The 140,708-nt window shown below is 32.5% G+C and overlaps 2 protein-coding genes and 1 long non-coding RNA gene across 5 annotated transcripts; 1 reads left to right on the forward strand and 2 right to left on the reverse strand.

Moving 5' to 3' along the window:
• Window positions 1-12,378: 12,378 nt before the first annotated feature.
• LOC134683350 (uncharacterized) lies at window positions 12,379-18,192 on the reverse strand. The gene is made up of 3 exons (XR_010101004.1): window positions 17,788-18,192; window positions 15,783-15,870; window positions 12,379-12,763 (listed from the first exon to the last, which is right to left on the reverse strand). It is a non-coding gene; the product is annotated as an uncharacterized LOC134683350 (long non-coding RNA).
• An 8,380-nt stretch (window positions 18,193-26,572) lies between these two features.
• LOC134683351 (eukaryotic translation initiation factor 4 gamma 2-like) lies at window positions 26,573-75,648 on the forward strand. Of its 3 annotated transcripts, none has more exons than XM_063542603.1 (23): window positions 26,573-26,688; window positions 29,281-29,410; window positions 29,909-30,055; window positions 30,446-30,548; window positions 31,683-31,793; window positions 32,448-32,514; window positions 35,019-35,111; window positions 38,872-39,041; window positions 39,681-39,791; window positions 44,900-44,971; window positions 45,309-45,441; window positions 47,490-47,705; window positions 49,705-50,006; window positions 50,633-50,719; window positions 51,333-51,415; window positions 52,432-52,484; window positions 53,004-53,083; window positions 53,839-54,097; window positions 55,613-55,817; window positions 67,499-67,610; window positions 69,401-69,497; window positions 69,724-69,845; window positions 71,608-75,648. In XM_063542603.1, the coding sequence occupies exons 5-23, from the start codon at window positions 31,722-31,724 to the stop codon at window positions 71,668-71,670; spliced, it is 2,397 nt and encodes a 798-aa protein (XP_063398673.1). In that variant the 5' UTR covers window positions 26,573-26,688; window positions 29,281-29,410; window positions 29,909-30,055; window positions 30,446-30,548; window positions 31,683-31,721; the 3' UTR covers window positions 71,671-75,648. The 3 variants fall into 3 exon arrangements, with proteins under 3 accessions (XP_063398673.1, XP_063398674.1, XP_063398675.1); XM_063542604.1 differs by having other exon boundaries at window positions 49,708-50,006; XM_063542605.1 differs by lacking the exons at window positions 26,573-26,688; window positions 29,281-29,410; window positions 29,909-30,055; ... (3 more) ...; window positions 35,019-35,111; window positions 38,872-39,041 and adding an exon at window positions 39,048-39,142.
• A 23,749-nt stretch (window positions 75,649-99,397) lies between these two features.
• LOC134683352 (pyruvate dehydrogenase protein X component-like) lies at window positions 99,398-127,955 on the reverse strand. Its single transcript, XM_063542607.1, has 11 exons — window positions 127,717-127,955; window positions 123,644-123,721; window positions 122,199-122,299; window positions 118,457-118,629; window positions 117,494-117,598; window positions 113,824-114,025; window positions 113,422-113,497; window positions 105,870-105,931; window positions 103,153-103,311; window positions 100,406-100,470; window positions 99,398-99,688 (listed from the first exon to the last, which is right to left on the reverse strand). Exons 1-11 carry the CDS (start codon window positions 127,853-127,855, stop codon window positions 99,409-99,411), a joined length of 1,440 nt encoding a protein of 479 aa, XP_063398677.1. The 5' UTR covers window positions 127,856-127,955; the 3' UTR covers window positions 99,398-99,408.
• Between the last annotated feature and the right edge of the window lie 12,753 nt (window positions 127,956-140,708).

The following is a 140,708-nucleotide window of genomic DNA, read 5'->3' on the forward strand; positions in this document are numbered from 1 at the left end:
AATACATAATGTCAGTTCATATACATAAAAAAATCAACCAAATACTGTTCATTTACAATGAAGACTTCAGATTCAAGTAAATGTTACATAGTTATTCGCCGGTTGTCATGTTCATCGTGAATGATAAAAAAAAGTTAAAAATCATTCAATATATAATTTCAAGACCTTCGAAGGAATACACCACTAAAACAAATGCCGTGCTACACTTTACATGAAGCATGTTTTTCTCCTAGTTTATCCTGAAATTCGTTTGTTCAATCGAGCTGTCATGGTGATTATCTATTATTCGTTGATTCGTGACCTACGACCAAATAAATAATCATCACAAAACTTATAACATCACCTGCTGATATGACCCCTTCATAAAGACACCATGGAAATTGTCTCTAATGATCCTTTCTTTACTTATAACATCATCTGCTGATATGACCCCTTCCTATAGACACCATCTATGGTTATACACCTCTAACAAGGCAAGACCAATGTTATATGAACACTATCTATGGTCATACACCTCTAGCAAGGCAAGACCAATGTTATATGAACACTATCTATGGTTATACACCTCTAACAACGCAAGACCAATGTTATATGAACACTATCTATGGTCATACACCTCTAGCAAGGCAAGACCAATGTTATATGAACACTATCTATGGTTATACACCTCTAACAAGGCAAGACCAATGTTTTATGAACACTATATATGGTTATACACCTCTAGCTAGGGAAGAACAATGTTATATGAACACTATCTATGGTCATACACCTCTAACAAGGCAAGACCAATGTTATATGAACACTATCTATGGTTATACACCTCTAACAACGCAAGACCAATGTTATAAGAACACTATCTAAGGTCATACACCTCTAGCAAGGCAAGACCAATGTTATATGAACATTGTCTTATGGTCATACACCTCTAACAAGGCAAGACCAATGTTATATGAACACTATCTATGGTCATACACCTCTAGCAAGGCAAGACCAATGTTATATGAACACTATCTAAGGTCATACACCTCTAGCAAGGCAAGACCAATGTTATATGAACACTATCTATGGTCATACATCTTTAACAAGGCAAGACCATTGTTATATGAACACTATCTATGGTCATACATCTCTATCAACGCAAGACCAATGTTAAATGAACACTATCTATGGTCATACACCTCTAACAAGGCAAGAACAATGTTAAATGAACATTGTCCAAGGGGTCATACATCTCTAACAACGGAACACCGATGTTATATGAACACTATCTATGGTCATACACCTCTAACAAGACAAGACCAATGTTAAATGAACATTGTCCAAGGGGTCATACACCTCTAACAAGGAAAGACCATTGTTATATGAACATTGTCCAAGGGTCATACACCTCTAACAACGCAAGACCAATGCTATATGAACATTGTTTAAGGGTCATACACCTCTAACAACGCAAGACCGATGTTATATGAACACTATCAATGGTCATACACCTCTACCAACCCAAGACCAATGTTTTATGAACACTATATATGGTTATACACCTCTAGCAAGGCAACACCAATGTTATATGAACACTATCTATGGTCATACACCTCTAACAAGGCAAGACCAATGTTATATGAACACTATCTATGGTTATACACCTCTAACAACGCAAGACCAATGTTATAAGAACACTATCTAAGGTCATACACCTCTAGCAAGGCAAGACCAATGTTATATGAACATTGTCTTATGGTCATACACCTCTAACAAGGCAAGACCAATGTTATATGAACACTATCTATGGTCATACACCTCTAACAAGGCAAGACCATTGTTATATGAACACTATCTATGGTCATACACCTCTAACAACGCAAGACCAATGTTATAAGAACACTATCTAAGGTCATACACCTCTAGCAAGGCAAGACCAATGTTATATGAACACTATCTATGGTCATACATCTCTATCAACGCAAGACCAATGTTAAATGAACACTATCTATGGTCATACACCTCTAACAAGGCAACACCGATGTTATATGAACATTGTCTTATGGTCATACACCTCTAACAAGGAAAGACCAATGTTATATGAACATTGTTTCAGGGTCATACACCTCGAACAACGCAAGACCGATGTTATATGAACACTATCTATGGTCATACACCTCTAACAAGGCAAGACAAATGTTATATGAACACAATCTATGGTCATACATCTCTAACAAGGCAAGACAAATGTTATATGAACACTATCTATGGTCATACACCTCGAACAAGGCAAGACAAATGTTATCTGAACACTATCTATGGTCATACATCTCTAACAAGGCAAGACAAATGTTATATGAACACTATCTATGGTCATACACCTCTAACAAGATAAGACCAATGTTATATGAACACTATCTATGGTCATACACCTCTAACAAGGCAAGACCAATGTTATATGAACACTATCTATGGTCATACATCTCTAACAACGCAAGACCAATGTTATATGAACATTGTCCAAGTTTTATACACCTCTACCAACGCAAGACCAATGTTATATGAACACTATCTATGGTCATACACCTCTAACAAGGCAAGACAAATGTTATATGAACACAATCTATGGTCATACATCTCTAACAAGGCAAGACAAATGTTATATGAACACTATCTATGGTCATACACCTCGAACAAGGCAAGACAAATGTTATCTGAACACTATCTATGGTCATACATCTCTAACAAGGCAAGACAAATGTTATATGAACACTATCTATGGTCATACACCTCTAACAAGATAAGACCAATGTTATATGAACACTATCTATGGTCATACACCTCTAACAAGGCAAGACCAATGTTATATGAACACTATCTATGGTCATACATCTCTAACAACGCAAGACCAATGTTATATGAACATTGTCCAAGTTTTATACACCTCTACCAACGCAAGACCAATGTTATATGAACACTATATATGGTCATACACCTCTAACAAGGCAAGACCAATGTTATATGAACACTATATATGGTCATACATCTCTATCAACGCAAGACCAATGTTATATGAACACTATCTATGGTCATACATCTATAACAAGGCAAGACCAATGTTATATGAACACTATCTATGGTCATACATCTCTAACAAGGCAAGACCAATGTTGTATGAACACTATCTATGGTCATACACCTCTAACAACGCAAGACCAATGTTATATGAACACTATCTAAGGTCATACACCTCTAACAACGCAAGACCAATGTTATATGAACATTGTCCAAGGGTCATACACCTCTAACAACGCAATGCCAATGTTACATGAACATTGTTTAAGGGTCATACACCTCTAACAAGGCAAGACAAATGTTATATGAACACGATCTATGGTCATACACCTCTAACAACGGAAGACCAATGTTATATAAACATTGTCCAAAGGGTCATACATCTCTAACAACGCAAGACCAATGTTATATGAACACTATATATGGTCATACATCTCTAACAACGCAAGACCAATGTTATATAAACATTGTCCAAGGTTTATACACCTCTACCAACGCAAGACCAATGTTATATAAACACGATCTATGGTAATACACCTCTAACAAGGCAAGAAAAATGTTATATGAGCACTATCTATGGTCATACACCTCTAACAAGGCAAGACCAATGTTAAATGAACATTGTCCAAGGGGTCATACATCTCCAACAACGCAAGACCAATGTTATATGAACATTGTCTTTTGGTCATATACCTCTAACAAGGCAAGACCAATGTTATATGAACACTATCAATGGTCATACATCTCTAACAACGCAAGACCAATGTTATATGAGCATTATCTATGGTTATACACCTCTAACAAGACAAGACCAATGTTATATGAACACGATCTATGGTCATACACCTCTAACAACGCAAGACCAATGTTATATAAACATTGTCCAAGGGGTCATACATCTCTAACAACGCAAGACCAATGTTATATGAACATTGTCTTAGGGTCATACACCTCTAACAAGGCAAGACCAATGTTTTATGAACATTGTTTAAGGGTCATACACCTCAAACAACGCAAGACCAATTTTTTTAGGAACACTATCTATGGTCATAAACCTTTTACAAGGCAAGACCAATGTTATATGAACACTATGATCTATGGTCATTCATCTCTTACAACAAAAGACCAATGTTATATGAACATTATCTATGGTCATACACCTCTAACAAGGCAATACCAATGTTATATGAACACTATCTATGGTCATACACCTCTTAAACGCAAGACCAATGTTAAATGAACACTATCTATGGTCATACATCTCTAATAGGGCAAGACAAATGTTATATGAACACGATCTATGGTCATACACCTCTAACAAGGCAAGACCAATGTTAAATGAAAATCCCGGATCCCGCTTACTGTTTTGGCAGATTCCCGTGTATTCCGCTTATTGTTTTGGCAGGTTCCCGTATCCCGCTTATACTATGCAGTTCCTATTTAAATATATATAATTAACAAGGCAAGACCAATGTTATATGAACACTATCTATGGCCATACACCGCTAACAACGCAAGACCAATGTTATATGAACACTATCTATGGTTATACACCTCTAACAAGGCAAGACAAATGTTATATGAACACAATCTATGGTCATACATCTCTAACAAGGCAAGACAAATGTTATATGAACACTATCTATGGTCATACACCTCTAACAAGGCAAGACAAATGTTATATGAACACAATCTATGGTCATACATCTCTAACAAGGCAAGACAAATGTTATATGAACACTATCTATGGTCATACACCTCGAACAAGGCAAGACAAATGTTATCTGAACACTATCTATGGTCATACATCTCTAACAAGGCAAGACAAATGTTATATGAACACTATCTATGGTCATACACCTCTAACAAGATAAGACCAATGTTATATGAACACTATCTATGGTCATACACCTCTAACAAGGCAATACCAATGTTATATGAACACTATCTATGGTCATACATCTCTAACAACGCAAGACCAATGTTATATGAACATTGTCCAAGTTTTATACACCTCTACCAACGCAAGACCAATGTTATATGAACACTATATATGGTCATACACCTCTAACAAGGCAAGACCAATGTTATATGAACACTATATATGGTCATACATCTCTATCAACGCAAGACCAATGTTATATGAACACTATCTATGGTCATACATCTATAACAAGGCAAGACCAATGTTATATGAACACTATCTATGGTCATACATCTCTAACAAGGCAAGACCAATGTTGTATGAACACTATCTATGGTCATACACCTCTAACAACGCAAGACCAATGTTATATGAACACTATCTAAGGTCATACACCTCTAACAACGCAAGACCAATGTTATATGAACATTGTCCAAGGGTCATACACCTCTAACAACGCAATGCCAATGTTACATGAACATTGTTTAAGGGTCATACACCTCTAACAAGGCAAGACAAATGTTATATGAACACGATCTATGGTCATACACCTCTAACAACGGAAGACCAATGTTATATAAACATTGTCCAAAGGGTCATACATCTCTAACAACGCAAGACCAATGTTATATGAACACTATATATGGTCATACATCTCTAACAACGCAAGACCAATGTTATATAAACATTGTCCAAGGTTTATACACCTCTACCAACGCAAGACCAATGTTATATAAACACGATCTATGGTAATACACCTCTAACAAGGCAAGAAAAATGTTATATGAGCACTATCTATGGTCATACACCTCTAACAAGGCAAGACCAATGTTAAATGAACATTGTCCAAGGGGTCATACATCTCCAACAACGCAAGACCAATGTTATATGAACATTGTCTTATGGTCATATACCTCTAACAAGGCAAGACCAATGTTATATGAACACTATCAATGGTCATACATCTCTAACAACGCAAGACCAATGTTATATGAGCATTATCTATGGTTATACACCTCTAACAAGACAAGACCAATGTTATATGAACACGATCTATGGTCATACACCTCTAACAACGCAAGACCAATGTTATATAAACATTGTCCAAGGGGTCATACATCTCTAACAACGCAAGACCAATGTTATATGAACATTGTCTTAGGGTCATACACCTCTAACAAGGCAAGACCAATGTTTTATGAACATTGTTTAAGGGTCATACACCTCAAACAACGCAAGACCAATTTTTTTAGGAACACTATCTATGGTCATAAACCTTTTACAAGGCAAGACCAATGTTATATGAACACTATGATCTATGGTCATTCATCTCTTACAACAAAAGACCAATGTTATATGAACATTATCTATGGTCATACACCTCTAACAAGGCAATACCAATGTTATATGAACACTATCTATGGTCATACACCTCTTAAACGCAAGACCAATGTTAAATGAACACTATCTATGGTCATACATCTCTAACAAGGCAAGACAAATGTTATATGAACACGATCTATGGTCATACACCTCTAACAAGGCAAGACCAATGTTAAATGAAAATCCCGGATCCCGCTTACTGTTTTGGCAGATTCCCGTGTATTCCGCTTATTGTTTTGGCAGGTTCCCGTATCCCGCTTATACTATGCAGTTCCTATTTAAATATATATAATTAACAAGGCAAGACCAATGTTATATGAACACTATCTATGGCCATACACCGCTAACAACGCAAGACCAATGTTATATGAACACTATCTATGGTTATACACCTCTAACAACGCAAGACCAATGTTATATGAACAGTATCTAAGGTCATACACCTCTAACAACGCAAGACCAATGTTATATGAACACTATCTATGGTCATACACCTCTAACAACGCAAAATATTATATCAAAATAACTAATCGAAAGTATGAGATGGCACCAGATTCTTCATAAATTCATCTTATTTCCAACAAAAAATCGGGAAACACTTCCCAATTTTTTTAACAATGAAAGTATAGTTTATTTAAATATACTTGAAATGTCTGAAAATTGGTTTCATTTAAAATGAGGTATATTGTCTCAGGAAACCTTTAACAGGGCCGTAATTACATTTCATGCTTTCCCTCAGATGTACATGTAGCCCTGATTTTTCGGGATCAATGTTTCTTATTTATTTGTCTTTGATCATGAGTTTAGAGAGAAAAAAAACAACAGCCACAGACTTAACTATATGAATTCCATTTTTGCTTTATCATGTACATTGGTCTTTTGATGTTGTCCCTAGAAAATTAAGTCAGCTTTCACTGAATTTATACATTTATATAGAATACCAAAATATTGTCAAAAAATTATTAAAATTGCATTTTCAGATTATGAAAGGGTCTTTTGAACACTAAGAAAGCATGAATTGCATCCTTTGTTCTATAGCTTCTTCGACCTTCAGTGGCTCCAAAACCCTTAAAACAAAGATTCATTTCTGCAGAGGATGATCATTAATTCTAGTTAAATGGTATATAATCACTTGACTATACATGTAACATTTATAATAAACAAATCATTTCAAAATTGTATGTTTTTTCGAATATCATAAATATAGTTGTGAAAATGAATAATCAGTCCCTTGCTTTAATGAAAATGAAAAATCTTGCTTCAATAGTGCAGAAAATGAATAATCTGTCCTCTTTGTTTACAAAAATAAATACCCGATCAAAACCAACTGTATGCCTAAAACTGAAAATGGCACTCAACCCAACATCTGTTTAAAAAACATTTTCTGGTATACTAAATTTCAACTTCAAGCAACTAAAATAACTTAACAAGAGTGCACACACTGAAATGTCCTGCCTTCTTTACTAATCATTGATTTTATTTTGATAGTCCTAAATATAATAAAATTGAGTATGGAAATGGGGAATGTGTCAAAGAGACAACAACCCAACCATAGAAAAAACAACAGCAGAAGGTTACCAATAGGTCTTCAATGTAGCAAGACATTTCTGCACCTGAAGGCGTCTTTTTTACAGCTGGTCCCTGCCTGAACAAAAATATACTAGTTTTAATACAAAGCTTTATTACAACTGTCACATAAAGTCAACAGTAACCAAGAAAACTAAACATTGACCAATGAACCATGAAAATGAGGTCAAGGTCAGATGACACCTGCCATCACAAGAGAACACACTCATCAAAAAAAATTTGGAGTCTCACAACCTGGTCATTCTTGTGTCAATCCGAAATAGACAGGATACACTTAGCTGCTTCTAAAACTGATGAAAAGCTACAACTCTATCTAGTAACTGAGAAGTGCTACAATAGTTATAAATAAGCAGCACATAAACAGTAACAAGAAAGGCTGTTAACCCTGTTAAATTTTAGACGGCAGCAATTTCAATATTTAAACTTATAGAATTGATGAAGAAAATAGAAACTACATGAGACAAAACAGAAAACTGAACTTCCAGACCAGTACATCCTGCCCTTACCATGAAATTCCATTCTCTCACAGATTTCCTCCCTCTCCAAATTCCACTCACAATCATATATCCTCACCCTCTCAATCATTTTATTTTTCTCCCTCCCTTCCTCGCCTTTTCATCTATTCGTAACACCCTTAACCACCTACCACCTATACCCCTCTGTTCTGCTTCGTGTTAAGTCCCTATGAGAAAATTGGGTTAGTAGATGAATACAATATTATATGATGTATCAGATATGGAAGAACTTAAATTTTAGAAATAAGATGGAAACTTAGAACTTGATATCAAACATAAAAATATGATCCTGAGCCACTTTTAGAAATGTAGTCTTATTTTCTACACATAATGGTTATCATAGCATTCGTACAAAAGATTAACAGCCAAAGTTACAGAAAGCCAAATTGTGTAATGTAAATTTTTAAAATAGAATGCTACCTTGATTGATAAACATTATGAATGCCAAAAGTGTATATTTAACTCTCAATTTAAGTGTTTTGGGTGTGTTGAAAAAAAAGTACATGAAAAATGCCAAATGTTATAAAAATCCAAATAGTTCAAAACACAAAGCAAAAAGCCAAATGAAAAATGCCAAAGTTTAAAAATGCCAAATGGTATTAAAAAAACCTGTCTGCTTGTACTAGCCAGCTGGCCTGTGGGTTAGCTGGACTTTAAGGTGCTAGTTCACCAAAACAAATGCCCACAGTTAGGTAACTTATCTTTTCCTTTTGGAGTACCAGTTTTTAAGTCTTTGATTTGACTTGGGGGCTTAACATTTTTACTAAATAAAAAAAAAAAAAAAAAAAAACAAGTCTCTTGTACAAGTAAAATATTCACTTTGTCCCCCATTCCCAAAATGGATTGATAAAATAAAATAAAATACCCTTTTCCCCTTAAAAGCATGTTACAGAGCTTTCACATGCTGAAAACAGTAAAACATCCCCCTATTTAAAAAAAACCATTCCCAATTAGAATTTGATTAATTAAATAAAATACCAAGTCCCTTTTCAAACAATAAGATATTTCCAATTAAAATTTAGATAAAAACAGTAAAATATCTCCAATTTAAATTTGGATAAAAACAGTAAAATGTCCCCAATAAAATTTGATAAAAACAAATAAAATACCCATTTCCCATAAAAGCATGTTACAGAGCTTCACATGCAGACTGAGCCCCCTCACTCTCAGTTTGTACCAGTAACAACAGTAAAATACCCCCAATTAAAAAATTTGGATAAAAACAGTAAAATACCCCCAATTAAAATTTGATAAAAACAAATAAAATACCCTTTTTTCCCATAAAAGCATGTTACAGAGCTTCACATGCAGACTGAGCCCCCTCACTCTCAGTTTGTACATGTAAAAACGGTAAAATACCCCCAATTTATATTTGGATAAAAACAGTAAAATGTCCCCAATAAAATTTGATAAAAACAATTAAAATACCCATTTCCCCTTAAAAGCATGTTACAGAGCTTCACATGCAGACTGAGCCCCCTCACTCTCAGTTTGTTCTAGTAAAAACAGTAAAATACCCCCAATTAAAATTTGATAAAAACAAATAAAATACCCTTTTTTTCCCATAAAAGCATGTTACAGAGCTTCACATGCAGACTGAGCCCCCTCACTCTCAGTTTGTACCAGTAAAAACAGTAAAATACCCCCAATTAAAATTTGGATAAAAACAGTAAAATGTCCCCAATAAAATTTGATAAAAACAATTAAAATACCCATTTCCCCTTAAAAGCATGTTACAGAGCTTCACATGCAGACTGAGCCCCCTCACTCTCAGTTTTTTCTAGTAAAAACAGTAAAATACCCGAATTAAAATTTGATAAAAACAAATAAAATACCCTTTTTTCCAATAAAAGCATGTTACAGAGCTTCACATGCAGACTGAGCCCCCTCACTCTCAGTTTGTACCAGTAAAAACAGTAAAATACCCCCAATTAAAATTTGGATAAAAACAGTAAAATGTCCCCAATAAAATTTGATAAAAAACAATTAAAATACCCATTTCCCCTTCAAAGCATGTTACAGAGCTTCACATGCAGACTGAGCCCCCTCACTCTCAGTTTGTTCTAGTAAAAACAGTAAAATACCCCCAATTAAAATTTGATAAAAACAAATAAAATACCCTTTTTTCCCATAAAAGCATGTTAAGCTTCACATGCAGACTGAGCCCCCTCACTCTCAGTTTGTACCAGTAAAAACAATACCCCCAATTAAAATTTGGATAAAAACAGTAAAATGTCCCCAATAAAATTTGATTAAAACAATTAAAATACCCATTTCCCCTTAAAAGCATGTTACAGAGCTTCACATGCAGACTGAGCCCCCTCACTCTCAGTTTGTACCGTAAAAGCAAAAATGTTTTGACTGAGCCTCCGCACATCAGTCAGACTGAGCCACCGCACATCAGTCGAACTGAGCCTCCTCACTCTCAGTTTGTATCAGTAAGAATGGATACTTGATACGTATGGTAGGGGACGTTACTATACCTAGAGCAGAGGTAAAGTATCTGTGAACCCTAAACACAGATGGCGACTTAACTTCCCATACGTGTACACAAGTATCTAATGCTAACTGATACATAATGTTGTCAAGTTTTTCATTTTCAGTCACTGAAAATAATTTTTAAATGTAACAACTAAAAGAATAACAAAATCCTTGAATCCAAGTTGCCTGTGCTAAGAAGTGAAATAACTTTTCTATACAAGATATCAAGTTTTGATATCCTTGATGGTTTTTGTAAGGATTGAATAAGATGTTGCATTCCAGTAAACACAGTACAGTGTGACAGCAACTCAACTAAAGAGTAAAACCAGAAAGATTTGACTTGGATGGTGAATTGCCTCATTGACACTCATACCTGACATATATTCTTATATCTATTTAACAATGAAGTTTTTTATATGGTAAGCTGTTTTACTATTTATTCGAATTTCAAGATCTCATATAATTAATAAGATATCTTATTTATTATATACGATATTGCATATAACAAATAAGATATCTTATATATTATATACGATATCTCATATAATAAATAAGATATCTCATATAGCAAATATGATATCTTATATAATTTGTTTTTCTAAGATATCTTATATGATATAGAAGATATTAGATATCTTATACAGTTTATTAGATATCCTATATAGTATATAAGATATAGTATGTACTTTATCTCCTAGTTTATTAGATATCTTATAAATAAATTTTATATAAGATATCTTATAAATTAAATATGATATCTCATTATCTATATGAGGTATCTCATAAACTATATATGATATCACATGAACTATATAAGATATCTAATGAATTATGTAAGATATCTAATGAACTATATAAGATATCTTTTTAAGTATTTGAGATAACTTATAACTATATAAAATATCTTATAAAGTTAATGAGATATCTTATGAAGTTAAAGAGATATCTAATAAAGTTAACGAGATATCTATAATATCTCAAATGCTTTTCTTTATAAGATATCAATTGTAGAGGATATCTTTTATAATATAGAAGATATCATAGATATCTTATTAATTGTATAAGATATCTATATATATATATTATAAGATATCTTATGTAATTTATAAGATATCTTATAAAGTATATAAGATATCTTATATAAAATATGTTTATATAGTAATCTCTCTTTTGCTTTGAAGCCATGATACACTACATGTATATATGTATACATTATCTTTGATCATTGGCATTTATTTTAAGGATAGTTGTCTCATTGGCAATTCTACCATATATCATTTTTTTAATATGACTGAGAGATAAATGTAGTTTTCTGTGTGAATAACCAGTGCATTGAGTTGTACGTTCAGACTAAAAATATACTTGTTAATTTCAAGAATTAGTATATAAGAATTTATTTTGTAATAAGTTTAAAGAAAAAATAATTTACAGGTATGTTGTTTTTGTATATTTAAGATGTATAACATTTTCATAATTCATTTAAATGAGCAAAAATTCTTCAATTCATACTCAGAATTTACTGTCTTAAACAAAATCTACTGAAATCTGAAGAAGGCAGTACAAGTTCTTCAAGTCTTTAAACATGTTAAATGCATACACATGTTGCCACAGCCTGCCTTGTAAGTCTTCATATGAAAAATACCACATTTGGGTCATACAAATGTTAGTCCAGATAACATACATGTAGTCTTTGAATTATTCAATAATTGTCTCATTTCTGTTTAGGCTTCACTTCTAATACAACTGACTTTATTCAATGATGACGTGCTGACAACTCCTCTTCAAACATAATAGCTTGTTCTGAACTTCTCTCAACATACTGAAAAGTAAAAATAACATTTATTATTCCTAAAGTATTCTTGACCTATAATGGTTTACATTAATAAATTGTGATTTGGATTGATAGTGATTTCATCTGCAACATTGTGTCAATAAAAATTTTATGCAGTGAGAGTCAACAAAGCACAATTTGACCCAACATTATTTGGATGGTTTAATCAGCCATTCATATGACAAATTTAGTTTGATTAATTTTGAATTGTTAAATTTTTATAAAAAGATGTGGTTATGATTGCCAATGAGAAAACAATAGACCAACTGACCAGAAATTTTAACAACTGTAGTATAAGTCACAGTATGGCCTTCAACAATAAGCAAAGCTCATACCACATGGTCAGCTATAAAAAGCTCCAAAATGTCCATTGTAAAATAATTCAAACAAGAAAACTAATGCCCTAATAAAAGTACAAAATAAGGAACATAAACTGTTATCACAGAGATATGTCTCGCCTTTTGTAATTTTGATAATGCAAATGTTGAAATTAAAATAGCAATACTTAAACATGTAAGTTATGCAAATATTGAAAGTCGATAAACAATGACTGAAGGTACATGGCTAAACAATCTCAATGGAAAGAGATGTGCCACTGCTAATACAACTGCATACCAATTACCATTGTCTCTGACATTATAAGTCGTTCCCTTTAAACAAACCTAAACACAAACATTAACTTGTAAACTATGTAAAAGTTTCACAAGAGTGCACATGCTGAAATGTCTCGCCTTCTTTATTTATCATTGATATTATGTTGAAAGTACACCTTTCAATCATTCCATACAACAAACATAGTAGATCTATTGCATAAAGTATGAGAAAAACAGACCAAAACACAAAAACTTAACTATAACCACTGAACCATGAAAATGAGGTCAAGGTCAGATGACACCTGCCAGTTTGACATGTACACCTTACAGTCCTCCCATACACGGAATATACTAGCCCTGTTGCTTATAGTATCTAAGGTATGGACTTGACCACCAAAATTTAACCTTGTTCACTGATCCATGAAATGAGGTCGAGGTCAAGTGAAAACTGTCTGACTAACATGCATGAGGACCTTGCAAGGTACGCACATACCAAATATAATTATCCTAATACTTATAAGAGAGAATTCAACATTACAAAAAATCTTAACTTTTTTTTCAAGTGGTCACTGGACCATGAAAATGAGGTCAAGGACATTGGACATGTGACTGACGGAAACTCCGTAACATGAGGCATCTATATACATGTACAAAGTATGAAACATCCAGGACCCCACCTTCTAAACTATAAAGCTTTAAAAAAAAAGTTAGCTAATGCCGCCACCACCAGATCACTATCCCTATGTCGAGCTTTCTGCAAATAAGGTTCCAGGCTCAACAAAAACTAAGTCCATTTATAAATAATGTTTGGAAAAACAAAAAAATTTCCTTCTAGATACTAGTATTTGATTACTAGTATAAACAAGCTTCTGTCCAAGTTTGGTAGACATCCAGGATATTTTAAGAAAGTTATTTAAATTTAAAAAACTTTAACCACAGAGTTATTAATGTCTATAATGTTAACTGGCAGAAAAGTTATAAGTAAATTACTGTTAAAAGGATTTTTTTTTACATTTAAGTTGTCAAAATTTCATTAGCTTTGACCACAGAGTGAATATTTGTGGACAAGGCTGATGACACAACGTAGGAACACTTTGTCTACCTTTTGCGTAAAAAGTCACAGGCCTGGACAAAAGTTTATTACATTGCAATCAGAATAGTAGGTATGTGATGTGCCAGATAAGGGTATGTCATGTAGTCATATTTTTTTCGCATTGCTCAGCATTTTTCATAACATACATTGTACATCGAATTAAAACGAAAGTGAATGTCCGGTTAAAATATTGAATAGAAGCATGTTTTCGGCTTATTTTGGAAAACTGAGGGAAAGTTATAATGATTACAAGACTCAGCCAGTGTCTTTAGGAAGCGTAAATCGAACGCACGGGCGTGTGTGCGTACCATAAAGAAAACATTGTTAATAAACACGGGGTTTCATCAAAAACGAATTCAGTTGGAAAAAGTGAAAGGCCCAATGAATTATGAAATGATAAAGCATCAGAAATCAAAAGTTCTAATAAAAGACAACTAATTCCAGATTTATGTAAATTGAATAAAAGAAAATCATTCAAGTATAATTCGAGTTTATATACTATTTTTTATTCATTTAACGGTTAATTAATGAATACACACACCATGCACACAGCCACTGATCAGGCACTGGTCTCAGCATTTATTATATAAAGGTATAAGACGAGTGCCTGTGAATACACATATCCTTTTTTGTGAGAAAATACAAAACTGGCAAAAGGTTTGAAACGGGACACAAATTAAACCTACAATTGCTCCTCAGTGAATAAACCAAATAAAACAGCTAGCAAATAACCCTAACCATAATCCTAAACTAAATAAAAGAGCTAAAGAAAGACAGAAACATATTAATTTAAGATGGGAAAAAATTGGGGTTGATATTGCCTAAATATTCAATATTGTGTCGAAGAAAAAACCCAATACATTAAGGAGCTTGGTGGTGAAAAACCCAATTTGATATTAACCTGAGGGGTGAATTGGAATTGATAATGCAATTAAAAAACTTTATCACCCAATTATATAAGAAAATGGTGGGTAAAAACCCCAATTTATGAATTCTTATCTGGAGCTCTGTGAAGACAGGTTAAATCCCTGTCCTGTGCATTGGAAGACATTTTCATATCGTTCAATTTTTAAGATATCCTATCAATTCAAAATATATGTTGTATATTAATGCGATATCTTATTTAATTTTGAAAATCCCCGTGTTGTGGGAAATATCTAGTTGATTATATAGGTAACCACTGAAGCATTGTAGTTGTTATGTGTGGCGTCATAACATTTTCATATTGACCATCAATATATGAATTAAAAGAAACATAGCGTCAGTACTATTGATTTATATAATTTTTAAGTCGAGACAATAAACAGAATGCAAAACCTACCTTGTATGAGGTACAAATGTCCTGTATAAACAAAACTCTGGAACCCTTGTGGTACTACATCATGAACAATCTTAGTCTGGTTCAATATCTGCAATAAAAACATAATAACTGTTGCTGCTAAAAGTTAAATTTGTTTATTCACTTAACTGAGATAAATTATGTAATTTGTCTAACAGAATGATTGTTTTTATTGTGCTAATAATTTTTACTGATTATGATATATACAGTTTTATTCCCCCCCCCCCCCCCCCAAAAAAAAAAAAAGAAAAGAAATGTTGAACAAAACCAAGGCGAATGGACTCTATGGGCAAACGAACTCAGGGTGAATGGACCTCAGGATACCAGAAATATTGGAACATACCTTCACACATTTCTCAACAATCGATGTAATTGATTCACAAAACTTGGCATATTGATTGTTATTCCTGACATGTTGAACCTTAATAAAATATCTAGAATCTTTCATTTTGACCATTTATGCAATAAAATCATATCAGTTATATGTTGAAATAAGAGATATTACAAATGTTTAACATGTTATAGAAAACTTACTTTTTTTTTTATAAAATCAAAGATGTCCATTAAATATGAGTACAAACTATATCAGCACCCCTCAGTTCAAGATATAAGCAAATTATAACCAAGACAATAGAATTTCCCTCCAAAAAAAACCATGTGACTTAATGAACCAATCATTATAAAGAAGAGAGTTAACTTGTAAAACCTAAACGGTTACAACATTAACCTAACTCATTGGTCCATGAAGATAATCACTAGTGCATGACTTGAAACTACTCACTAAGCAACTTAGAATTAAAAATATTAACTCATCAGATATACTATTTTAATAGAATATTGTTATTAAAAGAATTAATAATCGTTTAACTCAGCTAGTCTGCCTATAAGTTTATTCACTGGAAGTTTTGCAAGTTTCATGTAATATGGGGCAATCTGATTCTAAAAAAAATCTATCTGTATCTGCAGAAATATTGCATACAAGTGTTATGTAATACCAAAAGATTACATCCCAGCTCCTTTGTTCTAACAGGGGTGATCTGAGCCGGATCACCCCAGTTTGAATTTCTTTATTATGCATGCTTTCCTTTGTTCTGTAACAATTTGGCGGGAATGTCAAATCCACTATCAAACTTAATTTTATAATTATACAGACATGACAGAGACCGTCTATCAAAATTGACGTAGAAAAAATCCAGTGTATTATGGACTATATGCTGGGATTCCAGCTCATGTAAGACCTTTGGCATATCAAGCCACGACACATACCACTACATGGTACCAGGACGACTGGATATGAACTAACAGTTATTTAACATACTTTAAAGGAAGCAATATTTTTTTTAGTAAAGTGGGTCGAGTCGGCAGACCTTTATTAGTAGGGGTTTAAAACTTTTTTCATTAAGAAGTGAGTTGTCAGACTGATTTGATTTGATTTCAATTTGATTTTACACTTTTTCAAAAGTGAGGCGAGTCAGTAAACAATAATGGGGCGATTTTTTTTTTGTAAAGTGGCAATATAGTATGAGCTGATGGGCAAGTGGGTCAAGTTGACATTGTTTGATATTGCTACTCATCTTGTTCAGGGGTTATAAAGGGTATACATCATATAGTAATATATAAAGTATATTTTAATGGTTGTGTGCCGTTCTAAACAAGATTTTATGAATTGTAAATGTTTTTTTCGTCTTATCTGAATGAGCTGGCATGTAAAATAGTTATCCCATTCGGAATTGGTGTGTCAATGTTAGGTCACCCTCTGGCAAGGGGTGATCTTACACTGACACACCACATCCTTGTGGGATAACTATTAATTATGGTTATTATGATAGTTTTAAGAATAGGTTTTTAGTACATATATCTTAAAAACACTGCAGCTGCTTATATTAAAACAATTTAACTTGGCAAGTTATACTAATTGAGCTCACTCAGAAATTGTGTTTCTATTCATTTTGTGTTCTTTTATAGCACTAAGTAGTATTAAACATACGTCAACTGCAAATACTAAAATCAGCCAGTACTAGCAAGCTCTCTCTGTATAAATTTCTTTTCGTGCCTTGTTTATCCAAAGTTCTGTTGGTGTTGTGTCGGCTCTGTTTTTGTCTGCCATATATCCAAAGTGCCATTTGATGAACTAATGGGAGATAACTCTATGTGAGTAGCACTTCCAGAGTGGAGTGGGGGTCAGTATGGGGTACGGCATCATGCACTTTTTATAAGTTTGAACAGTGGCGGATTCAGATGGGCGTAAAGGGCGTACGCCTCCCCCTTTTTGCTCGGATTTTTTTGTTTGTAAAATGATTAAGCAGACTAGACTTCGTGAACTTTGTCATTTCCCGTGCACTCTTTACTTTATGCCGTTTAGGCACTGGCTACGGTTACATGGAAATGTAACAATAATAAAAATATTATAACTGCACACCTACTCTTATTACTGTCATTATACTTTGAACCAAGGATGTGTATAGTCTAACTATACAAATCCTTGTTTGAACAAAGGATTAAGAGATTCCTATTATCAATTTTATCTAGGGTGAACAATTTAAAACTTGGGATGCGTTTTAAACGAAACTGAAACAATATCAAGACGCATTTTTCATAAATGCAGCTATACAAACGCACGGAGATAAAAAAAAAAATGATACATCTAAACTAAAGTAAAGTTTGCTTACTGTAACTCAAATACTTGGAACTTCTGTATTAACATATATCCATGGAGGATGTAATTTCGTTCATCAAAAAAGTGTTTCACTTAAACATGCTTTAAAAACCACTTGCTGGATTTGTAGAAACTGTCAGTGTAAAATTAATAAAAATAAAAAAAAAAAATGTATGTAATAAAGGTATGTATTGTTAATATAAAATAAATGTCTTCAACTTTTAATGCGTGAACCCCTGAGGGTTTTGTATTAAACAACGAAAATCAGACATGATAATAAGCAAAAAAAAAAAAACAGGTTCCTGATTTAGGACAGGTTTATTAACTATACATGTATAAGCAGCAAATTGAATGTATTAGTTGGATCCAAACCCATTTATAATGTGGAACAGGGTTTTACGGCATGCACAAAACAAATGATTAGCAAGTAGCTATTTTTTTGTCTTATTGGTAGGACTGAATAAACATTCCACATTCTATGAAACACAATAATCGTATACAGACTATTAGTTTATACTCTCATGACAAAATGTACCGCATTAATATTAAACACCTACGAAAACATGTTTAACTTTTATTTTTGTCCATCTGATGAGTTAAGCCTTTTTCAACTGATTTTTATAGTCCGGCGTTCTTATGTTGTACTGTTATACCACTGTCCCAGGTTAGGGGAGGGTTGCAAACCCGCTAACATGTTTAGCCCAGTGGCGGATCCAGAGGGGGTTTCCGGGGGTTGGAACAATGCATTTGAGTAGGGACATATAGTTGGAAACCCCCCCCCCCCTTTATCCTGGGTTGGGAACCCCCTTTTTTAAAATGACTTGATCCGCCCCTGTTAACCCCGCCACATTATTCATGTATGTGCCTGTCCCAAGTCATGAGCCTGTAATTCAGTGGTTGCGGCGTTTGTTTATTTGTTACATATTTGTTTTTTCGTTCATTTTTTTACATAAATAAGGCCGTTAGTTTTCTCGTTTGAATTGTTTTACATTGTCTTATCGGGGTCTTTTACAGCTGATTATGCGGTATGGCTTTGCTCATTGTTGAAGGCCGTACGGTGACCTATATATAGTTGTTAATGTCTTTGTCATTTTGTCTTTTGTGGATAGTTGTCTCATTTCCAGGTGTCATTTGCGCTCCCTTGGGCGGTGTTGGGTGGGAATTGTTCTGGTGGTGGGATAATATTGTGAAGGAAACATTACCAGTAATCCTTAGGGAGTGTACATGGAATCGCTGTACCCTTGCAGTCAATCAAGGTGTGCGTCTAAATTGGCGGAATCTCGAGTACATACATACATTATAAAAAAAGAAGATGCGGTATGATTGCCAATGAGACAACTATCCACAAAAGACCAAACTGAAATGACACAAACATTAACAACTATAGGTAACCGTACGGTCTTCAACAATGAGCAAAGCCCATACCGCGTAGTCAGATATAAAAGGCCCCGATAAGAAATGTAAAACAAATTCAAAAATCATACCCTTGACATCTTTTTTTTTATATTAACTCCAAACGCCCCAGCCTCAGGGGGTTCATGCAAAAATACAGATAAAAATACAGATACAAATGTTGTTGTTTTTTATGAGGAGAGTCCAGTTGCCTACATTGTATATATGGAACGAAGGATAACTCTTAATAACCAGAAAAGAACAATTCAAGTATAATGTGACAATGAACTGGTGAAGACTATTAATAAGTTATATAAGTTTCAGTTAAGCAAATATTTAGTTTCTCAATCTGTAAAATGAGGATAGCAATTCACATCCAGAAAGGTTTTTCTTTCCTTATTAAAAAGGGTATATTTAAATAAAAAATGTTCTTCGTCTTCAACCGAGTTCATTGAACATCTCTGATCTTAACAGTGTAATATTTTTTCCATGTTCATCAATTTTTCGTTCGTAACGGCCTCTCTCGATGCGGAGACAATGATTGCTAATCCTAAATCTGGTTAGTATAACTCTCTTATCTCTGTTCTTGATATTGAAGTAATCTTCAAAAGTGAAATTATGTTTAAATTTAAAGTAGTACGTTGCTCAATTAACTGTGATCATATTTTTTTATTAAGTCTGTTTGGTGACTCCAATATGTTAAAAAATCAGTTTGAATTTATTTTTACTGAGTTTTTTACAAAGTGTTAAATTTAAACCAAGTTTTTCACTAAAAAAAACGTGCCCATGTATCCGCGGACACAAAATGCATTCTAACTATATTTTGCACCGAAAATAGTACATATCTAGTATGTATGTAACTATATAAACAGCTGGACACAGTGCTATTCCTATATAAATTTTCTTAAAATGCGGGGCTACAGGCGGACACAAGTGGACACAACGTTATTTCTATATAAAACTTATAAAATCTGCTGGCTACAGCTGGACACAGTGCTATTCCTATATAAATTTTCTATATATGCGGGGCTACAGGCGGACACAAGTGGACACAACGTTATTTCTATATAAAACTTATAAAATCTGCTGGATACAGGTTGACACAGCTGGACACAGTGCTATTCCCGGTATATAAAACTTCGTGATATGGGGGCTACAGGCGGACACAAGTGGACACAACGCAATTTCTATATAAAACTTATAAAATCTGCTAGCTACAGCTGGACACAGTACTATTTCAATATAAAACTTCTAGAAATGAGGGGACACAGGCGGACACAACGCAATTTCTATATAAAACTTTATGAAATAAGGGGATACAAGCGGACACAGCTGGACACAGTACTATTCCTTTATAAAACTTTTTGTAATGGGGGCTAGTACGGCTTTGAAACATGTTGAGAGCCAGTAGGCATTCGCGCTGGCTTTCTGCTGGGAACAGTATGTCAATATATATGTTCTTGCTTTCTGTAACTGCTAGCAAGTTAGGAAACTGACTTTTCATTGGTTGTCTAATGTGATACCTTCACGTATTTTGTTATTTTTATAGCTTTGAGTATATATAGTATAAGGCATATAATTAAAACATTATTATGATGAAATAATATTGAACAGCAACTATTTTTAATGATTTTTTCTTGTTCAAATTGTAAAAACCTCGATAGCTTCAGGGGGGGCTGCGCCCCCGACCCCTGCCTCGCGGTATAAACAGAAGGCAAGCTACGCCACTGAATCTGATTGCATGGCTCGTGACAGTGTTTTGTCTATCAGCTCATATAAATTATATCAACGTGTTTTTCTTGATTTATTCCTGCTTAAAATAGAATAAAGAATTAAATTATAAGAAATGAGTGTTATATTTTTTTCTGTCTATTCGAAATACATAATAAATGTGGTACACACTTTGAAATGACCCGCTACAGAAAAAATATTACAGTCATTATATACATATGTAGGACTCTAAAGTGCGATGGGGACGCTAAAGTGCGATGGTCACGCTAAAGTGCGATGGTCTGCACTAAAGTGCGATGCCTACACACGCTAAAGTGCGATTGTCCGCGAAAGTATAGACGTAATAAACGTACAATGAATTATGACGTGAACAGTCGTTTATACAAACGAAAAATGAACAAGCCGAAAGATAAAAGTTAAAAATACAAAAAAATGTATTTGATTTTAAATAACTTTAAACGAAATGTCCATGACTTTCTTAAGTTAAACCTAACCGTGCTTTGTTGGCTGAAGTATCGACCATTTTCCTTCGTTATTTAGTCGATTCATGCGTAAATCATAAATTGTCCGCTAAAACATTATTTTGTACAGTGTAGATAGATATAACATGTAGTGATGCCTTTGTGTTGAAGGTCGTATCTTGACTTATAATCGTTTACTTTTATAAATTATTAATGCAGTTGGATGAAAAGTTGTCTCATTGGCACTCATAAAACATCTACCTATATCTAGTTGTACTCATTACGAAGAAGAAAACTATGCGAATATTGCATATATGCAAGCAAGCTAACTAAAGTCTTACTCTACAAGCATTAGGAAATTAGCTCTAATCCCTCGAACCTTACTACATTGGTTCATTGCACTTAAGCGTGATATACAATCGTACGTTCGTAAACAAAACAACCATCGCACTTTAGCGTCGAGTCGTGATACACCATCGTACTTCAGCGTAGACCCTCGTATACTTTAGCGTGACCATCGCACTTTAGAGTACCATCGCACTTTAGAGTCCTACATATATGTCTATGAGCTGATAGACAAAACACAGAAGAGGCATTATACATCAAAAATTAAATTATTAAACTATACACAGTGTTCACTGGGAAAAGTTAAATGTACAAAAAAAGTCGGCATGCGATGTCAACCAAAAGTCATGTTTGAAAATGAAATATGTTAATACATGTATATTTTCATATAGAAAGCATGGATTTTATATGTCAAATTGTTCTGAGTGTTTGAAGAAATAAAACAAAAGATCTGTTTTTCGACTTTTAAGGATGTGAATTTTAGCATGGATGCAAAATTGGCCCTTCTCATTACAGAATCATAGTTCGGAAATCTGTTTAACCTAATTTTTCCTTGATTCAGCAAGGATTTGTATAGTGACACTATAAAAATCATTTGATTCAGTTTGGATTCAAAATCAATTTGGTGGAACCATATAGTAAATAATGATACATCGACAAATTAAACACAGACTTTTGTCTAGATCATAAAGAAACCGTTATATGTGAAAAAAACACTTCAAAATAGGTGCAATTTGAGATCTCTTACGTTCCTTATATATTTTGACTTTTCATTATGTTTGTATTATCCGTATATATAACATTGTTAGTAAAATGAATATTTTATGTAAGTATTTTTGTGCTTCTTCGTTACATTTGTTGTTTTTATAGTGATTAAGATGATTACACAATGTTGACTGCTGTACCCCTATTTTTGACATTTTTACCTATTGTGTCTGTTTGTTTTGTTCACGCATCGGTGACAATACAATGGAATTTGATGCGACTATCATACAAGTGAAAGGTTTAGCTAGCTATAAAACCAGGTTCAATCCACCATTTTCTACATAAGAAAATGCCTGTACCAAGTCAGGAATATGACAGTTGTTATCCATTCGTTTGATGTGTTTAAACTTTTGATTTTGCAATTTGATTTTTGAATTTTCCTTGGAGTTCAGTATTTTTGTGATTTTACTTTTTATATAACAATTCCATGGTATATACTAAGTCAACAAAAGAAACGATGCAAGGCAATAATCGGATTTAAAAAAAAAATCTATATATCATGCAATTGGTACCAAGTTAAATAATTGCCCATTGGTCGACGAAAGATTGGTCTAATGTTTAAAGAGTGTTATTTTCTTATCAAAACTGTTTATACAAGGACGTTACGCACGTTATTGCGTCAATACCATGTAATCAACCAGTCCACACTAATAAACAGCTTTTTTTTATAAAATCATATCAGTTAAGTTATATAAAACTTATATCCATAGACTAGACAGGTAAGTACTATTCCGAAAAAAGTACAAATTATTTTATCACATTTCACTATAGTCTTAAATAAGGACAACATATTGACAAAACGTTAAAAAGATGCGCGTCAGACGTAACGGACTATACGCATAATCACTTTAGCAGGGGTGTTTGTGTTCTTCAAAATAGTGTTATATCCTCGAAAATTCGAATGAAGGATATGCTTTATATATAAAGTATGACAATATTCCTGAATATGCGTTCCTGTAACGCCCAACGCTACTTTTTGGCAAAAAACAAATTGTGTTCATTATGGTCAGATTTAGGAAAATGTTAAGTTATCAAAATTTCTAGGTTTTAAAATATAAGATTATATGATATTTCGTTTGTGTAAATTATGCTCACAAAAGAACATACATACACCATATCAAAATCGAATTTTTGAAGCACTCACACTACATAAAAAAATGCAACGGCTTCTGGCAAATGTTTTGCAAGATGTCCAATGTTGGATTTCGACGTTTTTTTACAAATAAATTGTTATTTGCGACGTTATTTATTGAAAATTTAGATTAATTGCATGTTAAATAGTGCTTATCCGTAATTGTACTTTAACTTTACAAAACAGCTACATACTTTTTGATAATTTGCGTAGTCAAAAGGACTTCGTTTGCGAAATGAAATGTCTTGCAAGTTTGTTACACTGGACGATTTTCCTACGTTTTCAACGTTTTCGATTCGGGGTACGCTATTTATGGTGGATCATCTGTATATATTTCCTCAGATAGAATTTTCTTGATAGTCAGACACTTTCAACAAGACCACAAAGTATTAAAAAAAATCCGATGACTGGGGTTGTTCGTTTGGATAAGGTTCTTAAGTTGTGAAGATTTTGGTATCACAAGAGGATGAAACAATCATCTTTATCAAATTTTCAAATTTGGGAAGCGTTAAACTGCGATTTTCTTTATTTCTCTGCAATAAGATTCATATGTATAGAACTTGAAAGTGAAATTAAATTGGGCCTAAAGCGTGACTATATACCTCTTCACATCATACAAAGCTTGTAAACATATGAGATGAATGATAAGTTTTCTCTGCTTTCAAAATCTTTCTGTTTGAAACTGTCGACCTGGAACTTATCAATCATTGGTAATATTAATGTAGTACTTTTTTAATCAACAGCATTGTCCTATATAAGTTATATCTTTGATTCGCTGTAACGTGTTTTACGTCATGCCCGCTATTATTTTATTGTGCCTTATTTTAAGTCCAGATTTTTAGTATTCGTATTGTCATTTTAGAAAGTCTTACTGATTAAAATACTACAATAGAGAACAATTTGACTTTAGTAGTGTCAACCCTGTGATTATGACCCGTGTATATATAGCAAAATCCGAAATACACCGTTTGGTCAAGTGGTGCGCAGGGATGGATCCAGCCATTTTAAAAGGGGGGTCCCAACCCAGGACAAAGGGGGGTTCCAACTATATGTCCCTATTCAATTGCATTGATCGAGCAAAAAAAGGGGCTTCCAACCCCCCGGACACCCCCCCCCCCTTTTTGGATCCGCCTATGGTACGCCTGTCAGATGCGGAACGTAGAGATAAGATAATAGGTAAAAGGTGAATATACTATTGGTATCGGTATCGGATTCGACCCGAAACTTGTTAATTATTGGCAATATCAATTTAATATAAATTCAAATATTTATTGCCATATAAACTTTAAACATTAAGTTTGTGACATATAAAATAATAAACAATATAACTATATTTCACATATATATATACACAATCATCCATTTACAGCAACTATTCCAGTGTCCCCTGTCCTCAGTTCTAATGACCTTTTGATGTAGGACCCCAATTTATTTACTTGTGATGGTGTTGATGGATTGAGTATAGAAATCAATTTTTCTTCATCAGATAAATCTTTTAACAGAAAAATTAAAATCCAAGTTGTTAAAAAAGTTATTTCTTAGTTCCATATTTAATTTGCAATCTAATATAAAATGTTTTTCGTTTTCTAATGTTTTACATTTAAGGCATAATCTCTGCTCTCTAGGAATATTTGTATGTCTGCCTTTTTCTATATTTAAATTATGGTCACTTATTCTTAGTTTTGTTATTAATTTTCTATAAGTAAAGTTTGATGTTCTTAAATAGTCTTCAAAACATAAATTTTGTTTAAGATTCTTATATAAATAAAGTTTACTTTTTTCATCTATGTATTTTATCATGTATCAAATTTTCAAAGAAGTTTTTAGAGCTTGTTTTTATATAAACTTTAAATGAATTATTTATTTAATATAATATGTGGAAGACAAAAGGGTCTGGTGTGTTGTAATTTTTATCAACACCATTGTCCTTTATTGGCTATTATAAAATTGAATTCTTTGATTTGTCTTTTTTACCCCATAACGGCGGACAAATTGGACCTCGTTATTTTAGTATACTAGATATGTGGATAATGTGCATGCATTTGAATGTTTTTCTTTAGATAATTTAACCAGATTTAACATTGTTTCCTAATTATTAGACTATATGTTGTGATAAATTGGTGTTCAAACTTGTGTATTGTTACTTTTGTTGACTATTATATTATTTTTGTATTTAATCCTGAATTAATTCCGATCATATCAATTATAATAACATTATAATTGATATGATCATTTTTACATTTACGGTAAATAAAAATACATTTGATGATGACTTATTACTCGGGCATTTCCGTGACTCAACGGAGTTCTCCGGTGTTACTAATTCATTACCCATAATCCACTTTGGCTTTCTTTACCAAGAGGGTTTGGTTTTTGCATAACAAACGAAAATTATTTTGAATTTCAGTAAGTATTTAGCGTAAAAATTAAACAGAATGTATTTCAGAATGAATTGTAAGATAATATATTTGAGGAGTGTACATATTTTAATACACGACTCTTACGAAAATAGAAACTACGAAGCAGATTGGACACTTCAAAGTCTTCATTTTTTGTTACGACTCGAAAATGAAAAAAAAACCACATTCAGCATCATGATCCTTTATATAGATCTACAATTCGGTGTGATGCCTTATTGTCAATGATGAAGATGTGTATATTGGAAAACACAATTATAAATCTGTGAAGGAGAATATATATACAAAATAATATTGGATTCATACCGAACTCGTGCATCTGACAACTATTTTCTTTGTTTTAAAAAAATAATTTAAAAATGAATCTGATGGTAGAAACTAATGAATCAGATTGGACACTTCTTTGTGCATCATGTTCCTTTATTCAACATGTTCAATACTTCTAGAAACTCATGTTGGTTTTCAGTTTGATTCTGAAATGTCAATAAAATAGATACAAATAATCATGCTAATTGAAAAAAAGCATTTAGGAAGAAGAATATAAGGTGATGATACCAAAATTCATACCTGTCAGCTGGCCTTCATTTTGCTGCTGTGAATAAATAAAACTTATCTGAGATTTGTTAATGACCCATATGGTAAACATTGATTTAGAATTAGGGAATCCGGGTCCGTTCGCGCCCATTCACGTTCGCACCCACTCATGTTCGCCCCCTTTCATTTTCGCACCCCACATGTTCGCACCCCAAGTCCGTTCGCATCCTACATGTTCGCGCCCAATTTTAATTGGTTTTGTGTTTAATAACTTAGTAATCAAGTTTTGGCAAGTAGTATTCTTAAAAGTATAATTGTTTTCATTGTCTCAAAACAAATCGAGACAGCATTTTTTATGTGTTGAATAAATCTTAATCATGTTTTTGAGAGTGTATTGTTAAAGAAAATAAATTATTCCTTTCTAATTAAAGTGGGATTCTGTCAACGTTTTATTTTGTGTTGAATAACACTTAATTATGTTTTGTTTAGTGTATTACCTATAAATTTGTTTCAAAATGAAGTGAGATTCTGACTACGTTTTTTTGTGTGCGTTGAATGAATTTTATCATGTTTTGGTTTATATTATAGTGTATTGCCAGACATGTGTATATATGATATGTGTATATATGTCTCTGGTATTGCTATATTTTATTATTTAATTGTTTCAGATCAAAGGGACCAAGCTGTTAAAAACAATTATCTTTTGTGTTTTTCATTTAAAATATTTAATATTTTACTCATACCAAGCTATAAATATATTCAGTATTTACATCAAAGCAATTAAAACAAAAATCATGATTTTTCAATTATTCAACTGGAATTTGAATTAAAATTGGGCGCGAACGTGTAGAGTGCGAACGGACCTTGGGTGCGAATGTGTAGGGTGCGAAAGTATATTGGGCGCGAACGGACCTGATACCAGAATTAGGCCGCTTTTCACCCAAATTAAAATAACATGACTTTTAAAAGTTCTTTTTTGAAAGGTTTTCATCCGAAATTACATGCACATTTAATATGATGTGAATAATTTATCTTTATTTACTGTATCCCAAAAATCCTTTTCCATTGTCATTACTGTAGCGTATTGCCATAAACCTTCTAGAGCTATAAAGAGTCAACTGTAATGTATAATTTGTAATAATGCTTGATTTAATTTTTCTAAACCATTGCCAATATCTGGGTCATTGTCAGTTGTTATATCCCTACATGAGCAGCAGTCCTTTTGTGCCAATTACTGTTTTTTAGGGGTGTCATTTGCGCCAAATTTTGTTTTCCAAATGTACATGTATCAATTGCGCCAATATTCGGAACTCATTTGCATCAATTTACCTGTACAAATATCTATCATAAATATTAATGATTAATATTTATTCCTATTTTTGGCTTAAAAATTATATTATGTTCGGAGATATTTCACCATCTGACAAGATGAGCATCTGGAGAGAAATGGCTTGAAATGCATTAGACAGTCTTTGTACAGAGAGAGAAGAAAACTTATTGCCACATATGTTGATGACACAGTGCTTTGTTCCCACCATCCGTATGGGCTGAAACGCTATCTACCACAAGACGTACCAATATGGAACAGAATCATTCCACAGGAATTATTACGAACTGTTTTATGCATTTCATCCCTCATGTTTGTCTTTTTGGCAATAACGTGAAGTTACAAGCTACTACATACATTAAATTGGGAAAAACCCATGCAACAGCAGTAAGAAGAAAGAATGTTTCAGAAAAGGAAATATTTGCCGTTTAAACTGCTGGTTCTAAGTCCGAATAATGGAAGAGGGAAGTCATTTTTCTTCTAATTGGCACAATCGTATGTTTTATTTTTGGCGCAAATGATACAATGTAATTTAAAACAGGTGGAGAAAACGTAGCATTGGGGAAAAAAGGACGCATTTTCAGCGCAAACGGATCTCTCCCCCTACATGTACAATATTTGTATTTTATCAAAATATTGAACAGTATTGTTTAAAATTGTTTAATCATTGTATAATTTGAACAAGCTCGTTATACATTTTTCTTTTATTGTTATTTTCAGAGACGAAAGCAGTTTTTTTATTTTATTTATTTTTTTGTTGTTTGCTGAAGTGTGATCTGTTAATAGAAACCAGCAACATTCTGGACGGACAGCAAGGACAGGGTGGTGCTTCTCCACAAGTAGGAGGAAGGTAATTTCTTTTAATAGTAATAATGAAAATAATATTTCATTATCAGTGATCTCCCCAGGTCCAGGATTTTTCACAGTGCTGTGGTAAATTTTTAATATCTAAGAAGGTGCTATTCGGCCCAGATTTTTAGGGCACTTTTTTTTAAGTGAAATTAATATATCCTTATAAAATATGAACCTATAAAGTTGTGCAATATTAAGCTATTTTGACAAGTTTTATTATTGGGCTGTTACCACATCTCCTAAAAATAAAATTCCACATATCTATTATAAATTTGGGGACATAATTTACATATTACATTAAGATGAGATGTTGCTTATAATTTTCTCTTTGGATTTATATGTCTACAGATTGCTTTTTGCCACTTCTGCTCAAAAAGGGTATATTGCGGTGAGATCTAATTCAAATATAATTGAACTTTACATTGCATGTAACATTATTGACCAATTTACAATGAAACTGGTTGTCTAAGATCTAGTAAACTGCTTTTTTTTACAGGGACGAGAGACCACCCCACTTAACTGGATCGGATGCTGCAGCATCCAAACTGCCTGCTAACAGCAGATGGATTCCTCCAAGTAGTTTGAAAAGAGATGTTCCAATTCTTGATGATAAAAATGATGCTACATTTCGTAAAGTTAGAGGGTTTGTAAAATATTTGCATTTTCAAGGTTAAATCATTTCAGAAAGCAAGAGCTGATGAGCTGAATATTTCCTATCTTGTGTCCATTACCTTTGACCACAATTTCAGGGTTCAGAAACTGTAATATAGGTAATCTTTTTGTGATCTATTCATTGGATTTTATTTGTATATTTTAGAAAACTCAATAAACTTACACCTGAGAAGTTTGATAAGCTATTTGTATATTTTAGAATACTCAATAAACTTACACCTGAGAAGTTTGATAAGCTATTTGTATATTTTAGAATACTCAATAAACTTACACCTGAGAAGTTTGATAAGCTATTTGTATATTTTAGAATACTCAATAAACTTACACCTGAGAAGTTTGATAAGCTATTTGTATATTTTAGAATACTCAATAAACTTACACCTGAGAAGTTTGATAAGCTAAGTTTGGAACTACTCAATGTAGGTATAGAAACCAATACCATTCTCCATGGAATTATTTTATTGGTAAGTTACAAAGGCCAGGTAATCTGTCTCAATATTTCCACTTAGTATTTAGACTTTCGACAGCATTCAGAATTATATTTAAACATTGGACAGCATTTAAAATTATATGCATATTATCAAACCATAGGAGATGTGTAAATTTACAAGTGGTATTAAACACCATTTTAATCATGTACCATTTTTTTTTTTTATTAATTTGGCCTCAAAGAATGAAGTGGAAAAGATTGATTCAGTTTTATTTAATTGGCTTGTATATACCAGTAGTTCATATTTAGATGAGAATTTATGAAATATTACTCTTCATTAATTTAAGAAAGAAGGTAAGTTATCTTTGTAAACAGTTGGAAATAAACGGTGGCATTTATTTTATTAATATCTTGTGCTTGTGGATGAATTGAATCAATTTCTATACACTGAGGCTGTGTATTTATTTCAACAAAAAACTTGCCATTATGAAGGAAGCATCAAAATTTACCCTTGTTCGTCTGTCTGTATGTCCATTTGCTAACTTGTTTTCCTCCACCAAATGTTATAAAACTTATACATAACGATGTATTACCAGAAAACACAGATCAAGATTGAATTCTGGTGGCATCAATTTTACCGTTCTAGAGTTTCGAGTTATGAATTTCGAGTTTCTGTTCTCTTACTCTAGTTTGCCTCAAACAAATCTTATGAAACTTATGCATAATGCTCTTTACCACAAAACACCTAGATCAAGATTGAATTTGGTGGCATCACTTTTACCGTTCTAGAGTTATACCACTTAACTAATGGAAAAATTGCAATTTTTTTCTTTTCCGTTCTCTAACTTAAGTTTGTCTGAACTAAATGTTATGAATCATATACACAATGCTAATACCACAAAACTCAGATCAAGTACAAATGTGGGTAGCATCACTTTTCCTGTTCTTAAGTTATGTTCCTTGAATGTTATATTCAAGAGGGGGGGCATCATATGTGTCCCAAGGACACATTCCTTATTTATATTCACTTATGCTACTAATATTGCTCATGGTTCATCTTAATGAAAAGTCCTGCTTAAAGTGTTTTCCATTTAATACTGAAATGAATGATTTTACAGTTTTACAATGTGAATTAACTTTAATATATTGATTGTTCATAAAATTTCAGATATTTGAAAAAGCTCTTGATGAACCCAAGTATAGTTCTATGTATGCACAGTTATGTCATCAATTATGTGAAGATGCACCAAACTTTGATCCCTCATCCTCTAGTGTAACTGTAAGTACTGGCAGATCATTGTAAAGAAGTTATTATAGGAGTATGAAGGAATAGCATAGCAACTCTTTAAAATAATATTGTTCATAAGCAGCTTATCCTAAGCTGAAGCTGTATTGTAATTGTAAGAAAGTAGTAGCTATGTCAATGATTATACCCATGCTGGTGGACACTGTTTTATCCCTGTATATTATCAGTCAATCACATTTGAGTACTACAAGATTTTACTCAAATAAGGTTTCATGTGAATGTGATGTAAATTTTGTACTGTAGATTTATTTATTTTGGTGGGTACCGTTTTTATTGGATCAAGAGAAAATTGCATGTTCTTGGATATTTAGTTCTATGTTTTTGCATAAGTCTGCACCCAAGTCTTTGGCAATTTCGTTAATAGTTGTACATTTAATTTCTTGCTTTACCTGTACCCACCAAATCCACGATGATTAATATCCAACAAATAATAAGGAATACACAGTAATGCATTTTCAGATATTTTTCTGTTTAACTTCCTGATTATGAATACTAAAAGCAAGGGTATCATAAGGAACAATAGATCACAATTTTACTTGTTGCAAATATTTACTTAAATTCATCTAATTCTAAATGTTAACCATTTTGTCATCTGATCATACTTTTAAGCATTTTTATTGGTTTCAGACATTTCGTCGCCTCCTTTTAAACAAGTGTCAAGATGAATTTGAAAACAGATCACGAGCTACAGAAGGTAAAGTATATCTTTGATGGCCTAGAAATGTTGTAATGATGAAACTAAGTTTTTACTGAAACCTAAGAAAAGTTATCCTAGAGTTATTTGGCAGATACGTCAACATTTAGGTTCAATCTGTGATTAAATTTTTTTTCCCCGCCCTAGGGGCATTTGGTTTTACCTGTACGTCCCTCTGTAGGTCCCAAAATGCACACTGCTTATTAGCACAAAACACAGATCAAGTGTGAATTTTGTTGGGGTCATATAAACTGTTCTAGAGTTATGCCCCTCAACAAATGGAAAAAATTGCATAATTTTTCATTCCAGTTCTTTCACTTTAGTAAGCCTCAACTGAATGTTATGAAACTTATACACTATGCTTGTTACCACAAAACACAAATCAAGTAAGGGTTGGCAAAGTATTCACCGCCTGAGAAAAACCAGGCGGGATTTCCTGGGTTTTCTCAGGCTGGGCAATACTCACAGAAATGGGTAATACTGGGCAATATGATTTTTTAAGCTTATTTCAACACAAAAGAGCAAAGACTTGTTGTAGTTTCATATTATAGCTAAATATATACATTTTATACAGATAACCATCGAGAGTCATTTCTAGATGATTGAAAATACAATTTATTCTTTTCTCCACTACTTCTATGTAGGCAGAATACAAAATCTGAACATCTGAGGATACCTTTTAAATTTCCATTTATTGTTTCAATAATCCAAACTTTAAACAAAATGCATTTTTTAGCAGTGTTTATGTAAATAATAAATTAAAATTTCTATACAATCATTTGCTAAATAAACACCCTACAGGGTGAAATCATTATAACTTATAGAAATAAAAAGGCTGATATTGTTATATAAACATATCTATGTCCAAATCTGAATAATTACTTATTAATTAGTGATGTACATATAAATTATGCAAAAGTAATTTTTCTTACATTTTCTTGTTGATTTTTCATGTAAGTTATATACATTTAAAAACTGATAACTGATTTCTTTGAATATTGTTAACAGTTTGACCAATCTAGACAGGAGGGTGATTTAATAGACTTTTATGAGAATTATTGAGAAAGGCCTTTTCCATTAATATTTGTCTAGTATGAGTCTACATGTTTACTTGTCTCATAGTTGCTAGAATAGTACTTCTTCAAATGAACAATGTATACACTTGTATTATTAGATTCTCAAACAAGTTATTTATAAATCAAAATGTGTTTATAAATATCATAAATGTATTGCATTTGAGTTTGATCACTGAATCCTCTTTAAATTCAGTTCAGTATTTCATATTACCCAGTAATGCCCATTATAATCCAGTAAAGCCCCGGTTTTCCCAGTGTTTCCCACTGGGCTGGGCAATACTTATAAAACCCGGGTTTTTGCCAACCCTGGATCAAGTACAAATTTTGGTAGAGCTACTTTAATTGTTTCTTCAGTTATGTCGCTTTATAGCTTTATATAATAAGCAAGAAGAGGCATCATCTTTGTCCCATGGACACATTCCCCATTTATTAACATGATATGAAAGAAATTGAAGCCAAGAATTTGATACATTTTGGGCTGTCCACTGGCATCAATGGGATTATATATAACAGCTTTAAAGTAACGTTTGATCACTCTCATGTTTAAATGCTTTAGTGACTTTGGTTAAGTTTTACATTCAAATTCCAGTGCTAAGAAATGTAATTTTCTATAGCTTTGTTGTCTGGTTGGACTGATTTTTCACAGAATTACACAGGTTGGAATAGAAGATATTTTTTTGGTCTAGACACTTCATGTCTATATTTTTTTTTTTAAATATGAATAAGAATGTACTTTTTTTAAGGCTCTATTAATGTGTATTGTGTAAGATACAAAGCATGCAACTTATTAATTCCCTCTCACTAATATGGAACCAGCTAAATATGGTTCTGAGTAAGGAAATAACTGATACTCATTAATATAAAACTTGTGGATATTTTTTATTATTGAAAAAGTTGCTCCAGGATAGCTTTCACAAAAATGAAATCTAGAGAACATTATTATTATGCAGCATTTCCTGCAATAACTGAGCTCACACTTTTGTCCATCACTGGTCATAATGAATACTTACCAAACTGCAATAACAGAGCTCACACTTTTGTCCATCACTGGTCATAATGAATACTTACCAAACTGCAATAACAGAGCTCACACTTTTGTCCATCACTGGTTATAATGAATACTTACCAAACTGCAATAACAGAGCTCACACTTTTGTCCATCACTGGTTATAATAAATACTTACCAAACTGCAATAACTGAGCTCACACTTTTGTCCATCACTGGTCATAATGAATACTTACCAAACTGCAATAACAGAGCTCACACTTTTGTCCATCACTGGTTATAATAAATACTTACCAAACTTTTTGAATTTGCTGTATTTGTTATAGTAAAGTAAGGCAAAGTACTAGCATTCTAGTAAACAAAACAAAGATTTCTTGTAAGTTGAAGGTTTAAGTAATTAGTATGTTGATATATTTTTTCAGCTTTTGATCGTAAAGATGGACCCCTCACACCTGAAGAAACTGAACAATATCACCTGGCCAAGAGGAAAATGCTGGGAAATATCAAGTTCATTGGTCAGTGCATCATATATTTTATGACACCTTGTTCAGAAACTTCAGATATTTTCCTACTCTCTCACATACATTTTTAATGGAATGACTTCATATTTGGTATTGGCTTAAGTTTTCAGACATAAACTGTAAGCTTAAATTTTGAATATATTGATTGGAAATTTTCCATCCCTAATTTTTCAATAATTCTGAACACAATGACTTTATTTGGTCAGCAATTCAACAAAGGAAATTTAAAAGTAAAAATATCTTTCCAGTATCAAAATCAATTTTCCTGATGTGGTCTGCAAAGAGTGCTGAATATGATATAGATGTTTTTTTTTACCTGGTGAATTTTTGACATTTTATAATGTGTACAAAATGTACTTAGGTCAACGGTTTTACACCCCAATGAAGTTACAAAAAGAAGCATTCAATTCTTAAATTAATTCATTATTTTTTTAAGCTGCAGCTTGCTGTATAACTTGTTAATTATATTTGAGTGTAATCTCAGTGTATGACCATGCACATGAATTGTTCCTGCAGTTATGAGCCATTTCTTTGTTTATCTTAGAGGCTCACATTCACAGTGTTGGACCTTCAAATTTAATCAACTTCAAAGATTTTAGTGTTTCTTGCTTAAAGGGAAAATTCACGATTTTTTACTTATGGTTTAAATATGTTCATTATGACATAATATATATATTCACAAAGTTTTATCGCTATATGTGCAGTAATAAAGGAGAAATTCAATATTTAATGAAAAAATATTAACTACTTCCTGTAGGTCGTGACGTTTTCTCCTGGTTTTTGCATGCCGGGATTTAAAATACAATCATTAAAAGTCTTGGTTTTTAATCATATTTTAACGTTATCGTAAGCGCGCCGATGACTTATGCTTTATCTAAATAACCATCCGATAATAAGAAGATAAAACGCACAGGCGTTCAATTGTACATATTCATGAGATAAATTTTCTATGTTAAACGTATATATTCGAATTATTTTTGTAGACAACACAAAAAGTTATAAATTTATTTTTAATTAATATATTTTCGGACTGATAAGGTGAACAAAGTAAAGTACAATAATCTGTAAAGACAATATTTTTGTGTACTCTTATTGACCTTTTACTATCTCTGCTATGACTTGGTTGATACGATGTGTGTATTCACGGTTCTGTGGCAATACTCGTAGATGGCTTGTTGAAAGGTAAATTGTTATTTGCACTTCGGTATTTAACCATGCCTCTCGGGCACACCTTGCCAGGTGTGACTGTCTATTCGGATCAGTGAATTATAAGACAAGAGAGCATTCAATACACATATTTAAAATATATATTCAAGTTGGTGACAAATAAAAATTGATCACCGTGGAATTATTTAATTATGTTTGGTGCTATTATTTATTTGAATTCAAATAAGTTAATTTACTAAGAAATACACAATTTTCGGTTAAAGACGGGAAACTTAAATCATATGTCCGATTGAAATGATTTACACCTTTTGACCTTGATTGATGTCTAATAAAAAGGAGAACTTAGAAATTATTAATAGCTTTACCAAAGTATTTGTATTTGTCTTTATTAGGCAAATAAATGAATGAGAAGGTCACTTAGATTTAGACTTTTAAAAGCCACGTATAAATTAATAACTGGAACTCATTGAAGATAACTCTACCGAAGCTGAATATAATATGAACGAATAAAGAAAAAATATTTTTCTACTTGAGAAGTTTTAAAAAATTGACAGCAAATTTAAGGTCTTCTTGGAATGGAATCGAAAAATTACGAATAGATATTCTTTATCAAGTGTGAAAAATGTCAACCAAATTTAATCATAATCGGGGACGTCCTTATTAAAATAGTCTTCGTCTCACAACGTATAATACTTAATAACTATTTGACCAAAGATGTTTAAAAACAAAAGACAACGAATTTAATGTCATCTTTCCCTATTTTTGAATGTAACTATAAGTCTGTTCAACTGGCAAGAATACCCCTAAAGCGGACAAATATCTGACAAGCAGTTTATTCTTTAAATTTGCTGTCATTGAATATCAAGAAAGAAAATAAATCCCGAAAATGATTTGAAACTTTAATACTCAATAGCTGTCCTATAAAATATTCACATCCCTCGGGGGTTATTAGTGTACGTCCAGTTGCATATGTCGGAACAATTGTGGTGATGACGAATTTCTTTCTTTATTCGAGAACAATCTAATTGATATATAAATCTGTGATTTTACTATGTTCATAACTTCGATGAACCAAAGCAAGTTATAGATAGACCTGTATTTTAATCAAATTGGTCCTCTTCTTCTTCTTCTTTTGGTATACAATAGTCTATCGAATTGGATGATTACATACTGTTGGTATACGTGGACTAGTCTATTTACAAAACTTTTACCCCAATTTGCACAAAATGTATGTTTCTTTCTTATGTTCAATGTATACATGTATATATTTTAAATTGCGCTGTAGTTCCGTAACTTTCTATCCGGGCGTATAAACGAATCGTCGACAAGTGCGCACATTTTTTTAATCAACATTTCTGGAATGATCCAACTATGTCCTTTACTATTGACAACGAGTAAATATTACATTTTCCCAGAGACATATAATACAATTATATGTTTCTGATTTTCCCAAATTAACCCTTGGAAAAATACGTATATTTGTATATCTTCAATTTTTTTTTTTTTAATTTTTTTTTGTATAATTTTTTTTTTTATATAAATAATATTCTTTACACCAGAAATTTTATTTATAAACAAGCGTATCAGTTAAGTTATGACTAGTATATTATATCACTTTCGGACACGCAAGACAGAGATGTATATTATACATGCACCTGATAGTTCAAAATGGAAAGTTATAAGTTATCGGCCGTGTACACTGATCAATACCTACAGAAGTGAAACGATGCATGAACCTGCAAGCCCGACAGGAAATCGCTTGAATACCTGGACGTGTCACCTTACACCCCTCACAATACCTTTGGGAGTAATGCCTTAAGCCATGCGGGTGATCAGTGGAGCGAAGATCCTAATTTATTTGAATAAAGTATATTACTTTAAAGAATTATGAACGAATTAGATTTTCGAAAACAATTTTCACGGAACACTTATTTATGATTTGAACTTTGACTTTTCAACTAATTCTAATATTAACAGTTTAAAAACAACAGACTATATGGTTATTTAAAAAAATAAGAACATTTTCCATATCAAGTTAGTTAGTCAGATAAAACAACCGTACGATTGACAAGATATCGACACGTAATTAAGACTACATCGGTTACTGTAGTTTTGTTTCTTTGAGGTTTATAGACATACCGTGATTTTTATTTGGACAAAATAACAAAATGGCGGAAGGCAGAGAACTGATACTCAAAATTTAAAATCGATGGTGATCTCTTATCTAGCGGAATAAAACTTTAATATTTATAAATTTGAGCATTTTTATACAGAATGGACATAATATCAATTTTTGATTTTTTTGCGAAGTTTCCCTTTAAAGCTATGTCTTAGAACATGTAGAATGTTTGTTTTGAAAACATTTATTTGGCTTAAACTCCTTTAATGTACCTTCATTTTGATTTGAATTTTATTTTTAGTTATAACTTTATATACTTCTTTTCATAATTATATAAATTACCTTTGCTATCTAAATGCCTAATTTTTATTGATATATGGATGAATCTACAAATTAACTATAAAAATATAAAATTATTATAATATATTAACATGTTTTAAACATTCATGCATACATATTTTTGAACAGGTGAACTTGGTAAACTTGAAATGTTACATGAAGGAATTCTACACAAATGCATTAAACAGCTTTTGGAGAAGAAGAAAAGTGTTCCGATCAGAGATATGGCAGAAGACTTTGAATGCCTCTGTCAGATAATGAGAACCATTGGCCGTCGTCTTGATACATCTAAGGCAAAGGTAAGAAGAGTGTTTAGATCTGAGATATGGCAGAAGACTTTGAATGCCTCTGTCAGATAATGAGAACAATTGGCCGTCGTCTTGATAGATCTAAGGCAAAGGTACATTTCTTATCACATTACATTGTCAGATAATGAGAACAATTGGCAGTCGTCTTGATACATGTAAGGCAAAGGTACATTTTTTTTCACATAACATTGAAACTATTGTTGGAATTTATTTTCAACCTACACAAAAAAAGTGTATCAACATAATTGAATTAAAATTTAGAATTTTACACCTCCTTTCTCTTAAATGGGCTTGTACTGGGGAAAATCTTAAAAAGAGTAATGAACTTTTATTCTTAAAGAAGTTAAAATGGCAAAGCAACAAGTTACCCAAGACCAGAATTTTTACATCACCTGGGACGAAAGTCAGTTACACAAGACTGCAAAGAGGATGTTTGCTTGATAGCAGTAAAGCATGAAACAGAGATTTTGTAAAACTGTGTGTCTATTTTTGTTAGTATTTGTCATGTTCCATTTTTAGATAAAAATTAAAAGAATTTATTTAAATTAAAAAAATAGTTTGACAGGGAAATTCTGAATTAGTAAAAATCAGTAAGGACATGCTAGGATGATAATTTATTTTTTGTTTCAGTCATGGATGGACCAATACTTTGAAAGGATTAGAAGTTTTTCAATGCATGATGAATTACCTTCAAGGATTAGATTTATGCTTCAAGATATAGGAGAATTGAGAAATAATAAAGTAAGTCTCATTTCAAGATATAGGAGTCAGGAGAATTGAGAAATAATAAAGTAAGTCTCATTTCAAGATATAGGAGAATTGAGAAATAATAAAGTAAGTCTCATTTCAAGTACAAAAATGAAAATAAACAAACAATTATAGTTGACTACCAGTGTAGTGGTGTTAAAACACCAATAATCAATGAATCAATCTTTTATTTTTTGTCTTGTGTTAAACACCAACAATTAATGAATCAATCTTTTATTTTTATACGACCGCAAATTTTGAAAAAATTTTCGTCGTATATTGCTATCACGTTGGCGTCGTCGTCGTCGTCGTCGTCGTCGTCGTCCGAATACTTTTAGTTTTCGCACTCTAACTTTAGTAAAAGTGAATAGAAATCTATGAAATTTTAACACAAGGTTTATGACCATAAAAGGAAGGCTGGTATTGATTTTGGGAGTTTTGGTCCCAACATTTTAGGAATTAGGGGCCAAAAAGGGCCCAAATAATCATTTCTTGGTTTTCGCACTATAACTTTAGTTAAAGTTAATAGAAATCTATGAAATTTTGACACAAGGTTTATAACCACAAAATAAAGGTTGGGATTGATTTTTGGAGTTTTATTTTCAACAGTTTAGGAATTAGGGGCCAAAAAAGGGCCCAAATAAGCATTATTCTTGGTTTTCGCACAATAACTTTAGTTAAAGTAAATAGAAATCAATGAAATTTAAACACAATGTTTATGACCACAAAAGGAAGGTTGGTATTGATTTTGGGAGTTTCGGTCCCAACAGTTTAGGAATTAGGGGCCAAAAAGGGACCCAAATAAGCATTTTTCTTGGTTTTCGCACCATAGCGTTAGTATAAGTAAATAGAAATCTATGAAATTTAAACACAAGGTTTATGACTATAAAAGGAAGGTTGGTATTGATTTTGGAAGTTTTGGTCCCAACAGTTAAGAAAAAAGGGGCCCAAAGGGTCCAAAATTAAACTTTGTTTGATTTCATCAAAATTGAATAATTGGGGTTCTTTAATATGCCGAATCTAACTGTGTATGTAGATTCTTAATTTTTGGTCCCGTTTTCAAATTGGTCTACATTAAGGTCCAAAGGGTCAAAAATTAAACTTAGTTTGATTTTAACAAAAATTGAAACCTTGGGGTTCTTTGATATGCTGAATCTAAAAATGTACTTAGATTTTTGATTATTGGCCCAGTTTTCAAGTTGGCCCAAATCGGGGTCCAAAATTAAACATTGTTTGATTTCATCAAAAATTGAATAATTGGGGTTCTTTGATATGCCAAATCTAACTGTGTATGTAGATTCTTAATTTTTGGTCCAGTTTTAAAATTGGTCTAAATTAAAGTGCAAAGGGTCCAAAATTAAACTAAGTTTGATTTTAACAAAAATTAAATTCTTGGGCCTCTTTGATATGCTGAATCTAAACATGTACTTAGATTTTTGATTATGGGCCCAGTTTTCAAGTTGGTCCAAATCAGGATCTAAAATTATTATATTAAGTATTGTGCAATAGCAAGTCTTTTCAATTGCACAGTATTGTGCAATGGCAAGAAATATCTAATTTCACAATATTGTGAAATAGCAAATTTTTTTTTAATTAAGAATTATCTTTCTTTGTCCAGTATAGTAAGCAAGAAATATCTGCAAGAATTTTTTTTAATTGGAGTTATCTTTCTTTGTCCAGAATCAACTTAAATCTTTGTTATATACAATATACAATGTATATTCACTTTTTACTACCAACTGATAAATTTGAATAATCTTTACCATTCAGTGATAACAAGCAGTTTTTTTACATCTTAATATTTTATGATGTATTTAAATGAGTAGTAATTGTTGCAAACTCCATTAGAATATTTTAATTGAAATTAGTTTTGGAATAAGGGGAAAGGGGGATGTGATTAAAAAATTGGGTTCAATTTTTCTCATTTGAAATTTCATAAATAAAAAGAAAATTTCTTTAAACATTTTTTTGAGAGGATTAATATTCAACAGCATAGTGAATTGCTCTAAGAGAAAACAAAAATTTTAAGTTCATTTGAATACATTCATTCTGTGTCAGAAACCTATGCTGTGTCAACTATTTAATCACAATCCAAATTTAGAGCGGAATCCAGCTTGAATGTTGTGTCCATACTTGCCCCAACCGTTCAGGGTTCAACCTCTGCGGTCGTATAAAGCTACGCCCTGCGGAGCATCTGGTTACATCATGTTTTTAAATGAGTAGTAATTGTTGCAAACTCCATTAGAATATTTTAATTGAAATTAGTTTTGGAATAAGGGAAAGGGGGATGTGAATAAAAAATTGGGTTAAATTTTTCTCATTTGAAATTTCATAAATAAAAAGAAAATTTCTTCAAACATTTTTTTGAGAGGATTAATATTCAACAGCATAGTGAATTGCTCTAAGAGAAAACAAAAATTTTAAGTTCATTTGAATACATTCATTCTGTGTCAGAAACCTATGCTGTGTCAACTATTTAATCACAATCCAAATTTAGAGCGGAATCCAGCTTGAATGTTGTGTCCATACTTGCCCCAACCGTTCAGGGTTCAACCTCTGCGGTCGTATAAAGCTACGCCCTGCGGAGCATCTGGTTTGTCTTGTGTTAAACACCAATAATCAATGAATCAATCTTTATACGACCGCAAATTTTGAAAAAATTTTCGTCGTATATTGCTATCACGTTGGCGTCGTCGTCGTCATCGTCGTCGTCGTCGTCGTCGTCGTCGTCGTCGTCGTCCGAATACTTTTAGTTTTCGCACTCTAACTTTAGTAAAAGTGAATAGAAATCTATGAAATTTTAACACAAGCTTTATGACCATAAAAGGAAGGCTGTTATTGATTTTGGGAGTTTTGGTCCCAACATTTTAGGAATTAGGGGCCAAAAAGGGCCCAAATAAGCATTTTCTTGGTTTTCGCACTATAACTTTAGTTTAAGTTAATAGAAATCTATGAAATTTTGACACAAGGTTTATGACCACAAAAGAAAGGTTGGGATTGATTTTGGGAGTTTTGGTTTCAACAGTTTAGGAATTAGGGGCCAAAAAAGGGCCCAAATAAGCATTATTCTTGGTTTTCGCACAATAACTTTAGTTAAAGTAAATAGAAATCAATGAAATTTAAACACAATGTTTATGACCACAAAAGGAAGGTTGGTATTGATTTTGGGAGTTTCGGTCCCAACAGTTTAGGAATAAGGGGCCAAAAAGGGACCCAAATAAGCATTTTTCTTGGTTTTCGCACCATAGCGTTAGTATAAGTAAATAGAAATCTATGAAATTTAAACACAAGGTTTATGACTATAAAAGGAAGGTTGGTATTGATTTTGGGAGTTTTGGTCCCAACAGTTAAGGAAAAAGGGGCCTAAAGGGTCCAAAATTAAACTTTGTTTGATTTCATCAAAATTGAATAATTGGGGTTCTTTAATATGCCGAATCTAACTGTGTATGTAGATTCTTAATTTTTGGTCCCGTTTTCAAATTGGTCTACATTAAGGTCCAAAGGGTCCAAAATTAAACTTAGTTTGATTTTAACAAAAATTGAAACCTTGGGGTTCTTTGATATGCTGAATCTAAACATGTACTTAGATTTTTGATTATGGGCCCAGTTTTCAAGTTGGTCCAAATCAGGATCTAAAATTATTATATTAAGTATTGTGCAATAGCAAGTCTTTTCAATTGCACAGTATTGTGCAATGGCAAGAAATATCTAATTTCACAATATTGTGAAATAGCAAAATTTTTTTTAATTAAGAGTTATCTTTCTTTGTCCAGTATAGTAAGCAAGAAATATCTGCAAGATTTTTTTTTAATTGGAGTTATCTTTCTTTGTCCAGAATCAACTTAAATCTTTGTTATATACAATATACAATGTATATTCACTTTTTACTACCAACTGATAAATTTAAATAATCTTTACCATTCAGTGATAACAAGCAGTTTTTTTACATCTTAATATTTTATGATGTATTTAAATGAGTAGTAATTGTTGCAAACTCCATTAGAATATTTTAATTGAAATTAGTTTTGGAATAAGGGGAAAGGGGGATGTGATTAAAAAATTGGGTTCAATTTTTCTCATTTGAAATTTCATAAATAAAAAGAAAATTTCTTTAAACATTTTTTTGAGAGGATTAATATTCAACAGCATAGTGAATTGCTCTAAGAGAAAACAAAAATTTTAAGTTCATTTGAATACATTCATTCTGTGTCAGAAACCTATGCTGTGTCAACTATTTAATCACAATCCAAATTTAGAGCGGAATCCAGCTTGAATGTTGTGTCCATACTTGCCCCAACCGTTCAGGGTTCAACCTCTGCGGTCGTATAAAGCTACGCCCTGCGGAGCATCTGGTTACATCATGTTTTTAAATGAGTAGTAATTGTTGCAAACTCCATTAGAATATTTTAATTGAAATTAGTTTTGGAATAAGGGAAAGGGGGATGTGAATAAAAAATTGGGTTAAATTTTTCTCATTTGAAATTTCATAAATAAAAAGAAAATTTCTTCAAACATTTTTTTGAGAGGATTAATATTCAACAGCATAGTGAATTGCTCTAAGAGAAAACAAAAATTTTAAGTTCATTTGAATACATTCATTCTGTGTCAGAAACCTATGCTGTGTCAACTATTTAATCACAATCCAAATTTAGAGCGGAATCCAGCTTGAATGTTGTGTCCATACTTGCCCCAACCGTTCAGGGTTCAACCTCTGCGGTCGTATAAAGCTACGCCCTGCGGAGCATCTGGTTTGTCTTGTGTTAAACACCAATAATCAATGAATCAATCTTTTATTCTTTGTCTTGTGTTAAACACCAACAATCAATGAATTAATCTTTTATTCTTTGTCTTGTGTTAAACACCAACAATCAATGAATCAATCTTTGATTCTTTGTCTTGTGTTAAACACCAACAATCAATGAATCAATCTTTTATTCTTTGTCTTGTGTTAAACACCAACAATCAATGAATCAATCTTTTATTCTTTGTCTTGTGTTAAACACCAACAATCAATGAATCAATCTTCTATTCTTTGTCTTATGGGAATTTTATTTTTTATTATGTCATTATATTTTTTAAATGAACTGTTATTTATATTCCAGTGGGTTCCAAGACATGTTTCTAAGGATAATGGACCGAGAACGATAACTGAGATACGTCTTGAAGCATCTGATGTAAGAATCACAACTTTCATTTGTATAACTTCTGAATATAACATACACTTATAAGTTTGGATGATAAAGGAAGTAAATATTTCAGTGTTTACAGTGATCTGATTTTGTATCATAATAATTTTGTAAATTTGTATCACTAAACATTCATATTAAAATCACTTCTGTTGAGTAAAATGAAAAACATCATATCCCAAAACCTGACATTATCTTTTGTTTGTATGTGAGTAATTTTCAGAAATAGAACTAGGAGTAAATTTTTTAAATCTTTTTTTTTATCTTACAAACTGATCATAATTGACCAATGCACTATAACCATTGATAACTTGGCTATTTTCAGGAATTTGGTGAGTACATTCCAACCAAACAAGGAAGATTTACAGGACATGGACATATGAATGGTGGACTGCCACCACAATGGGGGAGTAACCTGACAGATCTGTTTGGAATGTCAGGACCAGGAATGGTTATGGGTAAGTTGTACATATGAATGGTGGACTGCCACCACAATGGGGGAGTAACCTGACAGATCTGTTTGGAATGTCAGGACCAAGAATGGTTATGGGTAAGTTGTACATATGAATGGTGGACTGCCACCACAATGGGGGAGTAACCTGACAGATCTGTTTGGAATGTCAGGACCAGGAATGGTTATGGGTAAGTTGTACATATGAATGGTGGACTGCCACCACAATGGGGGAGTAACCTGACAGATCTGTTTGGAATGTCAGGACCAGGAATGGTTATGGGTAAGTTGTACATATGAATGGTGGACTGCCACAACAATGGGGGAGTAACCTGACAGATCTGTTTGGAATGTCGGGACCAGGAATGGTTATGGGTAAGTTGTACATATGAATGGTGGACTGCCACCACAATGGGGGAGTAACCTGACAGATCTGTTTGGAATGTCAGGACCAGGAATGGTTATGGGTAAGTTGTACATATGAATGGTGGACTGCCACCACAATGGGGGAGTAACCTGACAGATCTGTTTGGAATGTCAGGACCAGGAATGGTTATGGGTAAGATGTACATATGAATGGTGGACTGCCACCACAATGAAGGAGTAACCTGACAGATCTGTTTGGAATGTCAGGACCAGGAATGGTTATGGGTAAGTTGTACATATGAATGATGGGCTGCCACCACAGTGGGGCAGTAACTTGACAGATCTGTTTGGAATGTCAGGACCAGGAATGGTTATGGGTAAGTTGTACATATGAATGGTGGACTGCCACCACAATGGGGGAGTAACCTGACAGATCTGTTTGGAATGTCAGGACCAGGAATGGTTATGGGTAAGTTGTACATATGAATGGTGGACTGCCACCACAATGGGGGAGTAACCTGACAGATCTGTTTGGAATGTCAGGACCAGGAATGGTTATGGGTAAGTTGTACATATGAATGGTGGACTGCCACCACAATGGGGGAGTAACCTGACAGATCTGTTTGGAATGTCAGGACCAGGAATGGTTATGGGTAAGATGTACATATGAATGGTGGACTGCCACCACAATGAAGGAGTAACCTGACAGATCTGTTTGGAATGTCAGGACCAGGAATGGTTATGGGTAAGTTGTACATATGAATGGTGGACTGCCACCACAATGGGGGAGTAACCTGACAGATCTGTTTGGAATGTCAGGACCAGGAATGGTTATGGGTAAGTTGTACATATGAATGGTGGACTGCCACCACAATGGGGGAGTAACCTGACAGATCTGTTTGGAATGTCAGGACCAGGAATGGTTATGGGTAAGTTGTACATATGAATGGTGGACTGCCACCACAATGAAGGAGTAACCTGACAGATCTGTTTGGAATGTCAGGACCAGGAATGGTTATGGGTAAGTTGTACATATGAATGATGGGCTGCCACCACAGTGGGGCAGTAACTTGACAGATCTGTTTGGAATGTCAGGACCAGGAATGGTTATGGGTAAGTTATACATATGAATGGTGGACTGCCACCACAGTGGGGCAGTAACCTGACAGATCTGTTTGGAATGTCAGGATCAGGAATGGTTATGGGTAAATTATACCTATGAATGATGGACTGCCACCACAGTGAGTCTGACAGATCTGTTTGTAATGTCAGGATCAAGCATGGTTATGGGTAAGATGTACATTATTCTGAGAGATCACACAGGAACCAATAATTGTTAGAAACAAGTCATCGGATATTCTCATTACTAGCTTTCAGTAAAATGTTTAGTACAATCCAGTATCAAGGGCCGTGAGGATATCAATTAAGAAATTTATGAATAATTTTAAATGTTGACAGCACAATTGAATTTTGACAACTCATACCTTTTATCTATTAAACTTATATTCTAATTTATACATTTTATTTATTGAAAAACATTAAAAGCAAATTTGTGAAACTTAGTTATAGCAATTAGTAAGCTAAGAATACATATAGATTGTTAAAAGAACATAAGAATTTAAAAATGCACATTTAGCTTAAAATTGTGTTTGCAGGTCAAAATGTTAATTTTTAATTTGTACATTTCAGGGACAATAGGCACAGGGACTGGACCGGGGGTTATAAATGATTCACCAGGATACATGCCCAAACAAAAACAGGGATATGTCAACTACAACAAACAAAATCAGAACATGATGGGAAGGACAGGGAACCAGAGACAGAATGGTACGACAGGTAACCAGTCAGGGAGACTGTCACCACAAGCTCAACCTACACAACAGCAACAACAACAAAGAAAACAAGGTATAAATACCACCACTAAGCGAATCTTAACATTTCTAAATTTTCTGAAACAAGGACTTTGATTGTATCAATTATATAGTCCATAGAATCATTTGGCACTTAAATTTGCTGCATAATCTTCCTGGGCAAATATCTATTAGGTTTCAACTTCTAAGACCACTCAGGCACAGAAGCCCTTCTCTAACATCTAAATGGCTTATTGGTTAAGTTTGAGTTGTTATGTTGGGTCTGTTTCACAGAAACTATAAGCAATAGATCATTGATAATACTGATTCTATGTTATATTTGTATTATAAGTTTTAACTTTGAGACTTCCAACTATTTTGCCTGCTTTACTGATCATGATCATTAAAGTAGGTAACATATATCATTGTGTGCACTCCTGTTTCCATAAGAAAACCCTACATATGGGTTAATTTGCACATACTTTTATTCTTATATGAAATTTAAAAAGAAAAATCCTCTCAGTTTACATTTAAATTGATGCTACCCTTTTTTGTTTAAGATCATTTTTATGCCCCACCTAAAATAGTAGAGGGGCATTATGTTTTCTGGTCTGTGGCTCCGTTCGTCCATCTGTTCGTTCGTCCGTCGGTGCGTCCGTTCGTCCTGCTTCAGGTTAAAGTTTTTAGTCAAGGTAGTTTTTGATGAAGCTGAAGTTCAATCAACTTGAAACTTAGTACACTTGTTGCTTATGATATGATCTTTCTAATTTTAAAACAAAATTAGACTTTTGACCCCAATTTCACGGTCAACTAAACATAGAAAATGAAAGTGGGAGTTACAGGTTAAAGTTTTTGGTCAAGGCAGTTTTTGATGAAACTGAAGTCCAATCAACTTAAAACTTAGTACATATGTTCCCTATAGTATAATCTTTCTAATTTTAATGCCAAATTAGATTTTTATCAAATTTTACCTTCCATGGAACATGTAAAATGATAGTGCGAGTGGGGCATCCGTGTACTTTGGACACATTCTTGTTTAAGAATGCATTTTAGTAAAAGGACATCCCTGGTGGTTGTTTAAACTACAAATAAGTGTTGGAAATCTGTCTGAAATTTAAACTTAAGGATTACACAGGGGTTCTTATTTTCACAATTGCATTGAAATAGCATTTGTCCTGTATGTCAGCATCAATTTGTTTTTGGTGATGACAACGAATCCAACATTTGCTTTTCATCACCACTGTACACCACATATACTTATATGCTTATGGCTCTGGTCTGGCTGTAATTTAACATCCTAGAATTTAGATTATTATATTCATGTAGATTCTGCCACTGTATCGAGTGTGATACGATATTTATCCACTCAAGACAGTTAAATTTTCAAAATTAAAACTCCAGGCTTGCAGAGCTTTTTAAGTATTTAAACTTTTAACTGTCGCAAGTGAATAAATATTGTATTGCACAAGATTTGGTGGTGGAATCTGTTTGTCTAACAATTTTTAAAAGAAATGCAGACAAATCCAATCCTTCTACAAAAAGAGGTGCTCTTTTCATCCATCTGACATCATCAGGTATGGTCACCTCTTTCATGATGTCACAATAGGAAATTCAGAGAAAAGAGGGAAAATTTGATGTCATAATTGATGATAATTGACTTTTGACCAACGAAGAAATGAGTTCAAACAAACCACAGGTTGATTAAATGAAAATAATCAATGGGTCAGAAAAAGGATAAATCATGGAAGAATTGGAAAAATATTTATATATATGATTATCAAAATTATTGTGTCAATTATAAGAATTATTGTAACATATTACTTTGCTCTTCATGTTCCCTTTATTGGAATAAAATCTATTTTATTGTACACATATAATTGGCATCAGCTGACATCAATAAAATTTATCTAAAATCTTTATCTAAAATGACAGTGACTTGAATTTATAGGAGATAGTCATTTGAAAAATTTTAAACTCTTTTGGGAGATTGGAATTATATTCAGCTCAATGTTAAAATTTGTATTTGTTTTTAATTTTTATTTCTGTATTTAAAGCAGGTCAACAGAGTAGGGATTTGCCACCAAGGTTTGCTGCAAAACTGACACAACCCTCAACTCAGATAACAGCGCCATCTACCAACAATCAAGTGCCACCTATGGCCATGATGAATGGTGTTGGTGGATCCTATCCACAAAAAGAGGAGATCAGTTTAAGGCCTGCCAAAAACTTCAATGTGTTCAAACCAACATCTCCCAGCAATTTGCCACGATCTGCACAGGGGATGCCACCTTCAAGTCAGATGAGTAAAATGGTAGTCACACCACCAGAGCCACCAAAGCCACTGCTTAATAAACAGGTAAAAGATGTCTTCTAGATAGCATGTTTGACAATAGAAAATTCTAACATAGCTTTTCTCATTACAGTTAAAAGATTGTCATTGTAAAATAATATATGGTGTAGTTCTTGAAGTTAAAAAAGGTAAATATCTTGCTATAGGTTTACTCTATTTTATAATAATTAGGAAGATACCATAAATCATAAATTTTATAAGGAATAAAAGACAAAAGGAAGAATATTAATCCATAGACCACAATAATGACTACTGTAGATTAAGCAAAAAAGAAGCAAAAAAAAAACTGATGATAAACATCGGAGCTCTAGAATCATAAACTGTTTCTGCTCTACTAGTTTTAACAACTCTTGGTTCAGTAGTTTTCCAATAAGCCTCTAGCAAGGATATTCTCTTAAGGTATGAAACCTCTGGTATATCTTATGAACTGGTAGACATGTACTCTGTATTATTATTTGCTATAATTATAAAGGGAAAGAACTGAGAAGACTAATTTGATTTTCTCCCTTTGTATCCTTTATTTGATCTTTGCAATAATGAATTGAATATAAATAAGCTGAATTAATTATAATAAAACATATTAATTTTGTATCTTTATTGTCCAGGTAACATTTACATTTTGTATATTTTAGCAACCAATTACTATCAAGCAGGAAAAGGAGAAACCTAAGCCTGTTAAAAAGATTGTACCTAATAAAGAAGAGGTGGACAAGGCTACAGTAAGTGACACATCATTTTACATTCTGATCTATTTAATGTAGGAAAACTTAATTACAACCCCTGTAAATGTACTGTTGAATGGATTTTTACTGCCAACTTGAAGGAATATTGGGAATAAGCTGACTTTTAATTGTACTTGAAGAAATATTAGGAATAAGCTGACTTTAAATGCCACATAGTAAAATGGAAGAAGCTGATTTTTTAATGCCACCTGGGAGAAATACTAGGAAATAACCAAACTTTTAAAGCCATCTGTGAGAAATATGGAATGTTATGTTGATATACTAGAAAATATCTGACTTGATTTCAATTCATGAAGCAATTTTTTAATTTCTTGAGAATTTTTTGGGTGAAATTTGCAAGCACATTATGGCATTGAGTTGATACAAATTGTCTTCTTGTTCTATGTTTTGTCAAGATGAAGAAATGAATATGAATATATTCTTTTTTCACTTTTCTATGCAAACGTGACAAGCAACAACAACTTTATATGTTATTAGTTTTATTTTTCAATGTATCAAGATTTAGTAACTATTTTACACTTTTGTTGTTTGAAATATTACTAAGAGTGTTGTTAGATGTAAAATGTATGATAATGTTGTTGTTTTTCAGACTAATATTCTGACAGAATATCTGGAGGCTGGTGGATGTAATGATGCTCTCAATACATTTAAAGATCTTAATTGTCCAAAGAAGTGAGTGCACTTTTCTTTTGACAATTAAATGCAATTCCATATGATTTATTTTCCAGTAGTAATTCTTATTATAAGTATTTCAGTTCAGAAATAAAAAAAGGACCATTCTGATAAAGTTAAGTTATAGATAATGCATATTTTAAGGTTTTTCTTGTCGTAGAACACACCCCAAGTGTTTATTTTTTTAACAATTTTAATTGAATCAAATGAAAAATTCAGAAAGATTATCTTTTGAATAGCAATACATTTTATTAACAAATAATCAGGATATAATTATATACCCTCCGCACCCGACCCTTTTGTGAGTTACGTTAATGTTATTCAGTAGAATATAAGATCATCTTATTAGTTGATCATTTGATAGAGTAAAAGGTATACATAAATTAAAAAAAGTTAAGAACTGACGTGCAGAAGAATATAAATACATGTAGGTCACAGTATGATTTCCTATTCAGTGTGTATGGTCCTGAACATGCATGAAGTATTTGCCACTGGACGTTAAGCAAGCAACTAAAAATCAATCAATCTATTCAGTGTGACTCAATAAGATTTTCAAAATCTTACTCAAGAATATGTTAAATCTGACTTTATTTTATGAAAGTCTACATTATAATCATCTCACATATATGATCAAAACTTCATGTTATTTGTTTCTAAAATTAAAATGCGGGCAATGACGGTTTCTTTTACACCTATCATCGATTGAACTTTAAAAAATTTTGAGTAAATTATAGAATGCATTTTTATCAAGGAAAATAATGACCTCACACAGGTCATATATAATAAAATAATAAAAACAGTTTCATTAGTTCTTTGTATTAAATTCTTTGTGAAAAAGTGCTAGAGTATTTATTACCTGGTAACGTAATACATACTTCGGACAACATACTAATGTTAAATTGACTTTGCTGAGAATGAATACCAAATTGTTGTTAGAAGATGCAGTACTTTTTACTTTTTATCTCAAAACTGAAACTTGAATGGAAGAGTTATAGATGATATGTTTTGTATTATAGATTTATGGGTGAAGTTTTGATGAAGATGATGAAAGCTTCTGTGGATAAATCTGGTATGTTTTAGCTTATTGTATAACAGTAAATGATTGTGGTATGTTTTAGCTTATTGTATAACAGTAAATGATTGTGGTATGTTTTAGCTTATTGTATAACAGTTAATGATTGTGGTATGTTTTAGCTTATTGTATAACAGTAAATGATTGTGGTATGTTTTAGCTTATCGTATAACAGTAAATGATTGTGGTATGTTTTAGCTTATTGTATAACAGTAAATGATTGTGGTATGTTTTAGCTTATTGTATAACAGTAAATGATTGTGGTATGTTTTAGCTTATTGTATAACAGTAAATGATTGTGGTATGTTTTAGCTTATTGTATAACAGTAAATGATTGTGGTATGTTGTAATTTCATTGATTGATTACCTTTATTATAAAATCAATTGTATTACCTTCCTCAATGACAGATACTATACATCATCAGGAAGATCTTTTACCATGAAAATGCTGTTTTATTCTATATGAACAGTTGAACTTGATAACATGTAGCTGACATTTATTTTCTTCAATTTTAGATACAGAAAGAGAAAATGTTATGATACTGATAACTGCCATGAAATCTGAGAATCTTATATTTTCTGATCAGTTCATGGAGGTGAGTTTTAATGTAACTTAGAGCCTTCATTTAATCCACAGTGTATTTATATCTAGACAGTTGATATGTAATCACTCTATCTCTCTAATGTAAGAACCAACAGGAGGGAGTAGATTAAGCACTTTTATTTGATCATTTTATCTCTTTAAGGGACTTTATGTGGCACAGTTTGAAGTAAATATCCTGGAAAACAGAAATTATGTAACTTATAGCAATTTTCCAGAACATCTAAAGAATAAAGATGATCTAAACCTTTTTCTGGATTTTTTTTCTTTCTTAGGTAATGCCCAATAATTTGGGTTTTTAGTTTGATGGCAAAATCTTTCTGGATTTTACATGTATCACATGTCTTTTTAAGTACACCATGTGACTGCAGACATAACAAGGCTTTTAATTTGTATGGATTTTTAAACATTATCAAAAATATTATTGGAAGCTGACTTTGAATTAGAAGTTGAATCAGCTCATATTTTCAAACAGATAAATATACTGTTAATTCAGAAACTATTCAAGGTTTATATTATTGCGCAAAATGTGACAGACTTATAAAAGCAATATTAAATTTAAACTAAATTCACATTTTGAAATATTTTATATAAATGAAACAGGATTTTTCTCAAAATCATAATTAAAATCGCATTTAAGTCTTAAATGACAAAATCACAATAATAAATGTAGCAATAATTTGTGAATTTCCAGTAGTGTATACATTGTGATATAAGATATACATATGTTCCAATGTCTAATTATTGCAGGGATTCCAGATGTTACTGGATCAAATGTCGGCTATGGAGGCTGAAACTCCCTTAATTAAAACTTACCTGGCTAAGTTTGCTGCTATGGGAGTGACAGAAGGGGTAATTACTCTGGCAGAATTGGCTGACCCAATGGAGAATGGTGCTTATTACCCCTTGTTTCTCCTCTGTCTTCAACAGATACATAAAATAAAGGACAAGAATTGGCTGGTGGCATCATTTAACAACAGTAAAATTAATCTGCAGAAAATGTTGCCAGGTAAGAAGGAAATCTGATTTACATGTGGTAATTTCTTAGTTAAGTTCTTCATCTAAACTCCCTTAAACTCTGTATAGGTACAAAATGTTCACCTCTGGACATAAAGCGACTAATATTCAATCAAACTAATACACAAATCTTGTAGAATGGTAAAGACCATTGATTACTATAATTCTCTTGTCTAGTCTCCTGCACCTTGCACAAGACAATTCTTTCACACTATACACACATAATGATGTTATTACGCTTCATGATTGACATGTTATGATGTTGTTACACCTTGAACACATTAAATGAGGCTACATTTGTATTATACACCTTGATATATATGTCATGATGCTGTTACACCTTGAACACATCAAATGAGGCTACATTTGTATTATACACCTTGATATATATGTCATGATGCTGTTACACCTTGAACACATCAAATGAGGCTACATTTGTATTATACACAGGTCTTGATATACATGTCATGATGCTGTTACACCTTGAACACATTAAATGAGGCTACATTTGTATTATACACAGGTCTTGATATACATGTCATGATGCTGTTACACCCTGAACACATTAAATGAGGCTACATTTGTATTATACACAGGTCTTGATATACATGTCATGATGCTGTTACACCTTGAACACATCAAATGAGGCTACATTTGTATTATACACAGGTCTTGATATACATGTCATGATGCTGTTACACCTTGAACACATTAAATGAGGCTACATTTGTATTATACACCTTGATATATATGTCATGATGCTGTTACACCTTGAACACATCAAATGAGGCTACATTTGTATTATACACAGGTCTTGATATACATGTCATGATGCTGTTACACCTTGAACACATTAAATGAGGCTACATTTGTATTATACACAGGTCTTGATATACATGTCATGATGCTGTTACACCTTGAACACATTAAATGAGGCTACATTTGTATTATACACCTTGATATACATGTCATGATGCTGTTACACCTTGAACATATCAAATGAGGCTACATTTGTATTATACACCTTGATATACATGTCATGATGCTGTTACACCTTGAACACATTAAATGAGGCTACATTTGTATTATACACCTTGATATACATGTCATGATGCTGTTACACCTTGAACACATTAGATGAGGCTACATTTGTTTCACACACCTTGATATACATTTAGTGACTTTATAACACACCTTGGTATACCTGTAATGATATTAGTACACACACCTTAATATACATAGAATAGAATAATTATAAATTGTGGATACACCTACATATTGTGTTGGCACCTATTGTCCTGGGTTAGTTGATTTCGTGGTTTTGCGGTAGGCTGCATACAAACCTACAGAGAATTCCTATCTTCATTGAAAAATGAAATATGTGGTTCATTGTTAATCATAAAATCTTGAAAATTGATATCAAGAAATAATAATGAATGCACAGTAATATACATAAAAAAACTGGTATTACACACCTTGATATACATATGATGACTTTTCCCTGCAGAAATCGATCAGAATAAGGAGAGAATGATGGAGATATTAGAGGACCGTGGACTGAGTTTTATGTTCCCGTTATTACGTGTGCAATCTGAGTTGTGGCGACAGATTCAGGCAGAACCAAATGCCACTGCTCTGTACAAGTGGATAAAGGATAGTGTTGATACAAACCTCCAATATACCACAGGATTTATTAATGTTTTAACTGCATGGTAAGTTATAGATACACACCTCCAATATACCACAGGATTTATTATTGTTTTAACTGCATGGTAAGTTATAGATACACACCTCCAATATACCACAGGATTTATTATTGTTTTAACTGCATGGTAAGTTATAGATATAAACCTCCAATATACCACAGGATTTATTATTGTTTTAACTGCATGGTAAGTTATAGATATAAACCTCCAATATACCACAGGATTTATTAATGTTTTAACTGCATGGTAAGTTATAGATACACACCTCCAATATACCACAGGATTTATTAATGTTTTAACTGCATGGTAAGTTATAGATACAAACCTCCAATATACCACAGGATTTATTAATGTTTTAACTGCATGGTAAGTTATAGATACAACCCTCTAATATACCACAGGATTTATTAATGTTTTAACTGCATGGTAAGTTATAGATACAAACCTCCAATATACCACAGGATTTATTAATGTTTTAACTGCATGGTAAGTTATAGATACAAACCTCCAATATACCACAGGATTTATTAATGTTTTAACTGCATGGTAAGTTATAGATACACACCTCCAATATACCACAGGATTTATTAATGTTTTAACTGCATGGTAAGTTATAGATACAAACCTCCAATATACCACAGGATTTATTAATGTTTTAACTGCATGGTAAGTTATAGATACAAACCTCCAATATACCACAGGATTTATTAATGTTTTAACTGCATGGTAAGTTATAGATATAAACCTCCAATATACCACAGGATTTATTAATGTTTTAACTGCATGGTAAGTTATAGATACAAACCTCCAATATACCACAGGATTTATTAATGTTTTAACTGCATGGTAAGTTATAGATACAAACCTCCAATATACCACAGGATTTATTAATGTTTTAACTGCATGGTAAGTTATAGATACAAACCTCCAATATACCACAGGATTTATTAATGTTTTAACTGCATGGTAAGTTATAGATACAAACCTCCAATATACCACAGGATTTATTAATGTTTTAAAATTGAGAATGGAAATGGGGAATGTGTCAAAGAGACAACAACCCGACCAAAATAAAAAAACACAACAGCAGAAGGTCACCAACAGGTCTTCAATGTAGCGAGAAATTCCCGCACCCGGAGGCGTCCTTCAGCTTGCCCCTAAACAAATATATACTAGTTCAGTGATAATGAACGCCATACTAATTTCCAAATTGTACACAAGAAACTAAAATTTAAATAATACAAGACTAACAAAGGCCAGAGGCTCCTGACTTGGGACAGGCGCAAAAATGCGGCGGGGTTAAACATGTTTGTGAGATCTCAACCCTCCCCCTATACCTCTAACCAGTGTAGAAAAGTAAAAGCATAACAATACGCACATTAAAATTCAGTTCAAGAGAAGTCCGAGTCTGATGTCAGAAGATGTAACCAAAGAAAATAAACAAAATGACAATAATACATAAATAACAACAGACTACTAGCAGTTAACTGACATGCCAGCTCCAGACTTCAATTAAACTGACTGAAAGATTATGATTCATCATATGAACATCAGGCACAATCCTTCCCGTAAGGGGTTTAGTATCATACCATCATAACATATATGAGAAGAACATAACCCGTGTCATGCCAACAACTGTTTTTAGAATAAATGTGTTTAGTTCCGACGCAAAGACCTTATCAGTGACTCAATATTAACGCCAAAATATGCAATCTTTAATGACTTGACAACAGTATCGTAATTATATCCCTTCTTAATAAGTCTATTCAAAGGTTTTGTAAGTTTATGAGGTGAATACTGACACCTTTGTGCTTTATAAAGAATATTTCCATAAAAAATTGGATGTGAAATACCTGAACGTATAAAAAGTCTGCATGTTGAGCTATATTTACGAATGATGTCTTTATACCGATGATAAAATTTAGTAAATGTTTTGACTAGTTTGTGATATCGAAAACCCTGGTGTAATAATTTTTCAGTAATACATAAATTTCTCTCGTTAAAATCTAAAACATTGTTACATACACGAGCGAATCGTACAAGTTGAGATATATAAACACCGTAAGATGGTGACAAGGGAACGTCACCATCTAAAAACGGATAATTAACGATAGGAAATGAAAAATCATCCCTTTTATCATAAATTTTAGTATTCAGCTTTCCGTTAGTGATATAGATATCAAGATCGAGGAAAGGGCAGTGGTCATTGTTAGTATTGGCTTTATTTAAAGTAAGTTCACCAGGATAAATTTCATTAATATACATACTGAAGTCGTCATTATTGAGAGCCAAAATATCATCCAAATATCTAAAAGTATTATTAAATTTGTTTATCAGATGTTGTTTTGATGGGTCTTTGCTTATTTTTGTCATAAATTGTAACTCGTAACAATACAAAAAGAGGTCCGCAATAAGTGGTGCACAGTTAGTCCCCATTGGAATTCCGATAATCTGACGATATACGGAATCCCCAAAGCGAACAAAAATGTTATCTAGTAAAAATTCCAGGGCATATATAGTATCAAAGCATGTCCAATTAACATAGTTTTTTTGTTTATTGCTACTAAAAAATGACCTAAAAGAGTTTGAACATATATATTCACATTCTGATTTTTTGAATGCCCATTTAATTAGGTGTGTGAATTTTTTCTTAATGAGAATGTGAGGCAATGTGGTATACAGGGTAGAAAAATCAAAACTTTGAACAGATTCAAAATCACCAATATATGCATGCAATTTATCAAGTACTTCCAACGAGTTCTTGACACTCCAAAAGTAATTTATTCCACTATTTTCGAAGGCCTTATTTGAACAATTTATTATAAGGTTTTTAATTGTACCAAGTGTGCTGGTAAGAATAATAGACAATTTAGTAGTTGAACAATGGCTTGAAGACGAAATAAATCTATATTTGTAAGGGGTTTTGTGTAGCTTCGGAAGCCAATACATAGTTGGGACTTTCATTGTATTTGGCTCTGCTTGTAAAGCGGTGGCTAAAAGTTTATGTTTGTTACAGATTTCGTTTTCTGAAAATGGAGTCAGTTGGAATGTTGGTGAATTGGTGATTTCCTTTTTCAGAACCTCAATGTAAAATTTACGTCAAACAATAATAATATTATTAGCAGCTTTATCGGCCGGGACAAAAACAAATTCCTTGGTTAGTTCTTTTAGTTTATGTTTGATACGAGAAATAGGTTTATTGTGGTTATTGTTAATAGTAAAATGTTCTTTAAAATGTTGAATACGTATATCAACTATCTTCATTACTGAATTAAAAAAAGAGTCCAAAGATTTTTTGTCAGCTTTTTCCCGTTTTATCCATTTCATACAGTAAGTATGGAGTGAGTCGTGGATGATATTACGACACTCATTCCAATTAATAATTGACGGGGGACGATATTTAGGTCCTTTACTGAGAAATGATTTTAACTCTCGGTCTTGAACGATGTTAAGATCTCCTGTTATAACATGGGAAATGGGTCCATAAATATATTCGGAATTACTGCAATTACATGAAGTAGGTGTATTTTCACTGATATTAACATCTTTACACAATTGACTATAATTAAACACAAATTTCCGGGTAGATTTCTTGTAAATATAACAAATAAGAGGTAGTTCAGTATTGTCAAAATATCCAGGAATTTGTTCTTTAACAGAATGGTCGTTAAATATACCGGCAATATTTACAAAATCAAAGCCTTTATTGACATACTTAATTTTAATAAAATGTTTTTTATGATCTTCAGGGCGATCAATTTTGGGAAATAATTTAGAATAACAATATGCCATAATAATTTGAACAATTTCATACTTAGGACTGCTATATGAAATTGTGTTGCAATCCTCCAAAATTTTATTTAACTTATTAACCGGTAACGAACAGAGTTTTGTTAACAGATAATGTCTGCCGTTGTTTTTTGAAATAGAAATTAGGTCCGAAATATTGGTATGATTGGCCCGAAATTTTCTTTGATTGCGATTTGTTCTACAACCGTGAGAACGGTTTTTACGAACAGTTTTAGAAACAATATCCAAAATGTTAACGGAATTGGTTCTAGATATATTACCAATTCCCATGATATTATCATTTAGACCGAGAGGGTAAACTGTCTGTAATTTTTTAATCCAATTTAATTCAATTATTTTCCGTGATCGTACAAACTTTGAATGCGATTCACCAGGCTGCTTATTTACTACTTCTAAAGGTTGAACTGCTAAATATTTAAAAGGATGGTTGTGCTTCTTAAGGTGTTGGTAAATGATACTTTTGAATTTATTAGGTCTTTTAAAACGATACAGATGTTCTTGAGTGCGTTTTGATAAATATCTTCCAGTTTCTCCTACGTACTGAATACCACATCCCGGTTTGTTTCATGTGAGTAAATAAATAATACTGTTTGTTTTTCAAGTAATATCAGTTTCAAAATTTAAAGAAAATGTGCGACCATTAAACGTGGACCTTACCGTATTGTTGGTGGAAAGACGGGGACATGTAAGTCATTTTTTGGCATGACACTTATCGATAGAAGGGTAACCACGATTTTTATTGTTAAAAATGTTAGCGATGGTAGTATTTTTAGATAACCGATTTTGAAGATTGAGACGTGTAGATATCCTTTGAACAAGTTTAGTATTAAGTATTTTTCCGTTTCGTAGCTTCATAATTGTTTTGTTAGTGAATTACATAATAAAGGAGCAAAGATTGGCGTCCAGAATATGAACCAGTATACAATAATTAAGTTAAGTAAAAGTGATAAATTTGTTCGGCTGAAAATGTCAAACGCTATCAGTATTAATTACCCGAAAAAGATAGTGTATATCAGGGTAGGACTGATGGCTGACCAATTAGTAGAATGGGGCTGAATATTGAAATACTACTTTTTGATAAACATTCCTAAAGTAATGAACTAGAGCAGTTCTCGCTCGGACACACACTCCATAATCTAGTATATTATAAGAGCATAAACCTGAAGCACGGGGAGGCACTCTACTGCCTCCACACGGCACTAAAGACAAACTCTGTAAAAAATAAAATTGAGAATGGAAATGGGGAATGTGTCAAAGAGACAACAACCCGACCAAAATAAAAAAACACAACAGCAGAAGGTCACCAACAGGTCTTCAATGTAGCGAGAAATTCCCGCACCCGGAGGCGTCCTTCAGCTTGCCCCTAAACAAATATATACTAGTTCAGTGATAATGAACGCCATACTAATTTCCAAATTGTACACAAGAAACTAAAATTTAAATAATACAAGACTAACAAAGGCCAGAGGCTCCTGACTTGGGACAGGCGCAAAAATGCGGCGGGGTTAAACATGTTTGTGAGATCTCAACCCTCCCCCTATACCTCTAACCAGTGTAGAAAAGTAAAAGCATAACAATACGCACATTAAAATTCAGTTCAAGAGAAGTCCGAGTCTGATGTCAGAAGATGTAACCAAAGAAAATAAACAAAATGACAATAATACATAAATAACAACAGACTACTAGCAGTTAACTGACATGCCAGCTCCAGACTTCAATTAAACTGACTGAAAGATTATGATTCATCATATGAACATCAGGCACAATCCTTCCCGTAAGGGGTTTAGTATCATACCATCATAACATATATGAGAAGAACATAACCCGTGTCATGCCAACAACTGTTTTTAGAATAAATGTGTTTAGTTCCGACGCAAAGACCTTATCAGTGACTCAATATTAACGCCAAAATATGCAATCTTTAATGACTTGACAACAGTATCGTAATTATATCCCTTCTTAATAAGTCTATTCAAAGGTTTTGTAAGTTTATGAGGTGAATACTGACACCTTTGTGCTTTATAAAGAATATTTCCATAAAAAATTGGATGTGAAATACCTGAACGTATAAAAAGTCTGCATGTTGAGCTATATTTACGAATGATGTCTTTATACCGATGATAAAATTTAGTAAATGTTTTGACTAGTTTGTGATATCGAAAACCCTGGTGTAATAATTTTTCAGTAATACATAAATTTCTCTCGTTAAAATCTAAAACATTGTTACATACACGAGCGAATCGTACAAGTTGAGATATATAAACACCGTAAGATGGTGACAAGGGAACGTCACCATCTAAAAACGGATAATTAACGATAGGAAATGAAAAATCATCCCTTTTATCATAAATTTTAGTATTCAGCTTTCCGTTAGTGATATAGATATCAAGATCGAGGAAAGGGCAGTGGTCATTGTTAGTATTGGCTTTATTTAAAGTAAGTTCACCAGGATAAATTTCATTAATATACATACTGAAGTCGTCATTATTGAGAGCCAAAATATCATCCAAATATCTAAAAGTATTATTAAATTTGTTTATCAGATGTTGTTTTGATGGGTCTTTGCTTATTTTTGTCATAAATTGTAACTCGTAACAATACAAAAAGAGGTCCGCAATAAGTGGTGCACAGTTAGTCCCCATTGGAATTCCGATAATCTGACGATATACGGAATCCCCAAAGCGAACAAAAATGTTATCTAGTAAAAATTCCAGGGCATATATAGTATCAAAGCATGTCCAATTAACATAGTTTTTTTGTTTATTGCTACTAAAAAATGACCTAAAAGAGTTTGAACATATATATTCACATTCTGATTTTTTGAATGCCCATTTAATTAGGTGTGTGAATTTTTTCTTAATGAGAATGTGAGGCAATGTGGTATACAGGGTAGAAAAATCAAAACTTTGAACAGATTCAAAATCACCAATATATGCATGCAATTTATCAAGTACTTCCAACGAGTTCTTGACACTCCAAAAGTAATTTATTCCACTATTTTCGAAGGCCTTATTTGAACAATTTATTATAAGGTTTTTAATTGTACCAAGTGTGCTGGTAAGAATAATAGACAATTTAGTAGTTGAACAATGGCTTGAAGACGAAATAAATCTATATTTGTAAGGGGTTTTGTGTAGCTTCGGAAGCCAATACATAGTTGGGACTTTCATTGTATTTGGCTCTGCTTGTAAAGCGGTGGCTAAAAGTTTATGTTTGTTACAGATTTCGTTTTCTGAAAATGGAGTCAGTTGGAATGTTGGTGAATTGGTGATTTCCTTTTTCAGAACCTCAATGTAAAATTTACGTCAAACAATAATAATATTATTAGCAGCTTTATCGGCCGGGACAAAAACAAATTCCTTGGTTAGTTCTTTTAGTTTATGTTTGATACGAGAAATAGGTTTATTGTGGTTATTGTTAATAGTAAAATGTTCTTTAAAATGTTGAATACGTATATCAACTATCTTCATTACTGAATTAAAAAAAGAGTCCAAAGATTTTTTGTCAGCTTTTTCCCGTTTTATCCATTTCATACAGTAAGTATGGAGTGAGTCGTGGATGATATTACGACACTCATTCCAATTAATAATTGACGGGGGACGATATTTAGGTCCTTTACTGAGAAATGATTTTAACTCTCGGTCTTGAACGATGTTAAGATCTCCTGTTATAACATGGGAAATGGGTCCATAAATATATTCGGAATTACTGCAATTACATGAAGTAGGTGTATTTTCACTGATATTAACATCTTTACACAATTGACTATAATTAAACACAAATTTCCGGGTAGATTTCTTGTAAATATAACAAATAAGAGGTAGTTCAGTATTGTCAAAATATCCAGGAATTTGTTCTTTAACAGAATGGTCGTTAAATATACCGGCAATATTTACAAAATCAAAGCCTTTATTGACATACTTAATTTTAATAAAATGTTTTTTATGATCTTCAGGGCGATCAATTTTGGGAAATAATTTAGAATAACAATATGCCATAATAATTTGAACAATTTCATACTTAGGACTGCTATATGAAATTGTGTTGCAATCCTCCAAAATTTTATTTAACTTATTAACCGGTAACGAACAGAGTTTTGTTAACAGATAATGTCTGCCGTTGTTTTTTGAAATAGAAATTAGGTCCGAAATATTGGTATGATTGGCCCGAAATTTTCTTTGATTGCGATTTGTTCTACAACCGTGAGAACGGTTTTTACGAACAGTTTTAGAAACAATATCCAAAATGTTAACGGAATTGGTTCTAGATATATTACCAATTCCCATGATATTATCATTTAGACCGAGAGGGTAAACTGTCTGTAATTTTTTAATCCAATTTAATTCAATTATTTTCCGTGATCGTACAAACTTTGAATGCGATTCACCAGGCTGCTTATTTACTACTTCTAAAGGTTGAACTGCTAAATATTTAAAAGGATGGTTGTGCTTCTTAAGGTGTTGGTAAATGATACTTTTGAATTTATTAGGTCTTTTAAAACGATACAGATGTTCTTGAGTGCGTTTTGATAAATATCTTCCAGTTTCTCCTACGTACTGAATACCACATCCCGGTTTGTTTCATGTGAGTAAATAAATAATACTGTTTGTTTTTCAAGTAATATCAGTTTCAAAATTTAAAGAAAATGTGCGACCATTAAACGTGGACCTTACCGTATTGTTGGTGGAAAGACGGGGACATGTAAGTCATTTTTTGGCATGACACTTATCGATAGAAGGGTAACCACGATTTTTATTGTTAAAAATGTTAGCGATGGTAGTATTTTTAGATAACCGATTTTGAAGATTGAGACGTGTAGATACCCTTTGAACAAGTTTAGTATTAAGTATTTTTCCGTTTCGTAGCTTCATAATTGTTTTGTTAGTGAATTACATAATAAAGGAGCAAAGATTGGCGTCCAGAATATGAACCAGTATACAATAATTAAGTTAAGTAAAAGTGATAAATTTGTTCGGCTGAAAATGTCAAACGCTATCAGTATTAATTACCCGAAAAAGATAGTGTATATCAGGGTAGGACTGATGGCTGACCAATTAGTAGAATGGGGCTGAATATTGAAATACTACTTTTTGATAAACATTCCTAAAGTAATGAACTAGAGCAGTTCTCGCTCGGACACACACTCCATAATCTAGTATATTATAAGAGCATAAACCTGAAGCACGGGGAGGCACTCTACTGCCTCCACACGGCACTAAAGACAAACTCTGTAAAAAATAAAATTGAGAATGGAAATGGGGAATGTGTCAAAGAGACAACAACCCGACCAAAATAAAAAAACACAACAGCAGAAGGTCACCAACAGGTCTTCAATGTAGCGAGAAATTCCCGCACCCGGAGGCGTCCTTCAGCTTGCCCCTAAACAAATATATACTAGTTCAGTGATAATGAACGCCATACTAATTTAACTGCATGGTAAGTTATAGATACAACCCTCTAATATACCACAGGATTTATTAATGTTTTAACTGCATGGTAAGTTATAGATACAAACCTCCAATATACCACAGGATTTATTAATGTTTTAACTGCATGGTAAGTTATAGATACAAACCTCCAATATACCACAGGATTTATTAATGTTTTAACTGCATGGTAAGTTATAGATACAAACCTCCAATATACCACAGGATTTATTAATGTTTTAACTGCATGGTAAGTTATAGATACAACCCTCTAATATACCACAGGATTTATTAATGTTTTAACTGCATGGTAAGTTATAGATACAAACCTCCAATATACCACAGGATTTATTAATGTTTTAACTGCATGGTAAGTTATAGATACAAACCTCCAATATACCACAGGATTTATTAATGTTTTAACTGCATGGTAAGTTATAGATACAACCCTCTAATATACCACAGGATTTATTAATGTTTTAACTGCATGGTAAGTTATAGATACAAACCTCCAATATACCACAGGATTTATTAATGTTTTAACTGCATGGTAAGTTATAGATACAAACCTCCAATATACCACAGGATTTATTAATGTTTTAACTGCATGGTAAGTTATAGATACAACCCTCTAATATACCACAGGATTTATTAATGTTTTAACTGCATGGTAAGTTATAGATACAAACCTCCAATATACCACAGGATTTATTAATGTTTTAACTGCATGGTAAGTTATAGATACAACCCTCTAATATACCACAGGATTTATTAATGTTTTAACTGCATGGTAAGTTATAGATACAAACCTCCAATATACCACAGGATTTATTAATGTTTTAACTGCATGGTAAGTTATAGATACAAACCTCCAATATACCACAGGATTTATTAATGTTTTAACTGCATGGTAAGTTATAGATACAAACCTCCAATATACCACAGGATTTATTAATGTTTTAACTGCATGGTAAGTTATAGATACAAACCTCCAATATACCACAGGATTTATTAATGTTTTAACTGCATGGTAAGTTATAGATACAAACCTCCAATATACCACAGGATTTATTAATGTTTTAACTGCATGGTAAGTTATAGATACAAACCTCCAATATACCACAGGATTCATTATTGTTTTAACTGCATGGTAAGTTATAGATACAAACCTCCAATATACCACAGGATTCATTATTGTTTTAACTGCATGGTAAGTTATAGATACAAACCTCCAATATACCACAGGATTTATTATTGTTTTAACTGCATGGTAAGTTATAGATACAAACCTCCAATATACCACAGGATTTATTATTGTTTTAACTGCATGGTAAGTTATAGATACAAACTTCCAATATACCACAGGATTTATTATTGTTTTAACTGCATGGTAAGTTATAGATACAAACCTCCAATATACCACAGGATTTATTAATGTTTTAACTGCATGGTAAGTTATAGATACAAACCTCCAATTTACCACAGGATTCATTATTGTTTTAACTGCATGGTAAGTTATAGATACAAACTTCCAATATACCACAGGATTTATTATTGTTTTAACTGCATGGTAAGTTATAGATACAAACTTCCAATATACCACAGGATTTATTATTGTTTTAACTGCATGGTAAGTTATAGATACAAACCTCCAATATACCACAGGATTTATTAATGTTTTAACTGCATGGTAAGTTATAGATACAAACCTCCAATATACCACAGGATTTATTAATGTTTTAACTGCATGGTAAGTTATAGATACAAACCTCCAATATACCACAGGATTTATTAATGTTTTAACTGCATGGTAAGTTATAGATACAAACCTCCAATATACCACAGGATTTATTAATGTTTTAACTGCATGGTAAGTTATAGATACAAACCTCCAATATACCACAGGATTTATTAATGTTTTAACTGCATGGTAAGTTATAGATACAAACCTCCAATTTACCACAGGATTTATCAATGTTTTAACTGCATGGTAAGTTATAGATACAAACCTCCAATATACCACAGGATTTATTATTGTTTTAACTGCATGGTAAGTTATAGATACAAACCTCCAATATACCACAGGATTTATTATTGTTTTAACTGCATGGTAAGTTATAGATTCAAACCTCCAATATACCACAGGATTTATTATTGTTTTAACTGCATGGTAAGTTATAGATACAAACATCTTAACATGCTTAGGTACATATTAAAGTATAATGTAGGTAAATGCCAAACATAACATTATGGAAAATGAATAAAGCTTCTCATGTTAAGCCTTATGACCAGTTTTTCTTGGTAAACTTTTGTGGAGTTGGTGACTAATAAATTGGCAATAATTAATGTATTAAGTTTCAAAGTATGTGAAACATTTTTGTATCAAAATACATTGGCCAAGACTACAGTTCATGTTCCTATGGTCTTGTAATGTTTATGTTTATTTTTTAGTGTGTTAAGATATGTGACCCAGGACTGTACTTTGGGGAAAGATATAGATACATCTGCTACTCCAGACAAGACAGGAATTGAAAAAGAAAAACAGAACCTCGATAAAATGAAGGTAAATATTATATTCACCTGAGAAAGAACTTTCCACTTAACTTGTTAAATAAAGTAGATAGTATTCAGTACTGTATTAATCTCATATCACTGACTACCCTAGTTTACTGAAAGAGAAGAAACAAAACATAAAATAAGACCGATTTCATAAAATCTACATTATATTATTTTTGGTGGGTGGGATGATGTCCAAAACTTATAGTATGGTAACGTCAGATAGGCAAGGAAAACTTGATAAAATTGAGAATGGAAATGGGGAATGTGGATACTTCATTTGTGTAATCAACTACTGTGAATTCATTTTTATTCGTGGTATACCAATTTTCGTGGGTCACAGCGAACTACGAATTAAAAAATTCAACGTAGAATAATCCCGATAAATGTGTATGAAGTCGGATGTTTATTTCCGGTTATGGTATGCAGTTTTAGTATAGTGTTGACTAGCGATAAACACTGTAACATAAAACTTGTTTTTTTATTAAAAGAAGATACAAGTGTTTTAATTAAATCAATAATAAATATATCGAATATCAGTGATAATTTACTTTTTAAAATTGATTAAAACTGTTCATGGAAAATAACTGCAAGTTGTTAATTACCTTGTCATAGTTTGGTTTACTAGTGATTAAAAATCAATAGGATTAAGTACGGGGAGATTGCCTGTAGGTAATATTGTTTATGACAGGAACATTTATTTTCACACCTTTTACTTATATGACTGTTTATTATATCGTGATTACGGAAATGAGCTTTCAATCATAAAGTTTTGATTGCCTCATAAAATCCCGACAAGCATTTATAAATTGTAAAACAAACAAATAATTAGTTGTCTTTGTCCATTATTGTAATAGAAGTTTTCAATGAACACTTTAACCTAAAATGCGAGGTTTTTGACAATTCAAAACTTTTTCAATGAATTCCTTCTTTTTTGTTTGTTTTATTATTGATCAAACCAAGGAGGTTATATGATCTCCTAAATCAAAAGATATCCACGAATTACGCATCTGGTTTTTTTTCTTTTGTAATCAGCGATCCACAAATTTACGTATACCACGAAACATCTTGTTTTCTCTTTCCACGAAAATTGATACCCACGAAAATAAATGAATCCACAGTACTATAGGTTTCAACCCAGATCCCCTTAACTTCACCAGATGATTGCACATATGTTTAAGTTGTGTGCCTGATATCATGGAGTGTTTGAGAATTTTGTTTTCAGTTTTCCAAAATTTGGAACTTAGCTATATTTTAGTAAAATTGAGTCACATATATTACAACACGGCCATTTGAGACTTAAACACAAAATTGTGTTTTGGGGTATTCATTTCAAATTTACAGGCTTGACCTTATTTGATGTGGAATTTGTTTAGTGTAAAATATTTTCCATCTGAATTGATAAGACATACATGAATATCTGCTCTTACATTTTATGCGATTATTATGTCTTTGTTCATCCATCTGTCCCACTTTATGGTCAAGGTAGTGTTTGATAAAGTTAAAGTCTAATGAACTGGAAACTTAGTACACATGTTCCTCATGATCTTTTTAATTTAAATGCCAAATTAAGAGTTTTAACCTCAATTTTACAGTCCACTGAACATAGAAAATGATAGTTCGAATGGGGCATCTTTGTACTATGGACATATTCTTGTTTTAGACTGTTTTTTTTTCTGTTAGTAGTGACGACCAGTATTTTTGCATTTTGTTGTTTACAAGTGATATATACATTAAGTTAGATTATTATAAATGATGTTAACATATTGTTGAAATGTTTGCTTTTACTATTTGTAGGGAGTATTACAGATGTTCTTACATGATCATTCAGATCTCCAAATGGTCACATTGTATGCTACACAAGTGTTCTGCCACTCACAACAATTCCCCAAAGGTAGGCAATGTTATATTTGTAATTATTATACTATAATCTGTTGTGAATATACTGTATAAACATATAAACATGCCACACAAATATTTGTTTTCCAATTGTTTGTATCTGACAAATGTGCATTTATTCTGTAATTATTTTTTTTTAAACCAATCTTTTTTTCTGTTCATCATACCGTCGAAATGTTGTAAATAATGAGAATGTTGAATGATATTGTTGATTGTTGTAGGGATGTTACTAAGGTTGTTTATGAACTACTATGATTTAGAGATAGCTGATGAAGAGGTGTTCCTAAAATGGAAGGAGGAAGTAAATGATGAATATCCTGGTAAAGGAAAAGCTCTGTTTCAGGTAACAATGCTTAATCATTTGTTCTTATTGGCTTATGAATAAAAGTCCATCATGAATCGATACTCACTTCTAATGATACCTCAACCCAAGTATTCAATGTCATACCTCAACCCAAGTATTCAATGTCATACTACATTCCAGTGTTACAAGCTACTCACTTCTAATGATACCTCAACCCAAGTATTCAATGTCATACTACATTCCAGGGTTACAAGCTACTCATTTCTAATGATACCTCAACCCAAGTATTCAATGTCATACTACATTCCAGTGTTACAAGCTACTCACTTCTAATGATACCTCAACCCAAGTATTCAATGTCATACTTCATTCCAGTGTTACAAGCTACTCACTTCTAATGATACCTCAACCCAAGTATTCAATGTCATACTACATTCCAGTGTTACAAGCTACTCACTTCTAATGATACCTCAACCCAAGTATTCAATGTCATACTACATTCCAGTGTTACAAGCTACTCACTTCTAATGATACCTCAACCCAAGTATTCAATGTCATACTACATTCCAGTGTTACAAGCTACTCACTTCTAATGATACCTCAACCCAAGTATTCAATGTCATACTACATTCCAGTGTTACAAGCTACTCACTTCTAATGATACCTCAACCCAAGTATTCAATGTCATACTACATTCCAGTGTTACAAGCTACTCACTTCTAATGATACCTCAACCCAAGTATTCAATGTCATACTACATTCCAGTGTTACAAGCTACTCACTTCTAATGATACCTCAACCCAAGTATTCAATGTCATACTACATTCCAGTGTTACAAGCTATCAGCTGCTGTAAGGGGCACTAGCTATGTATAAAAAAAAAATATGATTTTTTTTTGGTTCAATCATTAATGAAAGAGAAATAATAATTCGCTCTAAGCAGCCAGTATCGTTAAATTTTGTTAAAATAAGGTAAGAAACACTGATGATGAATTATTCACTTGCAAGTGAATTATTTTGACCTCATGTGACCTTCAATTTAACTCGCAGTTAGAGATGGATTATGGATAAATTATGCATGTTCAGTAATTAAAAAGAAAAATGTCAACACCATAAATGAAAGAAAGATAAATCATTTGATTGACTGATGCAATCCTAACAACAACAAAAAAACGATAACATACATTTTTAATCTTTAATTTGAAATTAATGATCTAGAAAAATCCAATTGAACACCTTCCCTATCTATTTAATTAATGCCCCTTCTAAAGATGGTTTGGGTTCCTTTGGACCTGACAACAAACTTCAGGTTATGATGTTGGGTTTTCCACCTAGGAGAGATGGGGTATACATCAATGAAATATGGGGTATGCATTATTTAGACAGCAACCAACACACTTAACCCTTTCCTTCATGAATTTTTTTTTCTAGCATACTTGATTTGCATAGGATTTTTTCAATAATTTTTTTTTATCAGGTTTAAAGTTATAATGCATTGTGAAAAACGAATATTTCATCAATCAAATTCAATTCAGATATTCTCATGAATATCCTTTTCATATTGGATACAAACTTTTTTTAGTCTGATGCAGACATTTTGTAGTCAAAGTGTTTCAACTGAGGTACTAACGACTGTTTATATGTACAAAAAATGAAGGAGAAACAAAAATAAACGACAACCACTGAATTACAGGCTCCTGACCGGCACATACATACATAATGTGACAGGGTAGTCTTATCATGTTTCATTTCTCCATAATCAACATGTCACATGTATTTATACTTTATTTTGATTTATTTAGGTTAATACTTGGCTAACCTGGTTAGAACAGGCAGAAGAAGAATCTGATGAAGAGGAAGACTAAATGTCACTTCTTACAAAAGAAATCATTAAAGGGAGATAATTAATTTACAGGATAACAAAATAAAACAGAGTGAAAAGGGAGACAATTCACAAATTGGATTATATATTTACTGTTATACAGGAAAGTTCAACCAGCTGGCTATTTATATCAAACTTGAAAATACTGTGAAAAACAATTCTTTTGTTATAACTTTTTGACATTTTATATATTTATACATAACTCAAGCTGACTTGGCAACTTTCCTGGAGATTACTGCTTTGTGAATGGCTCAGTTATTAGTAGTTCAAGAAAACAGACAAAAGTTTGTAGCTAGGAGAAAGACATTTGATCATAAATTAAAAACTTGAAATTTCATATTTCTTGCTTGAACAGTATATATTGCAGTTTGGGTCAAACTGTTGATTGTAAGCCTGGATTAAGTGATTGCGTGTGATAACAAGTGCACATATGGATGGCTTTATTTGACCCATGACGCAAAATGTTCTGCAAGTGAATTAAATCATGAAATTATCAATACTAACAGAAATCAGATTTTATACTAATATAGCTTTATATTATGATTTATTATTTTTTGGAATATAAGGATCTCAAAAAGCATTTATATGTATGTTTTTGTAAAGCATTTGATTGCTGGATTATAGATATCTGTCAGAGAAATTTAAATGAAACATTAGTTAGAATTTTTAAGTATGAAAGAGTTATTAACAATTGTGAAAGGCTATAAATAGAAATTTATTTGTACACTGCTTATCTGCATATTTTTACACTGCCTTGAAAGAATTATTGTTCATCATTATATTTATACATGTTTATGTTACTCTCATCTGTGCAAAAAAAAATGTCTAAAAAATGTAGAAAAGCATGTTCCATTTCATTCAGTTTTATGTATGAAAAAATATGTAAAAAAATATCCTCATTGCTGCTTAACTTGCTTCATAATTTCCCATAGTTCTCCTGATATTTTCAGTTTACATCAAGAGGTTTGTCTTAGTATTATAGTTAACATGTTTGGTTCTCATTTCTGAAGCAAAACTTGTAAATTATCTTCATCAGATTACAGTACAGTTAAGATCCAATGTTAATTTAAGGTTAAGTTTTTACACAGAATATTTTGTACTTTTCACAATACTTTAGTTTCAATTCAAGGTTTACGAGAAAAATAAGATAACATTTGTAACAAAAATTAAGTGACAAAGTTTCTTCCATATTCTTAATTTCCTTTGACATTAAATTTTGATTTCAATTTAAGCTAGGGTTTTTCTGACCTGCCAAAGAATGAAGGTCCATATTTGCTTGTTATTTAAGGACAAAATCATTTTCTAAATGGAATCTATGGGGTTACTTTATCATCATTCAAACATAATAAAATTTCAAACTTTATTACACCCTTGCAAAATTTTTGAATGTCTTGACATATACATACATTGTAGGGGCTAATAAAAGTCCTTCTTCACCAGTGTGATTAGCAGGGCTGTGAATGCCTAAGTTGTGTATTTGCTTCTTAGATTCAATTATCTCTAACATATGAAATGTCATTATCATCAATGAAAAATATTATTCATTTATCATAAAAAAAAATAATTCTCAAGTGACATATAAGATATAAGATTTTATCATAATATTTTGTTCACTGATCCAACTAGCCTGAATCATCATTAAGAGGCTCTATTTCTAGAGTATATCTAGATTCAACTGTTTCCACTTTGTTGTTATGAAACTTGTTGACCATCAAAATTTATCTGCATTTTTTGTATTAGCCCTTTTTATCGCTATTTTGTGCAGTTTTCCATTGATCTTATAATAGAGTTTATAAAAGGATCATGTAATCAAATTTATTTTGAATTCCTAAATGCCAGTAAATGAAAGTAAAAAAATAAGTATATTTATCAATTATGATTAAATCTGTTAGAATTTATAAACTGATACAGTATGAGTGGTGATCTTGTAGTTATTAACAAATTCCTGCTTGTCCATTGATTAAATCACTTTGTGAGAAATAATATTATAATTTCAGTAGAAGTAGATCAAATGATTGAGTGATTACCATCAAATTTATCTGCATTTTTTGTATTAGCCCTTTTTTATTGCTATTTTGTGCAGTTTTCCATTGATCTTATTTTGTGATAATTTTTCATATCATGCTATTGGCTTGAGATGGTAAATTATCGCTAGAAAATAAGCAGGCACGTGGCATTGCTAACGAAATTGGTATGAAATTGACAACGTCGTCATAGGTAAAATAGCGATAAACAGATTATCATTGGTCATCTCAACTCGATTGCCTTTCTCGCATTTGCTGACCCGGCTCAAGCGAGAAAATCAATCTCATTGAGATGATCAACAATAATCTATAATTCTCATCAATATTAATGGTTGAAATGTATAGACAACCATAAACAACAACAAATGAGTAAGATAAAGTTAACATCCGATTTCTTTTTTTCATTATAAGTATCTCAATGTGTCTTGATTAATATAAATCAAATAGATAATAGAGTTTATAAAAGGATCATATAATCAAATTTATTTTGAATTTTCAAATGCCAGTAAATGAAAGTAAAAAAATAGTATATTTATCAATTATGATTAAATCTGTTAGAATTTATAAACTGATACAGTATGAGTGTTGATATTGTAGTTATTAACAAATTCCTGCTTGTCCATTGATTAAATCACTTCGTGAGAAATAATATTATAATTTCAGTAGAAGTAGATCAAATGATTGAGTGATTACTTAGTTATAGATGATAACTTACAGGAACATGACTGTTCATATTGTATACCACTGTAGTCTTCTTAGGTTTGAATTAAATTGGAAAGGTTTCTAAAAAGAGAGAAGTGTTGAACAATGGGAGACAATCAGTTTAGGTTCATATTATAAGATCCTGAAAGAGAGTTTTGTTACAAGGTCTGTAAAGTTTATCTCACTGTCTTCTTTTGCAAGTACATTTAGGGATGACTTCGTACATTTACAGAAGCTGCAACTTACTTACAACTTTTTTTAGTGAAGACAATTCTACCATAAGATACATGTATGCTTCATTAATAGATATTTAAAAGTTACATGACAAAGCGTCTTTAATACATGTTATTGCTTGCTCACTCTTACTTATTTTTTGTTTAACTTGGTGGTATATTACCTGTTGTGATTTTGAAACAGTCTTACTTTTATTTGAAACAGTCTTACTTCTATTTGAAACAGTCTTACTTTTATTTGAAACAGTCTTACTTTTATTTGAAACAGTCTTCTATTTGAAACAGTCTTACTTTTATTTGAAACAGTCTTACTTTTATTTGAAACAGTCTTACTTCTATTTGAAACAGTCTTACTTCTATTTGAAACAGTCTTACTTTTATTTGAAACAGTCTTACTTCTATTTGAAAGATTTTTTTTATCAAAGGCATTTGTAAATACTGCCTATCAGCATTGAGCTCCTAGATTTGTTTGATAAACTGTGTATATATAACTTCAGGTGCAAGTTGGTGAAGAAAGTATAACCAATGTAAATGCCCACTATCAACAGCTTTAGCACATATTCACTTGATTTGCATAATAAATAGAGGAATGATTCAATGATCTGAAAGGGCAATTTATAAGCTCAATGTAGATGGTTAGTACTGGTCAAAATTCAGGAAATTATCATGTTTTTTTTAAATTTCATACTAAATAAGATGACAAAATTTCTAAATTCCTTGAAGATGTTTATTCTTTTACTGAAATCTGTGAATAATTTGAAGATCATGACAATTTCTATTCTTGTACATTGATTATTTATGATTAATTTGGATACAGATTACTTGTTTCCAAAATGATTTTGAAAGAGTTAAAAGAAGTGTTTTGTTGGGAATTTCCTGAAATAATTGTAAACATTTTCTTTGAATTTGTCAAATTATGCATTGATAAGATTTCAGTGTACTGTTTTTGTAACTTTCTATTGTCTTGTAGAAAATTTATGTCAATAAAAAAGATTTATGTTACCTTTGTTTTTATCTGACCTTGGTCGTATATTGGTATCACGTTGGCGTCGTCGTCCGTCGTCCAAAGACTTTTGGTTTTTGCACTATAACTTTAGTATAAGTATATAAAAATCTATGAAATTTAAACACAAGGTTTATGACCACAAAAGGAAGGTTGGGATTGATTTTGGAAGTTTTGGTCCCAACAATATAGGAATTAAGGGCCAAAAAGGGCCCAAATAAGCATTATCTTGGTTTTCCCACTATAACTTTAGTTAAAGTAAATAGAAATCTATGAAATTTTGACACAAGGTTAATGACCACAAAAGGAAGGTTGGGATTGATTTTTGGAGTTATGGTCCCAACAGTTTAGGAATAAGGGGCCAAAAAAGGCCCAAATAAGCATTTTTCTTGGTTTTCGCACCATAACTTTAGTATATGTAAATAGACATCTATGAAATTCAAACACAAGGTTTTTGACCATAAAAGGAAGGTTGGGATTGATTTTGGGAGTTTTGGTCCCAACAGTTTAGGAATAAGGGGCCCAAAGGGTTCAAAATTAAACTTTGTTTAATTTCATAAAAAATTGAATAATTGGGGTTTTTTGATATGCAGAATCTATCTGTGTATGTAGATTATCAATTTTTGGTTCCGTTTTCAAATTGGTCTACATTAAGGTCCAAAGGGTCCAAAATTAAACTAAGTTTGATTTTAACAAAAATTGAATTCTTGGGGTTCTTTGATATGCTGAATCTAAACAGGTTCTTAGATTTTTGATTTTTGGTCCAGTTTTCAAGTTGGTCCAAATTGGGGTCCAAAATTAAACTTTGTTTAATTTCAACAAAAATTGAATTCTTGGGGGTTTTTTTATATGCTTAATCTAAACATGTACTAAGATTTTTATACGACCGCAAATTTTGAAAAAATTTTCGTCGTATATTGCTATCACGTTGGCGTCGTCGTCTGCTTCGTCGTTGTCGTCGTTGTCGTCGTCCGAATACTTTTAGTTTTCGCACTCTAACTTAAGTAAAAGTGAATAGAAATCTATGAAATTTTAACACAAGGTTTATGACCACAAAAGGAAGGTTGGTATTGATTTTGGGAGTTTTGGTCCCAACATTTTAGGAATTAGGGGCCAAAAAGGGCCCAAATAAGCATTTTCTTGGTTTTCGCGCTATAACTTTAGTTTAAGTTAATGGAAATCTATGAAATTTTGACACAAGGTTTATGACCACAAAAGAAAGGTTGGTATTGATTTTGGGAGTTTTGGTTTCAACAGTTTAGGAATTAGGGGCCAAAAAAGGGCCCAAATAAGCATTATTCTTGGTTTTCGCACAATAACTTTAGTTTAAGTTAATAGAAATCAATGAAATTTATACACAATGTGTATGACCACAAAAGGAAGGTTGGTGTTGATTTTGGGAGTTTTGGTCCCAACAGTTTAGGAATTAGGGGCCAAAAAGGGACCCAAATAAGCATTTTTCTTGGTTTTCGCACCATAACTTTAGTATAAGTAAATAGAAATCTATGAAATTTAAACACAAGGTTTATGACCATAAAAGGAAGGTTGGTATTGATTTTGGGAGTTTTGGTCCTAACAGTTTAGGAAAAAGGGGCCCAAAGGGTCCAAAATTAAACTTTGTTTGATTTCATCAAGAATTGAATAATTGGGGTTCTTTGATATGCGGAATTTAACTGTGTATGTAGATTCTTAATTTTTGGTCCCATTTTCAAATTGGTCTACATTAAGGTCCAAAGGGTCCAAAATTAAACTTAGTTTCATTTTGACAAAAAATTAATCGGTTGGGTTCTTTGATATGCTGAATCTAAAAATGTATTTAGATTCTTGATTATTGGCCCAGTTTTCAAGTTGGTCCAAATCGGGGTCCAAAATTAAACATTGTTTGATTTCATTAAAAATTGAATAAATGGGGTTCTTTGATATGCCAAATCTAACTGTGTATGTAGATTCTTCATTTTTGGTCCTGTTTTCAAATTGGTCTACATTAAAGTCCAAAGGGTCCAAAATTAAACTTAGTTTGATTTTAACAAAAATTGAAATCTTGGGGTTCTTTGATATGCTGAATCCAAACATGTACTTAGATTTTTGATTATGGGCCCAGTTTTCAAGTTGGTCCAAATCAGGATCTAAAATATTATATAAAGTATTGTGCAATAGCAAGTCTTTTCAATTGCACAGTATTGCACAATGGCAAGAAATATCTAATTGCACAATATTGTGAAATAGCAATTTTTTTTTTTAATTAGAGTTATCTTTCTTTGTCCAGAATAAATAGTAAGCAAGAAATATCTAATTGCACAATATTGTGAAATAGCAATTTTTTTTTTTAATTGGAGTTATCTTTCTTTGTCCAGAATCAACTCAAATCTTTGTTATATACAATGTATATTCACTTTTTACTTCCAACTGATAAATTAAAATAATCTTTACCATTCAGTGATAACAAGCAGTTTTTTTACATCTTAATATTTTATGATGTATTTAAATGAGTAGTTATTGTTGCAAACTCCATTAGAAATTTAATTGAGATTAATTTGGAATAAGGGAAAGGGGGATGTGATTAAATAAATTGGGTTCAATTTTCTCATTTGAAATGAAATTTCATAAATAAAATGAAAATTTCTTCAAACATTTTTTTGAGAGGATTAATATTCAACAGCATAGTGAATTGCTCTAAGAGAAAACAAAAATTTTAAGTTCATTAGAACACATTCATTCTGTGTCAGAAACCTATGCTGTGTCAACTATTTAATCACAATCCAAATTTAGAGCTGAATCAAGCTTGAAAGTTGTGTCCATACTTGCCCCAACCGTTCAGGGTTCAACCTCTGCGGTCGTATAAAGCTACGCCCTGCGGAGCATCTGGTTTTACATCTTAATATTTTATGATGTATTTAAATGAGTAGTTATTGTTGCAAACTCCATTAGAATATTTTAATTGAGATTAGTTTTGGAATAAGGGAAAGGGGGATGTGATTAAAAAATTGAGTTCAATTTTTCTCATATGAAATTTCATAAATAAAAAGAAAATTTCTTCATGTGCTGTGCTGTGTCAACTATTTAATCACAATCCAAATTTAGAGCTGAATCCAGCTTGAATGTTGTGTCCATACTTGCCCCAACAGTTCAGGGAGCGGAGCATCTGGTTTATTATGGGCCCAGTTTTCAAGTTGGTTCATATCGTGGTCCAAAATTAAACATTGTTTGATTTCAACAAAAATTGAATACTTGGGGTTCTTTGATATGCTGAATCTAAAAATGTATTTAGATTTTTTTATTAAAGGCCCTGTTTTCAAGTTGGTCCAAATTGGGGTCCATAATTAAACTTTGTTTGATTTCAACAAAAATTGTATATATGGGGTTCTTTGATATATGCTTAATCTAACCATGTATTTAGATTTTTTATGTTTGGGCCCGGTTATCAGATTGGTCCATATTGAGGTCTAAAGGGTCAAAAATTTAACTTTATTTGATTTCATCAAAAATTGAATTCTTCAGTTTCCTGGATATGCTGAATCTAACCATGTATTTTGATTTTGGATATTGGACCATAATAGGTAATGTCCAATTTAAAATTAAAAGTTTTTAAGTTTAAGTTCTTAAACCATATTCATTATGTGTCAGAAACCTGTGTTGTGTCAACTATTTAATCACAATCCAAATTCAGAGCTGTATCAAGCTTGAATGTTGTGTCCATACTGGTCCCAATGTTCAGGTTTCGAACTCTGTGGTTGTATAAAGCTGCGCCCTGCAGAGCATCTGGTTTCTATCTCCAACATTGAGAAAATATCTCAAATGTACACAATAACTGACCATGACTTATTTAATATGACAGCTAAATACTGCTACTGTTTCATGGTATGATGATGTCGTTGTTTGAAGACATTTCGTTTCCAGATAATGAATTGAGTATAAGTGTAGATATCTATGAAATAGTACTCATAAATACAGAGATTAATTTCCAAATATACCTCCATAAAGCTGGCAAATAGTCTGGAATAGATAAATAGATACTTTATTCTCTAAAAAATAGATACAAGTTTACAGAGAAACATACAATATAAATACAGACACAATAGTTAAGGTAATGAAATAGCACACATTTTCTATTCTTTTTTGTATAGAAAAAACATACTGAGGTATAATAATTACCTTTGTTACCGCTCTCCATGATGGTGCTACAAAATATGGAGGTCAATATAGTTTTCTGAACAATCTGTGACGAGAGTTTGTGATAATGATATCAGAGTAACCAATAAATCACAAAGCCACATTTAATTGATTATTTTGTGCTCATCAACAATGAACATACAATAACTAGCTGTCGTCCTTGCTTTGTATTGTCTGAGTATATTCTTGTAAATGTTAGTTTCCCTCATCAGATTTGTAACAAAGTTTAAACAATGATTGGTTTTATTCACAGTTTCCTTATGATTTTGATGGTTTGTCGTTCTGGAGGTGTTTAACTTAAAATCTCCAAGATACGTGTTAGGAGATAGAAATAAGACGATTTTGTATGAGTGCAAATGAGGAAACTTTCCATCCAAGTCACAATGACTTAAAAGTAAACAGTTATAGGTCAAATTGTTATCAAAGGTACCAGGATTATAACTTAATACGCCATACATATATATATTTTTAGAAAGAAATTTCTTATACATTTTTACTTGAAGATTTTACTATCTTATTATTATGTTTTTAAACCCCATCTCACGGATATAGTTTTTTCTTTAATGTCTGGAATATGACCGTTATTATCTAATCGTTCGTTTCTATGTATGTTGCCTTGTTGTTTGTTTTTTTATTGCACTTCAGTGTTCTGTTGTTTTGTTTTTTTCCTCATAGAATCATTTTCATAACAGCGTGGACAACTGCAATAGTACTTATGTTGGTAATAAACCTTTTCAATATCTCTCGACACCGACTAATGACACCTACAGTTTACAGGTAAAATTGATGGGTAGTCTCAAAGACAAAAAACATCACGATTCTCATTGCGTTACATATTGGATTGGCGGTTATATACTGAGTTAACTATATAGCTTCTGAATATATATTAACCAAATAAATAAATAAATATATATCTCTATCATACAATCTTCTTATTTTGTATGTATTTAGAAATAATTTCATGTTAAATTGATAAAAAAATTTATACTGCAATCATTATGCATCTCTTCAATTTAATGATTATGTGATTTTTCACCAAATATTTGCCGCATTCTAGTAACGATCAATTTGTTGGTGTAATAGGTTTTATGAAATATTTCAAAATTTGTAAAACAAATTACTTTCAAGACTGTCCGTCCGTCCGTCCGTATCACACTTGTGAACACGACCAACTTGGTGTTTTTTTCACCGATCTTTACCTTAGTTGATGTACATATTCAATTTCTGGAGCGAAAATCACATAATGATTGTTAAAGTGGAAGGAAAATGTCACATCTATTTTTCATCGATGGACTTCTCCGCTTCAAGATATCATAGAGTTGATGTTTTTCCTTGATGAATTTAAAAAAAAAATATGACTTTTCGTTTCAAGGTTACAACATATAAGAAGTGCATTTTTTGGGGTAAATAGTTGCGTATGGAATTAAATTTATATTTTAAGTTGTTGGTTTAAACTAAATAGTTTGTTTAAAACATTTCAAACTCTTTTTGGACAAGGAAACAACATACCTTGTCCCTTCGTCGTAGTGTCCTTCCCCCGTTCCTGAAAATGACCTTTTGGTTCTTACAAGCAGTTGATAAAATTGTGTTGATTTTTTTTAATACACTGCCATTGCTATATTTTGTTTTGTTTTCATCGGGTCAATATATTTTTCTCTATGTTAAATTCCGGTATAAAGTTTCGGTTATAGAATAAAAAAGAAAAATGTGCCAAAGAGACAACAACCCGACCATAGAGCAGACAACAGCAAAAGGTCAACGACTGGTCTTAAATTCAGCGAGAAATTCCCGCACCCGGGGGTGTCCTTCAGCTAGCTCCTAAACAAATATATATACTAGTTCAGTGATAATGAACGACATACTTAACTCCAATTTGTACACAAGAAACTAAAAATAAAAATCACACAAGACCAGAAGCTCCTGACTTTATTTCTGATTAAATATTCACTAAAATAAAACATGCTATGTTCTTTTCTTTTTTCCAAATTCTAACAGGACAGCTAGAAGCTCAACGTCTTTTAAAAAATATGAAATTTGACTTAGATAAATTAAAAAATCCATGTCATTTGGACTCTGTAGGAAAGTTGTATCATTGTCAATGAAAGCAATAAAAACAATAATGATCTCCCTTTTTGAGACGACCCCTCACATTTTACCTGTCGTAGTCGTTCTCAACTGTAGGTATCGAGAGATATTGAAAAGGTCTAATACTAAATGATTTACCTTTAACTTGTGTGTCATTGGCTATAGATAACAGTGATTTTATGCTCACCTAGTCTTTCATAGACATTCTAATGGGGATTTAAATATTATAAAAGAATAAAGAACATGCAGGTGCATTAGAAGAAGAAAAGAAAGTTTACATATTCAAGATTTAAATCAACACACAAGGTTTAGTCCTCTGCTAGTTATTCGTGTTTAGGCGTTTAGAACCCTTGACGACCCAGCAGTTTAAATTTCTAAAACACCTATGATATCAGAAGTGGGCGTTACAAAAGAACGTTCACCTTATCTGACCCAGTCAATTGATTACCTGAGCACACTAAGAAATGGTCTTGTCCACGCTGTTGTGAAAATGATTCATTGAACGAAAGATTTTGGACACTTTTTAAACACTTAAGTGTCTATTTAAATTGATTCAATTAATTCATGTAAAAGATTTTAACTGATTAAGACATTAAAAACGCTCCGATTCAAGCTTAAATATGAAAAATCTATCAAATATGCCAAAAAAAGTCACTTTTCAGATGGTTTTGTCAAAAATGAAAGTGGCCGCATCCGTGTTCATCCTCAACCTTTATATATGATATGTATTATCATTAATTACAACTTACATTTCAATATTATGAATGAACACGAATGTGGCCACTTTCATTTTAGACGGAAACTGACTAAAATTAAACTAAAATGCTCAAATTGTGCAGATTTCAGTTATTTAGCATGACTTAATGATGCTAGTACCCGATATATGTGCATTGTATTGTCAAAAACAGCCCATATTTATTTAGCAGAAGCATTCTACTTTCCAGTAAATAGTTAAAAAATATTACATTTTCATACTTTTGTAAAACTGCTGTATTTTGGGGCCAAAAAGGGGTCTTACTGAACCTACTCCTTTTTATTTTGCCATTATTTTTTTTTGCATGCCGATTTGATGTGCACGCAACTGCTTGTTGGCGTATAGGGAGTTACACGCCTGGCAGATCCAGGTGAGGTGTGTTGCTGGGATTGAACCCCCTTTTAGTTTGACGACCAATGCATTTTAAAGGGGACATGAAGTTTGACCCCCCTTTTTAAATAAATTGCTGGATCTGCCCCTGAAAAAGAATAGATATGGTTACTTGATTAAAATCATGTGGAATTTCATGTACATGTACACAAATAAATGTAAAATTCAGTAAAAGTCAGTAAAAGGAGGATGTGGCCAGTATGGTTGACAATGAGACAACTCTCCACAATAGACCAAAATGAGACTTAAGGTCATGTACGGCCTTCGACAATAAGCAAAGCCCCTAAGGCCCCGAAATGATAATGTAAAACAATTCAAACGAGAAAACTAACGGCCTTATTTATATATATAAAAAAAATATGTAACACACAAACAAACAACAACCACTGAATTACAGGCTACTGACTTGGGACATGCACACAATACATAATGTGGCGGGGTTTAACATGTTAGTGGGATCCCAACGCTCCCCTAACCTGGGAAAGTGGTATAATAGTATAGCCCATCCCTCCTATGAATAAAGAGTCTGCTAAAGTACATGTTCTAGTAACACACTCGGAATGCAGTATATTTTCAAATTCCATGCAGGTCTAAATGTCTGTTATTAAAGATTTTCTTGTAATTTGATGACAAGTAAACACAAAAACAATCAAAATGATTTATATAATTTAGAGTATCATCGTGTAATGTGTAATGTGTTAACTGTTGATATTTATAGCCTTTTTTCTTCTTTGCTGTGAATACTACTGTCACTCTAATATAATTGTAATCAATATAACTATTGTAAGTTTATTGTCTTAATTTTGTATGCCATAACCATTTAATGTAAATGTGTTTGTGCGAATAAAATATTGTCTATTGTCTATTGTGTTTTCGTACTATAATATAACAGTTTTCACTGCTTACGGTTTTCACTGTTGAGTTTTTATTCAGGTGATTACTCAAATTTAAAAAGCATGTCCTGTAGATTGATTTTAGGTATCTAGTTTTTTTGTCAAGGCTTACTACGATTTTTGACTGTTTCCGATAACTTTGCGATTTTTGTATGTAAAAAAAACAGCGTCATATTATCAGTCAGGATCCTTATCGTCAGAATTATCTCCCCATTACGCCAGTTCATTTTCACAATCGTAGAGTAGAAATTGAAGCCATTGTAGGGATGACGCGCTACCAATTTTGCTCATTGGAAACCGACTTTATCCACATTGCACCATTACTATCCTTATATGTCAGTTGTATTTTAATAGACAAATGTATCAACTAGCTAATGAGCATCAGTTAATGATCTTGTCTGCATTGATTCAACTTAAAACTATTGTCTATAATCGGTTGTGAGGTGGTATTTTCGAAAATTCATAAACATTCAAAAAAAATTCTAATTAAAAATTTCTTGGAAGGGCAGACTAGATTTTTTTACTGTATAAAGACTATAAACCCTAGTTTTCACACACAAACAAATACAAATTTTCAAAGATATGCAACTTGAAAGACGGTCGTCAAGTACTTTCAGCTATTCGAACACACCTACTGTTTTTGTGACTCATAAGATCGAGGTATTTCACTTGACCCATACATTTCACCTTTTAGTACTGTTATTTTTTTGTGTGTTATAAAGCCAATCTGTAGCTTTGATATATAAAAATGAATGAATCTGAAGCGAGACGATGTATGAAATATTCTTACTTTGTACGATATCAAGACAAAATATTCAACTCAAACACGCCCTAACATTAACAGGTGCACTCGATTTTCTCTATTCGATACACTTGTTACCCATTTTTTGGAATTTTTTCTTGAGTCACATAATGGGAGGGCAGACACGAAAATTTTTGAACTAATAGATTGATGTTTTCCGTCCGTGGTATTTTTTTTTTTAAATCGGAGGTTATGCATTTTCTTCATCCAACTTGAAAGATACCCATGTTGTCGACTTGAAATCTAATTGTTCTGCTTAACTATGTACTAGATAAATTGAAAACTTATGCAAATGGTGTTTTTAAAATAAACATCTCGTAATTGAGAAGAAAATTGTAATTTTCTTTGTTTGACGTCGAATACCTAACGGACACACAACGGACATTGAACGTACGTGAAACGGATACGTACCGGACAGAACGGACGCCGAACGTACATCCAACGGACGAGTTACGGATAAAACGGACACATAACGGAAGCGTAACGGATAAAACGGATGAACAAAATATTCTGAAAATTAAAGGCAATAAACCATCTAAAAATTAAAGGCAATACACCATGAGAAATTTCAATTGGCATTTGTCCGTTTTACATCCGGTAGGCATCCGTTTTATCCGTTATCCTTCCGTTAATGTCCGTTTCACATCCGTTTTATCCGTTAGGCGTCCGTTAGGCGTTCGGTAGACGTCCGTTGGTGAATTGGTCTACCAGATCTCCAACGGATGCGGACACGTAACGGATACAAAACGGACGAGTACCGTACAAAACGGACGCCTAACGGACGTTCAACGAACATTTTATCCGTTGGACGTCCGTTCAAAGTTTTGAACATGCTCAAAATTTTCCACCGGATAGAACGGACGTCAACAGATAAAACGGACGCTTAACGGACGTCTAACGGATATGGACGGACGCCTAACGGATAAGAACGGACGTCTAACGGACATGAACGGATTGAAAAAAAGTTATCCGTTAGGCGTCCCTTCGAGCTATCCGGTAAGGTGTGACCGAGGCTTTAGCAAATACATATAAAAAAGATTGGTATGATTTCCAATGAGACAATTCTCCACAAGAGACTAAATCGACACAGAAATTAACAACTAAAGGTCAATGTACGGCCATAAACAATGAGCAAAGCCAATACCGCATAATCGGATATAAAAGGCCCCAAAATGACAATATACAACAATTCAAACGAGAAAACTAATGACCTTATTTCTGTTAAACAAAATAAACAAAAAAATAATATGTAACACATAAATAAACGACAACCACTGAGTTACAGGCTCCTCATATAATGTTCTCAAATCTAGATATCATCTCCCATTTAGAAAAAAAACACGTGAAAAAATGAACCTATTATGTGTTGCTCTCCTAGCTACAAAATGTATCCAAATTCAAAGATGTAGAACATATTCTATCGTAATCATTTGGTAACTAATGTTATTACTGTCTCCTCCTTGCCCGTCTCGCACATAAAACAAAATTTAAATAAATAACACTCCTAATGTTCAGATCGGTTGGCACCGTGCAACACAGTTAATAACACCATATAGGAAAAATATAGAACTCCTTTTGTCATAAGACACTGTAAAACATCCAAACATACTATCCACACTTGTTAACTATAAAAAAAACCTCCTTGTGATCTTAAGAAAGAGCACTAGTGATACATTGTTTAGACATGTTCAAGCCTTCCTCGACAACTGTGAGCAAAGAACCTCGATTAGATCTTGAAGCACGTACTTAAGAAGAGATATTGATAAGACATTGGGGGTGAGATTCCACACAAAAGGTCAGTCATGGATCATTTAGATGGTTCATAATGTCTATAACATGTTCTTCGTCTCTTTTCATTGCTGTTTGCTTTGTTTCTTCTTGTGAATTTGCACAATTTGCAGCAATTCCATCCGTTTTCAGCATTACACGACTAATGGATTCGATGAAATGTCTAGTAAGGGTCCATCTAACAAGCGCAGACTTTTGATTTGTTATGCCTACAGTGCCACCTAATCCTCTTGAGGCTTTTATAACGGCCTTTTCTGTTGCCATGTCATAGTACTGTTAAAATGTCCAGGAATCTGTCTAAAAAGCAAAGTAGCCATCTATAAAAGGTGATTGAATGTTCTCAGAAAATTGAAGCATATCGAGTATGTAAACTGACATCCATCTTCGTGCAGTACGGTTGGTTACAAAAATATGATGTTACATTTGAGATGACAATCTATAGGAAGAGACCAATTTCCCTCTCGTTCGGCTCTAACATTTGACAGCTAAATATCTACTGCTTCAAGGAACATATCCCAGTATGTAAATGTAAGTTATATATCACATCCCAATTGCGTATATGTATCTATAAGAGGTTGTATATGAGCTTCGAATAGCTCCGTCATATGAGCGGTATGAATTTTGTCTGGCTTGAATTGCTGAAATAGTGCTTCTGAGACAAATGAATATGCTATTATTGATTAATAAAAAAAATATGAAATTAAATTGGAACGTGCTCTATTAAATGCAAAGTATTCGTAGTGTTAAACTTTTACAAAAACTCTTTAATAACGAATTAATTTTGCTATACTTTGTTTGAAATTGTTAAAATAACATGAATAAGGTGTAACAACAATTTATTAACATACTATATAGTAAAATATCATTTCTGTAGATCACCGAAAGGGGAAGTGGTCTAGAACACAGTATTATTTTATTTAGGGGGTTCACTATACACGTTATTAGTCTTCACTTCAAGGTTAATCGAGCAAATTTTATTAAAAAAGGCTTTTTACATTTTTTTTAATTTACTACGGGCTCATAAGGATCTTAAATCAGATTTTATTGCTGTGTCCACAATAGACACAGCAATATTATTCTACGTATTTCACCTGTATCGGTTTGGACAATTCCATGGACTATTCCAATACACACACCATTATGCTTAAGGGGTTTTCATATGTCATGTCAAGATGATATAGGCTATTTACCGTTGTTTGCCACAAAAAAAATCTGGTAAAGTCATTTTTCTGATAAACCAATATAAATATAGTTAACATATTTATATATTTAATCTAACTGTGTTCATTGACCCGAATGTTTTAATGACAACACACACCTAAAATTCGTTTTGGTCTATCCCATGACATTTGCGCGGGAAATATTCATCAGAGACTTAATTTTAATGGACGTTCATTTGGAAAATTTTACTATCTATTTTATGTGAACAGTTGTCATATGTGTTTGTGTTTCGTAAATTTAAAGGATCAACGTTATTTAAATTCCGTATATCTTTATTTGACATCAGGTTTGTACGCATGTAGTCTCTTCTCTAGTCTATAATCTAAACTGAAGGTCGCGAAGGGACACATGTCATGATGACACGTGCTGCACAATCCCACACATTTCAACGAACAAAAAAGTTACTATTGAATAGACTTTATCAGCTGTTTATAGACATCTATATGCATTTCATCCCCTAATGTCAGTCATGATAACACTGGCATTAACAGCGGAAACCGTGTATTCGCGAATTCTGTCTTTCGCCTGCTATGAACGATTCCATACAACATTGTAAATTAGGGGTTTACATTATGGACGATTCCAAATAACATTGTAGTTCAGGGGTTGTTTACATGTTTAGTCGTATCTGGTATCTTAATGAAAACGATGTACATTATTTCTACATATTTGTATATGTTGAAGGAAACAGCTCAATTTCATGATAATTTGGTATACAGAACATGACATAAGTTGTTTGTACAATTTTGGTGTGTATAAATGACCTACATTACAGCCCTGAAATTCTTGGTGCATTTAATGAGGGGGATAGGAGGGTTTTACTCTTTAACGGATTTACTGTGCGCATGTAAATACTGGTGGAGGATATTCAGTGTATTTTTATACACCGTACTCAGCTGGGTAACTAATTGCCTTAGTCCAAATAATTATGACGTCTTGAAAGGCTATTATAATTTTTTTACATCATCGATGTAAGGCGTCAAAGGCTAGCTATTATAATTTTTTTTTACATCGTCGATGTAAGGCGTCAAAGAAAAAAATTATAATAGCCTTCCAAGACGTCATAATTATTTGGACTAGGTTTGCCTTGACTGGAAGAATATATTTACAGATAGCTATAGTATAGATGAAGCAGCTGTATTTAGACATGGCATTTACCTGGGAATTCCCAAAATACAATGCTGACATGGAATTTACCATCAATTTGGAATAAGCATGATAGTCATACTGTCATACACATCAATATTTCTTTTTTTAAACCAATATTTATTTATATTAAATGCATAGAGTATGAAATGTATATAGTTTAGCAATGATTGTGTATATATATCCCTCCTGTAAATGTGCTTTAAATTTTGGTGTATCTATTTGGTATTATTCATTTATTTAAAAACATGATTTTATCATATTTTACAGAAACGTATCCTACAATTGTCATTTTTTTTGTTTATCTGTCTGTTTTGGTGTGATAAAATGGCAGCTCATAAATTGCCATGTTCAGTCATGCAGGGGACTTACTGAAATAAGTGATTTTTAAATCACTTTTTTAGTAGAAAATTCAATTTGCAAGGTTTAGTCACAAATTGGGATTTTGTAGTTTTTCAAAACTTAAAACAAATAGATTTAAATGATATCTTTTATTGAGTACATGTACATTTAAAAAAAAAAAAAAAAAACTTTTTGCTACTATTAAGAAGCAAGGTGTATGCCTTTGATGCTATCATTTAGCTGCATGAAAATTCTATTTTAGTTGAAAAAATGCTATAATAATGGCTTTACATATTGAACTGATACTTTTTTAAATGATTTTTCCCAGCAATGGGAGTATTTTTCCTGTGAAGTTCAAGGTTTCATCTTTCAGATTATGTAATAAAATTCTACTGTTTGCGATAAAAATATTCACTGTTTAGGGGTGTTGAAATTAGGTCTTACATAGTTGATGCGTATCCGATCCGTGATTTGTATATATTTCAATGGTGCTCTCGGTAAGGCCAAAAAAATATATGTTTGTTTACGGGTACCTGACCGATCCTATTTTGAGCACCCACCCTAAGCCATTTTATTGCCGTTGTAAGAAATAATCCAATCATTATGAATAGGGGAACTCTCGCCCCATGGACAACTCGGACCATGCAAGACGGACCACACAATTCAAAATCATGGCGCAAAAAATAAAATGGACAAAATAATAAAAAGAATATACGACCCTACATATTTTGATGATGTAACCTTAAAAAGACATGTTAGTTTTCTCGTTTGAATTGTTTTACATTGTCTTATCAGGGCCTTTTATAGCTGACTGCCGTATGGGCTTTGCTCATTGTAACATGTACAACAATCAAACATCAACCCACACTAAACTGAATGTAAATGAAAGACATCTAAAGGTTGATATCAGAGGTTGATTTAGAGGGGGGGGGCCTGCTTTTTGAGAAAAAATTTGGTTGATTATATAGGGAATCACTGAATCGTGACTGGAGCGAGCCCCCTCTTAGGTCAGTCAGTGGGCCCCCACTTTAGAAAATTTCTGGATCCGCCACTGGATATACAGTATCGAACAGAAGATAAAAAAGGGAACAATATGGTGAATTTTAGAGATTAATATTTTATTTTATGTACATGTACATGCATTTGAAATATTTAAGATATATTGTTTCGATTTTTTTAGTTCTAGGTTCCACGGTGACCTAGCTTCCATTTTCGAAAACTGTGATTTAAAGGCTTGTCTATTAGAGGGATATTTCCTTTTCATTGGTTGTAGATATGGAATCTTATTTTACCATGAAGTCAGATTTGAAAATGACTTTGGGAATGAAGATATCATAAAGACTGAATGTCAGTTTTAGTCTTATATATGTACTTTATAATTTTAGTCTTGCATGTACATATATCACTGATTCAGTGGCAATGGTAAATAGACACTGACAAGTCTTAGATAATATTTTATAGTTTTGAATGTTTTGTCCGTTGACTAAAATTAGGTGGAGGTTTGTGTGTTCTTATTTCCAACAGAGGTAAACTCAACACATATCAATATGTGCATGAAGCAAATTGATACATGCTACATGTAGATAGGGAATGATTGTACCACAAGAAAGTTTTAACCTGTGTATATACTTAAAATATGATAAAAAAAATCATGTCTTTTTCAGGAGGTCTGAATCCAACCATGTAGTATGGAATGTTTTTGAGATGTGGTTTTGGTCGATGGATGTTAATGAAGGACCTGTAGTACAAAGTATATCACTGAATTTAGCTCTTTGTCTAAGTGTATTATTGAATACTTTGCTTTGAGCTCAGTTCATTGTTATGCAAATCATTCTTTGTGAAATAAAGATTTGACAGAAAACTCTCATGTACAAGGATTTGTCAAAGTAGTATCACCTCTATTTACATACAACGTAAGTATTAGGGAGATAAAAGCATTCTATTTTGATTTGAACCAAACATATTATAAAAAAAAAGAACAAATTTACCCGAAAATGCTACTACCACTACTAGCAATATGATGCTAGGTTGTTTTAATACATCTCTACTAGCTGCCTACTGTTGACTCGGTTCTGAGTGTAAATTAAATGGTCCTTCAACTATGCAGGGGAAAATTATAAGGCATATCTAGGCTTATCAATTTCTAAAACAATATTTCATTGTACATGTTTGAAATTTTTAAACAACCACAGAAATTTTTGCAGTTTAAATACATGTACATGTAGGTATCCTGTCGTCGTCTTCCCAAGAAGGATGGTTTCAGATAATAAATTCAGTATAAGTAAAAAGGAAGCCTTAAATTATAACATACTGTGGATTCATTTATTTTCGTGGGTACCAATTTTCGTGGATTAAGGAAAATTTGCATTTTCGTGGATATTTAATTTCGTGGTTTTGCCGAAGTCTGCATACAAGCCGGTATAGAAAATTTGTTAAACGTTGAACATTTTATTTCTTGGATAGACTCTACCCACGAAAGCCTCGAAAATTGGTATCCAAAGAATAATAATGAATCCACAGTAATATTTATAATCATAAAAGGAAGCTTGGGATTGTTTGGGGGAGGGGGTATATATATAGTCTCTAAGGTTTAGGAATAAGGGTTCCAAAGGTGACCAAAACAAGCATTAATCTAGTGTCCATTCAAAAAGTTGTGTATAAGTATTTCAATTGTTCTGAAATTGTACCATAATATTGAATACCATAAGTTGAAAGTTGAGGTCTATTTCGTGGGTTATGGGGCAAACAGTCTAGGAATTAAGGGCCAAAAACAAACATTTTTGTAGATTCCAGACAATAAATTGGAGTTATTTCTTTGTCCAGAATGGTTGCTGAATTACCTAAAACCAATGCTTTATGAAATCTTCTTTAAAAATTGGAGTTTAGATTTCTCTGTCCAGAATAGTAGTTGAATCAACTTAAAATAATGCTATACATGTATATACAATATACAATGCAAAATTCACTTTACTACCAACTGATAAATTTAAGCAGTCTTTAATAGCCATTCAGTGATTACAAGCACTTTGATTATCATTCTAGGGTTATGCCCTTTCACAAATGGAAAAATTTCTCAAGTTTGTCTCAACTAAATTTAGTGAAATGTGTATATAATGCTTATTACCTCTTAACTCAGTTTAAGTTCAATTTTTGGCAGCTTCACTTTATGTACCTTTTTAACGTTATATGTTAGCGGGGGGCATCATCACCATGACTATGACATTTATATTTTAATACTTTATGTTTTATTAAAATGAGTAGTTGAATAATTATTGTTGCAAACTCCATTAGAAATTTGATTTGAGATCATTTTTATACGACCGAAAAAATGGAAAACTTTTTGGTTGCACATTGGTATCACGTTGGCGTCATCGTCTTCATCCAAAGACATTTGGTTTTCACACTCTAACTTAAGTAAAAGTCAATAGAAATATATGAAATTTAGACACAAGGTTTATGACCATGAAAGGAAGGCTGGGATTGATTGTGGGTATTTTGGTCTACAGTTTAGGAAAAAGGGCCCAAATTAGCATTGTTCTTGGTTTTTGCTCTATAACTCAAGTATTAGTAAACAGAAATCTATGATATTTTAACATAAGGTCTATTATGGCCACACAAGGAGGGTTGGAATAGATTTTGGTAGTTTTAGTCCCAACAGTGTAGGATTTAGGAACAAAAAACAGGTCCCAAATAAGCATTTTTCTTGGTTTTTTTAACAATACCTTTAGCATAAGTTAATAGAAATCTATTAAGGTTTATGACCACAAAAGGAAGGTTTGGATTATTTTTGGGAGTTTTGGTCCCAAGGAATAAGGGACCAAAATTAAACTTTGTTTGCTTTCATTAAAAAAATGAATTATTGTGCTTCTTTGATATGCCAAATCTAACCATGTTAAGATTCTTAATTTTTGGTCCTGTTTTTAAATTGATCTACATTAAGGTCCAAAGGGTCCAAAATTAAAATTAGCTTGATTTTAACAAAAAATGAATTTTTGAGGTTCTTTGATATGGTGAGTCTTAACATGTACTTAGATTTTTGATTATGGGCCCAGTTTTCAAGTTGGTCCCAATGGGGGTCAAAAATTATTTTACTAATAGTAAGTATTGTGCAATAGCAAGAAATTTTCAATTGCACAGTATTCTGCAATAGCAAGAAATTTTCAATTGCACAGTATTCTGCAATAGCAAGAAATCTTTTATTGCACAGTATTGTTCAATAGCAAGAAATGCTCAATTGCACAGTATTGCACAATAGCATGAAATCTCCAATTGCACAGTATTGTGCAATAGCAAGAAATTTGTAATTGCACTGAATTGCACAATAGTAAGAAATATCTAATAGTAAGTATTGCGCAATAGCAAGAAATTTTCAATTGCACAGTATTGCCAATAGCCAGGAATATTCAATTGCACTGTATTGTCCTGTTTTCAAATTGGTCTACATTAAGATCCAAAGGGTCAAAAATTGAACTTTGTTTCTTTTCAACAAACATTGAATATATGGGGTTCTTCAATATGCCGAATCTAACCGTGTATTTAGATTTTTAATGTTTGGGCCCGGTTATTAAATTGGTCCACATGGAGGTCTAAAGGGTCTAAAATTAAACATTATTTGATTTCATTAAAAATTGAATTCTTCAGGTTCTATGATATTCTGAATTTAACCATGTATTTAGATTTTGGATATTGGACCAAAATAGGTAAATGTCCAATTTAAATTTTTTAAGTTGAAGTTCTAATAGACCACGTTCAATCTGTGTCAGAAACCTATGTTGTGTCAACTATTTAACCACAATCCAAATTCAGAGCTGTATCAGCCCCAACTGTTCAGGTTTCCACCTCTGCAGTTGTATAAAGCAGCACCCTGCGGAGTATCTGTTCCATTCATTTGTTATTTCTTAATTTGTGTGAATTAACATTGTTACAGTAAATGTTAATTACTACACTTGCATACCACAACAAATACTGTATTGGTACATGTATCACTTATATTTGTATCCATATAACAAAACAAAAAATGAAAAGGAATAATTTTGCAATACCTTTTGAGTACTAAATAGCTTTTTAGGTATTTGGACATATTAAGACTTATTAAGTAGATGTTGATGATATCTGCTTGACAATTTGACATGTTTAAAATTCGATCGGATTACTTTTGGAGCAGTTATGAGTCTTTGAAGCATGCTCACAAAGGTTCTTTTGGTGAAATCATTTTTATATTGGTCAAAACTTGTCTTTGCTTCGACCAGCTTTGGAGGAGATATAAAGAATTGAAATAAATCAGCACAGAGGTTTACTTCCTATCTCATTTAGCCCCAATAATCATGTCAGACATAAGCCATTGTCATTACTTAAAACCAATAAATGTATTCTAATCTGAGGAAGAAATTCGACATTTTAACAAAATAATTTACTAATGATACTGACGATCCACCACAAAGTAATGTAAATAGAACCATACCAATAGTAAGCAAATACATATAAAAAAGATGAGGTATGATTGCCAATGAGACAATTCTCCACAAGAGACCAAATCGACACAGAAATTAACAATTGCTCTCCCAGCTACAAAATGTATCCAAAACCAAAGATGTAGAACATGTTCTATCATAATCATTTGGTAACTAATGTAATTACTGTCTCCCCATGTCTGTATTGAACAAATTTCAAATAAATAACACTTCTAATGCTCAGATCGGTTGTCACCGTGCAACACAGTTATTAACACCATATAGGAAAAACATAGAACTTTATTGTCATAAGACACTGTCAAACATCCAAACATACTATCCACACTCATCTGTGTCCACACTTGTATAATAACAAAAAACATATCACGGATGTTATTTTACAATGTTGACCTCAAAACAATTTTAGTCGATTTTTCGTTCAAGTAAACTAACGTACTTCAAAGCCCATTTTATGAAAATTGCACCGTACGATTTTTTGACGACAAGTCAGAATGTTAAGTTTAACCTCTGAACTTCCAAAACTGTGATTAATAGCCGTATAGTCCGAATGACAATTAAACTCCTAAAATAGGCGACTTTTCCTTACTCGGTCACCGTACTATTAAGGGGCAGGTATAAATCAATTTTCTTTTTTTAATATAAGATTTCGCTATATTTTTCTATAAATGAACTTTATCATATACTAAATAGAAAAATGAAGTAAAAAAATGGGGTCACAGTTCATTTAAGCTCACAATCTGCCTTCGAAAGAAGCATACAAATTTGTTAATGTCCTTTTTTCTGTTGAACTAATAGGAGAAACAGTGGTAATATCGAAATAAAAAAAGAACTAAAGTACAGAAATCACTTAAATTTTACAATTATTTAGTTAATGTACAGCTTATTTGAAAACAATAATAAAATATATGGGTCACTGATGAGTTTAAAAAGATATTTCATTTTTAATGCAAAATAAATTTGCATTTTTGCACCAAAGGGAGATAATTTGGAGCTTTTTTAATGACAACATTTTAAAAGTCATCTGGGACCAAAGCGAATCGATTTTTAGGGATTTTTTTTTAACCATATAACAAATTAATAACTAATAGTGTAATAAATAAAATTTGTAATGAAAAAAACGAATTTTTATTTTTTTTGCTGAATATTTTTTTACCCGTTAGCCTCCTTAAGTTTGAACATCGGATGATCACACGTTCTTGTGGATGGTCACAAGCACTTTTCTCAGAATAAAAAATGACATCTCTATACCCGAAAGTGAGGTTAAGGTACATCGATAAACAAAAATCTGAGACATTAGTTCGCGCGTGTATGATTAATATTTTGCAGGGAATTCAACCTCACCATATAACTATAAAATTGTACTTTGTTTTGTTTGTAATTTGTTTTTCTATATTATATAAGTATTTGTATATAACAGTTACATGTATTTATAATTTTCATCACTCTATTATTCTAATAGTTGCAAGTGCATGGTGGACACTCTCCTGTAATAATTCGGTTTTCTGATAGATTGGGTTTGAGTAGGCAATTCTTCTTTTCCTGTAAAACTATATTTGTCATGTTTATGTGTTGCATATTTGTTTTTCGTTCATTTTTTTTATATAAATAAGGTCTTCAGTTTTCTCGTTGAATTGTTTTACATCGTCTTATCGGAGCCTTTTATAGGCTATGCAGTATGGGCATTGCCAGAAATGAAACTCAGTTTGGTGAAAGAGAAATATATTAATATAAAAAAGAAGATGTGGTATGATTGCCAATGAGACAACTGTCCACAAGAGAACAAAATGACACAGACATTAACAACTATAGGTAACTGTACGGCCTTCAACAATGAGCAATGCCCATACTGCATAGTCAGCTATAAAAGGCCCCGATAAGACGATGTAAAACAATTCAAACGAGAAAACTAAAGGCCTTATTTATAACTGTTACAGCATTTACAGTCTTTCTGCATCATGTTTTTAAAACTTTTGTCTTTAGATTTGTTTTTCTGCCGTAGGTTCTGTAGCATTTCAGTATAGGGTAGATCTCAGGGTAAACATTATGGTGTGAATTCTGCCAATAGCATCTGACCACTGATAAAATCAAGTACTTTAGGGGCAGGTATAAATCAATTTTCTTTTTATGCCCCACCTACGATAGTATAGGGGCATTATGTTTTCTGGTCTGTGGCTCCGTTCGTTCGTCCGTCCTTCTGTCCCGCTTCAGGTTAAAGTTTTTGGTCAAGGTAGTTTTTGATGAAGTTGAAGTCCAATCAACTTCAAACTTAGTACACATGTCCCCTATGATATGATCTTTCTAATTTTAATGCCAAATTAGAGATTTTACCCCAATTTCACGGTCCACTGAACATAGATAATGATAGTGCGAGTGTGGCATTCGTGTACTGAGGACACATTCTTGTTTTTAAATATTTCAACTTAAGGTGGGATTATTTCTTAAATGAGCATTGATTTTGCAGCTTCAATGTCTTTGTAATATTTTTTATCCTTTCAATTAACCATCTTTGTGCTTAGAGGTAGGTTGCATCTGTTTTGAATATTCAGGAAGTTGACAGTTGACCTTTGAGCATAATCATCTTTTTCATCGGTTAATAATCTTTCATAAAATAAGTATTTATTACTTTTTATCATACCTTGTGTTTTTACCTCATGTGAAAAGGATTGGCCTACTAATTTATATATATAATTACAGTGTATTATGTGTTTCGTGGTGTTTTAATTTTAAATTGTATGATTTTTGATGTTCTCATGCTCTTGTTTATTGGTTTTGTTGAGTGGTCACTGCTTGGAAATACCAAGATCTTTTAATTGACTGTTGATGTTTATTTTTTAAATACACCTTAACATACAGACTATTTGGTATGGGCTTTACTCATTGTTGAAGGCCTTACAGTGACTTACAGTTGCTTTGTACATCGTTGACCACTGAAATTCAGAAAAATTGTTATCCCATGAATAACAATGAATTTGTTAAGCCTCAAACATCTAAATTCAAAGCTAATGAAGGAGCCAGTGACACAAAATGTATTTTTCTCAGAACACCAGTAAATCCCAGGTTCTCCAATTTGAAAAACCCGGATTTGCAATTAACACAATAAAATTGAGAATGGAAATGGGGAATGTGTCAAAGAGACAACAACCCCACCATAAAACAGACAACAGCTGAAGGCCATCAATTGGTCTGTAATGCAGCAATAAACTCCCACATCTAGAGGAGTCATTCAGCTGGCCCATAAACAAATATGTATACTAGTTCAGTGATAACGAATGTCATCCTAAACTCCAAATTATACACAGGAAACTAAAATATTAAAAATCATTCAAGACTTACAAAGGCCAGAGGCTCCTGACTTGGGACAGTCGCAAAATGTGGCGGGGTTAAACATATTTTTTGAGATCTCAAAACTCCCCCTATAATATAACATGATATCAATCACCAAATTATGGTCTACATGTTTCACTTTCTGTTGCACACAAGATTAAATCTGTTTTATATCAGTAGACCTGTTAGTGTAATCCAAAATTTAATATGTCATGAAATTTTAGGGGTTCAGCTTATATTTTGTCAAAGGGTTTCTGTTTAAATATGAATGACACAAGTTACTTATTAAACCTTTTACAAATAATTCATTATAAGTGCTTTACAGCATTGTATGGTCTGTGCTGTTTTCTCCCAAAAATAATATGATATGAATATATTTGAGGTTCATAATGTTCAGGAAATACTGGATTCATTCTTTCACTGCTATGGTTTGCAGACTTCTTTTCTTCTTTCTTTTGGCCTAAGAGACCTAGATGTTTTGTTTTAAAATTATAATGTATCTGCATTTTAATCTGTTTTATACTAATTTTAACATTTATTCTATTGGAACTTTTTCTCAATCATCTAAAGGATAATCACTAATGTTCATGATGTATTATAATTTATTGGTTATCAATAAAACAATTGTTCATGATGTATTATAATTTATTGGTTAACAATAAAACAATTCATTAGTTACAATTTTAAAATTTGATAACTTTGTTACAATATGCAACTAATTTTGAATTCAATCTAAGAAAACAAGCATATCTAATGCATTGTCATTGCAGAATTTCATAAAACTTGCAGCCAAACAAGGGACATTACTACAATGTTAAAACAAACTGTTTATCAGAAAAACTTTATCCAAGACATTTTGTCAAGTATCTTCCGTACAAGCACTATTTTTGGAACCACTGAAAATATGTTTATCACAAACACTTTATGACAGATAAATGAAAACCATGATCTTTTTGTGAGCTAAAATATTGAGGTGGCTACTATCTTTTGTATAGTGTATCAGGGCTATTCCATTAAAACCTGTGTGAGAGGGTAGGAAGGGATGTTTTTAAAAATATCCCTATAACCAAGATCCATTTTTTTAGATAATTTTCCATATTGGTAATAGACGCATACTGAAAAAAGACCCTGGACTCACATTGAATAATTAATCTTCCCTTCCTACCCTACCACATACATTTAAATGGAATAGTCCTCAGTACTGAAAAATCATATAATTATTATCTCAGCAAATTAACAATAGCTTTTCTGTCAGCATTCTAATTTCACATAAAAAAACACAATTCAAGGACATGATAACCTATTGAAGACTGTCAGTATATAGTTGTATCCTGTCTAATTATTTCTTCCATTTCCTTCAAATATTTTCAGATCTAGTATGAACCAGCTACTTTAAGTGTTGATGACAATGAACTTCCAACAATCATTAAACTAGGACTCTCCATTACTTCTTTAAAAACTTCTAAGAATTGTGAAGCGTTTGTTTCATCAATAGCACGACTATCATAAGACACAGTCACTGTCATATTAGTCTGAGGTTGACCATCTTGACCAGCTACAAGACGTGATGACCCAATGGCCATTATAGCAGTCTGTGGGGGATTAATAACTGCAGTAAATTCACTAATTCCAAACATTCCTAAATTTGATATTCTGAAAAAAAGAAAGAAAAAAAGATATCATAAATTTCATTGCAAAAATTTGTAATCTAAATATAGAAAAACTTTGCTAGATTCAGATATTATTGCAATGTTTTATAAGTGCAAAAAATGAGACAGGTTCAAAATCGCAATAATATAAAATTAAATTTAGATTTTTTTTTATATGATATAAATAGTATTTAAGTCTAAATGACAAAATCACAATAATAAATACACGCAAATAGGAATTTAAAGTAACTAATGCATACTTGTTATTGTCATTATAACAACACCTTGCAATGTAACTATATAAAAAACATTATAACAACACCTTGCCATGTAACTATATAAAAACATAACACCTTGCAATGTAAATATATAAAAAAACATTATAACAACACCTTGCAATGTAAATATATAAAAAAAACATTATAACAACACCTTGCAATGTAAATATTTAAAAAAACATTATAACAACACCTTGCAATGTAAATATATAAAAAAATATCTGTTTTTGCCATGATGTTGTCAGTTTGCCATCAACTTATGAATTTTGATATCCTTTTGATATCTTCTGCCGCTCTTTTGTATAGTGATGCAATTGTGATATAAATATAGCACATTTGTATAGCATGTATTTAAACTGACTGTCCAACAGTTTATTTTCTAAATGACAAAATAAAAGATTGTCTCTTGAAATCCTAAAATCTTTACTTAATTTCAAACTTACGTAAAAGTTCCACCTTGAAACTCCTGCAGCTGTAGTTTTCCTTCTCTTGCTCTGACTGCTAAATCCTACAATAACAATGATTGGTCAATTATTGAAGATAATAACCTCAATTTAAAGTTCAACTTTCTACACAGAAAACATAATGCCCTCTTCTATAAATGTAGGTAGAATCTATGTTTTCTTGCAGGGTATTTAAGTTGTATAAAGTACTACATTTCTTCTTGATGTGTTCATAGTCAAACACTATGAGTGCTTGGATTTCATTGATAGTGTTGAAACCTCTTTTATCTCCTCAAATTTCAATAAACTTGTGGAAATCCTAATCCTTTTAAAATTGGCATAGTTTTCAAAGATTAATAAACACCAGAGCAAGTGTATGCATTCTTAAGAGGACTGGTGTTTATGCATAGTAAGTTATCAAAATAATAGTTATGAATGAACAATTATCTTAATTTATTGATCCTGAAACCGGTATTTGATATACCATCCAGTATTTCAGTTACACTAGTAGTGTAACACTACTTGAACAATTTTTTCCTAATTCTATTAACTTTTTGGAATATTTTCTTCCATTTTTCACTGATCACTAGGTATTTACTATATCCACAGTATTCTGTTTACTTTCCCATGATATATCTCCCAATTAAACAGGTGCAGAGTCTTTATATAAGATCCAGAATTCTGTATTTTTAATTATTTCTAAAATCATTCAAAACAATAATTCTCTGAATCGAATCTTTACAATTTTTTAGGACAGTTTTATTTATATATTGATTCACTGTTACACTTGATTTCACTTTTTTCACAGTATTCAGTTTTGATTTCATTTCCAATATATATATGTCCAAATTGAACAATATTAGATCCAGACCAAAACTAGTTTGACCATGCAATTGTCCCTAGTTAAGAATTTGTCAAGGGTGACTGTAGGTGTCACACCACTAATTACTCCCTCAAATTTAGAACATATGTGAAAGTCGGCCTACCCGGACAAAAAATAGTGCATTTGGTGTCATTGTTTACTTAAACTAACTAACAAATTGGCAGAAATGAAACTTTTGGTAAAAGAGAAATATATTAAGACCATTTTGAGCTTAAATTTACTTGTTTATGAGTTTGCATTCAAAATTGAGGATTAATGCACTCCATAGTATACTAATTCAAGATTTCCAGAAAACCAGGGGTTATTTTTAGTGGTACCTCTATTCGGAAGACCTTTTCTTTTTTATATGATTTTATACATCTATTGAAAATTGGCATGTAGAAAGTTGATACATGTACGATTCAGGATATACCTGGTTTCTATAAAGTTAAACTTAAGGTAAAATATGTAGAAAGCTGTAAAAATTGTAAAAATTTGGTTGAACAGATAGGGACTTTTAATTGTGACACCTGTAGTCACTTCTTATTCTTCAAAGAAAACGTGATAAAGGCAGAACTTTGGTACTTTTGGATAATAGGTTAGACTGTAGCAATTTAGTTAAGAGTATATAGTACAACAAATTTCTATCATTGGGGTTACATCTTAGACATCCTCCTAGATGTGTTGTTAAAAAGAAGATCAAAAGAATAGACCACTTCGAGTTCATCCGTCACCGGAAAAAACTCGTCAATTATACGCGCCTTAATCATCGTCATTTGTGCGTTTAGGGGCGTCGTCACTTCCTTCCAATGTTGAGCGAATGGTTGGAAAACTATAATTCTATATTGTACGAATTATTCGGCAAATTGAATTCTCAAAATTGACAATCAACACTGCTGTCATTAGGGAATTGTCAGTAAGTACCTAACGTAAGGGTACCAAAATTGCACCGAGTACCCAAATTGCACCTATTTAGAAAAAATAGCAACGGAAATCTTACAAGATTTCCTAGACTTAATAATTTGTATTTTTATGATTTGATACTATGCACGTCTTTTAACATAGGTAAACATATTTAGATATACACAAAATGTTCACAGTATTTATCAACAGATGACTGTTTACTGAAAAAAACAAAATGTACGAAAACGTCATCATGCGATGTCATCAAAAGGTCATCTTTAAAAATTAGCAAATACAATATATTATAAGTATCCATTTCATAAAATATGAAGAGTAAGCATGGACCAATATCCAATTGTTCAAAATATTTGAAGAAATTAAACAGAAGCTCGGTTATTAGACTTTTGACGGTGTGAATTTAAGCATGGATGCAATTTGGGTACTCCTCATCACAGAAACATAGACAGTTTGGAGGTTGATTCAAACCCATTTTTTTATGACTCAAATTTGGATTAAAAATCAAATAGGTGTACCTATACAATAAAGAAGGATAGGGCTACAAAATAGACACATTAATAAAATTTATTTCTTGATCATAAAAAAACGTAGGTGAAAAAACTGTCAAAATAGGTGCTATTTGGGTACCGTCACGTTACAGAGCAACCATTATTTCTAGTTTATCCTGCACAAAGACGATCACTAAGACGCTTGATGAACGTAAATAGTGCAGGGATACAGGCAAGCCCCTCTATCTGGTAAATGACGTCACAAAGGCGTGCATAATTGACGAGTTTTTGCCGGTGACGGACGAACTCGAAAGTGGTCTATTAGAATTTTTTTTTTAAATATCTTGCATTGCACAAAAACAATGAGCAAAATTTTAAATTAAAATGAAATCTAAAATGTGAGAATTCTATTGTTTTTCTGGGAGTCAAATAGTGTCTTCTTTCTGCTTAGTTTTAAGTCTTGTTACTCTTGTTACCTTTATAGAACTAGATATTTCATCCACTGCTAGATATGCTGCATTCTTTATAATTGGAGTGATGAGGCCCTGGTCGGTTGCCACAGCAACACTTATATCAACATTACTAGACATTTTCACTTCCTCTCCGTGCCAAACAGCATTCAGTGCTGGAACTCTCTGTAATTATAAGTTTAAAATGTTATTATTTATAAAAGGTTTGTAAGTACATGGCCATAAAATCAAAGAGGTGCATGCATTGTCCCCTAATGGTTAAAAATTAGATATACTGGAACAAAATGCTAACTAATCTATAACTTGTCATGGAGAAAACTATATAACAAATATCAAGTCAATATCTACATGGCCATAAAATCAAAGAGGTGCATGCATTGTCCCCTAATGGTTAAACATTAGATATACTGGAACAAAATGCTAACTAATCTATAACTTGTCATGGAGAAAACTATATAACAAATATCAAGTCAATATCTTCAAACATTACGAAAACAAGAATGTGTCCAAAGAACATGGATGCCCCTCTCGCACTATCATTTTCTATGTTCTATGGACCGTGAAATTGGCATTAAAATTAGAAATATCATATCTCAGGGAACATGTGTACTAAGTTTCAAGTTGATTGGACTTCAACTTCATCAAAAAACTACTTTGACCAAAAGCTTTAAACCGAAACTTGCATGATAATTTTCTATGTTCAGTGGACTGTATAATTGGAATCCAAAGTCTAACTTGGCTGTGAAATTAGAAAGATCATATCATAAGGAACATGTGTACTAAGTTTCAACTTCATCAAAAACTACCTTGACCAAAAACTTAAACCTGAAGCGGGACAGACAGGCGAATGGAAGGACAAACAGACAGGCTAATGGATGGACCCACAGACCAGAAAACAATGCCCCTTTACTATTGTAGGTGGGACAAAAAAAGTGTGGAAAACTATTTCTAAATCTAATTTGTTCTCAGCAAATGATTGGTCGAAATTTTATTGTGACGTTAAATTTTCTTTGTTTCTTGAACTTTCTTCTGGATTTTCCTATTCTGACGTCATGAAAACGGCAACCATGCCTGATGACGTCACATATAAAGTATACAACTTTCTTCAAATCTTTGAAAAAGAAGGTTAAAAATCATTAGAGAAACAGATTCCACCACTAAAACTCGTGTATTATGATATTTCTCCACTCTTGACAGTTCAATTTTAACTATTCAAAAAGCTCCGCAAAGCCTCACGCTTTAAGTATTGAAATTTAACTGTCTCAAGTGGAGAAATATCGTAACACACTTGTTGCAGTTGTAGAATCTATATTTCTAAGTTCAAGAACCATAACTCTGCACAAAATCATCATACAGGAACCAAATTTGAACTTGATCTGTAACTTGTCCCAATAAAACAATGTTCCAATTATCTTCAAGCAAGGACCAAAACTCTACACAAAATTATCAGACTGGAACAACATTTACACAATTAAACAAGTGTGGAAAATGGATCAGCCAAACTGACAAATTGATAGAAAGACAGAAGGACAGAGTGAAAACCTTAAGTTCCCTTTGACTTTATCAGTAGGGAACTAATAATTGAATCCACTGAAAATCAGAAAATTTACAGAACGGTCACAGTGCAAAATTCTATGAGTACCCTTTTTTGATAAGGACAAGGATAATATTGCTTTATACAATACTCAGATAGTTTTCTATAAGTGTGAACAATTTTATCAACATCTATTGAACTGTTTAGGAGGAGTTGTATTTAAAAGAATATTAACTCATATTGCAATATTGAGGTAAGTAAATCAATTATCTCCCCTGTAACAAGTTCAACAATATTTGTAATCCTTTTTGCATAATGATATACCTGAATAGTGTTCTAAATATGTGTAATGTTTCAGTGGTATCAGTTGAGCAATTGCAGAGAGCCAGCATTTTGATGGACTGATTGATAGACAACTGCTGACAAAATGTCTAGTTATTCTCTTCTGACCATAGTACTGGAGAAAAATGGGATGAAAATGTTCATTTAACACACATTAAAAAATTAAAGTATCACTGAGGGCTTTTCCAGAATTAATTGTATAGGGTGGGGGTGGAAGGAAGGCACTTTTATTAAAATTTAATGGGTGGTGGTCAATTAAGAAAGATTGTTTGACATTTAAATGAAATATCCAATTTAAAATGTATGCATGGTGGGGTAAAATAAGAAGTGTTTTCCTCCCCCCCCCCTAATTCATTTATTTTTGGAACAGCCCTGAACATGAAGTGGTGTCTGACAGATCTGAAAATTGTTATTTATATAACAACTGTTCAAGCTGTCTAGCTGCTGACCAAATCTACAGTTCAACAGTACCTGAGAAAATTGTGTTGACAAAAGGCTAACATTTAAGCAATACACAGTGTCTTACCTGTAAAGCTATAGCTGATGCCTTTATTACACAGTGTCTTACCTGTAAAGCTATAGCTGATGCCTTTATTACACAGTGTCTTACCTGTAAAGCTATAGCTGATGCCTTTATTACACAGTGTCTTACCTGTAAAGCTATAGCTGATGCCTTTACACAGTGTCTTACCTGTAAAGCTATAGCTGATGCCTTTACACAGTGTCTTACCTGTAAAGCTATAGCTGATGCCTTTACACAGTGTCTTACCTGTAAAGCTATAGCTGATGCCTTTACACAGTGTCTTACCTGTAAAGCTATAGCTGATGCCTTTACACAGTGTCTTACCTGTAAAGCTATAGCTGATGCCTTTATTATAAAATCATTCATTGATACTTTGATGCCTTCACCTATAAATAATCAATTTTGTAAGTTTATACAGTAGAATCAATTTTGTAAGTTTATACAGTAGAATCAATGAAGTGGTTTGTGAAAGAATTTGATCTATCATTTTATAACAAACTTATAATTAGGTCTTTCCACATTTCCACAATTTTGCTTACAGTGCTTTGTGCTTTTATAACAAAATTATTTCACCAATTTGCTAGTTATATCCTCAGGATCTTAAAAATAATTTTGACCAAAGCAGTCCAGAGAGTTATTTCCCCTTTTGTATTTTAAATAAGAAAAATGCAAATGTAACTGGCTTACCAGAAGGGATAGAGACCTAGTGTCTGTTGAACTTTGCAGTAGATTAATATTTATAGGACATAAAGCTGTAGGAACTTTTGCATTTGATTAGTAGATATATAGGAAAATGTCAACCAGAAGTTACCTTTTTAAAACTGTAAGTAGAAATTTATCTTCCTTTCCTTAGGCAAAATTATATGAAACTATATATTTTTAGAATCAGAGTAAAGTAAGATATAATTTGACAAGATAACTTTGATTTAACCAGAAGTGGCTAATTATATCCCTTAATTGATAAAAAAAAAAGTGCCTAAAACATTGTATTTTCAAAATCAGTGTGTGATAAGCTATCATTTAATAGACATAGGAAGATGTGGTGTGATTGCCAATGAGACAACTCTCCATCCAAATGACAATTTACAAAAGTAAACCATTATAGGTCAATGTACGGTCTTCAACACGGAGCCTTGGCTCACATGGAACAACCAGCTATAAAGGGCCTGAAAATTACTAGTGTAAAACCATTTAAACAGGAAAACCAACGGTCTAATCTATATTAAAAAAAAATGAGAAACGAGAAACATGTATAAATTACATAAACAAACGACAACTACTGTACATCAGATTCCTGACTAAGGACAGGTGCAAACATTTGCAGCAGAATTAAACGTTTTAATGGATCCAAACCTTCTCCCTTTTTCTGAAACAATAGCATAACATCACACCATAGATAAACATACGATAAAATATCAATTGGCAGGCTTAACTCAATCAAAAAACATAAATTAATAGCCTGTACATATTGTTATCAAATTTTCATACCTTTAGTGAATTTGAGTGGAAAGACCATCAGTTGTTTATAATCTATGAATGTTATTATGTTTTGGAACTGTTCATATTTTTTCTTACTTTTACGAGTAACAAGTTGAAAACAGTAGTTTCTTTTGAATAACATAAACAGGGTCTGTTCTGTGGGTCAAAAATGATTTATCTTAATTAAAATTGAGAATGGAAATGGGGAATGTGTCATAGAGACAACAACCCGACCAAATAAAAAACAACAGCAGAAGGTCACCAACAGGTCTTCAATGTAGCGAGAAATTCCCGCACCCGGAGGCGTCCTTCAGCTGGCCCCTAAACAAATATATACTAGTCTAGTGATAATGAACGCCATACTAATTTCCAAATTGTACACAAGAAACTAAAATTAAAATAATACAAGACTAACAAAGGCCAGAGGCTCCTGACTTGGGACAGGCGCAAAAATGCGGCGGGGTTAAACATGTTTGTGAGATCTCAACCCTTCCCCTATACCTCTAACCAATGTAGAAAAGTAAACGCATAACAATACGCACATTAAAATTCAATTCAAGAGAAGTCCGAGTCTGATGTCAGAAGATGTAACCAAAGAAAATAATCAAAATAACAATAATACATAAATAACAACAGACTACTAGCAGTTAACTGACATGCCAGCTCCAGACTTCAATTAAACTGACTGAAAGATTATGATTTCATCATATGAACATCAGGCACAATCCTTCCCGTTAGGGGTTTAGTATCATACTATCATAACATATATGAGAAGAACATAACCCGTGTCATGCCAACAACTGTTTTTAGAATAAATGTGTTTAGTTCCGATGCAAAGACCTTATCAGTGACTCAATATTAACGCCAAAATATGCAATCTTTAATGACTTGACAACAGTATCGTAATTATATCCCTTCTTAATAAGTCTATTCAAAGGTTTTGTAAGTTTCTGAGGTGAATACTGACACCTTTGTGCTTTATAAAGAATATTTCCATAAAAAATTGGATGTGACGTATTAGAAGTCTGCATGTTGAGCTATATTTACGAATGATGTCTTTATACCGATGATAAAATTTTGTAAATGTTTTGACTAGTTTGTGATATCGAAAACCCTGGTGTAATAATTTTTCAGTAATACATAAATTTCTCTCGTTAAAATCTAAAACATTGTTACATACACGAGCGAATCGTACAAGTTGAGATATATAAACACCGTAAGATGGTGACAAGGGAACGTCACCATCTAAAAACGGATAATTAACGATAGGAAATGAAAAATCATCCCTTTTATCAAGATATCAAGATCGAGAAAAGGGCAGTGGTCATTGTTAGTATTAGCTTTATTTAAAGTAAGTTCAACAGAAATCTACATTAATACTTTTTTCAATTAGGGCTCTACATTAAGGATGTGGAAGCTTTATATTAATAAAGTTTTTACTTTTTCTGTCAGATTGTCCGTCAATAAATTTTGTATACCTGAAAATGCAAAAAGGATTGGTAGAAAAAACATATAATTTTGGCTTGTTGTTTTTCATAAGAAGCTTAACTTTTATTGAGAATATTGGCAAATCAATTCTGGATTATTTTTTTTTAGTGTTTGTTAGGAAATCAAATTTTTTTTTTTTTTTACATAAAGCAAAATACACGAAAAGTATGGGCTTAGGAAGTTGATGGAATAATTAATACTAGGAAGATATGTTTTTTTGTTTTAGGATTTAAATGAAAATTTAACAAAATTTACAATGTATGGTTTTAACGTACACACAATACAAGTATTAAAAAGAATCTGGTTAATTTCTTTGATCTGGAATAAATATTTCACTTTTATGTGCTTCAACGAATAGATGAAAATATTTTCTTTACATCCACTGACATCAACGAATAATTTATTATCATTTCGGTAAGAATTGTGCTCAAACTATTCCAGTGACTGTCTTGAATTTGCAGTGATGTGTAAACTTTTGTTTTTGTTGATGAGATCAGTTTATGAGATGAAGTTTGCAGTGATGTGTAAACTGTTGTTTTTGTTGATGAGATCAGCCTATGAGATGAAGTTTGCAGTGATGTGTAAACTGTTGTTTTTGTTGATGAGATCAGTCTATGAGATGAAGTTTGCAGTGATGTGTAAACTGTTGTTTGTGTTGATGGGATCAGTCTATGAGATGAAGTTTGCAGTGATGTGTAAACTGTTGTTTTTGTTGATGAGATCAGCCAATGAGATGAAGTTTGCAGTGATGTGTAAACTGTTGTTTCTGTTGATGAGATCAGTCTATGAGATGAAATTTGCAGTGATGTGTAAACTGTTGTTTTTGTTGATGGGATCAGTCTATGAGACGAAGTTTGCAGTGATGTGTAAACTGTTGTTTGTGTTGATGAGATCAGTCTATGAGATGAAGTTTGCAGTGATGTGTAAACTGTTGTTTTTGTTGATGAGATCAGTCTATGAGATGAAATTTGCAGTGATGTGTAAACTGTTGTTTTTGTTGATGAGATCAGCCTATGAGATGAAGTTTGCAGTGATGTGTAAACTGTTGTTTGTGTTGATGAGATCAGCCTATGAGATGAAGTTTGCAGTGATGTGTAAACTGTTGTTTCTGTTGATGAGATCAGTCTATGAGATGAAGTTTGCAGTGATGTGTAAACTGTTGTTTCTGTTGATGAGATCAGCCTATGAGATGAAGTTTGCAGTGATGTGTAAACTGTTGTTTTTGTTGATGGGATCAGTCTATGAGATGAAGTTTGCAGTGATGTGTAAACTGTTGTTTTTGTTGATGAGATCAGCCTATGAAATGAAGTTTGCAGTGATGTGTAAACTGTTGTTTGTGTTGATGAGATCAGCCTATGAGATGAAGTTTGCAGTGATGTGTAAACTGTTGTTTTTGTTGGAGATCAGCCTATGAGATGAAGTTTGCAGTGATGTGTAAACTGTTGTTTTTGTTGATGGGATCAGTCTATGAGATGAAGTTTGCAGTGATTTGTAAACTGTTGTTTTTGTTGATGAGATCAGCCTATGAGATGAAGTTTGCAGTGATGTGTAAACTGTTGTTTTTGTTGATGAGATCAGCCTATGAGATGAAATTTGCAGTGATGTGTAAACTGTTGTTTTTGTTGATGAGATCAGTCTATGAGATGAAGTTTGCAGTGATGTGTAAACTGTTGTTTTTGTTGATATGAGATGAAATTTGCAGTGATGTGTAAACTGTTGTTTTTGTTGATATGAGATGAAATTTGCAGTGATGTGTAAACTGTTGTTTTTGTTGATGAGATCAGCCTATGAGATGAAGTTTGCAGTGATGTGTAAACTGTTGTTTCTGTTGATGAGATCAGTCTATGAGATGAAATTTGCAGTGATGTGTAAACTGTTGTTTTTGTTGATGAGATCAGCCTATGAGATGAAGTTTGCAGTGATGTGTAAACTGTTGTTTTTGTTGATGAGATCAGTCTATGAGATGAAGTTTGCAGTGATGTGTAAACTGTTGTTTTTGTTGATGGGATCAGTCTATGAGATGAAGTTTGCAGTGATGTGTAAACTGTTGTTTTTGTTGATGGGATCAGTCTATGAGATGAAGTTTGCAGTGATGTGTAAACTGTTGTTTTTGTTGATGAGATCAGCCTATGAGATGAAATTTGCAGTGATGTGTAAACTGTTGTTTGTGTTGATGAGATTAGTCTATGAGATGAAATTTGCAGTGATGTGTAAACTGTTGTTTTTGTTGATGAGATCAGCCTATGAGATGAAGTTTGCAGTGATGTGTAAACTGTTGTTTTTGTTGATGAGATCAGTCTATGAGATGACGTTTGCAGTGATGTGTAAACTGTTGTTTGTGTTGATGAGATCAGTCTATGAGATGAAATTTGCAGTGATGTGTAAACTGTTGTTTCTGTTGATGAGATCAGTCTATGAGATGAAATTTGCAGTGATGTGTAAACTGTTGTTTTTGTTGATGGGATCAGTCTATGAGACGAAGTTTGCAGTGATGTGTAAACTGTTGTTTGTGTTGATGAGATCAGTCTATGAGATGAAGTTTGCAGTGATGTGTAAACTGTTGTTTTTGTTGATGAGATCAGTCTATGAGATGAAATTTGCAGTGATGTGTAAACTGTTGTTTTTGTTGATGAGATCAGCCTATGAGATGAAGTTTGCAGTGATGTGTAAACTGTTGTTTTTGTTGATGAGATCAGCCTATGAGATGACGTTTGCAGTGATGTGTAAACTGTTGTTTGTGTTGATGAGATCAGCCTATGAGATGAAGTTTGCAGTGATGTGTAAACTGTTGTTTTTGTTGATGAGATCAGTCTATGAGATGAAGTTTGCAGTGATGTATAAACTGTTGTTTTTGTTGATGAGATCAGCCTATGAGATGAAGTTTGCAGTGATGTGTAAACAGCAGTGTAGGACAGTCGGGCCAGCCAAAGGCTGGCCCGAAATTTTTTTTTTGGGCCAGTAAAAAAATTACTTCACAGGCCCAAACTGCAAATTGGTAGCCCAATTATTTTACTCAAATTTTTTTCCGTGTTGAGCCATAAAAAATGAAAAAAAAACAATATAAATTGATGTTCTTAATTCTACATCAAACCTTGCTGACACATAACCCTAAACAACACATTCCCAGTCTTCATTGTCACTGAGTTAATGAAACCTCATTGTCCAGTGCCTATATAATATAGATCAATATAGGGTTTTGAAGTGGAAAAAGTGACCTCTCATTCCATGAGAGTAGCGAGAAGTGAAGTTCCATTCGATTGCATGGGGATTTCGTGCCCATCACTAAAGATTTTGTTCTTGATTAAAATTAAACAGTTTTCTGCGAATTGATCTATTAAAATTAGAACTGGGAATTTCCGCGATAGTCTATTCGGTCAGTCATTTCAAAAGTTTGTATTTCAGTCCAAAATGTCAGTGCAAAACAAAATCAAATGACCTTTTATAAACGTAATATTTTCTTATCACTTGTTTCTGTCTTTGGTGGTGTACCATCCACAATCGTATGAAAAATATTCCACGGCCCCAACTTGTCTGGCAAAACAGCCGTTGGACGTCAGAGTAATCTCGGACTACGTACGGATAGAAACACTGATTGAGTGCCTGTGGTTGTATCCGTGTTTGGAGTTCCCTTGTCCTTGTTTGGTTTAGTGGGTCAGACGAGCTTTTACTGTAAATGGCTGTCGTTATCTTTTATAAAACACAATTTGTTTAGCGATTGCCAGTTAAGCGTTATTTGACCCACTTAACAAGCAATATCACGCACATGTTTGTCAACGCCATGTTAACTGGTTAATATTCTAATCAATGCACTTATTTTTCTTCTACATGTGTATCCTTCCAATTATGGAACACCTCCTCAACTTGTACGTTTTAAAGATGTAACCAGAGGATTTCCGAAAATGATTGTTCCGAAGTTGGGATGTGTTATTTATAGGAGTAATTACGATTTTGAGAATAATAATGCACTCGCCCAATGATTTATTTTTGGGTCAGTAACTATCTATCTTTTTACACTTTCTAATCGCCCAATCAAGGTTTTGGTCGCATTTGGCGACCAGGCGACCGGCTGTGTCCTACACTGAAACAGTGTTTTTGTTGATGAGATCAGTCTATGAGATGAAGTTTGCAGTGATGTGTAAACTGTTGTTTTTGTTGATGAGATCAGCCTATGAGATGAAGTTTGCAGTGATGTGTAAACTGTTGTTTTGGTTGATGAGATCAGTCTATGAGATGAAGTTTGCAGTGATGTGTAAACTGCTGTTTTTGTTGATGAGATCAGCCAATGAGATGAAGTTTGCAGTGATGTGTAAACTGTTGTTTTTGTTGATGAGATCAGCCTATGAGATGAAGTTTGCAGTGATGTGTAAACTGTTGTTTTTGTTGATGAGATCAGTCTATGAGATGAAGTTTGCAGTGATGTGTAAACTTTTGTTTTTGTTGATGAGATCAGTCTATGAGATGACGTTTGCAGTGATGTGTAAACTTTTGTTTTTGTTGATGAGATCAGCCTATGAGATGAAGTTTGCAGTGATGTGTAAACTGTTGTTTCTGTTGATGAGATCAGCCTATGAGATGAAGTTTGCAGTGATGTGTAAACTGTTGTTTTTGTTGATGAGATCAGCCTATGAGATGAAGTTTGCAGTGATGTGTAAACTGTTGTTTTTGTTGATGGGATCAGTTTATGAGATGAAGTTTGCAGTGATGTGTAAACTGTTGTTTTTGTTGATGAGATCAGCCTATGAGATGAAGTTTGCAGTGATGTGTAAACTGTTGTTTTTGTTGATGAGATCAGTCTATGAGATGAAGAACATCAATTAAAGCCCTATTCCTTTATTTTGGGTCATGTTAATGTGCTGTATAAATAAACTTTCTTTTCTTTTCCCTAATACTAATTCACTCATAGACTTACCTAATAACTGTTTCCTTAGATCAGAAACTGCTTTTATATTGCTCTCTATTGAAATATATGAATGTGGAATTGTCATCTGAAATATACAACTGTCAATTTAAATAATGTTTAACAGGAATATATGTCCATTTTCATAACTTAAATGAATTCTCACAGGCATACTGAAGCTAAGATATATGTGGGGAAAAGTTCCATGTTCAGTAGGTATCATTATTAAAATTAAAATTATTGTCAAACAGAAAGGGAATGACGGAAAAAATTGAAAACTGCTTACGGGTACATAGTACAATTAGTTATAATAAATGTACAGATCAAATTAGATACTTGGTTATATGTGACAAAAGTTTGTGAAAACTTAATATATGAAACCCATTACTTTTCTTAATTTATATAGCCCATTACTTTAGATTCAGTGAGTCGCCTGGCTATTGTTCTTCTCATGTTAGTTAACGGAATATCTATAAACTCCTCTTCTTCTCCAGGAACAAACACAGTGGTAGGGGGTTGGCTCGGTTGGACAACTCCCTCCTTCGTAGGTGTATTTGAGACGGCCCTAAGATCTTGCCTGGACAAACTTTTAGATTTAACATATTTCAGTATGTCCCTAAAATTAAGATATAGATATTTGGAAAAACTTTATTTAAATTGTTAAATCTTAATGATAAAAAAATGTCCCCCCCCTATTTAAAAATCTTATTTGAGATAAAAGAAAAGCAAAGACCAATTAAATTACAAATAAACTGCTTCATGAGCACAGCTGGATACGACAAAGTCCAATCATGAACAGTTGGGGCAAAAATGGACACAGTATTCAAGCTTGATACAGATCTGAATGTGGATTAATTGTAGTTTTAAAATAATTTTTACACATATTAGGTTTTTGACACATATTAGGTTTTTGACACATATTAGGTTTCTGACACAGAATAAATGTAGAAGAACATATAATTGGTTAAATGGTTTGAATTTATAATTTATTTGGTTTTTGTGCAATACACTGTGCACTAGTATTATGCTGTTGAGCATTACTTAGTAAATATGTTTTCACACTATGTACAAAGAATAAGAAATGCAACCCTCCATTTTTCTTTGGAAAATTAACTATTTCTTAAATCTTGCAGAAATAAAAATTTGGAAAAACTTTCTTTTAAATTGTTAGATCTTAATGATAAAAAAATCCCCCCCCCCCAAAAAAAAATAATAATAATAAATAAATGTTATATATTAGTGTGTATGGTCAGAGAATGTTTCTTTGTGTAAGACAGAGTTGTTCCCCTTTTGTCAGTTTCTTGTATTTTTGTTTGTGACATCATCTTTGACTGATGTAGAAAATGGAAGCAGATGTGTTTTCATCTGTCCATATATAATAGCCTCTATCCTTGCTACCCGAGTTATTCCCCAAGTCTGTAACAAAACTAGAGGCTCTCAAGAGCCTGTGTCGCTCACCTGTAAATGTGTTTACTGATGTCGGCCATCGTCGTTGGTAGGCGTGGTCATTAGACACTCTTTTTTAAATTAGATACCCTAGTATTATGATTGTGGCCAAGTTTGGTTAAATTTGGCCAAGTAGTTTTAGAAAAGATTTTTATACAAGTTACAAAAATGACGAAAAGTTGTTCAATATTGACTATAAAGGGCAATAACTCCTTAAGGGGTCCTCTAAAAATTTTGATCATGCTGACTTATTTGTAGATCTTACTTTGCTAACCATTATTGCTGTTTACAGTTTATCTCTATCTATAACAGTATTCAAGATAATAACCAAAAACTGCAAAATTTTCTTAAAATCACAAATTTTAGGGCAGCAACCCAACAACAGATTGTCTGATTCAAATGAAAATTTGTGAGGGGATATATCTTATTCTGATGGACATTTAAATATTGAAAGATTTGCCCTAAATGTCTTAGTTTCAAAGATATAAAGCAAAAACTGCATTTTACCACTATGTTCTAATTTTAGCCATGTCAGCCATTTTGTTTGGAAGGCGGGGTCATCGGACACATTTTTTTAAATATAAACCCCAATGATAATTGTTACCAAGTTTGGTTAAATTTGGCAAAGTAGTTTCAGAGAAGAAGATTTTTAGAAAAGTAAAAAAAAATGACGAAAAGTTGTTAAAAATTGTCTATAAAGGGCAATAACTCCTTAAGGGGTCGACTGACAATTTTGGTCATGTTGACTTATTTGTAGGTCTTACTTTGCTTAACATTATTGCTGTTTACAGTTTATCTCTATCTATAATAATATTCAAGATAATAACCAACTAGAGGCTCTAAAGAGCCTGTGTCGCTCACCTTGGTCTATGTGCATATTAAACAAAGGACACAAATGGATTCATGACAAAATTGTATTTTGGTGATGGTGATGTGTTTGAAGTTCTTACTTTACTGAACGTTCTTGCTTCTTACAATTATATCTATAATGAACCTTGCCCATTAGTAACAGAGAAAAATATTTGGTAAAAATTTACATAAATTTACCGAATTAATGAAAATTGTTAAAAATTGACTATAAAGGGCAATAACTCCTTAAGGGGTCAATTGACCATTTAGGTCATATTGACTAATTCGTAGATCTTACTTTGCTGAACATTATTGCTGTTTACAGTTTATCTCTATCTATAATAGTATTCAAGATAATAACCAAAAACGGCAAAATTTCTTTAAAAATTAACAATTGGAGGGCAGCAAGCCAACAACCGATTGTCCAATTCATCTGAAAATTTCAGGGCAGATAGATATTGACCTGATAAACATTTTTATCCCATGTCAAATTTCCTCAAAATGCTTTGGTTTTTGAGTTATAAGCCAAAAACTGCATTTTACCCCTATGTTCTATTTTTAGCCGTGGCGGCCATCTTGGTTGGTTGACCGGGTCACGCCACACATTTTTTAAACTAGATACCCCAAAGATGATTGTGGCCAAGTTTGGATTAATTTGGCTCAGTAGTTTCAGAGGAGAAGATTTTTGTAAAAGATTACTTAGATTTATGAAAAATGGTTAAAAATTGACTATAAAGGGCAATAACTCCTAAAGGGGTCAACTGACCATTTCGGTCATGTTGACTTATTTGTAAATCTAACTTTGCTGAACATTATTACTGTTTACAGTTTATCTCTATCTATAATAATATTCAAGATAATAACCAAAAACAGCAAAATTTCCTCAAAATTACCAATTCAGGGGCAGCAACCCAACAACAGGTTAACAGATTCATCTGAAAATTTCAGGGCAGATAGATCTTGACCTGATAAACATTTTTACCCCATGTCAGATTTCCTCTAAATGCTTTGGTTTTTGAGTTATAAGCCAAAAACTGCATTTTACCCCTATGTTCTATTTTTAGCCGTGGCGGCCATCTTGGTTGGATGACCGGGTCACGCCACACATTTTTTAAACTAGATACCCCAATGATGATTGTGGCCAAGTTTGGTTTGATTTGGCCCAGTAGTTTCAGAGGAGAAGATTTTTGTAAAAGCTAACGCCGGACGACGACGGACGACGGACGACGGACGACAGACGACAGACGACGGACGCCGGACGCCGGACGCCAAGTGATGAGAAAAGCTCACTTGGCCCTTTGGGCCAGGTGAGCTAAAAACTGCAAAATTTTCTTAAAATAACCATTTCAGGGGCAGCAACCCAACAACAGGTTGTCCGATTCGTCTGAAAATTTCAGGGCAGATAGATCTTCACCTGATCAACATTTTTATCTCTGTAAGATTTGCTCTAAATGCTTTGGTTTTTGAGTTATAAGCAAAAAACTGCATTTTACCCCTATGTTCTATTTTTAGCCATGGCGGCCATCTTGGTTAGTTTGACGGGTCACCGGACACATTTTTTAAACTAGATACCCCAAGGATGATTGTGGCCAAGTTTGGTAGAATTTGGCCCAGTAGTTTCAGAGGAGAAGATTTTTGTAAAAGTTTACGGACGACGGATGACGGACGCAGGACGACGGACGCCAAGTGATGAGAAAAGCTCACTTGACCTTTCAGGTCAGGTGAGCTAAAAATACCTTGACAGATATTTCCTTAAATGGAGAGAAAACCCAAACCTTAGAATACCCACCCTTTGAGAAGTCTACCATGTGGACCAGATGGTTGGACTGTTGCTGCTGTTATATTGTACTCTTCTAAAAGTTTCCTGACAGATGGTCCTATAGGTATCTCTGTGCTGAAATATATATATATGCATTCATGTAATACATGGACAGTAGAACTTGCTTAATCTGCCACCTGGGGGACCAGAAAAAATGTCTGTTTAAGCAGGGTGTTGGAATACTAAGGTTTTAATTTTTCTGCAAGGATAGACCTATTTTGGGACCATGAAAATGTGTCCATTAAAACAGGAAGTAGGAATACTCAGGTGTCAGATTAGGCAGATTACATTGTACAATTAACTTTTTACTAAAGGAAATTTCATTTGTCCACATATAACCAAATGTCAAAATTTTGAAATGCTAAAAGAGTTATACTAAACTAACTTGAACCCTATACCTAACCCTAACACTAGCACTAACCAGGCTAAACCCTAGTCATAGAGTCATTTTTTATGATACTGTGGATTCATTTATTTTCGTGGGTACAAATTTTCGTGGTTTGAGGAAATTTTACATATTCGTGGATATTTCATTTCGTGGTTTTGGCAAATTCTACACTCATTCCTTTAGAAAATTTGTATTTCGTTGAACATTTGAATTTGTGGTTCTCCTGTACCAACGAAATCCACGAAAATTGGTATCCAACGAATATTAATGAATCCACAGTAACTCCATGTATTGTTTTGTTAAATCAACATCAGGAATACAATTGAGTGCATGTCTTGAATTCATTAACTAGAGTTAACTCTGTATTAGCCATGTTATATAAATATTAGAAAGCACTTAATATGGGTTAAACACCTTCTCTTGGTTCTGGTTGAGTTTAAATCCATAAAAATTACTGCAAATTTAGTGTTGACACAGAAATATGTCTCTACTGTGAATTGCAATTGTAAAATATAATTTATAATGATTTTGTATATCTAACTTACTGTGAAGTTTTAGTTGTTGTAGTGTGGTCTTCAGTTGACTTTTGTGATGTGGTGATTGGTTCTGTCTGTGAACCAGACTCTACAGGTATCTCTGCTGTCTTCCAATCATCTCCTTCTTCTACCATCACAGCAATTAATGTGCCAATCTTGATGTCAGTAGTATTCTCAGGTTTCTGGAAGATGAATTCATTTGATCAATATTCAATCTGTATTTTCATTTTCTATAAGATTTAAAGATTTTTACCTTGGTTTAAATCTTACTTTTTACAGATTTTTTACTTTCTGTGAGATACGGTAATGTTTGTATCCAGTCGAGAATTCAGATTTCAATTTTATATCATTGACACATATCTGAGAATATTTCTTTCAAATTATTATTCATTATAATATCAATAATAAATGAAATAAACAATAAAGCTTTGAGGTTAAAAACTAGAGGTTCTCAGGAGCCTGTGTTGCTCACCTGTATTTACTGATGCTTTGGAAATCATGTGAAATACGGTTAAATCATAATAAATACTATTAGATAAAAGATATTACTATAATGATATCTAAGCTTAAGATAATAACCAAAAACTGTAAATTCCTAAAATTCACCAATTCAGGGGCAGCAACCCTACAACAGGATGTCAAATTCGTCTATAAATTTCATCGTCAGATACTTCATACGCAAATGATCAATGTTTACTCTGTTAGATTTGCTCTAAATGCTTTAGTTTCAGAGATATAAGCCAAAAACTGCATTTAACTACTATGTTCTATTTTTAGCCATGTTGGCCATATTGGTTGGCAGGCGGGGTTTGGACACATTTTTTCAAACTACATACCCTAGTGATGATTGTGGCCAAGTTTAGATAAATTTGTCTCAGTAAATTAGGAGAAGAAGATTTTTGTATATAAGATTGTAAAAATTTACTAAAATTGTTAAATAATGACCCTTTCCTCCATTGAATTTTTTTTTTTGCACACTTCATTCATATAGGTGAAAAACAACTATTTCATCAAATAAATTTAAGTCAGATATTCCTATGATATTCCTTTTCATATTGGATACAAACTTTATTAAGTCAACTGCAAACACTTTGTAGTTGAAGTGTTTCAACTGAGGTACTACACAGGCGTCAAAAGGCGTCATTATGGAGTAAAGGGGGTGGCGTCAAAAGGCGTCATTATGGAGGAAAGGGTTAAGGGTCAACCAACAATTTTGGTCATTTTGACTTATTTGTAGATCTTACTATGTTGAACATTATTACTGTTACAGTTTATCTTTATCTATAATAATTTTCAAGATAATAACCCAAAACTGGTTGATTAAATTGTCTGAAAATTTCAGGACAGATAAACCTTAACCTGATGAACATTTTGACCATAGTCAGATTTGCTCTAAATGCTTTAGTTTTAGATAAACCAACAAGAGGCTGTCACAACGAAAGCAAACTAAATTTATTAACATTTATTTGTGTACTGGCAATATCACAAGAACAATTTTTGATGAATGGTGAAAGTGAAAAATTGTCAATATCAAATTTGACCTCCATTTTGTAGTCAGTATCAACATATTAAAATTTGAAAAAGCTCAGATTGAATGGTTCATGAGTAAATGCAACAACGTGAATGGAAACACCATTTTATGATCTATCAAGAACCATAACTCCTGAACGGTAAAAGTCAAAATCGTCATTATTGAACTTGACCTCTATTTTGTCATCAGTAACATCATATTAAAATTTGAAAAGCTTTGGTGGAATGGTTCATGAGAAAATGCACATAACGACTGGAAACACCATTTTTCAATCTTTCAAGAACCATAACTCCTGAACGGTAAAAGTCAAAATCGTCATTATTGAACTTGACCTCCATTTAGTCATCAGTTACAACATACTAAAATTTGGGAAGCTTTAGTAGAACAGTTCATGCGTAAATGCATGGACACGATTGGAAACGCCATTTTACGATCTTTCAAGAACCATAACTACTGAACGGTAAAAGTCAAAATCATCATTATTGAACTTGACCTCTATTTTGTCATCAGTAACAACATATTAGAATTTGAAAAGCTTTGGTGGAATGGTTCATGAGAAAATGCACGGACATGACTGGAAACACCATTTTTCAATCTTTCAAGAACCATAACTCCTGAACGGTAAAAGTCTTGACCTCCATTTTGTCACCAGTAACAACATATTAAAATTTGGGAAGCTTTGGTAGAACAGTTCATGCATAAATGCACGGACACGACTGGAAAGGCCATTTTTCAATCTTTCAAGAACCATAACTCCTGAACGGTAAAAGTCAAAATCGCCATTATTGAACTTGACCTTCATTTAGTTGTCAGTAACAACATATTTAAAAGCTTTGGTTGAACGGTTCATGAGTTAATGCACGGACAACATTTGATTTCCACCCGGCTGACTGCCAGCCAAGCATCCCCAAATCAATAACCGACTTTTTTGTCACAAAAATCCGGTTAAAAACTGCATTTTCCCCAAATGTTCTACTTTTAGTCATGTCCTCCATCTTTGGTTAAATTTGGCCCAGTAGTTTCAGAGGAGAAGATTTTTGTAAAAGTTAACAGAAGACGGCGGACTCCAAGTGATGAGAAAAGCTCACTTGACCTATCAGGTCAGGTGAACTAAATATGAGAAATTTTATCTGTTCAGTCAAAGCTTATTTTTTCCACAAATGACTTCATAAGCAAAGTTATATTCATCATTAAAGTTGACAGAGATCGAAATAACTATATTTTTGAAGACTGTATTTGACTTTAAACAAGACCTAAGTTTCCAAAACAAAACTATCTCACTGATGTATACCTTGAATACCTTTGATATTCAGTATTGTAATAAGTAACTAGGTATCTATGTGTTGCTTGTTAATTTGGAATGTATGTATCCTCAGACTAATAAAGATCCATTGCTAATAAAACTATTTATTAAATTTAAAACTAATTAATATATAATATGAAAATAGAAATTACATTGAAAAACTGGGGACTAACACTGCCTACACATAATAAACTTTAAGAGTTATCCCCCTTTTAACATATAAATGAAAATTGATATACAGAAAACTTTGGGGATCAGATAAAATTTGATAATAAAAGTATACAATTTTATCAAAAAGTCCAGCATGATTAAAATTTAACACCTTCATACCTCAGTAAGAAAATAAACTTAAACTCAGAAAACAGTATGAGTACCAAGTTTAAGAGCTCATATTTAATAATACAAATTTTAAGCTTTACATTTGCCTTACTAAGGTAATTCTCACAATTTATTACAACTATTAAGAAGAACTTGTAAGCTATTCAGGACGAAATATTTATAATTTCAATATTCAAGAAAAGTTCTTGTCAGACATAATTCCGAAAAGAGAACATTTGTGTTTATCCATGTATGGGGTTAATCCCGATATATATTGATTTACCAAGACTACAGTATTTGGTACAAGGCAGAAAAGCCCGTTTTGAAAAGGTTGATTTACGAAGTTGAAGTAAAGTAAGACAACTTGAGAACAAATTTATTTTATTGTAACCCTTGGAAATCCTTTCTTAAAAAATAGCATTAGAATTTCAATAAATCATTTATTATATGTATTACATAAGTCCTTGTTTTGATTAACGTATACTTTCCCCATCATGTTTTGTTTGAACATGTGCATAATCTTCCAGAACCAATAGTTATTATAAACATAATACATATACCTTTAGTAATTCTCATAAATGTTGGTGACAATAACTTACGAGTATTTTAGCCAGGATTCCTTCCTCATCTACCTCCATGCTGACCACAGCTTTGTCTGTCTGAATCTCACATAACACATCACCAGGCACCACAGATTCACCTGTAAATGGTCAAACATCACTGTATTTATATACAAATAACAATTATTTCATCTCTTGGTCAAGTTTTTAGAGCTACATGTAACAACACTTAATCCATCAAACCTCTGGTACTGTTGTTATTTATATAACTCACTGGTGTGCTGGTAACTCTGATATTTGACTTGAATGTTTACATTTGTAGTCCACAAGGATATTACATGTACCCACCCTGTATCTCATTACTTTAAAGCACACATAAATGAAACAAGAAAATATCATTTATTAGCCAACAGTGATAAAACTTGGAAATTTATTTCACAATTAACAATCAGTTCACTTAGATCACTTGATGATGTGGTATTCTTCATTTTTTAAAATTGATTAATTTTATTCAGTTACATGCAGCTGCAAAACTCTAATATACTGGTTCCAATTTATAACTGTAGCTATTTCCTTATAATTCTCTGTCCATGAGAAGTTTTTTTAATCACATTGTTGGGGGTTGTAATTATACTGATGTCAAATGGAAATGGAAACAGAGGAGTGAAATCATTATAATTTTAACATTCTTTAATTTTTGTCTATCTGATTTGTTAAGCCTTTTTCAACTGATTTTTATAGTTCGTTCTTATGTTGTACTGTTATACCACTGTCCCAGGTTAGGGGAGGGTTGGGATCCCGCTAACATGTTTAACCCCACCACATTATTTATGTATGTGCCTGTCCCAAGTCAGGAGCCTGTAATTCAGTGGTTGTCGTTTGTTTATGTGTAACATATTTGTTTTTCTTTAATTTTTTTTTTTTTTATATAAATAAGGCTGTTAGTTCTCTTTTGAATTGTTTTACATTGTCTTATCAGGGCCTTTTATAGCTGACTATGCAGTATGGACTTTGCTCATTGTTGAAGAATGTATGGTTACCTATAGTTGTTAATGTCTGTGTCATTTTGGTCTTTTGTGGATAGTAAAACATTTCCAAAATGACCACTGTGCCAGCAATGGGTCAAACCATTAACCTACAACATTACAAAGGCTTACATTGCTAGGTTCACAAAATGGTGGGCTGTTGTAGTTTTAATACAGTAAAAGGGAGAATTCCTACAGTTTCCAAATCTCGTTATTATACCATTAGCATTAGGTCCAATATGAAACCATAGCTCAAACTCTTCTTTCTATTTTGAGGTCTAAATGTTAAACCTACCAAAGTTGTAAAAGATTTAAGGGATTTGAAGACCTGACCAACCACCATACCTGTCCACATTCATGACATTAGATAATCTACCTAAAAACATTTTTAACATAATTTATTTCCCTTGAATGTAGTACATGTATGTAAACTGGTAGGTTTTCTTTAATTATATTTACCTTCCTTTTTTAGCCATTTGACAATAGTTCCTTCTGACATTGTAGGAGATAGAGCAGGCATCAAAACTGGTGTTGATGCTGAAAAAGATAATAGACACTTTCATTAACATTATTCAGATACAAAAGTGAGTTGTATCTACTTCTGTGAAAGAAATGCTGTACAGAGCCATCACAATACTGTATAGAAAATATCATATCTATAGAATAGTAAATACTATATATTGCAAAAATTAATATTGCATTTTAGTCTTAAATGACAAAATCACAATAAAAAATGAAAGCAATAATTTCAGAATATACAGTAAACAATACTGTATAGACATAACTGTATCTATATAGACAATAGATACATTTTGTATATGAGGATGTGTTGTGAGTGCCAATGAGACAACTCTCCATCCAAGTCTCAATTTGTAAAAGTAAAGCACTATGGTCCAAGACCACCATTGGCGTCCCTTGATTTTCAATGTTCACAAAAATTAATAGTCCCTAGTGTTGACAGTGGGTTACTTGCCATTAATTTTTATACCCCTTCCAAATTTATTTCTCCATGTTTAATGCCTCAAATTGCAAAAAGGGGGGTGAAATTACATTGTAAAAAAATTTGGGTCCAGAATTTTAAAGGAGAGAAGTGATTTGGACCAGCTGAAAAAGGTTTAAAATTAGCACATCGGAAGCTGTCAAAAGATTTCAAGACGCCCTAAACATAAAATTGTCCATATTTTGAGTTAGAGACGATGAAGTTTTCTATCATTTGCCCCAAAAGTAGGTACAACACACTGTAAAAGTTTCTTTGAGAAAGCACAGGTGGGATTTTTTTTATTTTCATTTATGTTCTAAAAGAAATGCACTACAAAATAATTGTGGTCTCGGACCTTATAGGTCAAAGTACAGTATTCAACATGGAGCCTAGACCCACACTGAACAGCAAGCTTAAGAGGTCCACAAAAATGACTAGTATATAAAACCATTCAAATAGGAACACTATATAAACAATACTGTATAGACAACATTTTTAGGACAATACTTATCATGCTTATAAACAAAATTAACCAAAGTTTCAAAATGATGATAAACATGATAATCATAATGTGTCTTAATGAGTAAGAAACTTGAAAAATGTGTATTCAATTTATCATTGCTACATGTATCATGGCTATGTTCAACTGTTAATTTTTTACTCATATAAATTTGTCCAATACAAATAAAACAATGTATACAGAGCAATGAGACAAAGATAGTACAAAGTTGAAAGAATCAAGATGCTTCACTTAAATAAGACATAACTTGAAAGTTTAAAGTAAAATTTTGTAGGACACAATAAGCATGATAAGTAAAGGTACCAATAGAAAACTGTATTGATTCCTACAAAATCTGTCTTGATATATATTTGGCAATTAGTCATCAATTATTTCTTGTCATTAATTTTTGCAGGTCATTATAGACAGTGGCAAATCTAAGGCGCACAGACCTGCTAACTATCCTGATTCATTGGTGATACACATAGTGAGAAATAAGTTATTAATAAGAAGTCTGTTTAAAGGTTTTGTTAGCTTTTGAGGTGAATACTGACATTTTTGTGCTTTGTAAAGAATATTACCATAAAAGATTGGATGTGAAATACCTGAACGTACAAGATGTCTGCATGTTCAGTTATATTTCCAAATGATTTCCTTATACCAATGATAGAATTTAGTAAATTTTTTGACTAGTTTGTGATATTGAAAAACCCTGGTGTAATAATTTTTTTCAGTAATACATAAATTTCTCTCGCTAAAATCTAATAGTTGTTACATACACAATAGAACCGTTGAGATGCATAAACACCATAAGATGGTGACAAGGGAACATCACCATTTAATAATGGATAATTAACAATAGGAAATGAAAAATCATTTCTTTTATCATAAATTTTTGTATTAAACTTCCCCTTAATGATATAAATATATCAAGATTGTGGAAAGGGCAGTGGTCATTATTAGTATTAGCTTTATTTAAAGTAAGTTCAACAGGATAAATTTCTTTAGTATACCATGTACCGGTATACATTCTGAAGTCGTCAATATATATCATCCAAATATCTAAAAGCGTTGTTAATTTTTTTTATCAAATGTTGTTTTGATGGGTCCTTACTAATTTTAGTCATAAATTGTAACTCATATCAATACAAAAACAGGTCCAGAATAAGTGGTGCACAGTTAGTCCCCATTGGAATTCAAATAACTTGACGATATACAGAAATTCCAAAGCCAACAAAAATGTTATCAAGTAAAATTTCAAGTGCATACATGTATATAGGATCAAATATAAAAAGAAGACGTGGTATGATTGCCAATGAGACAACTATTCACAAAAGACTAAAATGACACAAACATTAACAACTTGTCCAATTGAAATAGTTCTTTTGTTTGTTGTTACTAAAAAATGACCTAACAGAGTCAGAACATTTAAATTCGCATTTTGACATTTTAAATGCCCAATTAATTAATTAATGAAATAGTCCTATAAGACTCTGCAGGTTCATATCATAAAAAAACGTTTTTTATCGGATACTTTTTTTTTCTATCAATGTTGAATAGCAGTCTTATGAGAACCATCCATTTTCTCCTCATTTCAAGTTGTCAAGCAGGTCAAGTACAGGAAGTTCTGCAGATCTTTCAGAATGTTAATCAGTTGTACATATTTCAGAATATTCCTTGGAAAATGAATTTTGTTTTTACTTTGAGATGATAATAAATAATGAAATGATGTAAATTAGTTCTAACATGTCTAATTTCCTCAGGAAAGGAAGCTTATCGTCAAATATTTCTTAACCCTTTAGAGGTGACCATTTACATAAAAAAGTAAAGGATGATTGTATAAATGAATATTATTAACATCTTAATACAATATATAGTTTTATTGCAAAGCAATATAATATTTCCCACAGAAAGTAACCAAAAGCTAGCGTGCAATAAATTCTAATATTGCACTAGTGCAATAAATCATCAAAATTTATGACATCATCAACAACAAAATCTAAGTTTATACCAATTTATATTTTCAAATATTATATATCTATACAATAAAAGGGTTATTGCATGAATATTGGGGAATATTGTCCCTCGTAGAACATCACAAGCTCCTGCAATATAAAATTCTACTCAATAACCCTATAAAACAGTTAATGCATAGCTCACCCGTCATATGCAGAGTCTAGGGTCAAATGTAAATCAATAAACGGTAAAATGTGATTCTATAAGTGTTTTGTAATCAAAGAGTGATTCAAATGATTTGAATATTACATGAATGACGCAAACCAATATAAATTTGCATTTATGCATTAAAATATCTTTCATGTTTCTTGTGCAGTTAAGCGCCACTTTTCCCTTCCTTTTTTTCTTAGATTTTAAATGACTTCTTTTTCCAAAAAAATTATTTTCTTCCTGTCATATTTAAACAATAATGTCAATATTTATTTACTATATTAAGCCCTTCAATGAGAGACATCGCATATAACACACAACAAAACAATGTGGTAAAATGTGAGAACAACATATTCATGAAAAGTTTAAATATTAAATGTCCAAAATCAGTGTTGTCCTATTGGCAAGAAGCTGACAGATGCGCAAGGGATGGCAGAGATGGATTCAGTTTTATTCTATTATTCAAAACGGGGGCTATTCCACATCATTTCCAGCTTTGCACTAAATTACGATTTCATTTTTTTAACATAAATAAATCATTCAAAATCAGTATCACATGTCAGACAGTTAAATGACATAATACAATAGGGCTCTTCACGGTTAGTTCGGCCATATTGGATAGGGGGCAGATTTTTTGGAAGGAGGTGGAAATAGTATGAAAGTGTGGGAAATCCTATGTGTGTTTCCAATCAACAGCTCTGTTTTAATGATGTTTTCCCGTATTTTTCACACCATTTTTACCTCTATTATGAAAATCTGCCCCCTATCCAATATGGCCGAACTAACCGTGAAAAGCCCTATTTACTTAACTGAGAACTGTCATATTGTCAAGGGCAAATCTGACACTCTAACTTTAACATGTTGATAAATGTACTTATAAAAAATCACCTTGGTCTGCATATTTTGTAAAGAATGTTCTTGTTATATAGTGCCCATTTTCTGTTATTCTATTAGGTTCCTTCAGGCCTGATGACAATAAATGTTTAGAAAATCGTCTGCCAAATCTGACAATGCCAGAAGCAGCCATAGTCTTGTCAATGAAGAGTTTATTTAACTCATATTGTGTACCCTTTTCTCAAACGCATAAATGACTATAACTTCAACGAAATGGAATATGACACCTCGCCATAATTTCAACTCGTCACTTTCTAAAAATTGGTAATTCCCGTTAAATTTATTCCCGCAAAATCGCCACACTTGAGAAAATGGGTAAAATCCGGAAAAATATATGTTAAATGTCTACCAAATCGCCCAACTTATATCTCTTATATATTTATGACATTTTTACTCTTTGAGTATGTTTGTTTTGTTCATAATAATTAATAATTATTATTATTATTTGTTCATACATCGTTGACAATGTAATGGAATTTGATGCGACTGTCATACAAGTGAGAGGTTTAGCTAGCTATAAAACCAGGTTCAATCCACCATTTTCTACATTAGAAAATGCCTGTACCAAGTCAGGAATATGACAGTTGTTATCCATTCGTTTGATGTGTTTGGACTTTTGATTTTGCCTTTTGATTTTGGATTTTCCTTTTTGAATTTTCCTCGGAGTTCGGTATTTTTGTGTTTTTACTTTTTTTTGTTTTATATATTTATGTATTTATAATATGTTCTAGACTTATGTGTAAATATTATATGTCATGGAAAGTGTGCCTTGTTATATATAATTGACTTCTTATCTGATGACATGCTGTGATAAGATTTCTAAGATTTTGAGGAAAATGACCCTAAGCTTGTGTGTTTGACTGTTATTGACATTTCATCATCTAGTACTTCGTTTTGTGTAATCAAGCCAGTGTATGTCAGGATTTAATTATTATGCAAACCTATCATGTATATTATGTTAGAATATAGTTAAAACAGACCCGAGACACACTAATGACGCTAGAATAAAAAGATGAAAAAAATCGAAGTTGAAGACCTTATTGAAATTCCGAAAGAAAGTATGCAAAATACACTGAGCAATTTATGTGTAGCAATATTCATAGGTACTTAGGAACAGGAACATTTGTATTACAAGAACATACATATAATACAAATAACTTGTATTTGCTATTTAATTTAACTATCAATTCCAAGTCTACTTTTCACAGCGTTCACTGATCTAAATGTATTTACGTTTAAAGATTATAATACCGAAAAACGCCAAAATAATAATTCAATTCAATTCAATTCAAAGTTTTATTGCCATATAAACTTTACAGTTTGTGACATAATATAACAACAACAAAAACAAATAAAGACAATAACTAAGTAACTCAATATATATATGTTACAGGCAATTTCTAAATTTAGGCATTTTGTAAAATGACTGATTTTTTTAGGCATTTTCTAAAATGCCTGCATGATTTAGGCATTTTACAAATTGACTATTTTTTTCAGGCATTTTGTAAAATGCCTGAAAAAGTTGTAAGGCATTTTACAAAATGCCTAAACGACTAAAACTGAATGGAATGTACTCAAAATTTAACGACTGGAAATATCAAACAGATGATTTTATTCTATCATTAAATATAGCATGCAATTTAAATAGTTACAGTTTTATAATTGTAATATTAAATCCTTTATATTAATACTGAAGATGACAATTATTTTTTACATATAATGATTGGATGACAAAGACAATGTTAAGTGTTACATTAAGTCTTACCACTTAAGCACTTCAGCCACATTTTGTGTAACCATGACCTTCACACAAAGAAACTTTACTGACAGCTTTACTGACAGCTTTACTGAAGGATATTTCATTATCATAATTTACAGATTGAATAGCAATAAAGTTACTGTCAGACCGTTCATACTGATTCCTGGTGTAAAATCCACGTAGTATTCCAATTTTAATTCCAAGTTTATTACCATGCTCTTCCTTTCCAGTAACAACAGCCGTAAGGTTACACGGGTCTCCTTTCTCTCAATCCACACAGGGAATAGCAACTAATACATTTGCTCCAACATCCACCTCTGTCAAAACTCTTTCCGTTAGATTTCTAACCTGACAGCTTGTTTTGTCATTGAGCCTTCTTTCATTTTTGATAACCTCTTCATTTGAACACAGGTGACAAGTATTAATATCAGACAATGAATGGTGCATGCTTTTCCAGTGGCAAATATTTCAGGCATATTTAATAGGCCTATGAGGCAACTTAATGGTAACAGAAGTCGTCAACTCAATCTTCATATGTGATAATGTCCTTTTTTTACTTGACCAATAGTTAAAATATTCCATGAGTGTATCATACTTTTATTTTCAATATTTTGCAAGGTGAGCAATTCCGGCTCCTAGAAGCCTACAGATTTTCTCGTTTATAACGCTTGTTACATTTTTAAAGAATCATCTTAAATTCATGTAACTCAACCCTTTTTGTTGCTTTACAATACATTTTTATCATTTATTTCATGTATTTCATATTTACACAATTTGCCTGAAAGAGACCAAGCAATTTGTAAAATTTTCATTAAAATTTTCAGGCATTTTACAAAATGACTAGGTTTTTTTAGGCATTTTGTAAAATGAATGGTCACTGATTCTAAAAGTTTTGTAATTAATTTTCTAAATTCAAAGTTTGGGTTAGAGAGGTAAGGTTTGATCAATAGATTTGGCTCAAGTGCTTTATAAAAAAATAATTTACTTTTATCATCAATAGATGTTAACTTATTTATCAACAGGTTGTTGTAGTATGAGTTTATTTGGGGTTTAATATAGCTTTTAATATTTTTTAATTGTTTTAAATTATCACAGGTTTTTAGTCTATCTATATCAATGTTAGATTCAGAAAGAATAATAATGAACTGAAGACCAAAAATTAACCGATTTAGGAAACAAGAAGGAAGGCAAAACAAATGGTCCTGTCTCCATATACCTATGAAATAAACAAAGGACTACTAGCCGTGAGGAACTTGTAATTAACAGCTCTAGACCTCAAATAAACTGATTGAACGCCGAGTATGTCTTCATAATATGAAAATCAAGCACAATCCCACCCGTAACTTGTGGGTTTAGTACTGCATGCCATTATCAAATGTTATATGAGAATAAACCAGATGAACGTCCTTCCAGGAATAACAACGAAAAAGCATTCAGAATACTATCATGCAAAACAACAGTTCGGAAGGAGTCGTTCTATCCTAGAACAATAAGAGACTGGAACACCTTGTCCAACTGTCATGTCTCAGCCCCGAGTCCTCACGGAATCTTTCAAGGCTCAGCTCCGTCAGTAAATTAAATTGACGTAATTTAATTTGCAACTTACGTGTACATATAAATTTCAAATAGTTTTTGTTTTTGTTAAATTTTAAAATTTCATTCATGCGCACACTCCATAAATGTGGCAGGATAGTCAACCAGTTGAAGGTGGCCGCTTACTGGAAGAAGAAGAAGAACATATATCCCGTATCATGATAACAGCTGGTTTTAGAATGCAAAGACCCTTGGTGTATGAATCAATATTAATACCAGATATGCCATCTTTAACGACCTGACAACAGTATTGTAACTATCTCCCTTCTGGATAAGTCTGCTTATCGGTTTGCCGGGTTATAGCTTTTGAGTTGAATGTTGACCATACCAAGAAACTACCTCCGTTGAAATTCTGCAAATATTCCATATAGCAAATTACATGCATGATTAATATTGACCATTTGGTATATGCGGCGTTTTGCATTTGCGCCGATCTGCATTTCATTTGCGCCGATTTTTTCTTTCATTTGCGCCGATTTTATTTTCATTTGTGCCGATTTTTTTTACAGGTAAATTACAGGTGAATATATATAAAAGATGTGGTATGAGTGCCAATGAGACAACTCTCCATCCAAGTCATGTTATTTTTCATTTATCATTATAGACCTCTTCCGTTAGCCACCTGTACAAATGTTATTGTCAATCATAACATGTATACTGTTGTCCCCTGTTTACCATCGGGAGGTGATGATGATACATGTCCAGACTTTGTTCTTGACCGTACCCGTAGTTCTTTAGCCTCTGTCTTTCGGTTAACCGCCACATGGTTATGCTCGTTCTGTTCTATGATCTTCTATTTTGACAATAGTCAGACCATCATAATCCGTGGCAGTATACAATACATTGGCCCAACGTTGGTCCAATGACGGAATAATACTTGCTGATGTTGAACAAACGTTAGGCCAACGTAGTAAATAAACTGTTAGCCAACGTTGGAACTCCTTTGGTTCAATCTATAAATAAAGAATATCATATTGCTTTTTCAATATCGCATCCGTATCAACCCGAGACAACAATATAATCACAAGAGCTCTGCTCGAGGGATTATATTGTTTGAGGGTTGATACGGTGTATGAAAAAGCCATATCATATACACTTTATTATATACATATATCTCAACATGCTCAAGTAGATGTTTTTCAATGATGTGACATGAATTATGAAGATGCAATATTGGAATTTATACATGCTAACTTCTGGTTACTTTCTGTGGGAAATATTATATTGCTATGCAATAATATGAATTATAATGTAAGTATTTAAGTCAATGTTTAAGAATAATCAATAAAACCAAGTCCTGGGACTATTATATTAACATAATCAAAGACAAATTAGAGAAGCATTTGAACATTAATGTAAATTGAGGGAGCGAAATTACCAAATTTCAACAAATTTATATACACGTGTAATTGGGGAAAAGAGACAGAAACAAGAAACGAAATATTTACAATTTTACTAGCAAAGATAGGAGACGTCTTCTGGCAGAGAGAACATTGCTTAATTTTAAGAAATAGAAGAAACTGGTAATACACAAATAGTAAAAAAGAGAAGAAAATAAGACATCGAAGATTATAAGCAAAGACAGCCAACGTGATATATAGTAAGCACGGCGCTTGTCCTAAGAGTAAAGAGGTAAGCCTCAGATTTTTCCTGCAGTTGTTTCACTCATAGTATCAAACTAAGTTTTTTTTTAAGTTTTAAAACATTTTGAAGATAAAAAACGCCAAAAATATACAAAACAGACTTTTATGTTCATTTTTTAACATAAATTAGGCAGTTAGTTTTCTCGTCTGAATTGTTTTACATTGTCGATCATTTCGGGCCCTTTAATAGCAGACTATGCGGTATGGGCTTTGCTCATTGTTGAAGGCTGTATAGTCACCTATAGTTGTTAATTTACGTGTCATTTTGGTCTCTTGTGAAGAGTTGTCTTATTGGCAATCATACCACCTCTTATTTTTATATATTTAAATCCTTTTACAAGACATCAAATTGTTATTTTGTGTTATCGTTGCAGACATTTCTTCGCAAAAATTAAAAATTGTTTATGTATTTAAAATTTTGTTTCAAGTCAATGGAATTTTGTATTTGCACTGGCTTGAAAAATTAGACGATATAAGAAGCAACTAATTCTGTAAGGCCACTACTGACAATTTCGGTCATGTCTCATTTACAATGTATCTTACCATGCTGATGATTTTCGCTGTTACAGTTTTAATCTACAATGGTTCCAAAAAATACACAGAAATGGGTTAAAAGTCGTCTTTCAAAGGCAATTACATCTATAACAAGTGGACTGATAGACTCCAAATGAAAAAGAAAAGCTCACCTTGTCATTTCAGATAAACAAATTACATGACATAAAGCAAGCAAATGACGTACAGAAATTCATACCACAAATCCTTGAATAAAAAATAAAAAAATAAAAAAATGATCATCAGATTAGCATCCTTATTTCTTGCCACTCTCACATTTGATATACATAAAACTAGAACTGCTTCAATTCTAATAATTTTATCCTGGTCGAAATTCGTCTCATTTGCAATCATACCACATCGCCTCCTTTTTTCGGTAAAAGCGAGTGTACATAGTAATCTTCGAGATTTGTACACCCGGTTTTTTTTTCAATCCAATGAGTCAAACTGACGTTGCGCACGATATTGGTGTCACTTTGGAAATATGGGTTAGATGGCAGGTTATTCAAATTCAAGCTCTTATCCTATACAATAAAAAGCCATGTTATGCATATCATTCGAAAGGAAATAAACCATAGAAATCAATAACATAGATGAATTTGTGCTATGTCTATTTTTTTTATGAAAAAAAAAGCTCATTTCGATGTCTATAACGTCATTTTAAGGGTGTCCCGCTGTAACAATTATGTTTTATGTGCGTCTTTGAAATCTCAGTGCGGTCTCATTAGTTAGTAGAATGGTTTAAAATTTTACAACTAAATTGTATACATTTGACGTTAAATAAAGTAATAGACGTTTTTAACTATAAGAGTAGGAAGATCGTCAGAAAAGTTTAAATAAAAAAGAGAAAAAATGTCCCAATTTGCTGCTTAACCCGTAAAAGAACTTTCGGTCTTCAATTTCATAAAATATAACATACGGAAATGGATTTAAATAATACCAGAAAAATTATACATGTTCAGAGGAAGCTATCTGAAGTCAGCATTATGTAACTACGATCTAATTTGAAAAACATCGTCATTTTTCCCGTGTCCAATAAAATGTCCCGATGGACAAAATAACACAAAAAATAATTCAGAGGCTTTTTATCAAACAAAATTCTACTATATCTCAAATTTGTATCACCTGGTAACTGATATGAATGGAAAATACATGTAATTTCCTTTAAAACGATATGATATACACTTTAGTTTTAGTTGCAGGTAGAAAATCCGAAACGATCTAAGATGTCCAATGAAATGTCCCCGTAACCGTAATTTGACGTTCGCGTTATAATAACGTTAAACTGTATATGACTTTTCTTGCATATTTGGCATAACATAATTTCATGAAATGGTCTGATCTATATAAAATAAAGTCCCCGTTTAATATGCATTAACATATAGATCTGCATTGTTTCAAGGATATAAGATGTCGAAATATTTAATTTGGATACTCCATAAAGACAAGTCCCCAGAGCTATAACAAAGAGAAAACGTACTAATGACCCCACCCCCACTTTATAAAAGCAAGATGCATTGAAAAAGGAAATGCAAACAGAAGTGAGATCTTCTTAATTATCCTCCTCAGCCAAAATAATTAGGCAGTTAGTTTTCTTGTCTTAATTGTTTTACGTTATCATTTCGGGCCTTTTATAGCAGACTATGCGGTATGGGCTTTGCTTTTAAAGGCCGTACAGTGACCTATAGTTTTTTTAATTTCTGTGTCATTTTGGTTTCTTGAAGAGAGTTGTCTCATTTGGCAATCATACCACATCTTTTTTTTCTTTTTTCTTTATTTCAATCATTTAACAAGACATCAAATTGTTATTTTGTGTTATTGTTGCATCTATAATTCTTCCGACAAAAATTAAAAATTGTTCATGTAGTTAAAATTTTGTTCAAATTCAATGGAATTTTGTAATTGCACCGGCTTGAAAAAATAAAACCATATAAAGAAGCAACTTCCAAAATCTCTGTACTTTGAGCGGCATTTCACATGAATAGAATATGAGGTCAACGTTTGAAACTTTCCGATGAACAACGTGAAAATCGTGGTCGTTTTATTAGGAACGTCGTGTAACGCTAAGTGGCACCAATACTGTGCGTAACGTCAATCTCTTCCAACCGACCTATACTCCGTTCTCCAGTGTTATTACGCCACTTGCTAAGGTTAGAGGGAGGATTGAGCACTCTCAAACATATTCAACCCCTCTGCAAACTGTAAATGTCTGTCCCAAGTCGGGAGCCTACAATAGTGGTTTTCAGACGCGGATTTAGGGGGAGGACCAGGGGCCCCTTTTGAGGAAAACATTTGGTTGTTATATAAGAGAACCACTGAAGCGTGACGAGAGCGGGCCCCCTAATAGGCAGTCAGTGGGCCCAACTTATGAAAATTTCTGGATACGTCACTGGTTTTGTTGGTTGCTGTCTGTCGCATTTCAGGTATCATGGTTATTGAAATATGCGTCACTGATGAGTCTTATGTAGACAAAACGCGCGTACTAAATTATAATCCTGGTACCTTTGATAACTATTTACACCACTGGGTCGATGCCACTGCTTATCCCAGGCATAGATTACCTTAGCTGTATTTGGCACAACTTTTTGGAATTTGGGATCCTCAATGCTCTTCAACTTTGTACTTCATGCTTGTTTGGCTTATATAACTATTTTGATATGAGCGTCACTGATGAGTCTTAAGTAGACGAAACGCGCGTCTGGCGTACTAAATTATAATCCTGGTACCTTTGATAACTATTGAAACATGAACAAGGCTCTCTTTTGAATTGTATTAGTCAAACATAGTACAGATTTTGCTCATTATTGAAGGCATTAGAGTTACATGAAACTATTCACACCATTGTCTTTTGGAATTATTGGTAATTTTCTCATAACCATATCAAATCTCCATAGTCTTCTATTTCTTTTTAACTATATCAAGAAGAATAAAACACCGACATGTTTAGTAAAAAAAAAATATTTTTAAACATTATTATCCTTCTCAGGAAAACAAGAGAGCACATGCTGAAATGCCTGCTTAAAAATAAGATTCATAATTTATTTTATGCCGATGGTTTATCTGAACATGACCCAAAACTAAGAAAGACACATTACACTCATTACAACACCAAATATAGTTGACATACAAGAAACATACCAAATCATAATTACATCGATATTGATAAAAGAACAACGAAAATGAGGAAATCTGCCAGATATGTACACCTTACAATCTTTCTATACATAATTTACACCGATGTAAAGGGACTGTTTGTTTTATGGCCTGTAAGGCAGTGTCTGCGCGTACCCGCATGCGGGTACGAATAGTCAAATTGCCGTTCTAGGCTGTGCGTACCCACATCCGGTTTTCTAATAAAATGCCATTGGATCGGGTATAAAACGTGAAAGTCTACGGAAATTATCGATAAAATGGGGATATCGTGTAGAACGAGTGAAAATTGTATTTATTAAATAATGATACATAATAATCATTGCAAAATTAAATGCACAATGATGGAAAATGAACCTGTACAGTCGCTGTAAAAGAAAAACATGATAGAAATTAATACTATTATAAAATTTTAATGCAAATTTAAAGAATTTTTTTTTATAAATTAAAAATATACCCATATGATATTTTAAAATAATCTTTAAGTAAAATGTTAAACAGAAACTAAAAATTTAAAATATATAAAACTACTAAAATTAAAATTTAAAAGAAGTAAGTAATAATTTTTAATAAAACGTGAACGGAGGCTGGCAACATTTGAAATGTGCAGCCGGTTTGAAATCCGTGCCAAAACAATCATATTTGATATGTAAAATGTGTTCCAAATCTTAATTAGTTACATGAATCTTTTGTAATTGGTTTAAATTGATATTATAACTTGCTTCTTTAATTTTTATAAACTCCAGCTTTAAATTTAGTAGTTTTCTTTTACTTTTTTCTTTTCAGGGACTGTACAGTTTCATTTTCCATCATTGTGCATTTAATTTTAATTAATAAATACAATTTGAAAATATTATTTTTTCATATTCTTCACTCGTTCTACACGAAATCCCTATACTATCGATAATTTTCTTACATATTTCACGTTTCATTCCCGATTCGATGGCCTTTTATTAGAAAACCGGATGTGGGTACGCGCAGCCTAGAACGGCAATTTGGCTATGCGTACCCGCATGCGGGTACGAGCAGACACTGCCTTGTTTTATATATGTACTACTTTTCCGAGTATGTTCCTTTCTTTTAATTGGGCTTGACTGAAATCATCTTACTATGTATTCCACTCACATCGCCGCTAGGTGTCATCTTAAACTTGCAGTGCAAGTGGGCAATTTGTTTGCTCTGTGTTGAAAGCCTCACTGCGACTGAGATAACGAAAATCAATAAAAGCTCTTTTCCTTTGTTTTCCATGTTTAGGAGAGGATTGAGCCCTTGTTAAAAGGGCCTGTCACATTCTTAAGTGTCTTTGACGAAGCCAGGAATCTGTAGTTATTATGGCTGTCGTTGGTTCATATCTTGTAATTGTTTTTCACAAATAGTTTTGTTATAAACTAGGTCGTTCGAATTGTTTCATATTTTTCATGGCGTGGCCTATTAAAGCAGACTAGACAGTATGGGGTTTTCTAACTGCCGAAGGCTGTTCGGTTGGTTATAATGCTTACATCCACTTCAATTGAATTATAGTGGATAAGTTGCCTCATTGGAAATCATACCACATCTCCTTATTTTCATATAAACCAGGAAAAATTGACATTGACAATGAAAATGAGGCCAAAGTCAAATAATAGTTGCCACTGACATGTACACCTTACTATCATTTCATACACCAAACTCGAGGCTCTAAAGAGCCTGTGTCGCTCACCTAGGTCTATGTGCATGTCAAACAAAGGACACAGATGGACTCATGACAAAATCGTGTTTAGGAGTTGGTGATCAGGTGATGCGGTAGTAAATCTTACTTTACTGAAAATTCTTGCTGCTCACAATTATCTCCATCTATGATGTACTTGGCCCAGAAGTGACAGTGGAAAATATTTTGTAAAACCGTGAATTGTCCTTTAAAGTTAATTTAACAATTTTCAAAATTTTGCATTTTAACTATAAGGGACAATAACTCCTTAACATTTTGGTCATGTTGACTTATTTGTAGTTCATTCTTTCCTGTACATTATTACTGTTTACAGTTTATCTCTTATCTATAATATTATTCAAGATAATAACCAAAAGCTGCAAAATGTTTTTAAAATAATCAATTCAAGGGCAGCAACCCAAAAACAAGATGCCTAATTAGTCTGAAAATTTCAGTGGGCAGATGGATGTTGCCCTTATGAACAATTAAATCCCATCAGATTTACTCTAAATGCTTTGGTTTTATAGAGCCAAAAACTGCATTTTACCCTATGTACTATATTTAGCCATGTCAGCCATCTAGGATCACAGGCTGGGTCATCGAACACATTTTTTAAACTAAATACCCTAATGATGATTGTGGACAAGTTTGGTTAAATTCCTCCCTGCAGTTTCAGAAGACCTTTGTAAACTATTACAAAAGTTTACGATAAAATTGTTCAAAATTGACTATAAAGGGCAATAACTCATTAAGGGATCAACTGACCATTTTGGTCATGTTGACTTATTTGTAGATCTTAATTTGCTGAACATTATTGCTGTTTACAGTTAATCTCTATCTATAATAACATTCAAGATATAAAAAAACGGCTATTTTTTCTTAAAATTACCAATTCAGGGGCAGCAACCCAACAATGGGTTGTCGGATTCATCTGAAATTTTCATGGCAGACAGATCATGACCTGATAAACAATTTTACCTCCATGTCAGATTTGCTCTAAATGCTTTGGTTTCAGAGATATAAGTCAAAATTTACATTTTACCCCTATGTTCTATTTTAAGCCATGGCGGCCATCTTGGTTGGTTGTCCGGGTCACCGGACATATTTTTAAACTAGATACCCCAATGATGATTGAGGCCAAGTATGGTCTAATTTGGCCATGTAGTTTTCAAGAAGATTTTTGTAAAAGTCAACGAAGGCTGACAGACGCCAAGTGATGAGAAAAGCTCACTTAGTCCTCGAGCCAGGTGAGCTAAAAAACTTGAACTTCTGCTTACAGTGTCAGGGAAGCAGACCCAATCATGTAACATTCATCTTGATCAATGAGGTTGAGGTCAGGTGAACCCTGCCTGAAGAACATATAGACATTGCAATGACCCATCATTGAGAATTTTAAATGAAAAAAAAAAGGCAGTGGCTATTTGACCGGCACCGGCAAAATAGCAAATTTGCTATTTGACCGGCACCGGCAAAATAGCAAATTTGCTATTTAGCCGGCTCTGATTAAATTATATCTAACTGGAATCAAAATTTAAGAATAATAATTAAATATCAAAATTTTCTATTTAAAAACTTTTGCCAGTTACTGTTGCTCAAAATTATAAACATTTAAACTTCTTATCTGAAATTTTTATTTTTAAAAACTGTGTACACGTCGAAAATTTGACAAAAATAAAAATATGGTGAATCTATTAAGAATAGAAGTGAAGTAATAAGATAAACTAAAGAGTAAAATACAAATATGATAAAAGTCACTTTGTAGCTATACTACATTCCGGAAACTTGTATACTAGTCTATTTTCATTTACGGAACCAGCATTGTGATTTTGATGAGGACGCAATCGTAGAATGGTCTTTCAGTACCATATGAGAAGACTTGAGAAATACAATTGTGATCAAGCGATTATCTGGCTTGGTCTTTTTTAAAAAAAAACATGAAAAAATAAAAAATTTCATCAGACACATTTTTTTCAGTATTGATAAGAAGGAAATGTTCCTTGATTTTTAGAATTATAATTGAGAATGAAAAGGTGACAAAAAGACTAAAACAAAGAGAAATGTAATTGTATTTTGTGTATTTTCTCATTTTGAAAAATAGCATGTAAGTAACCAAGTTGCACAGACGCTGCTCCTGATTCAATCTAGCTCAACCCAATACACATGAGAAGTTTGTTTTTCTCTAATTATTTTTTTTCTTCAAATTATTATATGATTTTTATGAGGTCATATTAAGTTCCAGGAAATTGCGATAATGTAGAATTTTTCACTATTGACACCAGAGCTTCCAGGAAGAATATTTAAATCATAGATTTCACACAGATTTTAATTTGAAAATCAACATTTTGTTATAAGATCTTATAAATATTTTAGAAAAAATATATTTAATAATGTATTTACAAATGTGTTTTCATGCTATTAATTAATATTGTAAAGTTATAAACTATTTATTTATGAAATCTTTTATTTTTTATTGTACTGGGTGTATTTTTAATGCTTGATATTGTGATTAAATGATTCTAAATTATTATTAAGCTTTTTTATTCTCTACTAATCACATCAATGAACAGTTTTATTTAGTGCCGGTTAAATAGCAAATTTGCTA

This window comes from Mytilus trossulus, chromosome 9 (genome assembly GCF_036588685.1).
Source record: "Mytilus trossulus isolate FHL-02 chromosome 9, PNRI_Mtr1.1.1.hap1, whole genome shotgun sequence".
NCBI lineage: Eukaryota > Metazoa > Mollusca > Bivalvia > Mytilida > Mytilidae > Mytilus > Mytilus trossulus.

What these genes read in the sequence shown, in the direction of transcription:
- LOC134683351 (XM_063542603.1), top strand. Translation starts at nt 31,722, where the DNA reads ATGTATGCACAGTTATGTCATCAATTATGTGAAGATGCACCAAACTTT. An exon ending in AGGACCAGGAATGGTTATGG is followed by an intron (nt 45,442 to 47,489) that starts GTAAGTTGTACA and finishes TGTACATTTCAG; the next exon opens with GGACAATAGGCACAGGGACT. An exon ending in ACAACAACAAAGAAAACAAG is followed by an intron (nt 47,706 to 49,704) that starts GTATAAATACCA and finishes CTGTATTTAAAG; the next exon opens with CAGGTCAACAGAGTAGGGAT.
- LOC134683352 (XM_063542607.1), bottom strand. Translation starts at nt 127,855, where the DNA reads ATGGCTGCTTCTGGCATTGTCAGATTTGGCAGACGATTTTCTAAACAT. An exon ending in GGCGACTCACTGAATCTAAA is followed by an intron (nt 113,498 to 113,823) that starts GTAATGGGCTAT and finishes TGTATATTTCAG; the next exon opens with ATGACAATTCCACATTCATA. An exon ending in AAATATCTAGTTCTATAAAG is followed by an intron (nt 100,471 to 103,152) that starts GTAACAAGAGTA and finishes TTGTTATTGTAG; the next exon opens with GATTTAGCAGTCAGAGCAAG.